Source organism: Cetorhinus maximus, chromosome 3, assembly GCF_964194155.1.
Source record: "Cetorhinus maximus chromosome 3, sCetMax3.hap1.1, whole genome shotgun sequence".
In the NCBI taxonomy this organism is placed as follows: Eukaryota; Metazoa; Chordata; class Chondrichthyes; order Lamniformes; family Cetorhinidae; genus Cetorhinus; species Cetorhinus maximus.
In genome coordinates, this window is record NC_135881.1 from 185439423 (window position 1) to 185583601 (window position 144179).

At 43.5% G+C, this 144179-nt stretch overlaps 1 protein-coding gene across 1 annotated transcript; it reads right to left on the minus strand.

Annotated features, from left to right (window-relative positions):
* Positions 1–329: 329 nt before the first annotated feature.
* On the minus strand, positions 330–113839 carry LOC144674395 (collagen alpha-6(VI) chain-like). The gene is made up of 34 exons (XM_078535792.1): positions 113754–113839; positions 109575–109675; positions 106440–107084; positions 102317–102904; positions 99248–99868; positions 91395–92015; positions 86715–87275; positions 83679–84239; positions 81667–82242; positions 79362–79931; positions 76554–76909; positions 73662–73744; positions 72429–72576; positions 69247–69344; positions 64990–65061; positions 64878–64904; positions 63428–63481; positions 60894–60956; positions 55057–55110; positions 52607–52669; positions 48719–48839; positions 47245–47307; positions 36162–36224; positions 34200–34262; positions 29121–29183; positions 24034–24096; positions 19890–19925; positions 19761–19797; positions 18048–18541; positions 11223–11322; positions 9763–10437; positions 6880–6982; positions 6628–6776; positions 330–502 (listed from the first exon to the last, which is right to left on the minus strand). Exons 1-34 carry the CDS (start codon positions 113837–113839, stop codon positions 330–332), a joined length of 8151 nt encoding a protein of 2716 aa, XP_078391918.1.
* Between the last annotated feature and the right edge of the window lie 30340 nt (positions 113840–144179).

The window sequence follows — 144179 nt, forward strand, 5'->3', positions numbered from 1 at the left end:
AGTTTTTCCAGGTAATTCTGTTTTTGTTTTGGATTTCCAGCATCCGCAGTTGTTTTTTGTTTTTATCTACACAAGTAGACATTCAGCAAAAGGCACACCGCTTGTGGTTGGTTTCCTGGATAACTTCTCTGTTCAAGGGGAGCCGAACCTCTATCAAAGTCCAAGTTATAAATGAGACGCTTGCAGAGTCCAGATTTGAGATCCTGCTGGCTCAGCTACACGCTGACCAGGTCCGCAGAGGCCTTGCGCTTATTCGTCCTGATACAGTCATCTCTCAAATGTCCATTTTAAAACCTAATACATGTTGTATGTTAGCACTGTGGCATTCTCTAGCGTGATTTGAGGCATGAGGCTTCACATTCGTCCTGGGTATCAAACCGATTCTTGTTTCCTCCGCATCCACTGTACCAGAACCGGGTGCAGCCCTGCTGAACTTGGTCAAAGTACCACTTCACAACATAATTCTGACAGGTCCCTCCATCCTGATTAAGCAAGCACACATCTGGAAGGGAACAAGGAAACAAATTAAAGGAGTTTGTTATGTCAGAGTGAGTTACCAAATTCATAATGGTTTGGATTTTGCGATCAACTTACACTAAACCACAGACTTTCTATGGGCATTTGCAATGGAACTTATAACTTGGACTTTGATAGAGGTTTGGATCCCCTTGGACAGAGAAGTTAGCCGGGAAACCAACCACAATTAGAAATCAAAAACTGATTTCTATAAGGGATCTGGGACCTATGTGAGCCTGACTGAAGAATTCTTAATGAGTCACTTACGACCTAAACTAGGAAGTGCGAGTTAGAATATTTAATTCAAGGTCAAATCATAAACAAAAAGTGAAATAGAGGGGGGATAAAAATGGGATTAAAAGAGATAAATGAAAATGAAAGATAAATAAAAACAAGAAGTTAAGAAGTATTTACAATTTTTTAACTGCTCCAGTAGTATTTGGAGAGATGGTGGCACAGTGCTAGCATCACTGTACTAGCAATCCAGAGGCCCAGGCTAATGTTCTGAGTACAAGGGTTCAAATCCCCCATGGCAGCTGATGGAATTTAAATTCAGTTAATAAATCTGGAATTGAAAAGCTAGTCTCAGTAATGCTAACCATGAAATCATCGTTGATTGTCATAAAAACCCAACTGGTTCACTAATACCCTTAAGGGAAGGAAATCTGCCTTCCTTACCTGGCCTGGCCTACATGTGACTCCAGAACCACAGCAATATGATTGATTATTAACTGCCCTGTGAAATGGTGTGGCAAACCACTCAGTTCAAGGGCAATTAGGGATGGGCAAAAAATACAGGTCCTGCCTACATCCCATGAAAGGATAAAGGAAAAAATAAATAAAATCTGAAGGAATGAGGCTTCACATTTGGAAAAGTTTGTTTTCAGTGCCTGAGAGGTTTATTTCGCAGCATTAAGATGTACCATGCTAGTAAAAATCTACTTACACTAGAATGGACAAGCTTTAACCTTTGCTAGTGAGTTTAGTGGCCATCTAGTGAGCTAGCCCACGCATTCTATGGGGAGGACTTACCCATGTTAGGCAGGCCGTGCGGGAGTGGGCCTGGGTGGGGACCCAATTGCTGCCCGCGATCGGGTGGGCGCTGCCATTTTACGTGGGTGGGCCAATTAAGGCCCGCTCAAAGTATTTCTCGGCTCCCGAGGATAGCGGGAGTGGGCGGGTGGCGGCGGGCATGCACAGACTGCTGAGTCCAATGGCAACCCAGCAGCCTGTTTAAATGAAGGCCTGGCAGCCTTTGCAAGGATACTCACAATGGCCAGGAGAAGAGCACAGCAGAGGACTACCGTGCATCACGCAAGTCCAGAGGGTAGGCCAGCGGGGCAGGCCAGGCCGGAGGGTAGGGCAGCAGGGCAGTGTGCCCCTCATTTCTCCGACGAGTGCCTAGCTGCCCTCCTGGAGGAGGTGGCAGTGCGGCGGGAGGTCCTGATTCCGAGTGATGGGAGGCAGAGGCCTCCCCACCTGACCAAACGTGCAAGGCAGGAGATGGCCGAGAGCATGAGCTCCCATGATGGGGTGCGGCGCATATGGGGCCAGTGCCGCAAAAGGTTCATTGACCTCCTCCACTTGGGAAGGGTGAGTACCATGTTGGCTCGGGTCACTTAATGCAGCCGTCATCTTTTCCCCCCAGCCGCACCCCCCAAACCCTCCACCCCGCAACTCTGAGTACAGTAACGTGGATCCCTCGCTGGATGTGCCAGCAGCTATTGCCCATGCCTAGTTCACCCTGAGAGGGTTGAGCTAGGATGGGTTCTGCACCCGCAGCATGTGTGACACTGACACCCAGAGTATAGAATAGGGGTGAAAGTCAAGGATCTGCACCTAGGAATAATGCGGTGAAGCTGGCGTGCCACGGGGAGGTATGTTTGGCCAGCATTCAGGTCACCATGTGTGTCCCAAAAGCCAAGGCACTGCTGAATGCTCAGTGATTGAAGTTAGCAACATGGGTTGACCATTGATTATGGAAGGATGGGTGCATAATGATCCAAGGGACCGGCGTGCAAATTGACATTGTCTGCACTGTAACTAATCAAATGTCCTTGTTCTTCCTTTCAGCATCACCGGAGCAGAGGAAATCCACTCACCAGCGTCACACCATCTCAGCCAGGCAGGCACCAGTGCAGATACTAGCACCTTGGTGGGAATTAGATCTTTGGCTAGTGTCCTGGGGCATGGCAGTGAGAGCACTTCACACTCGCTTGAGGTGCGGGCAGAGACAGAGAGTGCCCAGGGCGCCAGCAGTCAGAGGACTGCTGGGGCCAGGTACATGCTCGGTCGGTGGCCGATGATGTGCCTCTGGAGTCGCCTGTGAGGCAGAAAATGCTGGAAGTGCAACAGGGTCTGCGGGAGGATCTGGCGGAGATACATGGGACTATGTGTGGCATGGTGCCCATGCTTGAGGAGTCCACGTGGAGCATCACCGAGCGCCATGCTTCATCCATGGAGACAGTGGTGACTCTCGTAGAGAGGCTCCTCCAGGAGAACAATCAGGGCCTCCTGGGGTTGCACTAGGACCTGCAAGCCCTCACAGTGACATTGATCTCAGCTGGTCATTGCCCGTGTGGGAGATGGTTTGGGCACCAAGTATCCCAGCTCGGTGCCAATCCATCTGCGGTGAGCAGGGAGGTCCGAAGCAACCTCACGTCATCGAGCAGCTGCCTATCGTCCCCGCGGGCTCCTCTCAGGGCGCTCCAAATGAGGGCAGCAGCTCCTCCGCCCCTCTGCCAGTGACAATGGCATCCGATGAGGCTGCGACAACTGGGGAGATGCCAGCTGTGGAACTAGCCGCTCCCTCCCAAGTATAGCCATCAAAGGCTCCACAGGCCAGAGGACGGCCGCCAAGGGCATCAAAGCCAACAGGACAGCACAGTGAGCAGGCTGTCTCAGATGCCAGTGCCAACGAGGGGACAGCACCTAGACGTAGCAACCATAAGCGTGAATTTAAGGCACCTTAGGCACACCACGGATTTCTCACTGGTGCTTTTATATTGGCCCATAGCCCTTATTGAAGACTTGGTGTGGTGTCCAACATTTTTTTTTGGTTTATGAGGTTACATTTGTTCTCTCAATAAATTTTGACATGTTGCCATGCCTCAGGGTGATTCCTTACTTCTGCAAGTGGACGGGAAGTCATGATGTTATGAGTGAGTTGTTTGACATTGAGCTTTATTGACAAGGGCCTTAGTTAATGTTACTATCCAGGCAGATTTAGCACTTAGGTATCGAGTATGGAGCCCGCAGCCCTGGCATGTCCTGGAGGTCCATCTGTTTTGGGTTAGCTGAAGGTTCTTTGGATTAAAGCCTCCCGGGTGTCCCTGCCTCCCTGGAGAATGCCCGGGTCAATGTCTACCCCCTCAGCGCTCTCTTGTACGTACTCATCCTTGGACTCACTGCTGGACTCATCGTGTGCATCCAGAGCAACTGCGTCTACATCTTCCTCATCCACTGCCCCTTTCCAGCGCCAGATTGTGGAGAGCGCAGCATGCAACCACCATCAGTGATACATGATCTGGGTGGAATTGGAGCGCACCCCCTGAGTGGTCCAGGCATCGGAAGCGCATCTTGAGAAGACCAATGCTTCTCTCCACCACAGCCCTTGTGGAAGTGTGGCTCCTATTGTACCGCTCCTCAGCCTCTGTTCTTGGATGGTGGAGAGGGGTCATGAGCCACCTTTTGAGGCGATAGCCCTTGTCATCCAGCAGCCATCCATCCAGCCGGGCTGAAGCACTGAAGAGCCTCGGCACCTAGGAGTGTCTGAGGATGTAAACGTCATGGGAGCTGCCTGGGTACCTTGCACAGACTTGCACGTTCAAGGAGTGGAATCTCTTCCTGTTGACCGGGCTGACCTGCTGGCACTTTGATGGCCGCATGTGTGCAGTTGATTGCACCCTGGAAGCGGGGGGAACCCAGCAATCACTGCAAAGCCTTTGGCTCGCTCTGTCTGGCTGGCCTCATCCCAGTGGTAGTGAATGAAAGTCAATGCCCGCCTGAACAGAGTGTCTGTCACCTGCTTGACACAAGTGCAGACAGCTGATTGGGAGACACCGGAAAGATCACCCACTGACCCCTGGAAAGTGCCAGAGGCATAGAAGTTGAGGGTATCTGTGACCTTTAGAGCCACTGGCATGGGGTGCCCACCCACACAGTTAGCGGAGATCTCAGGCCCTATCATCTGACAGATATAGTTGACTGTCTCCCTTGAGAGATGGAGCCTCCTTCGGCACTGCACCTCAGACATATTGAGGTAGCTGCTTTGCCGCCTGTATACCCTGGCAGCAGGATAGTGGCATCTTCTGCGGACCCTTCTACCTTGGAATTCCTGTTGGCCCTGCGCCCCTTGTGCCTGCACCTGTCCTCCCAAAGGTGGCTCCCCTGGAGGCTGAATGTGGGCACCTGGCCTCCTCCCCCTTCTGGCCCTCCCTTCCTCCTCAGAGGAACTGCCTCCAGTGGAGAGCACAACTCCCATTCCCAGGCTAAGGGAAGGCTTCCTGAAAGCTGCAGGCCCCAAAAATGATCTTTATTGTAAAGTCCTGAGCTGAAGGCTGTTACTCCTGTCCAAGCAGCTGGTATGAGTTTTGTAGTATTCCTGCTCACACAGGCAAGTATCAGTAACTTTCACACTTACATACCTGAAAGATAACATTCACGACCCCACTCACCCCTCTTATCCCGCCCATGGATGAGGTTTATACAAATGTCTCCTACCCGCCTGCCCGTGCGACGTCCTGAAGATCGCACGGGCCCCGAAAAGTTGCAGTCAATTGTTGTCTTAAAGGGCTTTAACTGGGTGATTAATTAATGACGGGCGTGCATCGGAGAACATCGCGCCCCCGCCCACCTAAATATCGTGATGTCGTGCGGTGACGTTAGGACGCTTGCCCGACGTCACCGCGCATCATTTTATGTGTTGGGGTACAGGTGCCCACCCCCGCAAGCGAACGGGAAAATTCTGGCCTATGTGTTTTAATGCTGAATACCAGTGTGGTGAAACTTCTGGAAAAGCAAGACAAGTTGGACAGCAATTTCATGATTTTCACATTTAACTACATATGTGCGGTCACTATAAGTGACCCTTGTCACAAGGGTAATTTACCCTTTAATAACGATGAATGCCAATACCCTACACTGTTATTTTTACTGCCCATTAGTTTAACTGGCAATGAAGTCTAAGTCTTGGGAACAGTGGAAAACTACGTGAAATTAGACAAAATCTCTTTTTGGTTTGATTGAAGAAGGAAAGAACATGCATTTATAATGCACCTTTTAAGACCTCAGACTATCCCAAAGTTTTTTTCAGCTAACTTTTTAAAATGTAGTGACTATCATAATGTAGGAAACACAGTAGTCAAATTGTGCACAGTGAGCTCCCACAAGCAGCAGTGGGATAAATAAACAGATCACCTGTTTTAGATGTTGGTTAAAGGATAAATATTGGCCAGGACACTGGGGGAAAACGCCCCTGCTCCTCTTCAAAATGGCATTATGGGATCTTCTATTTCCACATGAAAGGGTAGAGAGAGCCTTAATTTAACATCTCATTCAAAAGACGACAGTGTAGCACTCCCTCAGCGCTGTAGTGCCTATCTATATTTTGTTTTCAAGTCTCTGGAGTAGATCTTGAATGCATGCCCCCCTGACTCAAAAGCTGAAGTAAACAATTGTTTACAAATCAAGTCTGATTTTAGTCAGAACATTCACAAGGCACACATTGGATGAAACCCTGAAAAATAAAATTAATGACAGTATGATGGGAGTCACTAAGACCCTCTTTGTGAGGGAAGCTCCCCAATGCCTTGGACAACAACTATGAACAGCTGTTCCTGATAACATGAAGTCCTGTTGACACACTTGGGTCTGGCCAGCTTATCTCACTCATATGTATGTGCAATGTGTTTTCACCATCGCTGACCAGGCAACACTGATGGTGATACATGTCTTAAGTGTTACTTTGCAGCAATTGGGACATTCATGTAAGTGAAGCTACACCAATATCATGTTTCTAATATCATAACTGTGCACACACAAATCATGCACAGCAAATGCATTTAAACTGTTATTAAAAAAAGCTGTACAGAAATGTCCCATTGAGGTTACCATCATTTGTATCTGTTGTTCTCTCGAGTTTTGTTTCCTCTGTAAATTCCACCTCTTCTTCGAATTCTTCCTCCTCCTCAAATTCTTCCTCCTCTTCAAATTCTTTCTCCTCTTCAGATTCTTTGGCTTCTCGTTCCTCTATAGCTGATCTGTGAAAAGCACATGTTAGAAACATCTGCATATAAGTCAATGAAATATATATTAAAAATATAATCAAGCATGTTCAAAAAGGTGTTGCCTTTGAAAACATACACTGTTTCTTGAGATTGAGATGATGTTTCTTGCCTAGAGACAGCTAATGCAGTTCTCCGACATTCCCTCTGTAAAACTGGATATGGATATCTGTTGATTCTAACTGTAAAAGTAAATTGTTATTAAAACACTGTGTAACACACTGCACACTTTAAAGGTGTCAATAATTATTTTGGCATGCATCAAAATAAGCAGTAATAATTTCATAAGCTCACTAAATTTCATACACTATTTTTTAATTTTCTAATGTCAGCGAGAGTAAAAAACGACTCCATGGAGTTTTGAAACATTCTTCCTGAGCATTTATATGTGATCTTTCAGGAAAATCTGCCTATACCTAAAAATAACAAGACTTTCAAAGTCACTCAAACCTGCAGTGCAGTAGCAGGAGGTGGATTTATTCCGCACGTTAGCCAACATGAGTGTAGTGTATTCTACATCATCAGAAACTTGGACTGAATGTGATCAGTTCAGTATTGAAGATTAAGGAGTGATCTAATTGAGATATTTAAGACAATTAGAGGATTTGATAGGTTAGATAGTGAAAGAATATATTCTCAGATGGGGGAATCCAGAACAAAGGGGCATAACCTTAAAATTAGAGCTAGACTATTTAGAGGTGATATCAGAAAACACTTCTTCACAAAAGGGAAGTGAAAATCTATAACTTTCCCACAAAAAGCTGCTAAGGCTAGAGGTCAATTGGGACGATTCCGCCCTATGGTGTGATTTGATTCAAACTTTTTAAAATATTCCGGGAACTAATAGGGTGGATAGAGAAAAACTATTTCTGAGGAGAAACTATGGCTGAGGAGTCTAAGACTAAGGGACACAGCCTAAAATTAAGAGCCAACCTTTCAGAATTGAAGCTAAGAAACACTTCTACACACGAAGAGTGGTAGAAGATTGAAACTTTCTTCTGCAAACAGCCATTTATGCTAGGCCAATTGTTAATAGTAAATTCGAGATTGACAGATTTTGTTAACTAAAGGCTAGTATGGGCCAAAGGCATTTCTTTCTATTTATTAATTCAAGACTAGCATTTATTGCCCATCCCTGACTGCCCTTGAGAAGACAGTGGTGAGCCACCTTCCCACGCTGCCTTCTTGACCCACTGTAGTCCATGTGCTCCTACTGTGCTGTTAGAGAGGATTTTGACCCAGTGACAATGAAGGATCAGCGATAAATTTCCAAGTCAGGATGGTGTGTGACTTGGAGGGGAACATAGAGGTGGAGATGTTCTCATGTGCCTGCTGTCCTTGTCCTTCCAGGTGGTAAAGTTGCAGGTTTGGAAGGTGCTTTCAAAGAAGCCTTGACAAATTGCTGCAGTGCATCTTGTAGACGGTACACACTGCAGCCACAGTGTGCAATGGTGTCAAGGGTGGATACTGAAGGTGGCGGATGGAATGCTGATCAAGCGGGTTGCTTTATCCTGGATGATGACAAGCTTCTTGGGTGTTTGGAGCTGCGCTCATCTAGGAGTTAGGTCACAGATAAGCATTCATCTTATTGAATGACAGAACAGGCTTGAGGAGCTATGTTTCTATACCATAGCAGTCAGTATTTTACTATTAAATGATACCGGTGATCCAGTGGGTCCAGCCAGGGAGATCAGTTTGCAGCAAAACAGTAATGCTCATGTGACAAATTAAATTAGATTCAGGCTACAATAAGGCCACTATTGATCATAACTTCCAAGAGTGCTAGGTAAATTATCTGCTGCTCATACTCTGAGTATTTTTTCTGCTTCTCTGCTACTAGATCAGGCTGGTCACTGAACATTTCCTTAACTTGACCAACTATTACTCTCCATAACTCCAATATATTTGGTTCTAATTGTCTTTTTAATGATGATCAGATTATCAAAAATTAAAATGATCATTTAGGGAAAGTAATGCTGCAGGTGAGCATTGAACTGAGTGAGGCACCTGATACCTCTTCAAAACGTAACAATATTCTTCAGAAGAGAATGAAGTCACTGTGTCATAAAAATGTCCCTTTGAAAGAAGCTTGTAGAACCTTGCTACCCTTTTCAAAGGTTGGGGTTGACACTGGAAGATAATTTTGCTCCACCCACAATATGTTCAGTGTGTAAGTGTCCACACTTGGGCCTTTAAAATATAATGAATATTTTTATTGCCTACAGCTGCTGCAAGGGAAAACGTAGAAAGACCACACAAAGCACAAAGAAATGGATCATTGTTGAAAGGAAGCAGTTGCACTTAGATGGCACCTTTCACAGCCTCTGGATGTCACAAAGCACATTACAAACAAGGCCTTTTAAGTGATCTACTGTTGTAATGCAGGAAACACCAATTTGCACACAGCAAGGTCCTACATATAGCAAAATTAAAGCAATCAGATATTCTGCTTTAGTAGTACTGGTTGAGTGATAAATAGCAGCAAGGACATCAGGGAAGAACTCTTTTACAAAAGAGTGCCATGGAATATTTTATGTCAACCTGTCAGTGCGGTTTAAAATCTTATCCAAAGAACAGCACCTCCGACTGCACAGCATTTCCTCTGCACTCCACTGGAGAGTCAGCCTAAGTTCTGCGCTCAAGTCTCTGGCGTGGGACTCAAACCTATTACTTTCTGACTCAGGACTGAGTGTACTACCAACTGAGCCAAGGTTGGCACAAGGAAGTCATTAGAATGTTGGGTCTCCTCAGCCATCTTAAAAGATGCTCTCTGCTATGGATTTAAAGGGAAGGGAAAGCTGAAACCTGCAATACCAGAAGGTTGAAACCTGAAAATGCTAATCTTTATTTTTTTATCTAGCTCATGACTGAAAACCAATATCTGGGGAATACTCTATATTAAGACCAAACATGCTGTAATCTTTTTCATATATCATTTCCTTTTGAATCAAGCATAACTTACGTGTGAGGCTTTTCAGAAAGGCTCGTGCAAACTTTTGGGCATATGTCATTTCATGATCCAGTAGACGGCCCAAGTAAATCAAGTGTTGTTCATAAGGAATGCTAACAAGCTCCTCCAGGTCAGTTCCGGCGGCATCCTTTCCGAGGAAGAGTGCAAAGATCGCAAAACCTTTACACTTAGCTTGTAATGACACAACCTTTAACTTCTCCATGTCATAGACACTTGTTTCTCCTGCAAGTATTAAAAAGATGACCTTATGGCGTCGTGGATTCGGAGCACTTAAGAAAACATTATTCAAGGTCCACTCGATAGCATGGCCAGCCCAAGAAGAACCTTCTAATTTCTTGAACGAGTTCTCGATGTATCTCTTCATCAGGCTTTTGCTGCCATAGCTCAAGAACCCAAACTCCAGGTTGACTGGCTTCTGGGCAGATCTGGGTAGGTAACCTGATGGTGAATGTTGCACCAGGGCTACCCTAGCACGATTGTCAAAGGTCCTTGGGCTTCTTGAGATTACAAACACGTCAAGCATTGAGCTGAGGAAGTCCTTTACTCTTTCAAAGTCTGCCATTCTCAGGTTGCGTGAGCCATCAACAACAAATGCAATGTCCATGTTAATTTGGATTGGAGGTGGGGAGATGGTTTGTCGACACTGGACGTTTGGTTCACACATATCTGTGAAGGAACATTAAAGCCTGAAGTTGAAATCCTGTGATTGTAAACTACTGTTTTCAAGAAATCTATTGTCCAACATGCATCTTTGATTTCATGTCTAATTATAACATTTTTGCCTTTGTTTCATTTTAACTATGCAGAACAACATTACATGTTGGGCCAGAACTTTTTGCTGAGCGAGCGCACGCACACCTGACCCACTCGAGCGTAAAATGATGCGCGATGATATCGGGCGCGCGTCCTGACGTCAATTGCACACTCGTGTAATATTTCAGTCGGCGGGCATGCGTGGGTGTTGGCAGCGTGCCTGCCGACAATTAAAAGGCCTATTAACGCCATTAACGATCCAATTGATTTAAATTTTTTGCTGCCCGTCCAACCTTATGGTTGGCGGGCAGGCGAAAAAGCCAGGTGGCTTTTGCATTTTTTGCAAAACCTCATCCATGGGCAGGAGAGGATTCGACCTGTCATTAAAATTTCTTTTTAAAAATTTCATCCGAATTTCTAACACCCGCGCACATGCGAGTAGCTCATGCTCGCCCTCCCCCTCCCCCCGCACACAGGCAGCACTGAGCGCTGCAGCACACGATTCAGGTTGGGCAGGCCTTAATTGGCCCGTCGGCATGAAATCGAGGTCCGGCCCCAATCACGGGCAGCAGTTGGCTTCCCAACCGCCCCTGACCGCCACCATTGAGCCTGCCCGACGAGGACAAAATTCTGCCCAACAAGTACATTTTGTTAAATTCTAATTTACAAAATTAAGTGAATACAATTAAAACTCATACCAAAACAGAAAGTACATAATCGGACTTTGCGTAACTGCTCCTGTGCTTCTTGCTGCTGTTTTGACAACACGACTACTTGAAACATTCTTGTATCATCAACCTTTTTCAGGGAAAAAGGAACAAAAGTTCAAATTTCAGGCACGAAGGTTTGTTAATAGGTTTTAAAATCCAGGGAACATTGGTAGAGAGATTATTTCCTCGTTGTCTAGGTCAGAGACTAGTGCTGACCATTCGATAGATCAAATAATCTAACGGACCAAGAAAGGAAAAAGGGAAACATGTGGGCACAAATATTCACCACAACAGAGAGCCTCACTGTCATGGCAAAAATAGTGGAACTGCCTGAAAATCTTAAATTGGAGAGGTAGGGTACCCCGGTGAAATTTGCCTTAAGATTTTAATCACAGCCCCAGAAATGTAACAAAACAAATTCCAACTGTCCACCCAAGGGAGTCTCACAAGGCAATTATTTTTGCCCCTACTGATATTGTAAACAAACATGGTAATAAATTATTCACAACTTAGCCCCTTCACATGAATGCCAATGACTGTAAATGAGGGGCCCATGCTGCCAATTTGTCCTTAATCAAACCACGTCCACAATGTTGAGAGTGACACGTCAGGATTCAAACCCTATACATGCTGATAAGGTTGAATATTGCAGCATATATGTAGATATGGCATCACACGCATGAGGAGCCCATAACTGTACATTAACAGTTCTTTGAAAGAACTTGCACACTATCCATTCCAGTCAATGGTCCAGTTTCTGACGTGGATGACGTGCAACATTCCTGGCTTCCATATACCTCTGCTTATGGTACCAAAGTGTGTTCCATGACACCTATTCAACCAAAGTAATGGACACAGCAGACAATGATACATGGCCTCTTGAGCTGTGATGCCTACGCCTAGGTCAATGTGTAACACTGCAGTGCAGATGAATGCCTTGCACCCAACACTCCTGTTGAGATGCACTTGATGCCCAGCATCTGTTTGTGGAGTCTGATCATTGAGTCTCCCTTAAAGTCAAGCTTGGATGGACAATGAAACATACAAGGAGCATCTCAGTGCTTGAGCTTTTGACCTCTGAAATCTTATGCGATACAGCAGAGAAGGAAGAAGCCCTCCAAAGCATCACATATCAGCCGACAATCTTGATCCTGTTGATGGCACGTCAAGATGGACCTCACCATGCCACACTCATTATTACTGATAAGAACTGTCTTCATAATGCTACCATTCTTTTTGAGCTCTCTACTGTAAAAACACACACTGAGTCATGTACCAGTGTAAATAAATATATTAAAGAAGTACGAGTGTAACCATTGGTGCTCTAGGTGAGATAGCGCCCTTCACTCTCACACTCATACAAAGTGCTGTATGTGTTGCCTCAGAGGTGGAGGCAGACTGCTCACTTCTATGTCTAAATGACAATGAGGGGCATGGTGACCTGCCTCATCATACAGACCCCCACTGGGGACCTCCCTCAGACTATAGCCTCTACATCTCTGCATGGACAGCCACAGTCACTGGCAGCTGTGGAGCAATTGAGGGCTCTGGTGGAGGGACTGGGGAGGTGGAGGAAGATAAAACTGCTGAGAAACTCTTGGTACCTTCACCCTCCTCAGTGACCTACACAGCCCTGGGTAGGCTGTTAGGTGGGGTTTAAGGGGCTAGCTAGTGGTGAGCAGCAGTTACCTATTCCAGAAACCCCAGTGTTGACAGTGTGACCGTCCTGTAAAGGGTACACAGCTCCTCATATATTCCATGGATATCAGCACTCATACTCTGAGCAGACTGATCCAGGCTACTGAGGGAGGCTTGCACCATTTCCTAGCCAAGACGGTGCTTTTGCATCCACTTCAAGTGTTGTTGCATGTATCTCTCCATGAGATTGGCCAATCTCTCACGGTCAGAGTTCATGTGGTTGAGAGTGCGGGACAATGTGGAGTTGATGATGGCGATGGACTCCTCCATTCACAGTCCAAAAGCTCCCACTGCCTCAGGGAACTCCACCAGATGTCCACACATCTACTGTTGATTCGCTAAATACTGCTCCCAAAAGCTGACTCCTGAGGCTTCATGTTCCTGCCCACTGGAGCACCATTGTGACTTCCTTCCCTCATCCAAGGGGGACTGTGCAGAGATGACTCTGACTCTGACACCTCCTCCTGCATTCTAGTGTGGTGACTTTCACCCTGTGCCGCTGACTCTACACACAAGCTATATCCCTTCATTGTATTTCAGTTGGCGGAGTGTGGGCTAGTATAATGCGACACTGCCTCCTTGGACATCTCTGCCTCCCCTTGATGCCCAAGAGATGATCTGGCCCAGGGTGGGGGAGGAGTGGGGGGTTGGGGATGAGGGAGCACAGCTGGGACCTCTGGGAGACACAAAAGGAGTTATTTAGGTATAGCTTTTCTCATTGTGAAAGCACGCTCAGATGCACTCCATTACCTTAACCATGCTTGTGCTGCCCTTATGATGCACTCGCTCTCATGCCAACATCCACTTGTGTTCAGCGAAGTGATAATATCACCTCCACCATGTGTCAAGGTGATTTCAACATCGCCTTTATCACCTGCTAACAGCTCACTATCATTATCAGGCAGCTGTTCAGGCACCCTGGCAATCCCCATGGCCATCTGCTCCATGGGGTAGATGTGTCTCAGCCAGGCTGACCCACCCCCATTACGGGCCATCTCCATGGCATTTATCGCCGTGTTCGACAACAATGTCAAAATGAGTTAATGTTAACCTGATATATAGTGCGTTAAGGGATATTGCTCTTCATTGCGTCTGTGCATCACAATGTTCATTCACATGTTCCGTGTGAACCTACATGAGCTGCATACACATATAAGCCATGTCTCGCACCTTAGCTGCAGCATGCAGATCTGACCCTTGGAGCTCTGTGTGGATGAGCCAAGCTGCTCACCTTGCCGGAATGCAGCAGATTGTTGAACCTTTTCCTGCATTGAATCCATGAGTGCTGATGGTCTCCTGCTTCGCTCATCACAGCTGCAATTTGAATCTAGGCCTTCTTGGTTGCTGCAGCTGGATTACGGAAGCCAGCTGGGTAGAGGACTGCTCTCCTCTTCTGGAATCTCCCACCAAAATGTGAAGGCTCTCATCAGAAAAGCATGGTGGCAGCTGGACCCTTCCCTTCCCCCATGTCTCCTCTGTGTGACACTCTATGAATAAGAATGTAAGGCGAAAAGGGTCCTAAGCATTCAGGTTACAATGCTCTCATTCCCTTTTGTGTGCTTACATGCACTAACTATTTTCACTATATCATCAATGATTACTGGTAAGGTGCGGTGGAGAAACTGGCTCTGCACAAATGCTTGGTGCTACATATGTTTCAGCTCCAAGGTAGCATGCTGTGCTCCGGAACCACTGACAGCCCTACTGGTTTCCTTCCTCTTAGTCACACTGTTATGCCGTGACAGTGTGCATCTGTGAGGGGCCTGGTCAAGGGTCAACAGTGTAGTCACATCTTGATAGATGGGTGGCAAGAAGGCAAGTGGATGGGATAATGAGCACAGCATTGTTCATCATTCATCCACCCACTGAGTCTTGGCAGCTAACTACATGACTGCATAATATCTGTACCAGGTGGTGGTGGCAACACGATGCCACCTCCATGACTGTGTCTTAAGAATCCACCTCACGCTTTCAGTGGCTCAGTTTGATTAAGCTGCAACAAGGAAACATAGGGAAAGCCCATGATGGGCCATCTATTCCAGGGTCAGCTAACAGTTGGACAACATTTACAGCTTGGACACTCACCTGACAAATTCTCCACGTACCTCTTCATCATTCTTTTACTGCCATAGTTCAAGAACCCAAACTCAGGTTGACTGGCTGCTAGCCAGATCTGGGTAGGTAATCTAGTGGGGAATGTTGCACCAGGACTGCCCTGGCATGATTATCAAAGGCCCTTGAGCTTCTTGAGGTCACAAACACATCAAGCATTGAGCTGAGGAAAAGTTTATTCTTTCAATCATCCTCAGATTGTGTAAATCATCAACAAACAACAAAAACAATATCCATGCTGATTAGAATTGGAGGTGGGGAGGTAGCTTGTTGACGCTGGACATTTGGTTCACACAAATCCCCTGATGCTGGAGCTAGATTCATGATTGTTCTTGGCCCTGCTCCCAAGGCTTGAACATATCCTTGCGTCCTGGCAAACAGAACTGGATCCAACACTTGGGGCAGGATTTTTGCTCGACGTGTGGGCACGCGCCCGACACACCCAAGCGTGAAATGGTGCGCGATGACATCGGGTGAGCATCCCTACGCCATCAAGAACTCAGACGATATTTTGGTCAGCAGGCTTGTGCGAGAGTCAGCAGCGTGCCAGCCGACACTTAAGGGGCCTATTAAGGCCATGAATGTCGCAATTAACTGTGATTTTTCACTGTCTGTCCAACGTTACAGTTGGCGGGCAGGCGATTTGGCCAGGCGGCCTTTGGACTTTTGGGGGAACCTCATCCAAGGGCGGGATGAGATTTCTGATATTAATTTAAAAAGGAATAAAAATGTTTGGGCAGAATTTTTATCATCTATATGTTTAGGTGAGTGATTCTTACGGGTGGAAATTATTTTTGAAATTTCATAAACTTTATTTTTGGATTTAAAATTCTTCAACTCCCTGAGGCAGCTGTCTGCCTTCAGGGAGCTTTCTTTGCGCACTCCCCTGCGCCTACATTAGCGCTCGCCCATTTCCGCCCCCATCCCGGCAGCGCTGAGCTCTTCAGCGTGCCTTTAACACAGCGGCCTTTTTCCCGGCCACTCCCGCAGCCCCCCCATCGCGCCCGCCTGACGACCCGAGAATCCTGCCCTTGAGGTAAAACCATGTTACGAGAGGGCTTTAGGATGACCTCCATTTAACCATACTCCACTGATCCAGCAAGGCAATTCTGTGCTTTTCTCAGGTGCCAGATTGACGATTGACTCAATAGGTGCACATTTATGTCAGAATAAGAATGGTGTGAATTCAAGACCCACTCCAAGAGTTCAGTGAATAGTTTAGGCTGATATTCTAAGGCAATATTAAGAAAATACTGAGCAACCAACACCGCCAAAAACTGGTTAAATAGTCATTCCTACATAACAATCGTCATTGCATTCAATAAATGATACATACCGTAACCTATTCATTCATCACCCATATGCTCGCTTACCTAGATTGGCTCCTGATCCAGCATTATCAAATCCATCCATGGCATTGTTCCTCCAGATCTCTGTAACTTCCTCCAGTCCTACAACTCGCCAAGAACTCTCCATTCCTCCAAACCTTCAAAATCTGGCCTCTTCACTCATCCTACCACTGGTGGCCATCCTTTTGGCTGTCTAGACCCTAAGCTCTATTCCTCTCCACCTTACACTCCTTAAAACTTACCTCTCTAACCAAAATTTCAGTCGCCTGTCCTGTTGTCTTCTCCTTTGGCTGGTGCAACATTTTCTCTGATAATGCACTTGTGAAGCGCTTTGGAACATTTTATGGTGTTAAGATGCCATAAGTCTGTTATTCTATGGATTGCTTTCGGACATGTCTGAGATGCAATAGGCAACATTTTTTATGTCACTCATATTTGTAGCTAACTCCTTCTGTAGATTGCTGCGTGTTTCCTCCGACTCTGTCCCTATCTCTTGTATAAAAGGGCTCTCAGCACCAATCTCTAAGGTATTCTAAAAGAAAATAGTTTGCATTGATATAGCCCCTTTCACATCTTCAGGATGCCCCCAAAGCACTTGGTAGCCAGTGAAGTCCACTCACGATTGTTCAGTAGACAAGCTGGCAGCTAGATTGTGTACAGGGATAAATGGTGACGAGGACACTCGGAGAAGATTTTGTTCCTCCTTGAATAGTGCCATAGGATCTTTCATATCCTTCTAAACAGACAGGGCCTCAGTTAACCTCCCATGCAAAATAGATACTTCTGACAATGCATCACTCCTCAGTTTTGCACTGAGCTACCAATACCTCCCATCAGTCTGATGACATTCCACAATAAGTACCTCCTGACTTTCTTTCTTTAAACCAGTTTCTCATTCACAAGTTACCAGAGGAAACACAAAGAGTCTCAGCAATGAATGTACTTTTGCCTGCATGAGGGCACCTCAAGACAGGATTCTCTGTGTTTGTCAGCAGCACTCTACAACCCAAGAACTATACGTGACACAGCTTTCGATGGGCTTTTCATTCCATTATTAACAATGGATCTGCTCCAGAATAAATTTGAGTTTGTTTCCTTCAATGACATCACAGAATGACCCAGCAGAGTGAGAGAATTACATAAGGAAATAGGCATCATTGAAAATGAAAATTGTCATTTCAAATATGTACATTTTTCAGTATGAAATGAACAAGTGCTATCGATGGATGGTCCTACCCATTTAGATGTACTTATTGTATTTTAACTGTCAAAAAATATTAAAATATTAGTCAATCTCGAGTGCACAGGGAGCTGAACAAGTGTAGTCTTCAGTTGTAGCTGGGGATAACTAAAAACTGAATTTTAACATAGTTTAGTCCCTATTTCGAAGTCATAGAATTTGTTGTTAGTTTTGTACCATTATAAATTGTTACATCCAAATTTATAATTGAAACTGCCTATGTCAATGTGTAATGCTGTAATTATACCCTCCGCCAGTCATGGTGCTCTAAAGTCTCCAATAGCAGGTGGACACAATTACAATATGAGAGGTTCATAGTACACACGTGGACATAAAAATTCAGAATTGAAAAGTTGACAGAAGTGCATATAGGTGTAATATTTTTAATATATTGTACATGGTTAGTTCTCTTACCTCAAAGGCGCGTTGAATTTCAGGGACATTATCAAAAGAAATAACAACCGGAGTGATGTCCAAGGCACTAAACTCCAGGGCGGCTGTCACAATCTCTGACGTTTCACGAGACGGGCCATTAGTAATAAATACCGCTACTTTCCTAACAAGAACGCCATTACGAACACGTTTGAAAGTATTTTTTGCAACAAACTTCATCGCTGCTCCAATATTCCGCCTGCTGGCTGACCTCTCATAAGCTACATTCTGCAGTCCTTCCAGAAGTTTTTGCTTCTTCCTGAAGTCTGAGAATTGGATGAATGTTTTTGCCGTGGAACTGTAGGTAAGAATGGCCACTCGAGCTCCCATTGGGCAGCTACTTTCAGTGAGTTTAAGATCCTGCACAAAATCAATGACTATTGTCTTCATTCTATTAAATATGGTTTGTGTGACATCTGCAGACATGTCCAAAGCGAACGCCAGCTCAGTGGGGTACACAGGACACATTTTTCCTCCTGAAACATCAGAAACATGAGGTCAAAATAGCAAATTGATGTAAAGATAGAAAAAGGAAAGATTTTGCATTTATATGACTCAAGGCTTCCCAAAAAGCTTTTCAGCCAATTAAGTATTTTTGAAGTATACTCACTATTGTAACATAGGAAGCTCAGCAGCCAATTTGCACACAGCAAGCTCCAACAAACAACAATGTGATAATGACCAAATATTCTGTTTTTGTGATACCTGTTGACACCTATTGGCCAGCACATCAGAGAAAACTCCCCTGCTCTTTGAAGTAGTATCATATGGGACATTTTGAATCCACCGTTGAGAGCACAGGGGTTCTGGGTTTAATGTCGCACCCAAATGATATCACCTATGGCAACGCAGCACTCCCTCAGCATTGCACTGAAGTGCCAGGCTGGACTTTGTGCTCTCAGCTCTAGAGTGGGATTTGAACCCACAACCATCTAGCTCCAAGTGAGAGTGTCACCACTAAAGGACAGCTGACACCTATGAAGTTATGCTAAATGAATTATAAAAGAAGATAGAACACTAACCTGATGGACAGCAGGCTAAAGGGAGAAAAGATGGGATTATCTATAATTATTTCCTTTGAATATAAGCACCACAGTTTAAAAATTATGCATCACTATACAGGTGAACTTCGGTAACATTAACAAATCTCATATTCTTTGTTTTTATCAAAAGGATTGCCTCACCTTATCCAGTACAGCACCAGGCGGTACAGCTTACAAAGCAAATGTTAGAGTAATATTTCTTCTGTAAGATATATGTAATGGAACGGTCCAAAGAATCTTTCCAAACCCTCAAACAAAATTAAACGTGGAGAATACTGGAGTTTGGTCTTTGAGAGAGTTTGGTTGTCTGTGGAATTTGATCATCTGGTAATTTGGCCATTTGTAACACTGCTCCCCTGGGGCATGGGTCATTTGGGAAATTAGCCAACTGGAAGATTTGTCATCTGGGAGTTTGGGCATTTGCCAACCTGCTCCTTGAAGAGATAGATCATTTGGGAAATTGATTACTTGGGAGATTGATCATCAGTCCAATTTAATGTTTTACAATCTCGCAAACTCGAATATGCTTGCTGTCTTGTAGTATTCCATGATATCAAGTCATGTCTTATCATAGTGTACAGCTTAGAGCTTATTAAAACTAACCATTCTGTCTGAAAAACGTTATGACTTAATAAAGAATTAAACTACTTACGACATTTATCTCGAACATATGACACAAGTTCACATGGCTGTGAAAGGAAAATGGAAAGTTCTGGATCTGGTAACTAAGTGTTAAATTCTGTTTTGATATGAAATTTCCATGTGCACAGAAATCACTTACTTTCATAGGTATATTCCCTGGTGGCCCTTTGAGGCCCTGAAATGAAAGAAAAATGGAAAGATCCATTAACAGTTTTACCAATTATGTTTATGCATGGGCAATTGGGATTGAGGTGTATTCTTGCGATCTGAGTGGGGAAGCCTTGTTCAAGGGAAGTACGATTGAGAGTTAGAGCTATCTATTATTGCAGTTGATGTTTCAGTCACAATTCATTCAACACAGAGCTGATCTCTATATATTGAATGAAGTGGCCTGGATATTCATGGATTCGGGCTGAGTCAGGAGGCCTTTAGAAATGGCAGGTTGGACGCAGATTCCGGCCCCAATTCCTGTTTCTGGCAATTTTTGCCAGCGTGGGATAAGGGTGTGGGTAGCAAATCCACACATAGCGCTCCCACCCTTGCTAGTTCCAATGCTGGGGTGGGCATTTCAACTCACCCCCCTCCCCCCGCCTCAATTTTGATGGAGCCAGGCTCACTCCATTAGTACGGTCCATGGTTCATGGCATCTCAGGAGATTGGTGAACCTGGGGGGGTGGTATCTCTACATTCAACATTCCCTCAACATTGCCCATTTTACCTTCTCTGTTAATCACAGCCATTCATAGTATCAATTACAAAAAGCTTTTTAACCAATCTTCAAAGAGATATCACGGTGTTACAAAGTAATAAAGATGCCAAATAAACAAAGCTATCACTCTCCCACAAGATGTGCCAACATTGCCCACAGGACTGAGTCCATTAGCCATTCTTGGAGCTCAGCCAAGCATTCATGATGATGCCATCTGTTCAGCCTGCTTTTGTTCATACAGTTGACAGATGGCCTCATTATTTTTGTCATTGATACTATGAATGGCTGTGATTGATTGACAGCTTTTAAAAGGTTGTAAGATGAGCAGTTTTTACAGAGAATTTTCAATGCCTCTTTGCTTATTATGTCAGTTTCAGGAGTATTTCAAAGACTTGCCAATGTTTCATTGGTACTGTATACAGTGGATACTGGAGGAGTATGTATGGGGGATGCACAGGAATCATTGAGAGAGCATGGGAGATAAGAGGGGGCATAGATGACATGGAGGGTCATGGAAGGGCCATGGGGAATGGATGGTGGATGTGGGGAAAGTGGGGAGGGCTTGAGGGTCTAACAGTCACAATTACAACTAGGCCGATGTCCCAGTAAATAGAGGAGGGCCTTCAAGCCTGCCAGCCTCACCTTGCTCCTCCATTCCCACCTCAGGCCTGCCTCTGGAGGTGGCAGGCCCAACTCCATCCTGCCCCCACTTCTCCAGAATGAAAATATGGCAATTGGGAACTTTCTTAGTGGAGACTGCTTCCTGTCTCCTACAGGAAAATCTGGCCCAATGTTTTATTTCTAATCACTTGAAGCATCGGTCTAAAAATGAAAGATTGTCAGATGGTAAAGAGAACTCTCTATACTCCCACCTGCCATTTTAGCTCATGCTAAAAGCTATTTCTCAGCTGAAATGGTAAGCAAGCAACTCACTCCTAGACCTCTGTTAATGTCACTCTGTGACTTTCTACTTGGAGGTTTTTGACAGAAGAGGTTTTTCCACTATCTAATGTTCGCAGCCCCCACCCCTTCAATTTCCAAACAGGACATCACATTGTGGGGTATGATAGGTTTAAGATCCTGGCTTCCTACCGCAAATCCCAGTGCAATGGAATATTGACAGTTACACTACTGGTCAATTGTGGAGTTCTTCTCACTTCACTTGTCCTAACTCTGCTTCACATCAGATGATAAAGTCCAATCACACCATTCTTCCACAATGCTCATCTAGATAAAGTTTATTTGTTTTGTATTATCCTATTTCTCATTGACATGCTGCCCCTCGGCAACATCATCTGAAGGCACAGCATCAGTTTAGACATAAACACTGATGACACTCAGCTCTACCCCATTCCCACCCATCTTGACTCTTCCACTGTTGCTAAATTATCAGACTGCTTATCCAACATCCAGTACTGCATGAGCAGAAATTTCCCTCCAATTAAATATTGGGAAGACTGAAGCTATTGTCTTCAGTCCCTGCTCCAAACACTGTTCCCTAGCTACTGACTCCATCTCTCTCCCTGGCGACTGCCCGAAACTAAACCTGACTGTTCACAACCTTGGTGTCATATTTGATCCCAAGGTGAGCTTCTGACCACATATTTCCACCTCCATAACATCACCCAACTTCACCCCTACCTCAGCTCATCCAGTGCTGAAACCCTCATTCAAGCCCCTCCAGACTTGGCCATTTCAACACACCTACCTGGTCTCCCACATTCTACCTCCATAAACTTGAGGTGATCCAAAATTCTGCTGCCCATGTCTCAACTCGCACCAAATCTCCTTTCCCTATTACCTCTCTGCTTGCTGACCTACACTGGCTCCCAGTCAAGCTTGATTTTAAAATTTTCAACCTTGTTTTCAGGCCTCTCCTTATCTCCTTAATCTGCTCCAGCTCTGAAACCCTCCAAGATATCTGCACTAATCTTAATTCTGGTCTCTTGAGCATACCCGATTTTAAACTTTCCAGCATTGGTGGCTCTGCCCTCAGCTGCCTAGGCCTCAAGTTCTGGATTTCTGTCTATTCATCTCTCCACCTGTCTTTTTTCCTTTAGATATTCAATAAAACCTGTCCCTTTAACCAAGCTTTTGATAATCTGATCTGAAATCTTATGTGGCTCAGTGTCATATTTTCGATAACGCTTCTGTAAAATGCCTTGGGATATATTGTTATATTTAAGGTGCAGAATGATAATAAGTTGTTGTTGATGTATTGGAATGAATATTTTCCTCTCACCAGAGGGTTTAAGCATTATTTCATACCTGCTTGGAATAAGATTTCAGATCATATCACTGCTCCTTAATTGTCAGATGGACCTCAGTAAAATAGGCCTTTCCTCAAGCAGTTTGCATCTTCGTCCCCATGGGCAGGATTCTCTGGCCCCACCAGTCAATTGACTTCTGGCCACTCTCCAAATTTTACCGACCCTTCTGCAACGATGCCTGCCACTGACGGGACCAGGAAGTCCCAGCCCAAGAAGAGCTGGTTCTGTTGGCATTATGTTAACTCTCTCACACTGAGATGGTATGAACGTTATTGGTGCCTGTTCAGTATGTGGAGATTGCTTAAACACTATTTTATCAGCACCATCCCAGAATAAAATGCTTATTGTTCAGAAAGCTCTCCCATGGTATTTCACATGATGAGTCAGATGTCACATGCTTTGGAACAGAGATTTTTGTTAGGTAAGGGTATTAAGAGATATGGAATCAAGGCAGGTAAATTGAATTGAGATACAGATCAGCCATGATCTAATGGAATGGCGGAACAGGCTCAAGGAACTAAATGTTCCAATGTTCCTACCTTGATACATTTGCTGTTCTAAAGTGTTGACTCTCCTTTCTGACTCTCCTGGTTGTAACATACAGAGACGTCACTAACACTACTGTTTTTTATATATAAATGGGCTTCAAATGCACCACATCCCTGGATACAGCTCATGTTGCTTAGGCTTGTGGGAATAGCAAAGATGTACAGTACTGAAAAAAGGGTCTACTGATCCTGGAGGATGGGGAAGTGGGTGCCCGAGGGCCTGATGTAGAGTGTGTAATAATCAGAAACCTTGTGGCGGAGGGGATCAGAGGCCTGGTGGTGGGGAGGGGTGGTGTTGAAGCCATGAGGGCTGGGGTGTGGGTGTTTGGTTGGGGGGGCGGAGGTGGGGGGTGCGGTGCTGGGGGATGGGGGGTGCGGTGCTGGGGAATGGTCAGTACGTGGGAGGTTGCCCAAATAGCTTCTCAGACGGACAGCTAGATCCAGAAGGTAGGTGTGAAGCACTTATCTTATGAGTCCACTAAATCCTCGCCTCTCAGGAGATTAGAGCAGTTAAAGTTGAAAACCTGCGTGACAATGACGCTCATAGCCTCATTATTGTATTTAAGTTTCCAACCTGTCTCCTTCCAGCCTCTGTTAAAGTCAGACATGGATGGGTTGGAAACGGGTTTGGTTCGGGAAAGAGATTTTTCAAACTTTAAGCCCCCACTGGACTTTTCAGACTTCAAGCAATCGCTGGAGATAATTCAGCAACAAGGTTTGCAATTTTCTACATTCCAAGTTAACTGGGCACCTTACCCTAGCTCCTGGATGTCCTGCTTCTCCTGGACTTCCCAGGTCACCAAGACGGCCAGAGTCCCCCTTAAACAGAAAAGTCAAATTATAGTCATTTAAACTGTTGTATAACTCTCACTTTCTTTAAAATATCCCTGTTCACATTGGCTTCCAAATCCAAATATTTAAATTCATTTATTAATGAGGCACTCTTAATAGCAGTTCAACTGATTATGCTCATCTTTCAGATCTCAAGTGGAGTTGTTTATAATCAGTGTGGGAACCATTATGTTGAGCTGTTTATTCCTTTAAAGCTTGTTTCTTTAAGGTCACAGCCTTTGCCATGAAAAATCCAAGTGATCATGTTTAGAGCCATTGCAAACATTGTTTTATTCATTCACAGGATGTGGGTGTCACTGGCAAGGCCAACATTTATTACCAATCCCTTTTTGCCCTTGAGGAGAAAGTTGTGATTGACCTTTTTGAACCGCTGCATTTGTGTTGTGCAGGTACACCCACATTATTGTTAAATAGGGAGTTCCAGGATTTTGATCCAGCGATGGTGAAGCAACAGTGATATATTTCTAAGTTAGTGTGAATTGTGATTTGGAGGGGACCTTCAGGTGGTGCTGCTCACATGTGTCTGGTGCCCTTGTTCTGCTAGGTGGTAGAGATCCTGGGTTTGGAATATGCTGTTGAAGGAGCCTTGGTGAGTTTTTGCAATGCATCTTGTAGATGGTGCACACTGCTGCTACTGTGTACCACTGGTTGAGGGACTGAATGTTTAAGATGTTAAATGGGGTGCCAAACAAGCAGGCTGCTTTGTCCTGAATGGTGTTGATTTTCTTGAGTGTTGTTGAAGCTGTACTCATTATCTCACAGGATGGTGTAAGTTCACAGTTTGATTGACAGTTCAAAGAGGTTATTAAAAGATTAGTTGTCTTTAATGTGGGATTATGAATACAATTGTTTTTGTAAGGGATTGGGTGCTTGATGGAATTTAAATATTTTGAATGGGCTTCCATGAATAGGGGTGCTTTTTTCACTATAATAGAAGCTGTAACAGATATTTAGAACTTTATTTTATTTCATCTCAACATGGCTCCTCAGGTCTGCCCATGGTAAATACTGGGTGAGTTGGCATGGAGGGTGCAAGAGCAAAGGGTGGTGGGAAGGGGGCATGAGTTGGCATTAAGTTGGCATAGAGAATATGAGCAGGCATTGGGGTGGGGGGGCCATGGGTTGACACAGATAGGGCATGGGGAATGGGTGGTGGTATGATAGACCTAATATTTAACAAAACAACTGGGATGACAGATCTGAGATGGGGCTTTTAAACACTTGGCAGCCCCTGTGGCTGCCTCTGATCTGCATACCGGGGTACCGGGCCCAACTCCATCTCACACCCACCCCACCCATCAGAATAAGATTCCATCATATAGGGTAGTTTTTCCCGAGGTGGGCGCAATTTTACAGGAGGCAGGCAAGGCTTAGGGTAGCCCATCCAACCTCACCCCAATTAAGGCCCTTTAGTGGACAATTTTTGGCCACTTAAGGGCCATTTCCCATCCAGCCACAATTGTGAGGCTGGTGGGAGGAATTCAGCGGTGGGGGAAGCCCACCAGGTTATGCTGCTTGGAATTAATTGAATGGCAGAGCAGACTTGATGGGCTGAATGACCTACTTCTGCTCCTACGTCTAATGGTCTTATGGTACAGAAAGTAAAGATGGGCACCACCCTCAAGGGCCCCCTTTCCACATTGAGCATCCCACAAGTTTTGCCTCCTGTTGGTGCTCCCTCCCCACAGCCCCTTCATCAAGACCCCCAATTCCCCCTTTCCCCAAACTTCTGGGCCTCATCTCCCCTCCACGCTGTGAGATCCCCTGCAATTATTTGGTCCTGGACTCTGGGGCTTAGAATCTGGGGACTGCTTGGAGCCCTAGTGCTGATCATTGCTACCACTGGCACTGCTAGTACTACAGAGCTGTTAAATGGCTGTGGGGCTGCTGTGTTTGGTGAGGATACATTCACCAACAACTCTTTGGCTGGTGGGGTGGGAAACCCCGCCATCTGAAAAATCCTGCCCAGAGGGAAGGGCTAGTAGGGTATGTAGTCAAATTGGCAGAATGTGACTAGTGGTATAGGAAACTATCTATACTGGGGCTACAATTTTTCAGTATATGTATAGATGAATTGGATGAAAGAATAGATAGCCTTTTCTCTAAGTTTGTTGATGAGGTGGCACTGTAAATCGTGTAAATGGGGTCAGAAAGTTGCAGAAGGACATTGATCAATTAATTGAGCGGCGAAAACTGTGGCAAATGGAATTCAACCTGGGACTATCCACTTTGGAAAAAGGAAGATAAGTTAGATTATTTTCCAAAAGGTGAGAATCTAGGAACCATTTAGGTGTCCAAATATAAAAATCATTAAGGGACTAGTATAAAAATTAATTTAAAATATTAATGGAATGTGGGCCTTTATGTCAAGAGGGCTGAAAAACAAAGAGGTGTAAGTTATATTACAACTGGACAGAGCTCTAGTCAGACCTCACCTACATTCATTCTGGGCACTGCACCTCAGGAAGGACCTACTTGCCATGGAGTGGGTGCAGCGCAGATTCACCAGTGTGATCCAGGGGTAAAAAGGTTAGATTATGAGGGATTGCATAGACTGGGTTTGTATTTCCTTGAGTGTAGAAGATTAAGGTGTGATCTGATTGAGGTGTTTAAAATGGTTAAAGGATTTGATATAAAAAAAACTACTGGATTGAAAAAAACTATTTCTTCTGATGAGAGAGTCCAGAGCAAAGGGGATAAAATTAGAGCGAGGCCATTCAGGGGTGATGTCAGGAAGCACTTCTTCACACAAAAGGTAGTGGAAATCTGGAATTCTCTTCCTGCAAAAAGCTGTTGAGGCTACGTCAATTGCTAATTGCAAAATTGAGGATAGATTTTTGTTAGACAAAGGTATTAAGTGTTACTGAGCCAAGCTGAGTAAAAATTACGAAACAGACCAGACATGATCTAGTTGAATGGCAGAACAGGCTTGAGGGGCTGATGGACCCACTCCTGTTCTTATGTTCCTAATTGTGCTGATTAGAAAATGCGGGTGCATTTAGTACTCCAAATCAAACACATCCAGCATTAACTGGCAGGCTTTCTTTCTTATTATAAATACAAATCACTCATTAAAATACTGTGATCTTTCATGCATATTATCAGAAGTGTAAGGGGCAAAAATATGTGTTAGATGAAATGTACTGGGGACTTCTTGCAGTGTTACTCACACTAAACTGGTTTGTACACAGTTTTAAAACAATAGCAGTGTATTTTATTGCATTTCTTGCCTATTACTAGGTAATTCAGTCTCCATTGTAATTGACAATGTACTAATCTGCTGAGGGAGAGTTGTATCACTGCAGTGGAACAGGCAGGGTTTACAATCAGCATGGACAGGCATGTTCCACCATCCACCTTCACACTCAGAACAGGAGGATCCTAAATTGCCTTTTGTTGCAATAATGAAAAAGAGAGAATCTGGCCATGATTAACATAGATAACACCTGGTTACAAGGAACGTTTACATTTCCAGGAAGTATGATCAACAAAGTTCAATTCAGCAACTCACATTTACAGCACATACTTAGGCTGATAACTATTTATAGAGTTTTATAGCATTTTACAGACACTTCGGTGAGTGAGAATACACATTTTAAGCAGAACTGGCTCATTATTATGGGCTTCTTGTGCTATGAATGTTACTTCTATATTTAAACTTGCAGCTAAGAGGGAAAACCAAATAATTTCACACAAATTAAATTTCATCGGTAGCTATTCCTTGTTTTTTGAACATCATAATTGATGACTCGTTCTTGCTTGCTGATAGACGATGATCTGTTACCTCAGCTACCAACACCATCACTTGGCACTGCAACTCAGTTCAACTCTTCTTATTAACCAATCAGGATGCCGCTGAGTTACCTCAAGTATTAGCAATTGAAAATCAAATTAATCCAGTAAAAGTGCACCTTTTTTAAAGGGACACAGGTAATAAACTACAAATTATAAATAAAAGCAAAGGAACATTTCGGTTTAAATCATAATGTCTCAGGATATGCTGTAATAACAGTGAGGCTAGCAGCACTCGCCGCTTTTACTGGATAAAACTGAAAGCAACTCCTGGCTTCCACATATGTGCAATTAAAATGGAAATCTGGAAGTTGCTCCTCTACAGGCTGCGCTGTTGCAGTCCTTGTCTGTGGAATCGGCTTAGAAATTGTTGCTAAAGCATAAACTTAAACTAACGACTGAATATTATCACACTAAAGACCAATGAAAAACTTAAACTTTGTTCAATGAGGAGTAACTGAAATGTTAACAATATAGTAAGTCATATTTACTAATAAACACCTCTGGCCCTGAAAAACGAATTATACAACTGTGGAGTTCTGTACCATCAGAGAAAAATTAATGTTGCAGATCTTTGAAAAATCAACAATTGCTTTTTTTCAAAAGTTGTGTTTTTCTATATAAGTATCTCCCTTAATCCCATGTGTATGTCCCAATCTTTATTTGACTTTCTGTACAATAATTTAAATGTAATTTATATTTCCTGCTTTTTACTTTCCTACTTTGTTAGCTGTGAGAATTCTTCAATCTGATTGGTTAATCTGCCTCCCTGCTGCTTTTCCTGTTCACAGACACAATAGACCCCCTGTAGAAGGCACTGAATTCAAACCAACATGGAAAAGAGGGAGTCTGTACTCTAGAGCCTGCTCAAACCTTGTGGGTTCACTCTGTTGTGAGTGGTGATTGCCAATCTTTCACTACTGACTGCAAAATCTGGACCATATTGTCACCAGTGTCAATACTGCACTGTAGTCCCTCATATGCTGACCTGCCATGGAATGCATCAAGCAACCTGGTGAAGGCAACTCCCTTTGAAGTTCCAGGCATGTTGTAACTGAGGATCACTATAGTAATGGTGCTTTCAAATGTTGTCAAAGAGAGAAGAATTTCAAAAATCTTTCTTTTGCCAGAAGGACCAGTTTACCTTTTGAATCTAGTTCGATGCAGGTGGTTACAAAGGAACACAATAAATATCATACCCTGCGTCCTCTTATTCCTTTAGGTCCTCTCCCACCAATAGTTCCGGGGATTCCATCCACTCCCTTAAAATTCAGAACACAAAATACAGAAATAACTGCTCACGTCTTTCAGCTCAGAATAATCATGAAAGTTTTGACATCCTTTTTACAAAAGTAACCAGTACCTGAAAACCAAGAAAACCAGGAGGCCCCTGTACTCCCTTGAATCATAGAAAGAGAGAATAGATTAGACATCATTGCTCAACTGTTGGCGCTGTCATCATCACAACATCACTGCTGCTTAAAGTGGAAGCGGATTATAAAGAAAGAAAACCATTTATACAGCAGCTTTTCACTTTTCTCTTTTCATACACAATCTCTTTGCAATGCAGTTGGATAGATGTTAAATTTATGCAGGAGTGTGAAGCAGGTGAAAGCATGGGGTGGGAGAGGGGACAAGATCATTGATGGAAATAAAAATCCAGAGAGATGGAAAATGGGCTGCCAACTTGCCATCACCCGTTTTACACTGTCACACAAAGTCAATGTTACTTCAGTGACAGTGTACGACAGTTTTGGGAATGAGCTGACAAGAAGGAATGTTGGTCAGGAAAATGGGAAAAATGTCTGCACTCCTTCAAATAGGGACAAAACATTTTTTTGCATTCACCCAAATTGCTGGAGTGGGCAGAGTGAGTGACATTCTGTATGTTAGCTGAAGGAAAGCATTTCCAATAATGTAGCACTGCCTCAATGCTGCCCTGGGAGTGCCAAGCTAGGTTATGTGGTCGCGCTCTGAAATGGAATTAAAACAAGGTTCCCAAAATCTTTTTGTGAAGTGCATGGGCAATTTGTTTAAGTGCATGGCCCTTTAATTTTTTTTTTTTTTGCGTTGTAAATGGCTGCTTTCTCAGTATTACATTACTTAAGGCCAGTGTTGAATAGAAGGTTGACCAGGGAAGGTCAGTGGCCACCTCATTTCTGGAGTGCTTCAGGGCTCCTCCAAGGTGCCCATTGAGGGCAGCATGGGGGAGATCTAAGGGTAAATTACCCATCAGCTACAGCTGGTGCACACTCCTATGGATACCAGAGGGACAAAAGAGATTTAAAACATGCCCTGGCCAGATGATGATTTCAGAGAAATTATCGATCTGACTCAAGACATCAGTTGAGGATGAGTCTGAGGTGACACTATTCCTTCCCTCAACCATTAAATAGCCCAGTTCCTTCCTCACTTTATGGGCAGAATTTTGCTGTCGGTGTGCGGGGGCGGGTTCGACACGCTGACACGTAAAATAATGCGCGATGACGTCATCGTGCGTCATTTTGAAATTTAGTTCGGCAGGCACCCGCTGAACTGTCAACAGCATATTGAGGCTATTAAAAAAGCAATTAAGCTTGTTAAGAATGTTGCCCGTCCAACCTTAAGGTTGGCAGGCAGGCGAAGAGCCCAAGCGACTTTCGCATTTTTCAGGAAACCTCATCCACGGGCGGGATGAGGTTTCCTGAAAGTTTTATAAAATAATTAAATAAATTTTGCAAACTTCACAAACATGTCCCAGCTCATGTGACACTGTCACATGAGGGGACATATTTAAATAATTTTTTACTTTATTTATTAAAAAGTTTTATTATCTACTTAATCTCCCTGAGGCAGTTCCATGCCTCAGGGAGATTTCTGCGCACTTTCACGTGCATGCACGAAAGAGCGCAGGCCCAAACTCTCCCTCCTCCCCCCTCCCGCACAGGTTACTTAATTGGCCTGCCCGTGTAAAATGGCGGTGCACAGCCAATTGCGGGCGGCAATCGGCTCCACGCCCGCCCCTGCCCGCTCCCACCCAGCCCGCCCACCATAGGAAAAATTCTCCCTCATGTTTTTCTGAAACTTAACATTTCAGAAATATTACTCACAATACTTTGCTGCAGCATTATGCAAGTTACATAAAAACACATTAAACGGCCAAACTGAAACGAGTTACTTTTTACACAGCGCACATACACTGCTGGATCAATAGAGCTGAGGTCTGTATTGTACTTGCACATAATCCAAAGCAACATCAGGCTAGTTCAGGGAAATTTTGTGTGAGGATGGTTCTCTTTGTGTCAAACCAGGGCATACAACCAATGAGCTTCCAGCTGTTAAATTAATTGGATAGAATGTTAACAACATGCATTTATATAGCACCCTTAACATTGTAAAATGCCACATAGGAGCAGAATTAGACAGAATTTGACACCAAGTCAATATGGAAATAAGAGAACAGGTGACCAAAAGTTTAGTCAAAGATACAGGTTTCAAGAACATACACAGGCATGTGGCTAAATTTCTGATTTTTGCTCCAATATCTGCATGGGGGAAACAAAAATAAACCTCACGGTTACTGTGAAAATAGTAGAAAAATGGAAACATGCTATTTATTAAATTTGTTTCATCACCTTTTGTCCTTTTGATCCTGGGATTCCAGGACTTTCATTTCCATCCAAACCCTGTGTAACGTTAAATAGAATATATCATCTTTAAACCCCTCAGTGCACCAGTTTGCAAGAGATTAACTAAACAATTTTTTGGTTATGCGCATTACAGAGAATCCACAATTTGTGAAGTTAGCACACCATGCAACAAAAAGAAGCAACAAAATGCCTCGATCTTTAGATTTCGAGTCAGGTTTAGAAGTCCTGGTCTTACAGGATGGAAAATCAGTACCACTGCGTTAAGCACTGTATCAGATTCCCCCTTCCAGGCTCAAGTCAAGTACGACTTAGCACTGGGAGTGCAGTCTTCAAGTCTTCAGTCTTCCTCAGCTGTACCACCTCTACTACACTAAGCACACAGACAGACACACATACACACTTGTAAATCACATACATTTACTCATACTCCCACTACTCTTATTCTCTCTCTTCCCTACATCTTACAGTGAGATTGCCAATTCAGTGAGACACTTGAAGAATTAAGTGAAGATGTGCAAACTCACTGGGAGTAATTTTGACTTTACAGTAATATAAGATGGAAGATAGTAATCCGCAACCCACTTTACATCACTCTGTTTTTTTTATTTCCATTGAGTTATATTAACATACAAATTTACCGCTAATATATTCATAATCCATAAAAGCCACTGGTAGAAACAAATGGCTGGAATCTTACAGAGCCTTTGGGGATGGACTGAGAGGTAGAAAGGCTGGCAAAACAGTGCTGGAAAGAGTCAGATGGCATGCTGAACGCCTTCCACCACCATGCTGTTATGCCCACAGTGGGAAAATTGACAGATGGCTGCCTGGTGGAGCCCAATTGAGCCATTTAAGAGGCCGATTAAAGGCCTCTACCCATTTCCGCTGGCATTTTACCAGCAACAGGGGTTGCCTCCGCCATGTGGCAAGACCACCATGTAAAACTGGCTGCTTTCCAGCAGGCTCCAAGGAAGGGGAGGCCTCCATTACAGCTCCTCTTTGGCCCTTGGAGGGAACCCCGGCAGCAATGGCCACTCCCGTGACATTGACGTCACCTGCAATCAGCGACCACCCCTCCCCGTCATTAGGGCGGGCCTGACTGAGCCCAGCACCACCCCAGACCTCACTTACTTTACTTTAAGGGCGCATGTACATTGATGCATCCTCTTCCTTCAGCTAGCACAGCCAGTCTGATCTGATCTGCCGGCCCTTTGATTGCACCGGCAGCTCTTGGGGGCAGGCTGCTGTTCGTGATTGACTGGCACTGGTAAAAAGTGGCCCCAGGTCCTGCTGCCTGCCAAAGAGGTGTCGCCCTCTACTTTCGGCCCCTAATTGGCTCTTAATTGACCTCTTCAAAAAATCATCTGAGTGGGATTCAGATCATTGAGATCCCTGAGTAATTGGATAATTTTGCAACTCAATAATACCATGTTCCAATCACAGTAGGTTCAGATATAAGCACCATCATAAGCTAATGTATAATATGACTGCTTGTACAGTACCCAGTGTAGTTATACACAAAATCTTCCAACCCTCACTTCTATATCAAGTATAGCTTGCCTCAGCTGTTCCACCCATTTACACTTAGCTGTTCCCTCCTGTATTCAATAACATTTTCTTTCATTTTATTCCTTTCCTGTTCTAGAATTAAAAGGGAGTTTTACAAAATTGTGCTTCTCGTGTTATTTGGGGTCTGAAATTTCACTTGGTAAACCCAACCCCAGGTTGCCCACCCAGTTTAATTTTTAACATCATCGCAGGTTAGTAGTAGGCCCCAATGAGTCTGATTGGCTATTGTGAAATAAATTGCTCAACCTGTGATGCCTACTGCTCACAAGCACTGAGTTTTCTGACTTCCTGACTCAGTTCACAACTATAATGTGAGCAGGGGGCTTAAACTAGTTCTGTGCATCTACAGAATGGCAGAAGCATGAAGCTGTACTGAATCAGCACAACACATTTCAAGGTGCTTGTGGGAGAAGCTGTCATTTTAATAGCAGACCACCAGATCCATGACAGAGTGGGTCTCCAATGCCTCTGATTGCATGGTTGGGAGGCTCAGGTTTAAGGTGATAGAAGAGCTAAGCATCTGCAGTCAATGGCATCCATCAAGGTAAAAGCTCCTTATTATTCACTGTCAATCCTTCATTTAAGGTTTCCTTCAACAATCAAATATTTTGTTAATCTCCATTCCCCAAAGGGCTGTTGATAATTTAAAATCTGTTGGAAAGCTCCTGAATATTCATCATTTTAAAGATGAGTCCATCTTCTAAAGGAACTTGAATGTTATTCTCATTAAAAAGACAACACTGCAATTAATCTTTTATCAACTTCATTCAGCACCTGCTCTCCTACAGAAAATCATACAGCAACATGCAGACCATCCAAAATCCACAGCTGACTTGCCAAGTGGCACAGACTCATACCATACACCTGGCTAACTCCACAATAGAAGTCGACAGTTGCTTTCCTTGGCACATTCCTAGAGGCTCAGAAATTGCAGAGCATCCCATCATCTCCATCTGCGCATGTCATTTTGTTGCTTTGTTCCATGTTCAGCCAGCTCTCTCTTTGCAGAGCACCATTTTATCAGCATTAAATCTCAATAAACACACAAATCTAACATTGCTGAGGAAAGCCCGGACTTACCTGTGGTCCACGAGGTCCAACTGTTCCAAATTCTCCATTCTCACCTGGGTCTCCAGCTTCACCCTTCAGATAATTTGAAGAGAGTTATAAATGGTAAACAATAAACTTTAACCAACATACCTTTTACTTGCTATTATCATTTATGCAACAAATAATTTATATCCACGAACACTGCCAGATTAATTAAAGTTCCAGTTACAGTTATAGGAAGACTAGCATTTATGTAGCATTTTTCATGACTTCAATATTTCCTAAAGCACTTCACAATTAATGAAGTACTTTCGAAGTGTAGGCACTATTATAATGTAAGAAGCACAACAGCCAATTTGTGTGCAGCAATAGCCCACAAATAGCAATGTGATAAATAACCACATAAACTCTTAGTGACGTTGGTTGAGGGATAATTATTGTTCAGAACACCCATGGCTTGTCAAATAATGCCATGGGGTCATTTACATCTGCTGAGCAGGTAGATGGGGCCCTTGATTTAATGTCTCATCCTGCAGATGGCAGCTCTGCCAGTGCAGCACTCCCTGAGCATTGCACTGAAATAGCAGCCTAGATTAGGTGCTCAAATCTCAACAATTAAATGGACAAAATGGAGTGAATTCCAGAAGAAAGAAAATAAGCGAGTTTAGTATAATTTGTGGAGATTACTTTTCTTTGTCTTGATGTGTAAACTAAAATTGAGGTTACTCACCAGCACTTCCGGCAACATTGCAAGTGTGTTTTGTTGAACAAGTTTCCAGTTTCATCAGAAACTAAACAAATCACTTGCTTTCACAAAGCATTTTATGTCTCTTAGAATCAAATCAAGGTGCTTCACAGCAATTCATCTGTGCAGCAATTTGTTGTTTTATATGTAATAATGGCAGCCAAAGTCACGCACAGCAAGATATCAGAAGTAGCAATGAGGTGATTGGTTAGTTTGTTGCTGATATCTCTGGTGAGAGGAATGATGGCAATCTCCCTGTTCCCTTTCATATAGTCCCATTAGCGTCTATTTGACCAGGCAGACAGAGCTCAGTTTCACTGCTGACTCTCCTCAGTACTGCATTAATTACATACTCAAGTTCCCGCAGTCCGGCCTGAACCACCAACTTCCTGACTTGGAGGAGAGCGTGATACTAACAGAGCCAAACTAACCAGAGAAAATCTCTCACTTGACTTTGATGTCATTACATCAGCAACAAGAGGAGCTCATCCTCACAGATTTCTAGAAGTAGACCGTAAAATAAAAGCAAACCAGCACAGCCACTGGAAATCTAAAATAAAAACAGAAACATCTGGAAAAACTAGGCAAGTCTGACAGCATCTGTGGAGAGAGAAACAGAGTTAACGTTTCAAGTCCAATATGACTCTTCTTCAGAACTCGAAAGTGGACCATTTGATTTGAGCTGCAAATGAAATATTAACATTATGAACATAAATTGTAGTTCATAAAGTGAGGTCAATGTGCCAATGAAATAAATAACATTTTTATGTATATCATGGATACATGTACTCAGGCTTTTCGCCAAAATGCTTTTCACTTCATTATATTAAAACATGAAAAATTGCAAATTTGATTTTGAACACGCTTCTGATATTAGAGGGGCTATCAAGGATAGAAACAACTGAATTACCATTACATTAAATCAAAGGTAAAGTGAATTAGGAATTGGAATGAATCCATTCGCAGTCCTCAGTTACCATGCTCTTGGCACCCCCTGTGACAGCCAGCAGTATTGCAGCTGTACCGGGTATTAGCTGTTGCAAATACCGAAAGCTATTCCATTAAAACTTTGAAAAGATTGTTACTGTAATTTTGGTCCCGTGATCTGCTTCAGACAGTGAAGGGTTTGTGTTCTGCTTCAGGGGTAATTGTCAGTCCTGAGTTTTTCATTTGACCTATTTGTAAATTCCTTTTTATGATGTAACTATTGACAGAAGGCAGATAAAATAAAATATTGTGTCACAAACCCTTTTTCCTCGGAGGCCTTGGCTGCCTTTGGACCCCTTGAAGCCATACAATCCTGTTGAACCCTGAAACACAAAGAAATAATATTAAAAATAAATCAACTGCTGGTCAACAATGCAACAACAACTTGTATTTATTCGATACCTTTAATGCAGTAAAGCATCCCAAAGTGCTTCACAGCAGCATTATCAAATGAAAATTTCAAACTGAGCCACTGAAAGAGATATTAGGGCAGATGACTAAAAGCTTGGTCAGAGAGGTAAGTTTTAAGAAGCACTTTAAAGGACAAGAAGAGAGGCAGAGAGGTTTAAGGAGAGAATTCCAGTCCTTAGAGCCTTGGCAGCTGAAAGTTACAGACACAAGCGGTGGAACGGTTAAACTCGGGGATGCACAAAGTCAGAATTGGAGGAGTGCAGCTATACTGGAGGGTTAAAGGAGATTACAGTGATAGGGAGGGACAAGACCATGGAGGGATTTGAAAGCAAGGATGAGATTTTAAAAATTGAGGCATTGCCAGACCGGAAACCAACGTACAAGTTAGGACACGGGTATTTGAATGACCACAAGTTTACAGAGGGTAGAACTCAGGAGGCCAGCCAGGAATGTGCTGGAATAGGCAAGTGTAGAGGTAACAAAGACATGGGTTTAGGTTTCGACAGCAGATAAACTGAGGCAGAGGCAGAGGTTGATTTGTAAGGAGGTGAAAATAGCCAGTCTTAATAATTGTGTGGCTCTGTCATCCAAAGGTCACCTTGAGGGCAAATATGACAACAAGCTTGTGAACAGTTTGCTTCAGCCTCAGACAGTTGCTAGGGAGAGGCATGGAGTCAGTGCCTAAGGAACTGAATTCATGGCAGACACTGAAGACAATGGCTTCAGTCCTCCCAATAGTTAGTTGGAGGAAATTTCTGCTCATCCAGTACTGGATGTCAGATTAGCAGCCTGATAATATAGCAACAGTGGGGGAGAGAGATGGTGATGAGATGGAGCTGCATAGATGTGAAAACCGACGCTATGTTTTCAGAGGTGCAACATGTAGGTAAGAAAGAGGAGGGGACCAAGGATAAATTCTTGGGGCACTCCACAGGTAATGGTGCAAGAGTAGGAAGAGAAACCATTGCAGGTGATTCTCTAGTAAATGATTCTCTAAGAATGCAAAGAAGTAAGGGAAGTTCCAACTAGCTGGATGATGGAGGAGAGGCATTCGAAGAGCATGGTGTGGTCAATTGTGTCAAAGGTAGGTACAGATAGATGGAGAGGGATAGTTTAGCACAATCAGTCACAAAAAGTTTCATTTGTGCTTTTGATAATGGCCATTTTAAACTGTGGCAAGACTGGAATCCTGATTTGAGTGATTCAAACATGGAATTGCAGGAAAAAGAATCTAGGGAGCAGGTCATGGGTCCCCTGGGCAAAATAAACTCAAAGAGAGCAAGACAGGAGATAGTATAGAGTCCCAAAAAAGATGCTAGTGTATGAGCAGTTTGACCCGGTGGGCTAGAGGAAGGGCATGAAGCATCAAAGCAAGTTACAAATCACCTATATCTGAAGTGATCCAAGAATCTCAGGACTCTTACATATTGTTATACAGAAATCTTTTCCCTAAGTTACCTCCTCTAATCTTCAAGTTTTCTCCCTTCCCAACTAATAGGCGTCAATTATCAATGGACAGTTGAGATTCAATTACATCTCCTCTCACAGGTTCAGGTCTGATATGTTTACAGCAGCCATACTTCTCAACCTCCTGACACCAGATCTCCTAAGAAATTCTAAATTTTCACAATAAAGACATGTCCTTTAATTCTCACTTTCATTTTTCCAACAGTGGGTAGTGTTTTGTCCACATTTTGATCTGTGGAGCCTATTTCTTCTGTAAGCTGTGAGTAGGTTAGTTTCTTGAATGTAAAGATGCTGTGATACCCAATACAGAGATGTCATATTATGACCTTCCAGTCAATACTTTCAAAAACTAGACACAAACAAGCTATTAAAATGGCTGCTGCAGAGCATGTATTATAACCACAGCCATGTTAATTGCTGTGCAAACCAAATCCCAGAGGGAAACTTGGCTTAAGGGCCACAACCATTTTTTGTATTCTGATAATGAGAGGACAACCTACCGATGTCAGCGGTAAGGAATCCTGTGACACTTTTGGGTTTTAAAAATTAAAAGTACAAGTTCTATTAACAAGAAAAGAAAACTTAAGCACACGAGAATACAGTTAAGCAATTACAGTTAGTCTTACAAAATGTTCCCCCAAAACTGTCTACTTGGTCAGACCCACAAGTAAATACCTTCCAGGCAACACTCCCTTATAGATGTTTAAATATAAAAAAAACAGTAATATTATACGAGGTGAGCTGCTGTAGCTTCAATAAAGGTGTACCACATGACCTGTACCCTCTTCCCCTCTGCTATGGAATCCACTTCAGAGGAAACTGTTTGCTGCAGCCCAAGATTCCTCAACAGCTCCAGCCTTCTCCAGCTTACCAGCTATCCAGCTCAACAGCTATCCAGCCATCTCTACTCAACAGCTATCCACAGTAACTCTAATATATCTTTTTTCCCTTTTATTTCAGTTCCATTGTTCTCAAACCCCTTTGAAACTCAGGACCTTCTAAATATAAGATATTTCATGTTTCCATCTTGTCTTTACTTTTGGCTGAATAAAATATCATATCTCCACTATTTGTTTACCTATGAACTCCTGCAAGATGCAAACATTGTTCTTGCCACCTCTGGCTCCCCTCTGATATTCAAACAACCTCTCAACTTATCTAAAAGTGCAAATGTTAGCTCTAAACTCATCTTAACACCTCTTCTCCTTTTTATGTTTCCAAACCCCCAAACAACCTGACTCCTATCAAACTCTTTCCCAGCTTAATTAACTCACACACACACACACACACACACACACACCCTTCTTTACAGAATAACACAATATTCCCCCAAAATATTTTTTTTAAAATCCATTCTCGCACGTGACCTTTGACTTTTGAGCTATAGATGGTGCTATGTCTCAAGTGAATACCTAATTAAATATGGGCATTCACAGTCATCTGGGGAATTCATGCATCTCTTTGTTTAAGAATAGACCAACACAAAAGGGTGGAAGCATCTCCAATTTGCCTGTCTCAAGGCTTCATCCTGAGCAAAAGGGTATATCAAAACTCAATTGGTTTAGATGGGAATGAATGGACCCTCTCAATCTTCCTTTGTATTATGATGGTTTTCCCCATCCAAACTAGACTAGGGGCAACATTTTCCCCCCGTTGGGGGGGGATGTACGGTAGCGGGCACGGGCGGGTGGGTTCCTGATGGCCGACCCCAGTCAGGGGCATGCCGCCATTTTATGTGGGCGGGCCAATTAAGGCCCGCCCAGTGTGACGTCCACTCGGAAGTGCTGTGCGCGCCCTGTGTGGGCAGGGGGGGGAGATTCCCTGAGCCGGGAGTGTGCTCTTTCACGAAGGAGCGCACAGGTCTCCCTGATGCAAACTGCCGCCTCAGGGAGATCGCTGGAAGTTCTAAAAATTTGTGGAATTGTGGAAAAAAAATTCCTGACATGTCACCTCATGTAGATGAGGTTTCATGTTTTTTCTAAAGGCCGCCTGGCCTCCTTGCCTGCCCGCCAACCTTAAGGTTGGACGGGCAGGTCCTTTAATTAGCTTAATTACTTTTTTAAAGGCCTTAACTGGCCATTGACAGTTCAGCGGGTGCGCAGCCTAATCAGCTGCACGCCTGCCGAACTGAAAATCTAAATGACGCGGGGCGACGTCGGGACATACGCCCGACATCGCTCCGCGTTATTTTACCCATCGGCGAGTGGGTCCCGCCCCCCACTCACCGACCAGAAGGTACAGCCCTAGGTGAATCTTGAAGGCGCTGAACCACAACACAGGATGTTGGAATCAATATAAACACCACCCCTTATTTGGAAAGGACTTTGAACTTGTGAAGATCATAGGGCGACACAGCCATGTTTTCTGTCTGCTTGTTAAAAATCAGCACAAGCTGTCAGCAGGCAGTGCCACCTGAAAGCCATAGAACCAACAGCTCAATGCTCAGAAGGCCAGACCACAAATTAGCTGCAAGTCACCAAGCAGGCAAGATAATTAACAGCAATACCCTGAAAGCAGGAGATCCCGACAGGCAGAACGACACCATCAACCTGTTTCAACTTCAAGTTTGACTGAGAACCAACCTCCTAGAAATTTGTATGCAAGAAACCTCATAGCCTGCTGAGAAACCTTCACTTTAAAAGGTCCATGCTTCAACATCAAAGCATCAAGACCATCCAAGAAAAAAACAGTCCTGCCTCTTGGGAGACCAGAGGCCGTGGATCATTGACTGAGATAATTATAAGCTGTAGAGGTACATTACCTTCACCTGTATCTAATCTTTGTGGGCTGAATTTTTCGCTGAGCAGGTGTAAAATGAAGCACGATGACGTTGGGCGAGCATCTCGACATCATTGTGCACTCGCGTGATATTTTGGTCAGCAGGCACGCGCAGGAGTTAGCAGCACGCCTGCTAACAATTAACAGGCCTATTAAGGCCATTAAAGTATTAATTGAATTCAATTTTGCACTGTCCATCCAACCTTACAGTTGGCGGGCACGTGAATCGGCCAGGCGACCTTTGCATTTTTTATGAAACCTCATCCACATGCGGGATGAGGTTTCCAACAAGAATTTAAAAATTTTTTAAATGTTGAAATGTCATTTATAACATGTCCCTGCTCATGTGACGGAGTCACATGTATACAAAGCCTCATGAGGGGACATGTTTTTAACATTTGTAAGATCTTTATTTTTGGATTTTACAAATCTTCAGCTCCGAGGCAGTTCCGTGCCTCAGGGAGCTTTCATTGCGCACACCCACACGCATGCACAAACTTCCGTGCTCACCCTCCTCCCAATTAACGGCCAGCCAGCGTGAAATATATGTCAGGGCCTGATCGCAGGCAGCAGTCAGCTTCGCGACCGCTCCTGGGCCCGCCTGTTGTGCCCGCCTGACAAAGCAAAAATCCTGTCCTCTTGTGTGTATGTGTGTTTGTGCGCATCAGTGTGTGTGTGTCTGTGTGTGAGATGAGTATGTGAAACATCACGTTTAAATTTGGGGTAAGTGTGTGAGAATAAATAACCTTCTTTAGTTCTCACAAAAGCTTGCTGCTGAAGTCAGTTACTTGACATACATGCTCCAAAGGGTAAGAACACACACACCACCTTCATACAAATCATATTGATCATTGACAATAATAGAACACATACATTCTGCCTGTGACAATGTCCTTCGACCATCTGTAGCTGATTATTAATGTCTTTTGTCCTAAAGACTTCTAAAGCTTTGTTCCCCCTCCCACCACCACCCAGCCCCATCACTTTGTTTATGAGATCTAATCATTTGTTGATTTCGAGCCACTCCACCTCACAAATTCAATTCCTCTGAAGTGGGACCCTTCCTGCCTTTGCCTATATCCAAAGGTCTACTTAGCTTTTGTTTTCAACATATTGTGGATTGTTCCTTGGAGTTAATATACGTGGTCAAGGCTTTTCTTCCTCTGTGATCGGTGGCTCAACTGTTGACTCTCACTTCTGAGTTACCAGATTTTGGGTTCAAATTACACACCAGAGACTTGAGCACAAAATCTAGGCTGACAGCCCAATGGAGTATACAAGGAGTACTGCACTGCTGCAAGTGATGTCTTCCAGCTGAAACATTAAACTTTCTAATCGAGATGTAAACGAGACCATGCCACTATTCCCAAGAACAGCAGGGGAGTTCCAGCTTAGTGTCCTGGCCAATATTTATCCTTCAATCAGCATCACAAAAACAGATTATCTGTTCCTTACTACATTTCTGTTTGAAATGTGGGCAAATTAGCTGCTACATTTTGTAAGAAAAGGGTCACCGGACTGGCTACAAGTTCAGAGCAATGTTTGTTATGTAGAAACTGGATGGGTGCCATACTTGCTAATTACATTAATATTTGGTCATTGTTGACACTGCTGAACTGAATAGAACAATTTGAATTGAATAGAACTGTTAATCGCAGCAATCTGGTTGAAATCAACGGAGGCTGATTGAAAGGTAATCATAGCGGAGCCAATGGAAGGCAACTTGGAACTATGCTAACCTACCAACAGCCAATCATGCTTGCAACTAACCAATCCGCCTCCAGAAGAGGATTGTGCATGAGCTCTTTCACAAACTGTGTTCTGTATGTGAGCCCCTGAAAAGTCCCATACAAGAGCACTCAAAGAAAGAAGACAGAAAATATGTATCAGCTCCTAGGAAGAGTGCCGTTGAGTCAAGCAGGAAAATACACTCCTAAGCGACCCAAAGTCAACTCAGATTGACAACGTGAGGGGGTAACTGAATGATTTAATTGGAACTGTTATGTTTAAAATTCTCAACAAAGTGGTTGGATTTAGTGTCAGATTGTATCAATTGTAATTTTCGATCTCCGAATTTAAGAAAAAGGTAAAATCACCTACAATTTCCAACATCACAACAGTGAATACATTTCAAAAAGAACTTCATTTGCTGTAAAACATTTTGGGATGTCCTGCGGTGAAAGGTGCTATATAAATGCAAGCTTTTATTTTTCCTATAATGGCAAGCAGGCTCAGAATTGTCTGGATCCCCCAAGAAAGATCCTTGTAATGGCTGGAAGAAGATGCTTTACTAATGATGTGCTTGAAAATATCATATGCAAAGGAGTTTTGATGTTCATGACCTTCGAATAGATACCAGTGTCAGGGTGGACCTGCTTCATCACTTTGCAGATGTAGATGTAGATTGAGTACCTCTCCTTCCTTGAAGCTATTCCCTTTTTGTCACAAAGTTTTGCTAGACAGAGTTTTACAGCCAGATGCATTCATTTCCTGGTGCAAAATCTAATTTTTCAGCTAAGCTTTATGTTGCTTGAATAGGGTAGAAAATCTAATCTTGGTAACAATTAGATATATCGCTCAAATTGTTTTGTACTCCCAGCATAAGTACTTTCATATCCTCTGTTTGAATATCTGCCTGGCTGCTCTTCTGGTTTGAATAGTTGGGTGGGCCAGCCTCAGGAAATCTAACCTCTGCGGATGAAGTGTTAGCCAAGAATTGGAATAAAGCATTCAAAACTTCATCTGTTTAACCATTACAATTATTATTAAGATTGAAATGGACTCGAAACGTTAACTCTGTTTTTCTCTCCACAGATGCTGTTAGACCTGCTGAGTTTTTCCAACATTTTCTGTTTCTGTTTGTATTATTGAGATTGCTTCACCAAGAGTTTATGAATAAAAAACACAACTTCATTTTGGGATATGGGCATTGCTGTTAAAATGAGCACTTATTGTCCATCCCAAGCTGGCCTTCAGAATATGGTGGCGGACCTACTTTTTGAACTGCTCCATCCTGCGATTTCTGTTGAGTAGGCAGTCCCAGGATGATAAAGTGCATTGTATCAAGTGTAACGGTCAACTACTCATCCCCGTTCTTCATCTCAAGCATACATTGGTCTCTGAAATCTAGTCCTTTTGTTCTAACGCGGCATCAGTTAAAGCAAGACTCAGGCCTGAGTTACCCTGTCCCCGCCACCTCCTGGACAGATAAAAGTAGAACTTGTTCTGGAGCTTTTCTTTTGGCCTTTTACTCACTTTTGCCATTTCCAGAATTTTCCAGCAGCAATGAAAGGACATTCTACTGTCATGCAAATGACAGAAATGCTGCCCATATCGGAACTTGCACCAAGTTCCATTCACCCACCAACTCTGCTCACTGACCCACATTGGCTCTCATCCTTGTGTTCAAATCACTCCAGGGCTTAAAACCTCCCTATCTCTGCAAATTCCTCCAGCCTTAAAACTCTTTGAGATCCTTGTGTTCCTCCAATTCTGGTCACTTATGCATCCCAGATTTCTCCCCACAACCCCTGCCTCCCCCCTCTCCACCATTACGGCTGTCCCTTTGGCAGTGTCGGCCCTAAGACCTGGAGTTCGGTCCCTAAACCTCTCCTCCTTTAAGATGTTCCTTAAAAATTGACATCTCTCGCCAAGTTTTTGCCTACCAGTCCAGTTATCCCATGTGACTCTGTGTCAAGTTTTGTCTCATTACCCACCTATGAAGCACCTCAAGAAGTTTTACTATGACAAAGGTGCTATATAAATGCAATTATTGTTGGTATTCCATTTATTTTCCATCTTTTGCACTATTGCGACATCGGCTTAAGCTGTAGTTACGTTTTTGATCACAGGCCTGTTGGTTTCATAATATGGCTTGTCTCATATGGCTGATGCATTAATAGTATCAAAGGAAGCAATGAGAAGAGCTGGTGTCATTTTTCTCACTACTGGCTGTACAGCAGGAATTTAGAAGTTACAGAATGAGACTGTAAATCTCTGCAAACTTTCACATTACAGAATCTATCTGTTAACAACCAATGTCTTCTGGCAGAGACTTTCAGAGAGGGACTGCCAACTGCTACTATATCAAAAATTACTTGTCTAAGAGGAATAAATCCCTGCCATTAGTGCTTCAGAGGTTAACCTGGAGTGAACCAGGAATTTTCACTGAAAAAATATGAATGACATCTGTTTGTTTTTCCTTTTTCCTTCCGCCAACACCCCCAACCCCCAAAATAAACTACTGACACTTAGGTATTTTTGACAGCCAGCTACACCAATGATCTCTAAAAGAAAATAAATGCTCCGAGCGAGTTACCAATAAATTTCATGCAATGATTTACTGCTGATGAAAACAAAGTTGTTATTCCAACATAAAAGCAAAATACTGCAGATGCTGGAAATCTGAAACAAAAACAGAAAATGCTGGAAAAACTCAGCAGGTCTGACAGCATCTGTGGAGAGAGAAACAGAGTAAATGTTTCGAACCCGGAGTTGCTCTGAAGGGCCATACGGACTCGAAACATTAACTCTGTTTCTCTCTCCACAGATGCTGCTGCTGTTGTTATTCCAATATTTGGGAATCTCAGCTTCGGCAGGTATGGGTCAGACAACCATTTCACACCCTGCCCCATTTCATCCTCCAATGAAGTCAATAGAAACTGAGGGCTGGATTTTATGGCCACCCCCAATCCCCCCCATCAGGCGTGTTTTTGGCAGTGGAGGGGGCACACACAAAAAATGATACGTCTTAGTCCTTAGTCTTCTTAATAAGGGCGGGGGAGTGGATAAGACGCGTATTAGCCAGCCCACCCTTAGGCCTATTGAGACCTTTAAGTGGCCAATCAATGCCCACTTAAGGACCTCAATCCGACTCCACTGCCACAATACACTGGGCATTGGTAGGCGGGCGAATGAGAAGGCCGTTTTTTACACCAAAGTTGTTGAAAGGACGGAAAGGGGCGGGGATGTCTGTGCGCATCACAGGCATCCCCTCCCTCAACCCGCCACTCCCCATCCGCCACGGTCATTCCCCACCTTGTGTCTCCCTGCCTGGTCTCCAAAACCCACGCCCCCGCCGCACCTTCTAGCCTCTAAGGTGTCCGATCCCGCCCCGTCCAAAAAGGCCCGACTTAACTGTCTCCAGGGGCAGAATTTTGCCCTTGGCAGGTGGGCGGAGACGGTTGGGAAGCCGACCACTGCCCATGATCGGCACCGCACTGCGATTCACGCTGGCGAGCCAATTAACGCCCACCCAGCGTGAAACGCGAGCGGTAACGCTGAGCACTGCCTGTGCGGGGGAGGGGGGGAGGGGGAGTGCGAGTGGAGCAAGCGCAAACTTCCTGAGGGAGATGAAGAGTTATATAAAAAAATAAAGAAAATAAAACCATTAGGTTGGACGGGCAGAGAAAAATTTACCTTAATTGATTACTTCATGGCCTTAACAGGCCTTTTAATTGTCGGCGGGCGCGCGCCCACCGACCAAACTATCGCGCAACTGCGCATTGACATTAGCATGCTCGGCCGCCCTCAACGGGCGTCATTTCATGCTTGAGCGGGTCAGGCGCGCGCGCGCCCACCGAGCGAAAATTTCTGCCCCAGGATCCATCTTCCCGGAGACTGCAGTACCAGCAGCGCCCACTACTCTTTTCTGGCACGGCCTAGACGGCAAGAGCTGCCAGCCAATCAGGTTGACCAGCAGCTCTCGAGGGCGGGACTTCCTTCCACTGAAGGCTGCTTGTTAAGGCTGCTCACAGGGTAATATCGCCGCAGGGCAGCCTTTTTTTTAAATTAGTTCATTTGTGACCGACTGTTCTAACAGGGGTAAACTTCAGACCTGAGATCAGGTTAGGCATAAAAAGGCTGTTTCAATCAAAGTCGCCAGGCAGGTGAGGTCACAATCACACCTTCCCCCCACCCCCGTCCCAATACCCACCCACCCCCAAGATATGCAAGCCTGTCCCTTTTGTTGCCTCAAACTATATTAGTCAACTGTGGTTTGTTGGGTAGTACACTCTTGCCTCTGAAGGTTGTGGGTTCAAGCCCCACTCCAGAGACTTGAGCACAAAATCTAGGCTGACAATCCAAGCAGTACTGAGGGATGGCGGCTCCTGTTGAAGGTGCCCCATCTGCCCTCTCAGGTGAATGTAATAGATCTCACACACTAGTCAAAGAAGAACGGGGTTGGCGTCTTGGCCATTATCCCTCGACCAACGTGACTGAAGCAAGTTATCTAACCATTTATCTCAGTGTCATTTCTGGGAGCTTGCTGTGTGCAAATTGGCTGCTGCACCTGTACTTCCTTGATTGCAAAGTGCTTTGTGATGTCCTAATGTGGTGAAAGATGCAATACAAATGCAAGTCCCTTCCTTCTTTCCTTTCTAGAGGTGCCCATGTCGCCTATCATCAACACAATGCAACTTTGTACTCACAGTCCCAGTCATGCAATCTCAGAGAGGGAAACGTGCTGGAACTAATCCAGGAAAAGCTGAAGGAAATTCCTGCCAGCTCTTGCTGGCAGCAAAGGCTCAATAACTCATTAATCCTGTAATCCTCAACTAGCTCTCTTTAACTTTAACTCTCTTGAATTATCTCAGGAACTGGCCCTGAACCTTTGTGAAGTGCTACTGGGAGTTTAGGGCTATTAGATGACTTAGTAATATGTTGACACATTAAACTCTTACTAACCGGAATCCCTGGTAATCCTTGCTCTCCTGTTGCTCCTTTCAATCCAACAGTCCCTGTAGATCCCTGAAAAATGTGGGGAAAAAAGTTACTTCATATTAGAAATGCAGTCAAAATACAAATTTCAAGCTATGGCTCAAGTGGAACAACTTAAACTTTTGGCGATATTGGAAAACAGACAATATCAAATCAGACACCACTTTTTCACTCTCCCAATTTTTCCTGAATCCAATATTGTCCATTATCGTAAAAAGTTAAAATTACCTCCCACCTACCTAAAAAGGAAAATCACTGACTGAAATTCATTAACATCATGATCAGAATTAACAAATAAGCTGATTAACGGAAGCTGCATTTTAAATTTTCACTACCAACTTGGGTACTTTAGTCTTATATTTATGGGCGTTGCCAAGATTTTGATCCGGAACAACTTGCCTTAATTGAAGCATTATAAACTAAATGGTACAATTCTAAGCAGGATGCAGGAACAGAGAAAAGTCTTTGAAGGTGGCAGGACAAGTTCATAAAGCTATTAAAAACAGCATACGGAAATGTCAACGTTATAAACAGAAGCATAGAGCAGGGTTTCTGAGCCCCCTGAGGTCGACACTTGGACGGGATCCAAAAATATTTGCACGGACCAGTGATCTCTCTTGCCAGAGAGCAGCAAACAGAGTAAGTGTGCGGCATGGCAAGGATTAGAGGCATTCCCTTGGTGAAGGGTGCCTTTGACTGCATACAGGTCACTTTGTGGGCATTGCATCACAGGGCCTGCTTGGCCACAATGCAAAAACAAAGGCAACATTAAAAAAGCATTCAAAGCCAAATGTATAAATCAAAGCATGCCACTTTGCAAAATTATTCTTGTGTATTCCCTTAGTGCCTGCCTTCCATGTGCTTTCATCTGTCCTCATGCTCCTACACAGTGCACCCCAATGGCTGGTGGAAGGCTGCTAACTGCAGATGGCCTTGGAGGATGGCCTAGTTCTGGTTTCGGGCTGTAACCCTCTCGACATGAGGGCAGCAGCGTGGGCTGGCTGGCTGACAGGCAGCAGTAAAGATGCCGGCAGAGTGACAGGGGTAGGGAGATGAATACTGTCATCCTTGAGGACTCATTTGAAGAGCCAGTGCAGACACAATCGACTAAATGGCCTCCTCCTGTGCTGTTAAAATTCAGTGGTTCTGTGATCCTGAGACAGGCCAGTATGTTTGTACGTCAGGGAGTCACTGCCACTCCTCTGGGACAACGCCTTGGAAAACTCAGTAAACTGCTGGAAGACAGATTGCTGGACTGCTATGACATTCCGTAAGGCCCTTTGAACATTGGTACCCACAGCTATGAGGGCAGCAGTCTGATCTTGCATGGCAGAAGGCTGAGCTGTCACTACAGCACCCAGAAGTTTGCTTGGGCTGCAATGAAAGCTGAGACATCGACCATCAAGAGCTACATCATAGTTTGGTCCACAAGTGTGCTAACGGAGTTGGCCACCACTTTTATGTCGGAAAGGATGGACTCCAAGCTCTCCGCAACCTCCTGTGTAGAGTTGGCCCCGGACTCCTCCATGCTCCTTGCCATTTCGCACAGGCTTTCTAACAGGCTTCCCAATGCACCAAACATTCATAGTGCTCGTCAGCGTTCTTCTGTAGATGGCAACTTCAAAGTGCTCACCTGAGTCCCCCGAAGCTGAAACTGTGTGCAACTTTATCCTCTGGCAAGTTGGCAACCAGACAACCCTTGCCACAAGGCCTGGTTGCAGGCCACTTGTGCCCAGTGTCACACCATGTGGAAATTCCACCTCTATGCTATCCTCCAAATTACATGCAGTGTCTATATCTGATCTGAGGGCTGCAAGTGTGAGCATGAGTCAGGGTGTTTCTTCATCATCACTGTCTTCCTGTCCTTCCACCTGTTGCCTCTCCACCACTGACCGGTCAGGTGGCAGCTCTTGGATATCTGAAAGGAGAAAGGCACAAAGGTAAGGTTGTTGTGAGGGGAGCAAGGAAAGCAAGGGGTGAATGCTTACAGCATCTGCAACTTGTAAATCAGAAAAGATTGTGGATTGTGGGGCAAAGAGGAGTAGCTATCACTGTCATTGTCAATCATTTCAACTGCACCACTGGCCACAGCCTCAACATGGCCGGTCTAATGATTGCACCTAAGAAGGAGTAAGGACATGCAGCCATGCCTGTCTGCCACTGGTTCTGGTTGTGCACCACCTTCTCCCGCAGAAGAGAGGAAAGCGTGTCAGTGAGTATCATGCAATCTTTTTGGGTGAAGTGGCTGTCATGGTTGAATAGCTGGGAGTGTGTGCAAGCTGTGAAATGCTGGTGCGCAGCTTGCAGTATTGCTAAATGTGTGGGCGAGGTGCAGCTATGAATGCTAGGAAAGAATCCTGATTGTAAGGGTTTCTTAGTAGATAACTGATGAGTGTGTGACGCATTGAACAGTGTCTGAGGTTAGTGGCACTGGAAGATGAATTCACTGACCATGACCATTTGTGTGAGATCTTTGTGGCACTGCATCCACATCCTCTGGGCTTGATGACTGGCATTGATTGCTCTGGGTATCCGCTCCCAGTGCCTTCCACGCATTTGTCTGCGGGGCCTCCTAGCACTCTGTGGATGCAACACTTCTTTCCTCCTTTCCACCCACTCTGCCAAGGCCTCCAATGCAACACCTGAGAACCTTGGAGCATGCTGTCTTCCATGTTGTGCCATTATTCAATCTTTTTCCACTTTAGAGTGACTCGTACATCGACATCCGCCACCTGCTCCAACCGCAAGGCACCACATGCGAGCTAGCTTGAACTTGTGCTAGACCCGCGGCAGGACTCCTGCTGAAGCAGGTAGCCACTCAACAGCACAGTGAGTGCTGGCTACATGCTGCAATCATGGTAAAGAGCAAGCAGCACAAAGTTATTATACTGCCTGCATCACAATGAACGGTTTGAGGGAATCACGCATTGTGAGCCCTGTGTTCGTTTTCGCGCACCGCCCAATTTAGCCCCCTAGTTATGTGGACAGACTACAGGAGCTGGGTTTGGTCTCCTTGCAGCAGAGAGGGTTAAGGGAAGAGTTAACAGGGGTGTTAAAAATTATGAGGCATTTTGATAGTCAAGGTTGGGAGAAGCTGCTTCCCTTTGCAGAAGAACTGGCAACCAGAAGACGCAGATTTGAGGTAATCGGGAAAAGAATTGGGGGAAGATGAGGAGAACTTTTGACACTGCAAATTATAATAATCTGGAATACCCTGCCTAAAAGGACGGTGGGAGCAGATTTGATAGTAACTTTCAAACAGGAACTAAATAAATATTAAATAGGAAAAACGCAGGCCTGTGGGGAAAGAGCAGGGGCGTAAGACCAATTTGAGAGCTGTTTCAAAGGGCTGACGTAAGTACGGTGAGCTGAATAACTCTTGTATGATTTTGCGATTCCATATGGAATTTAAAGAACTTTTGTCTGTTATGCAGATTTTTTTTACAAAACTTACTCTGGACCTTAGCTTTTGAGCGGCATTTTTAAATTAACGGCTGGAGGTGCTGCAATTATTTTTTGAAAATTTGCTGATTATCCTTTTGCTGAAACCTCTCGGAAAGAATAGGGGGAAATCACATTGAAGGAAAAGGAATGTACCTAATCTCACCCCAAAGAACCTGGCTATAAATCAAAGTCAATGGGTGGAATTGTCCCAGGTTTGCACTAATTGCGGTAGCAGGCGGGTAAAACGACACATTCATTCGCCCGCCCGCCATCACCTCGTCGTTTCATCACGGCGAGCGCCACATTTAAAGTCCAGCCACGCGCACACATCTCAGTGCCTCCAGGCCACAACTACTGCAGGGAAGATGTCCGTGAAAGGCAAAAAGACTGCAGCCCCCAGGTTTAGTAACATGTCACTAGAATGCCTTTTGGATGCCATGGAGGCCCTCTGCAATTTCCTCTACCCCTGCTCTGGCTGCAGGATGGGCAGCAGCGTTACCAACCAGGCTTGGGAGGTAGGGGTGGTCAGTGCCAATGCCTTGCAAAAGAGGACAGCCACCCAGTGCCACTACAGGATGAATGGTCTCATCCGTTCTGCCACGGTAACTCACTCTTCTCATCCCTCTCAACTCACACACTCACAAACCCATCACACATCCACAGGGATCTCACACCTCAAGGGACAACACCACTAACTCTCACACACACCCTCACATCTCCATCAGGCTCATATCCTCTGGAGCTCGCGTCCTCATTCCTGTCCATGGCGCCGCTCACCACACAAGCATTCCATGCAGTGCCATGTGTCCCGCTCACGCTCTCTCCATCTGTTTTCACATCAGCAGGGAGAGGTCCCAGACAAGGGGGGGGTAGAGTGGCCCACGTTAGGCCCCTCACTCACTTTGAGGAGCGTGCCATCGTGCTGACTGGTGAGGGTGTGGTCCCTGCCTGCGGCAACGTTGAGGTAAGCAGTGAACACCCACGTGAGGATCCTGCACCACACCATTCCTCCCTTAACACAACTGTGACTGATCTCTCCCCTGCTTTTGACTATTCAACTTCCGTGAGCTGCTTTGCAGCAGAGCCATGTCCATGGGAATCCACCCAGCATGCAATGGACATTCCCCCAGTGTGCCATTGCTGTCGGGCTCCAGCATCGTCTGCTCCTCGGATGTCCACGATGTGAGCAAAGCCCTGGATGGTAAGTCCCCACTTCTGCATGTCACAGTTGCCAAGACGTGTTCTACACTGGCGTGCTTTCCCGTCGACGTGGGCGGACGATCCAGCAGGGGGCAGACAATTCCGGCAGGCAGGCCTAATAATGATATGCTGATGTATTACAATGAGGTTCCTGACGTCTGATGGCAGAGAAGGCGGCCCACTATCGGCAGGCTGAGCGGATGATCGCAAACGTTTCATGGCGTCGTCGCGCCATATTGTCCACTCATGCCTCCGAACACACCCAACGCTGACAGGCACGGAAAATCCCAGTTAACAACCCTACTTCATTGGTGTTCTGTTTCAGTGTACTCTTTTATTAAGTTTACTCATTTTATTGGGGGCCAGAATGGATTTATGGTTCCTTAAATTTGATAGATGAACTAATAAAATTCTTTAAACATCATAAATTGAAATTTTTGTAGCCATGCCACTTCTAGACTGTATCCCATACTTAAGCAAGGACCATGCCAACAAACAAAATAAAGTGGGACTTAACTGTAGAAGAACTGGTTCATGACTGACTCTTACTAATCTTCATTAGCTAAAAGAACTCCTTGCACAGATTTATAATTGTAAATGATTTGCTCAGTTCAAATTAAATCAAACCAAACACAGAGTTACCAGAAGATATATTAGCACCCCAATCAAGAATATTGGAGTTCACCTCTTGGCCATGGAGTCCAGAAGGCCCAATAGATCCTGGGTAGCCAGCCGGTCCTCTGACACCCTGTAGGGGGGAGATTTGAATATTAATGAGGGAATAAAATACTGTTTCGAATGCGATCAAACACCTTCCTTACATAGTAGCACAAATATGCTTTTTATCAACCGTACTGATTGATTTAGAGTGAATTTTGAGTTGAAATTGTACTAGCGACAGTCACTGGAGGGTAGATCCTATGGCCTTCATCACCTGGAAGTTAAGCCACACTCTACAGGGGGAAAATTGTCAAGGCAACTTATACAGCGTTATCTCACTGCTATGTTAGGAATTGAAGTTAAGAGCAATTATTGCACCAACCTACTTGTAACAAGTCGATTCTGCCATATTATCCTTAACTAATCAATACCAGCTTTGCATGAGAAATTAATAAAGTTCCCAATATATAGCAGCACTGTTAAAATATCATTCACAGAATCACAGAATCACAATGCAGAAGAGGCCCTTTGGCCCATCGAATCTGCACCGACATGTGAGAAACACCTGACCTACCTACCTAATCCCATTTACCAGCACTTGGCCCATAGCCTTGAATGTTATGACGTGCCAAGTGCTCATCCAGGTACTTTTTAAAGGATGTGAGGCAACCAACCTCCACCACCCTCCCAGATAGTGCATTCCAGACCGTCACCACCCTCTGGGTAAAAAAGTTTTTCCTTACATCCCCCTAAACCTCCTGCCCCTCACCTTGAACTTATGTCCCCTTGTGACTGACCCTTCAACTAAGGAGAACAGCTGCTCCCTATCCATCCTGTCCATGCCCCTCATAATCTTGTACACCCTGGCATGGAGCGTGAGAGGGGTTTTTGGGGGGTGGGCGGGGTACATGAGGTAGCACAGGGAGTATGTGCAAGGGGATAAGTGGGTGAGGGATGAGGGCTGGAGAGATGTTTCATTTTTTAATATTTATTTTTAAACTTTGGACACAGTGCCGGTGCCCCGTGACAGGCCAATCCCCCTACAACCCCCCTCCCCGACTCCCTCTCACCCCACCCCCGAGCTCCCAGCCCACCTCTACACTCAGCATGCTCCTCAGTCCTTCCTGGGTCGCCTGCCCAACTTCTAATCCAAAAATCCAACTTCTAGGCAGCTATTTTTAAAGGTTAGGTTCGCGGAGTCGTGGGTTCTTCTCTGTGCACCTTACCCAAGAGCGAAGGTCGACTACCATCTTGGATCTAGACCAACCTTCAGACAACAAATCTTTTCCTTCATGTTATTAAAAAGTCTTAAGCTAAAATAAGCAATCGGCTCACCGTTTTACCAACAAGTCCTCTCCGGCTAGCTCGCCCCTTGAAGAAAGTAAAAGCAGATTTGTTTTTAGCTCGTGCTCAATTTCTAATGGTTAGGCTAATCACACATTGGAAATGGCTGAAGAATAAAAATGCTCCAATACAACAGTTTATCTAAAATCAGAGACATAACCTATCCTCACAACCCATCCAATTTGAAGCCAACCTTATCTTTTCTCCTCATTTTCCATCACTATTAGTCAACCCTCATTAGATCCAATTTTTTTTTAAAAAGCCATTTAGGACCATCTTGCAATTATAAGGAACATTATGTAGGTGTAAGTCTGTTGCGTAATGTAACACCACTAAGGATCTTTTCATCACATTTTAACTAAAAGCATTTGCAGTGTTTATGTTGTCACCAAAGCTGAGAAGGCATCATTCCAGCCTCCATGAAAGGCGTTCATGGGTTTGAATGGAGGCTAACTAATCACCAGTGGCATGGTTCATCAGTAGCCTGAGGATTGGTGTATGCTGATAGTATTTTACCGCCAGCTCTGCACTGGCCAATGAAGATCATTATTCAAGCAGTCCCTGTGAGAAAATGGGCCAAAATATATGCACATCAATTTGAGACCCAATTCAAGCTGTTTTTATTTTCGGAAGTTTTCCAGGTTGACTGCAGCTTTGGTTCTCATTAACTCAACAATATTTCGGGGTTATCTCAAATAACATTTCAAATTAAATAAAGCCATTATCAGGACTTGACATAAATAAATAAAAACAAGGAAATGTCTGGGTTTCTTACTTTTGTTGCAGAGTTCCTGGAGAGAAGTTTGTTATACTCTTATTGTATTCTACAGTAATGAATAGTCCATCTCCAGCTATCCAAGCTCACAAACACTCCAATGAGTCATAATCATTGAATCTATTTATGAATCTCTTATAGAGGTTAAGAACCGGCAATTGAAACTGGTACTGAACTCAACACAGAGAAACTCATCAGAGAAGCAAGAAGAAAAATGATTCCAGTGTTTAACTCAAACCAAAAGCAGCATTTGAAAGAACATGCAGGCGCAAATATAAATATGGATTCATGAGGGAGAAAATAAGGGGGTTGGTGTGCAGTCAGTGCAGCTGGTTGAATACAGGAGTTACTCTCACAATTTTTCCAACATTGCCACGCAAGCCTGATGTACCACCACTTCCATGTTCACCCTGCAGATGAAAAAGAACAAAAAGGTTACAATGTTATTCCAGTTCTTTTGCTTTTGCAGACCCTGCAGTTCCGATATGTGGAATGGAACGACAAAGAGAAAGCTCGCAATAATTGCAGCCTATTTCAAAAAGGGCCAAAACTTTATGCGAAGGCATTTACTCTGTTGATGCAGTACATGACTTTATTTGCCTTATTTTAGGAAGCTTTTTGTTATTTTCTCCTCCTGGTATCGCAGCTCTTTATCACAGTGCACCCTTCCTCCAGCTAGAAAAGCCTAACAAACAAATCAGTTTTGTCCATGATAAGTGCTTGGAACTGAATGTCAACCTATAGATAAGGCTGGGGGGGGTTAGGGATGGATTGCTGCAGTTAGCTCAGTTGGCTGGAAGGCTAGCATGTGAATCAGGTTAACGCCAAGAGCACAGGGTATGAACCCCATTCTGGCTGGGGTACACTCGGAGCCTGCCTCCTCGCCCTACACGTAGTAAAAGAAAAATCACGGCACTTTGCCGTGCAGCAAATAATCACCTAGGGCGTGCCTTTGGACAGAGAATAAAGACAACAAGGCTTGTATTCCCTTTATCGTACAAGATTATGGAATTATCTAATTAAGATGTTTAAGACAATTAAAGGGTTTGATAGGATAGATAAGGAGAAATCTATTCCACTGGTGGGACAGTCCACAGCATGAAGGCAAAACCTTAAAATCAGAGCCCAGTCCTTCAGGGATGGTGTAGGAAGCACTTCTTCACACAAAGGGTAGCGGAAATCTGCAACTCTAGCCCACAAGAAACTTTTTAGTCTAGGTCAATTGAAAATTTCAAAGCTGAAATTGATTTTTTTTGTTGGGTACACATATTAAAGAGTATAATGCAAAGGTGTGCAAATGGAGCTCACACAAATCTGCCATGATCTATTCTAATTGAATGACAGAACAAGCTTACATGGCTGAATGGCCTACTCCTTTTCCTATCTTCCCAAAAGGATCTGAGACAACATGAAGGGATAGAAGGCGGTCCAGATTTCTACCAAACATATAATCTTCTGCATTTCCCACAGGAAAGGTTCAAACGATACAGAATTCTGTGAGGATTTCACTAGACACAGGTGCTGCTCAGAGACAGACCTAAAACACCAAAGCCCCAATTCTCCAACACACAGCCTCAATAACGATGACTGTGTACTGGCAACAGGACTTGGCAAGATTACCACCACAACAAGAAAAGAAAGAACTTGCTAGTATATAGTATCTTTCACGATATCAGAGTGTCCCAAAAGTACTTAACAGCTATTGAATACTTTTTCTTTAAGTACAGTCACTGTCATAATGTAGGAAATGCATCAGTCAATTTTGCACACAAAAAGCTCCCACAAACAGCAATGAGATAGTGACTGGATCATCTGTTTTAGTGATGTTGATTGAGTGTTAAGTATGAGCCAGGCCACCGGGGAAATCTCCCATGCTATTCTTCAAAATATCACCAGAGTATCTTCAAGCCACCTGAGAGGGTAGACAGCTTTGGTTTAGCATCAACCCTGAAAGATAACATATGACTAAAAGAAACTGTAAGGAGTGAAGAGACTGGAAATATCAAAAGCACAGACAACATATTTTACACATCAGGGTGTAGTTTGTAAGGAGTTTACCTGTGCACCTGGGTATCCTTTTTCACCTTGATATCCTCTAACATAATTATCTATACCAGGGGCACCCTGAAATAAAAAGCAGGTAAAATTAATGCAAAATCTACTAAAGATATTTCCAAGTTTGTTTCACAAAATCTTTAGCGGAATTTGGTGGCCAATTTTTCAGATATCCGAAGAAGACAGCTTTTGTCACCACCCATTTACATCTTTAAAGAAAACATCAACCCAACACTGATAATTATCAATCAGGGCAAGAACAAAACACACAAGAGCCAATTTTAACTCCCTCTGTCTGATGTAAATGGGGCAATAGCAGCCAAATTAGCTACTCTCTGCCCTGTTTATTTGCCACGTCTTCCATCTTGAGTTGACTCCTGAAATGGGTGACTGGATTACCTGCCCATTTTTAGGAGGCTAATTGCAAATTGCAAATTGGATCCCTGAAACATGCACAGGATCCTGATTGCAGGCTCCGTCCATTTGTACTATAGGTAGTGAACGAACTGATCAGCAGTGCTTACTGGAACTGTCCGAGGCCTTTCAGAAAACAGCCTCTTCATACTCCAACAAAAAAAGCTCGGGGCTGCTATCAACCTCTCTATTCACCCCTACCCCACTGCCCACACCACGCTTACCTGCCACATCACCCTTGAGATTGCCTTGCGCACTCCCCCACCCTACACACCCGCCCCGAGCTCCCCCCAGGTTCTGACTGTAAACTACTTCAGCAGAGGAGCCAACTGATTTCCCGCCCTCCTGCAACTACTGCAGCAGGGCTCTTGCATTGTGCCAGTGAATGTAAGCATCTCATATTGGTGAGAAGCGGCAGGCAGCAGGCACTCTCTGCCAACCACTCCTCGTCTGTTGTTACCACGGGGCTCCTCCGCATGTTATTAGGCACTAAATGGCTCCTGTTCAGCAGAATAACAGGGTAGTGTCTTCATCTTACTGTGTGAGACAAGTAGATTTGCCATGGCACGTGCTCGTTACATGATGCTTCCCTCTTTGTTGTGTCATTTGATTGGTTTATTAAGAATGTGTTTGCGACTGGGACCTCTCTGGGAATGGTCAGCAGGTCAGGCAGTATCTCTGGAAAGGTACAAGTCAAGGTTTTGTCTACGGAGCCCTTGCTTGGAAGGGGAGACATTAGAGAGGAACCGAACAAAGGAATGAGGAAGTAGGAGGAGAGAATTTTACTTCTGTCAATAATCCATCTCCAGTTCTCTATCTAAACATTAGTCATTCTATTTCTTTGTGATCATCATTTGTATTCTCCATTTCACCCTCTTCCTGTTATTTTATAAATGCTGCTTTTCTGTAACATCTTCCAGTTTGGAGGAAAGGCTCCATATCCAAAACTTTGATTTGTGTTCTCTCGTCAGTTGCTCTCTGACTTGCCCTCCCCGGTTGGCCAGACATTCAAGTCGTACTCATGTAGCCATGGCAACACTACAGGTAATGGTTTTCCTGATGGTCCATTGGTTGTGGTTATCACCCACTTTGACCCGTATCTGGAATTTTTCTACAATTGCGTATCTAAGATCTCTTCTATTTGAGGGAGATTGTTAGGTGTTCCTTCCTGTGCTTGTGAGACACAGTTAATGTCCTGTCAGAACACAGCAGTTGGCATTACTTGTCACACAGCATTTTGTAAACGTGACCCCTTTTCTCATGCCTCAAATGCTGTAAAAACAGGTCCTGAAAATCTTGTGATCAATTGCTTTGTTTGTTTGAAAGCTTCATCAAGTTGGTGTTTCATTTGAGGTGTGTGTCCTTTTCTCATAGATTTCAGAGGTTCTGAAATAACACTGCAGAAAATTCCAGAAGACAGTCCAACAGACACACTATTGTCAGAAGTTCGTAAGTACTTCCAATTTTGGATCATTTTAACATTTTTAGGACTTGATTCAAGAGGACAGAAGATCGAGATATGATCTGCTCAAGGTGTGTAAAACAAGAAAAAGCTTTGTTAGGGTAGATGCAGAGGAACTACTTCCTCTGGTGAGGGAATGAAGAATGAGGGGACATAATCCTCTGGTGAGGGAATGAAGAATGAGGGGACATAATCTTAAAATTGGAGCTAGGCCATTCAGAAGGGAAATCAGGAAATACTTTTACAACATGAAGGGTAGCGCAAGTCTGGAATTCTCTCCCACAAAAGGCTGTGGATGTTGGGATAATGGCACTTTCAAGACTGAGATCAATAAATTCTTTTGGATAAGGGTACCAAAGGTTATAAAGATAATGCAGTTGATAATACAAATTAGTCATGATCTAAGTGAGTAGCGAGACAGGTTTAAGGGGCTGAATGACCTGCTTCCATTCCTTGGACAACAATCTGTAATTGTATGTCTCAAATACACAACCTTTGAACTGCACCTTGCATTTTATCCTTTTTGACCATGGGTTTTTCTTCCAGTATCTTTTCTTTTGTTTTCAGGCCTGGCTCCACAGAATATATTTTACCAAGAATTGCTACTCCACGGCCTGAATGCTTCCCGCTTCAGACGAGCTCGGCGTGGAGCTGACCACTGCCCATGATCGGCTCAGCACCACAATTTCACGTGGGTAGGCCAATTAAGGCCCGCCCAGCGTGGATTGCGAGCAGTGGCACTGAGCGCTACCTTTGCGGGCATGCGGGCGAAAGAGCACTTCAATTTCCCAGAGGCAGTTCTGTGCCTCAGGGAGATTGAAGCGCTTTTTAAAGAAATGATTTAAAACATTAAAAATATAATGAAACATGTCCCCTCATGTGACTGTGTCACATGAGATGGGACATGTTTTTATTTTTCAAAGAAAGTTTTTATTTAATTTGTAATAGCTGTCCTTAGGTTGGACGGGCAGCGTAAATTTGGAGTTAATTAGTATGTTAATGGACTTTCAATTATCAGTGGACGTGCAGCCGACTCCAGCACACGCCCGCCGAACGAAATATCGCGAGACAGCGCGATGACGTTGGGACGCACACCCGACATCATCATGTGTCATTTTATGTTTCAGCATGTTGGGTCTGCCCCCGCACGCCGAATGTAAATTCCTGGCTTATGTCACAGTTCACTATATTTAAAACAGAAGAGTATATTTTCCAGTTCCTGCACCTCCAGTAGGAAAAACAGTTTGGACCAGTACTCTTATTTCCCAGTTTTTACTGCTGTTCCATTTTAAGGTATATAAGACCAGTTTGGACCAATATTCTTATTTCCCAGTTTTACTGCTTTTTTCGCCTTGGGCCTGGGACTATTAGATTACATCAGTAGAGTGAATGCATGAGAATCAAACAAAGAGAAAGATACAATGGCAAGGGAGCTTGATTTTAAATGATGGACAGAAAATTGGTTGGGGTCTGTTAGGTGCTTGCACTCCCACCACCCATCACCCAAGATATTATGCCCAGAAAATCCAACAGCCCCAGGTGCAGGAACAGGAATATCTGCCTTGTACCTTTCCCCCAGAGTGCGTTGCTTTAGGTATTTTTAAGTATCATTAAGTAGATGCTGCCTCCAGTGTTTTGTCCTTGAGCTGAATTTTGCTCTACAGCTCCCATGTTGTCTCATTGGCTTGGGTACTGGTGTCAAACTCAAATGAATCAAATTAAGCTGACCCAGCACTGACATTCCTGTTCATTACTGGCACTGGCCCTTCTTCCCCCCCAACTTTAATTGACTCATTATACAGCTGCCTTCTGCTTTCAGCACATAAGGATGAATAGCTGACCCTGTGGGCTTCAGGCAACAGTGAGGCACTGATGGAATGTGACATTACAGTAGAAAATGCCCAACATTGTTTACAAAGAAAACTTACCAGTCAAAAGAAAGATCAAACTAATGGATCATGGCAACACAGTTAGATTCATTTGAAACAGGAAGTGGCTCCTAAATGTGACTGATAGGTTTGAGCTCACTAACTGAACAGGAGCAGAAGTCAATTGTACATCAAAATGTTAATGCACAGGTCAAACTGAGCATTAAATAGACATTTCAATTAAAAATTCATCATGCATGTAAATATTGAGTGCTGAGCACGGTAAGGATTTAAAATGCTACCTTGCCATGATCGTGCAGATAAAACTAGCATGCTGTCAGTTTGAAATTATTTTGAAAACCTATGTAAAGTAAAATGATGCTTTTCTACTTACAGGGTCACCTGGTATACCGGAATCTCCACTTCCACCTCGGTATCCAGGTGGGCCTTTACTTCCCTGAGGAGTTAATGTGACAAGTTAAAGTGAGATGATTCATTAAAAGCTGTGATGCTACTAGTCACAACCAACAGTTCAGGGCTATCAAATGAGGGAGATTTGAAAATTACTGGAAACAGGTAACTAAATGGGTCTTTCAGTAAAAGCAAAATACTGCGGATGCTGGAAATCTGAAATAAAACCAGAAAATGCTGGGGAAACTCAGTAGGTCTGGCAGCATCTGCAGAGAGAGAAACAGAGTTAACATTTCGAGTTGTTACGGGCTCGAAACGTTAACTCTGTTTCTCTCTCCGCAAATGCTGCCAGGCTTGTTGAGTTTTTCCAGCATCTCCTGTTTTTATCTGGGCCTTAAAGTATGTTGGTTGTGTTCTCATTATTATTAGAAAATGAAAATATATATCTATGACTGGTCAGCACTCATAGAAATTTGAGTACTAGTTCCAACATATACAGAACGTTGAAGCAGCAATAAAGTTGATAAAGCTGTTAAATAGGCATCTGGGATCAATGGCTTTACAAAGGGAGGCATAAAAGCACAAATGCAAACAATTTACGGTAATTTTTTATAAATAACTGCTCTGTCACCACTCATGCATTATGTTGTCACAAAGCTATAATATTTTTAATAACATTAGTGTGGTTTATTCTAAAGTAAGTGATTATGAGTGTGTGTAGTTCTGTCTGTGTGATTTGATTGAATTGGAGTCAGACAGTCTGCAAGTTTGCAATTATCAAAGGAAGTTAGGGGTAAAAGGTATTTGAAAGGCTAATGAGTAAACACGGATGAGGTCTTAGCATGTAGCAAGAAAAGTTGCATTTTTAGATAAGGGAAGGGGTTGTTTAGGCTGCAAAGGGATGATAGGATGTTTACAACTAACAAGATAAGCAAGACCAAGCGCTGTGTTTATTTTTCCCAAAGGTACTAACCTTACTGGCAACATGAAAGATTTCTCTATTATGGGAAAAGTAAATTTCCAAAGACATATAGAACAATGGAATTTACAGATTAGAGAGAGAGAAACATATATAAAGAACGAAGGAAGATGATGTTGGCGGGGGAGGTGGGGGGGGTGCATGTAAGATCTAAGAGGACCATGTAAAACCACTTTGGAGGAGCCAACAACCACTTTTGAAGAAGTCTGCTGTGTCCAGTAACCAAAGGTGGAGGAAAGCTTTTGGAATTCCACTGTTGAGTGGGTGCTGTAGTAAACCTGCTGGCTTGCTATTTAAATTTAAAATCTATTTTGGAGTGCCCCCTTAAAGCGGGTGTGTAGTTGGGCGTCAGGTTAATTAGGGATTTTGGGACTTGTTATAATATTAAGTAACTGTAATCTTATGTATGTGCTTGAAATATTTTCTTTTGTTAATAAACGTTTCAATTTTGTTTTAAAAATCTTTAAAGGTGTTAGTGAACTCATTACTTCTGAATTCAGTACACAAATCTTCTCGTAATAAATACAAATTGCAAAACCGTTGTGATAGTGTGGCCAAGTTCCCCTTGTGATTTTGGTCCACCTAGCACAGATCACCTGCTATATCATAACAATGTCCAATTCTAGACACTACACTCGGAGGGCTTAGAGAGGGTACAGAGGAGATTTACCAGAATGGTGCCAGGAATGAGGGATTTCAGTTATGTGGACAGACTAGAGATGGGCTTATCCTCCTTAAAGCAGAGAAGGTTAAGGAGAGATTTAATAGAGGTGTTCAAAATAAAGAGGTTTGATAGAGTAGGTAAGGGGAAACTGTTTCCACTGGCAAGAGGGTCGGTAACCAGAGTCCAAAGAATTAAGATAATTGACAAAAGGACAAAAAAGGAGAGGAGGAGAATTTTATTTTACGCAAGTAGTTATGATGATCTGGAATGCGCTGCCTGAAAAGGTGGAAGCAGATTCAATAGCAATTTTCAAAGGGGAACAGGATATATACTTGAAAAGGAAAAAAAATGCAGTGCTATGGGGAAAGAATGAAGGCTAGGACTAACTAAAGAATTCTTTCAAAGAGCTGGCACAAGCATGATGGAATGAATGGCCTCCTTGTGTGATATATGATTCTGTGCTTCTGGTGGGAACTATTCAGCCCATCATTCCTGTGCTCGGACAGTTACACATCAGGACTATTTGCTTTAATTTGGTTTTGCGGCTCTTTCCTTCTACTTTTTATCCTTGAGTGGTTATCAACTTGCATCTGAAATGTTGTGGTCATCCCAGCTTCAACAGGCGCTCAGGGTAATACTGTCGGTATTCTAAATGCAAACTAATTTTATATCAGGAATGGGAGAATAGAGAGCTAGGAAGTCAGAAGGGTTTTGAATAGGTTGTACATTAGCTGTTTGTTTTTAATGTTAGGAGATGAATTCATACTTAAATTCTATGTCTGACGTTTAATTATGGGCTGCATGATTTTTATTATGTTCAGTGCATATACTTGAAAATCAACAAGCGTTTAACTCAAAAGAAATTTTTTTTTACAGTATTTCCATAATCTCCTTTTTCTCCAGCGACTCCAGGAATTCCACGCTTTCCCTGTAAGAAGACAATATTTAGGATTAATTTGTCAAATGCTACTTAATATCTAAGCAAAAGAAAGAAAAATCAAAGTGAAAAAAAGAAAAAAATGACTTGCATTTATATAGCACAATTTTTGAACCTCTAAAGCTCTTTACAGTCAATAAATTACTTTTGAAGTCAAGTCACTGTTGTAAGACATTTGGCAGCCAATTTGCACACAGCAAGTTCCCACAAAAAATAATGCCTTCATAACCAGATAATTTATTTTTTTGTGCTGTTCTTTGAGGGATAACTATTCACTAGGGAGCATTTCCTTGCTCTTCAAATATTACCACATGATCTTTTACATCCACCTATTTCTACTGTTCTTGTCTGTACAGTGTGCATTTACTAACATTAGGGTTAGGGCAATATTGTGCTTCTTTTGTGGGAGCGTAACCTTTCAACACTTACTGCATAGACTTATACTTGGAACAGTCACTTGAGTGAGGAGCGAGTTGGGTGACGATGTCTGTGGAACTGTACCTTGACACATTCAACAAAGGAGGGGGGCAGAGCACTGACAAAGATAAAACTCAAATGCAAGACTTTCACTTTCCAGTGAGCCAGGTGAAAATAGTAACATGTGGGAAAGCTTCAAATGTGTCCAATTGCAAAAGGTACCTTTTCACATCCTCATATCAATCTTTCTGGCTTCTAAGAAAAATTTATAAATATACAAACAGGATAGATGGTCTCCTCACATCTCAGTTTTGGTCTTGTGGTTACGCACTATTGATAAAGACTCACTGTCCAAACACACACAATCCATCTAACCCAGCAATGATGAATTGTCAGGAGCAGCCTCCCTACATTGACCTTAAGATACCTGCTCTCCATTTGCCCCAGGAGCACCATCCTCAGCTGTTCCACCCTGCCAAGGAAATATTAATCCATTAGCGAACCAGTTTCAGAACAATTAACAGCTACAATACAATTTTCAACATACCGTAAAATCTTTATTATCCGGCATGCATGGAGAAAGGTGGGTGCCGGTTGATCAAAAATGCTGGTCAACGGAGAGTTCTGTTTACCAATGGAATACAGCATAATACTTGTAGCATGAACTAATATGCAATTACTCAGGAAGTTAAGGATAGTATTCTTACTTCTAAATCTTCAATAGTACATTAAAACATTAATTAAAGTGTAAAATAACACAGTATACATGCATGGGTTCCAGATAACTTTTTAATTGGTTCCAGCTGGTAAAGTGGCGATTCTTATTGGGGTAACATCAGAAATTCCGATGAATAGAGAATTCCGATTGGTGGAGTGTCGCATAACACAAAGTTTACCGTTTAACAACAAAATCAATACATGTTTCAGAACGAAATATTAATATTTTAGTCAAGCTTGAAAATATATTTACCTTATCTCCTCGATATCCTCTTTCTCCCTGAATGACAAAAATTGTTCAGTTAAAAATAGAATTGTAAATTGTTAAATGATCTGCTGTTAAAGTTTACTCAATAAATACAAACCATGAGGCCCCTCGTGCCCTGGCATCCATCAGATCCTCGAGCTCCAGTAACGCCTGTAGGTCCCCTGTCACCCTAAGAAAGGCAAGGTATAATTTATTTGGTGATAAGTTAAAAGGGCCTCCTAGGGTGATATGAACATCAAATTTCTTCCAGACACTTCCAGGGTTTAACAGTATACCATGAATTTTCCTTCGTACTTCTCCTCAACCATTTTCTTTTGTCCCTTTCTGTAAGGGAAAACTCAAAGAAAAATCTGAACGCAACAAAATTATAAAAATAATTATCATTTTCTTGAACTGATCTGTTTATATATGCCAGTCACCTCACCAAGCTTACCATCTGGCTGATAAGTGAAGTGTGACGAACATGCTAAAATAACATCTCTTGTATATGGTCAATTCTACCTCATTAATGTTGAGTATAAGCTGCATCAATGTACAACCAAGGTTGTTATGTGCTACCCCAATGGTGAGGATAACTCTAAAAGGTATACTTCCAGGAGTTGGCAAAATTGTTGTTTTTGTTGGATGTTTTATTTTGCTGATTCCATCTACTTTTCCCTAATGATATCAAAGTTTCAGTTAGGTGGAGAGGCTAGAGAAGCTGCGATTGTCCTCCTTTGATCAGAGGAGGTCAAGGAAAAGTTTAATAGAGGGGCTCAATTTATGTGGACTCAGTTCAGTTTGCATGTATTGTGAGTATCATTGCTCATTGCAATATTCCCTTTTGTGTGTCATGATCGAGAACCTCAGACAGGTCTCATGGACAGTGAGGTCTGGCATACTCTACTGTAACTGGGCAGGCCATTTGCAACGTCACTGCCTGGGCAATAATTAGGCTGGTCCCTTGTGCAACACCCCAAAAGATGAAGATAAAAATTGCCCCAAAAGCAAGTGTCAGAACCTCGGGAACACGGCAACAGTGTCGGCCATTCAGCCCCTTGGGCGGAATTTTCTGGCCCCTCCTGTTGGCAGGATTTCCCGGTCCTGCCAAAGTCGTTGGGCTTTTGAACGGCTCACCCGCATTTCAGGGCCCCGCCCCCGCTGCGACGGGGCTGTAAAATTCCGTCCCTGGAGTCTGTTCCGCCATCCCAATTAAATCATGGCTGATCTGCATCTTAACCCCATCTGCCTCCCTTGATTCCATGACCCTTAATATTCTTACCTAACAAAAATCTACCATTTTAAATTTTGAAAATTTCGATTTCAATTTTAACAGCTTTTGTAGGATTCGAGATTGCCACCATCCTTTTTGGGAAGAAGTGCTTGCTAACGTAGCCCCGAAAGGCCTGGCTCCAATTTTAAGGTTATACCTCCTTTTTCTGGATTTGCCCCCACCAGAGGAAATGCCCGTTTGAATCCTTAAATCATGTTAAACATCTCTATCAGTCCACCCCTTAATCTTTTATACTTAAGAATCTGAAAAACATCCTTTATTGCTCCAGTAGTGTCAGATTCTCTTCCCCCCAATTCTCCCCACACCCACACAGAGCTGCCTCAGGGAGCTGAAGCTTTTTGAACATAAAAAATAAAGATTGAAAAATGTTAATAACATGTCTCCTCATGGGACTCTGTCACACGAGCAGGGACATGTTACTGATTAGCTTGAAATTTTTTTTTAAATCACTGATCGAAACCTAATCCCACCCGTGGATGAGGTTTCGCAAAATATCCAAAGGCCGTTTGGCCTTTTCACCTGCCCACCATCGTAAGGGTGGACGGGCAGCGAAAAATTTCATTTAATTAGAACTTTAATGGCCTTAACAGGCCTGTTAATTGTCGACTGGTGCGCTACCAACTCCCGCACGCGCGCGCTGACCGAAATATCGCGCAAGTGCACAATGACGTCAGGACACTCGCCCGATGTCATCGCACGTCATTTTACATTCATTCGGGTCAGGCGTGCGCAATAGTGGTGGCACAGGCATTAACAGGAATTGGATAGGTCTCCCATGGCTCCTGAAAGCCACCCAGCAAACCCTGTTGGGTTTGCCTAGAGACTCATGGGATGGGTCCCTTGTTGACAGGCACCCAGTGCCCAATTCAGGACCATGGCATCAGGAAGGTGGATGGGCCGCTGAAAGCCATGGTCTTGTCCTTGCATCTGACACCCCCTCCCCAGTGACCCCTCCCTGCGAACCCATCCCACCCCACTGCCCCATCTCCAGAGATCCAGCATCAATCCTTGGGCAGGCCTCAGAGCATTACTGGCACCAGCCACTGCTCCTTGATTGGCCTTAGGTTTTGGCGTTGGGATTTCCACCCTCTAGGGGTCTTAATGGAGTGGGAGGCCAACACTGGCCAGTTAAATGCCTGAGTGCACTTAAATTGTATCAGGCCTCTTGCACTGAAGCAATGTGGGACTCCCACAGGTTCTACAACCGATAGGGGGGCCCACGTCGCTGGAACTAAAATTCCACCCAATGTGTCTCTTGCCTGCATGGGACTTGCCGGCTTGTACCAAATTGTAGGCAACCTCAGGTCTTTGAGGGATGGGATTGTTTGATGTAATTTCTAAGCCTGTACACTCATTTTGTCCAGATTCCAATATTTTGTTTATTCAATCAACAATGCTCCCATTTTTGCTCAAACAAGTCTTAAGTTCTTGAGCATTGCTGAGAAAAGAGACATACTATCAAAGCTTAAGTTCTTGCAAGTTTCCGTACAAGACATTACTCTTTTTCAGCAAACATTTTCAGCTAGTCAACTTACCAAACTTCCATCTTCTCCTGCATAGCCTAATGTTCCCCGTGGTCCTAGGATCCCCTTAAATAATATCAATAGTATAAATAGTTAGTAAACAAGCACAGATCAGGTGAGGAAGGCTTCACTATTAGTTGCATTAATTTTTCAACTGGTATGTGAACTCATTGGCATGATCAAAATCCCAAGGGGCCAGGAAGGACCCAGACTCAATGGTCTGAATAGTGTTAGCTGAGTTCCTGCCAAGCTGACAGAAGGGGCCCTGCAATTGACCCCAGGTTAACAAAGTAAAGAAAAATATCTAGGGTATCTGTTCCACCTCTCTATCGAACAAAATCTTCCATTGTCAAATTGCCTTGGACGCTCTGGAGCCATATTTCTGCTGCCTTAGTGGCACACCCAATGCAATTCCACCAGGAGTGTGATGGACAGGCCGGAAAGTCGGCAAGGACCCAGAGTCAGTGGATCCTGGTCTCCGCAGATTGTTTCCATGACAACCTTCTTGAGATGAACACAGCCAATGACTTCAGAGGGGTCAGGGCCAGTGGGAAGCAATTTATTCATCCGTAGCCGCGATTACAACAGGGGGGCCTGCCCACAAGACACAATGAAGTGTATTAGCCCCCTCAGTGGAGCCCCACGCGGGTGTTCTGGCCTGGAATCAACCCCCCAATCCCCATAACTTCCAGAAGCTGAGCACTCATCTCCGGCTCCCTCCCATGCCAATGATCCTTGGTTGGAATGAATCGAGGTTGCAGCCATTACAAGACCATCAGGTTACCCTGATAGTAGGCTGAAAGCTGGAATATCCAGGTACTGGCTAATTGTGCACCCCCTCACCCCCCCCCCCACTCCCCTCCCCCCACACACCCCCACGTCCCCACCCTGCCCACTCCCACTATATTTCCATTAGAATTATGACAAGATTTTGTTAGAACATTCTCCCCACCGTCACAGAGGGAGGCCTTTAGATTCCCAACAGAGTTACAACAGGAGGCCATTACAACATTCCCACTGATAGTACAGCTCAATTTGTTTAGATTTTTTTAACAAAAACGATGAACATAAATTATTAAAAATTGTAATTGTCGAGGATCACTGCAGGCTTTTATTTCCTCATCAATGCTCAAAGTGTTAAAATAATATAAAAATGTATGCTGATTTTTTTTTTTACTGAAAGCTTTTTTAAAAATTTGTTCTTGGGATGTGACCAGTATTTTTGTCCATCTCTTGTTGCCCTTGCACAACTGAATGGCTTGCAAGGCCATTTCATAGGGCATCTACCAATCAACCATACAGGACTAGAGTCACCTATAGGCCAGGCTTCCTCTAAGGCAGGTTTCCTTCCCAAAAGGATATTAGTGAATGAGCTGGGTTTTTGCAATAATCTGACAGTTTCATGGTCACTTTCACTGATATATATTTCTTTTAAACTGAATTCATTTAGTGGGGTTTGAAATGCTATTTTCTGAATTACTAGTCCAGTAACATAACCACTTCTCTACATGAGTCATTTCAATGAACCCTATTCATACCAGTTATATCCATGTTTTGCCTTACTTTAGCTCCTTGTTTTCCTTGAGGTCCATGTTTACCCGGAAGTCCTTGACACTTGCAAATTAAATCGCAGCATTCCCTTTCTGCAACTGTGTCCTGCAACAAGATACAATTTTAAGAATGTTGAGCCATGCAGCATCTTTAATGATTAACATCTTACTCTGTCTTATTTTTGTGTCTGTACTGGGTGAGGAACAATTAACCTCATACAGCAGTGCAATGAGGGAGTCTTTGATCATACTGCTGTGTGCTCTCTTCAAAATGGACCTCGAATATTGTGTCCAGCTCTGGTCCCCAGGAGCGAAGGGAAGGTGCTGTTGCAAAAATGTCTAATTTCACGACTCGTGTGCTTTAGGAGTATAACTTGTTTGGGAATCGAGGTTTTAAATATAAAATATTGGAAGCACCCGGTTTGGGAGATGGGTAGACAGACCTAACATAATTACAATCCAAAGGATGGCCTGTGTTTATTTAATAAGATCAGAGTTGTAAGTAGGAAAACATTAAACAATGGGTAGCCCCTTTCTAAGTTTCTTGGTGGAGACGAGATGTCTACAGTTCTCTTCATAAGGGGTTTAAATTTTTCATACGATTTCCCAAAACGAAGGGATGATTTAGGAATGGGAAATAATAAGTGAATCTCTATCTGGGACATCCCATGTGTGCCACGTTGCTGTGGGAATAGATTGCAGGGAGATTTTTTTTTCTAGTTGGGTTTTATCTGTGTGACTTCTCATAGGAGCAGTCAGTTGGAGCCTTGGAGTAGTTTTGAGACAAGCAGAGAGAGGTATCTGCCAGGAGTTGCAGACCAGTAGCAGAAGGCCATCAGAAACAGAGGGTGTTTTCTGATTTTGGAGTCACTGAGTAAGAAAGCAGTGAGGCCCATGCTTGAGTTAGAGTGTCCAATTGTGAGATACATAAGGAGAGTTGGAGGGTTGCCTAGCCAGGTGTTAGAGGAAGAACCCCTAGAAGTCTCATACATCGGAGAATAGCAGAAACACTGAGGAGGATCAAAGTGAATTGCTTAAAGCTGTGGCACGCCTTGGTTTGGTCCCAGGGGAAGTTAAGAAACCCTCAAGATTCTGTAAAGTATAAGAGAACTCATGGTGTAAATAAAAGTAGAACGGGGAATGTGCTGTTGAGATTTTCAGGCTTAAAGAATTAGTGTATCTGAAATATAATGTTAAGTTAGTAATACTTGGCTTTGTTTAATTCATGTACAGTAAAAGTTGTTGTTAAAATGTGAAATCTTGTGGCAATTCTTTCAGTTAATAACTGGGAGTTGGATTTTCTTTTTAAAAGTTATTGGTCTCCACTGAGATGATAACAATGTTCAAGCAATGGAGGCGGTGCAGAGAAGAGCCTTGATACTCATTCCCAGTATCAGGAGTCTGAATAATGAGGGAAGACTAAAGAGACATGAGCTGGTCAGCCTTGAGAGGAGTGGAGTTTGGTTGCAGGGGTTGGGGGTGGGGGGCAGTGGGGAGGTGAATTTTGACTTGTGGAGGGTAATAAGAAGTGTTTTTGTATCTTCTGCTATTACACATGCCATCCAACCTTTAGTTTCCCAGACTTCAATAGAATCAAATATCAGGGGCGGCATATAACTAGCATCCCAGATCAGGTTGAATTTCTGCCCCGAGTCCTCTGTAAGGAAATTTGATAAGAGTATAAGAAAGCTAAATTCAAAATGAGATTTGAAACAGTCTGAATAGAACAGAGATATCAGCTCATATACTGGTAAGAGGTAACTTTCCAATTTATATAGCGCCCTTAACACCTTAAAGTGCTCCAAGGCGCTTCACCTGAGCCTCACCAGGTAAAAAAGTGACACTGAATCAAAGGAAGAGACACTAGCACAGGTAGCCATGTGTTTGGTTGCAAGATAGTTTTTAAGAAAGGCCTTGAAGGAGAAGAGAGAATGGAGAGATGCAAAGGTTTAGATCAAGGATTCCAGAGCTTAGGGCCTGGACAGCTGAAGGCATAGCCGCCAATGGCAGGGTGAAGGGAGTGGGGGAATGGACCAGCATTCAGAATTGGAGGAACACAAGTGTTCTTAGAGTGTTGGAGGAATGGAAATTAATGCTAGGAGGTTTCTTCATGGGGAGAGAGATCAACACATGACATGGACTTCCCAGTAAAGTGAAGAAAGTACATTAATTTCAGGGTAGATAAGATTGTTCAGGGTTAAGAAGTAAAATGGGCCGAATAACCAACCTCATCCATAATTATCTTGTGATTTTGTGCAATCATACAGGAACTCAATATGCAGACTAACTAGATGAACAGCAATGGGGTAAAGAGAATAGGAAGAAATATAATCTCAAACAATCCAGAACACATCATTAAAACAATTCAACAAATGAAACATTTTTGCAATAATTTTTTGAAAGCACATGGGGCAGGATTTTTCGGATGGCGGGGTTTCCCACCCCATCACCAAAGGATTCAGCAGGGAACACGTCCTTGTCAATTTCAGCAGCCCCGCAGCCATTTAACGCTCCAAGGGGCATTATTTGTCTGGAGAGGGGGGCGGGGTGGGGGGGATGGGGGGGGGTGGAGTTTCAATATTGAATGGAACCCTTGTAGGAGGTGCCCAGCCCTTCCAGTCTGAGACCAGAGCAGGGTAACATTCTGGGCTTACACCCTGCCCCTGAACCCATCCTGCCAGCCTCAAAATTGAGGCTTGGCATAGCGTAGCCCTTAAGTGGTCAATAATTGGCCACTTAAGGGTGTCAAGTGGAGCTAAGGGCAGGGCTCGCCCGCCCCAAGTAAAATTGTGGAGAGGTCGAGGGTGGGTGGCAAGGTGGCAGGAGGCCACCTGGGGAATTTTATTGGCCCACCCACCTGCAAACCCGCCAGCTGAGAACCGTAAAGTTTTGCCCATGGTGTCTTAAAAGATATAAATAATAATAATATATTAACTTTGGCATTTTTGAAGAGGAAGCCAGAACTCCAGGGTACAAGCACTTGTGAACGGACCATGATCAACCAGACATTGAATTAGTTGTACATTTAGCTGTGCAGTTAATTAGTTATACTTTTAGGTAACCAATACTTTCAGTTCAGCTAATTCCCTAATTATCTTTCAAAAGTCCAAAAAGAGGTCAATTTACAACAAAAAATTACTAAATCAATGGATTGTTCTTTGAAGATAACATTTTCCTAAGAGTCACTTACAATCTCTGTGAGTAATGCACCTCCAATATCCTGCATTCCGATGGCCAATCGCTGTCTGTAGCCAAATCCTCTGCCGAACTCCAGTTCATGAAGCTTGTCAACATTTGCAGTGTTTTCCAGAGCAACCATGATTAGTGCATTGATACCTGTTTGGAAAATTAAACATTGATTTCTCACTGTGAAAAATCTTGCAGCTGGTCTAAGTCACGTCATTAATCAGTGTGCTCCTGGTCAGCAGTTCACCAGTTGACTCATTGCGTGATCACAACTATGATATTGCCCATGATTCATTCATTTTCATATGGGGTTCCAGCAGTTGATGGCCGTGTGATATGAACCATTTGGCCTGCCATTCATAATTTTTATGGAGCAAAAATGAATTTGCTCTCAATTGCAGAACTCACATTACAATCTACTATTTGCATGCATTGTCTACAAAAGCAGTGAAAGACTGATTGGCTAAGCTTTGCCTATCCCTCAGCCTACATAATCTCTTGGCAAAGGTTTCCTTTGTTCACAAGTTCCTAGTTATGATTTGGGCAACAGCATTTTAGACGAGTTCTGCCTCTTTTGGTCATTCTCCTTCCCTCTCTCTACATGCTTCTTCCCAATAACCGACACCGTTTCTGTATCATAAGATTTTTTTTTCTCACCCAGTTTAAATATCATACAGTCACAGGATTCTATTTGGGTTTAGAGAAGAAAGCAACATGAATTAGTTCTCTCCAACTTAATAACTTATTTTAAAAAAAACTTTTCTCCACATCCTGTGGAACGTGGACTAAACTAAAAGAACCATAAGCACAAATATTCCAGAAGGTAGACTCCTTCAAGAAACTCATCATTAAAACCTCAAGCTTTTCACTGTCACGGAAAGGTTGGCATAGCATAAGACGGATATGAAAGAGATAAAATCTGAATGTCCAACAAACTGTTCTGTTAAAGTCTTGTCGTGATGCCGGAAATGGACACAAATGTTTCTCATAACTTTGTTTCTATTATTGCAGTGGAATCTTGTTATTCTAAATGTCCTAAAGTTTTCTGTAAAACTGAGGAAGAATGTTTGATATCATGCCTAAACCAAAATTTAACATCTGTTGCAGATGTTAAAACACAAAAGAAAAATTAGTCCCTGAATGTTTCTCCTTAAATGCTTCCATTCACTGCCAACATTCAGTGCAATTAGTATTCCACAGTGTCTTCAAAACAGGATTACAGATAAGCCCCAGTTAGTCACCATTAAGCCGAAGTCTTTTTGATGCTTCCTTGAGTCTATCCATGCTGTCCTCTGCTCCATTCGTAAACATCACTATCACCTGGAAAGAGAGTGTTAAGAGAACCATTAGAAGGGACAGATTGGAAAGTTCCATTGCTTTCAATGGAGGCAGTTCTGTAATAGCAGAGTGCTATGGAATTCATTCCTTTTAGGTGCATTTACATTGTGGTAGGACTTCTTACAGCGCTAGCAATAGGAAACTGAGAAAAGCTTATCTGCAGCCTCATGGAATGAATGAGACCTTTTGCAGTGACACAAAGAATAGAAAACACAACGATTGCCAGATTTTCAAATAGTCCTGATACTGGGCATAGGTGTCCATATGCAGGAAGGATTAAAAACAGGCAGAAGGAGGGTGAAAGCACCTTTAGCAGATCTGGCTATGACAGCAGAAGACAAGATCAGAACAAAAATAATGGACAAATGAATACCAGGAATGCCCAAGGAACAGTTAATAAGTGCTTCAAATGTGATTTGAAGTATCATTATGCGGTAAACTACCTGAATCAAAAAGGCAGGGTCCTCCAAATAATGAAGAGAATGAGGAAGTGGATGAAGATAATGATGAACCCAAACAAATTATACTGGTCACAGAGTTTTAGTCCTGCGATGCATATGTTAGTCGCGGACTCTTTTAACTGTGCAGTACTAGATAGTACTTGGACTTCAAAAACATTCCAAACAGATTGTTCAAAATGTTATCTTGATTCATTAAATTGTAAGGATTAGCACGATGTTAAGGAATATAGAACTACTACTTGCTTGAAGTTTAGTGATAACAACAAATTGAGGTCACTATGGAGAGTTGGAATTCCATGTAAAATGGCTGGAATAAGCCACTTTATAAGTACTCATGTGGTCTCTAGTGAGATAGCTTTGCTGTTCAGTGAACTTTCTATGAAAAAGGCACAAATATAACTTGACATGGAGCATATTAAGGCAATTATTTTTGGAAAGTCATTTGATCTGCAGTTTACCTAGACAGGATATTATTGTACCCCCATAACAAACCCTGATATTTCTCAGAGTGTTCGACAAGTACTAATTGTATCAGGTAATAAGAATCAGAAAGATAATAAAACAAACTATCTACAAGTTGGATGGACAATTTGCTCACTCTCCTTGCTCATGATTAAAGTCCCTACTAAAAGATGCAGTGGAGTTGACAAAGAGTATATGAGGTTAATAGGAGGGATTAGTAAGAATTGTGACAGCTATAAGAAGTAAAAAAGGATAACGCCATGTCCTATTGTAAGCTTTCCATTGTCATATGACTTTCATGAGTTGCCATTGATCTAAAGATATGGGACAAAGATAGAAATATGTAGAAGATAGAAATCCTACATTTTATAAACTTGACAACCAGATTTAGTCTTTCTACAATAATGCATTGTAAAAGCAAAGGGATTACTATGGATCAGCACTTGCCAAACTGTGGATGGCAGTCATCATTGGGGTTGCAGAAACAGCGGATGGAGTCGCAAGCTCCCTCTCTTCCAAGACTGCGCCCCTCACCGTCACCAAGGCCCAGGCGATGTCCAATCCTGTCCTTGCCCTACTTGTCTCTCGGTCTCTCTCCGTCATGAATACTACAGCTGAAAGTCTTTTCAGCAATGGACTTTGTTAAAGGAATCGGGCAGTGATTGTTACTTAGAATTTTTAGCTGATAAACCAGACTGCAAGTTGATAACTTGCTCTGGCATGGCCAGTTCATGCAAAGGATTCACTCCGGATGGTTGGAGGGTATAGCCTATAGCGTCTATTGATGAGTCAATAGGCAAAATCCCAAACTGCCATCTGTAATGTGCAATAGTCCTCCTACTCTAAAAGACACAACAATTAGTTCCATTTTTTATGCAGTTTTAAGTGTTTTACATGTAGGGAGACAGGTGTTCATCAAGGCTGAGGTCTCAAACAAAATTCAGAGAACACTAAGGCATTGTATAAGACCATCGAGTCAGAATTCAATTCAGGAAACTTGGTATACTATAAAAGAGAGGAGTCAATGAGAATGGAAAGACCCTGTTAAGGTAATAAATCTTAATGGTAGGGCAGTAGCATGGTAATCGAACTGTTAAGATTCATTCCTCATGATTACTCAGAATTAATTACAAAATTATGGACTCTGAGCAACTGATAGAAGTAAACAAGGTACCCTGTACTGCAAATGCTCATGTGTATAATGATGAAGGTCCTGAGGGGCAGAATACAACAGATCAAGGGTGGACAGTGGTAATGTGGGTGATCATGACATGACAGAGCTATCCCATCTACAGGCCAATTGCCCAGTGTGCGTGCTTACAGTGACATATACTCCAGGGGCATCCAGTGAATGGAAGGAATGTAACAACTGTGGGGTGTGCAGGAAAAGCTACTAGCATGTCTCATGTTGAATGTCCAAGAGGTCACAGGGACATGAGATATACAGGTTGAGGAGATCACAGCGACAAACAGGAAGAGGAGACTGCAGGGACACACAGGTGGAGAATATTCCAGTAATATACAGCCAAAGGAGATTGCAGAATTTGGGAGCTGAGCTGTGGAACCATGGATTTTGTGAGGACAAGGATCTCATGTTATATGTCTGGTGCTATGCAGGGCAGGGCAGTGGAATTAACTCTGGGTTGCTCTAGCAAAGAGCAAGCAGAGACACCATGGGCTGAATAGGCTCCTATGTTGTAAACTTCAACGTTGTTCTGAGAGGATATCACCCAACACCAATCGCTGTAGATTATTCGCCATACCAAAGCCATAGAAAGTAAATTAATGTCAGTTACTGACAACTTTCTCAAAAAAAAAGATAATGTCATATAGATGTTCATCCTTTCTCCTGGCTTATCAGGTATTACCTTCACATTTCTGCCAGACTCCCGCTCAAATTTGCTTGAAAACGACAACAGGTAATCAGCAGTCAAACTAATTTGGTCCACCGCCGGCAACAGGAATGATTTCAAATTCCTCACAACATCTGGGTTGTAGTTTTCAAAATTTGATTCAAAGCGCGTTGCTCCAGCTCTATTGGTGATGTGAAATCCCACCCTGACGTTGAGACTGCTGCCTTCCATGCAGCTGATGTTGTGTAAGGCCATCATTCTCTGGATTATGTCATCCAGGTGCGACTGCAGTTTCAGCTGACCGCCAAGTGCATTCGGGAAGCGTATCTGACTGGGGAGATCCACTCCTATAGCAACATCAACCGTACATCCTGGAAGAAAGAAGGAGCTTGTCTAATTATTTTCACTACCATCAGCGGCTCTCCAACCACCATTGTTCCCACTTCGAGAATAATCCCAGATAGGTATTACATTACAAGAATACTGTATTACCAACTGCTGCACAATGTTCTTTTGTATCACTACCATAGGAAAGCAGTAGAATTATCCTCTCCAGGTCCAACATCTGTAATTTGGTGGGATACAGAGCTGAGCTATCACAACTTTTTCCCCATTTCTAACCTGTCAATTACTCCCCATGTCAAAATACATTTCTATTCATCAAAAGTGATTTCTAGAAAGCGATGGGTTATGAAGGAGAAAATATGATTTTCTTTTAATTCCTCCCCAGGCTGTGGCATTATTGGCAAAACCAGTATTTTATTTTATTGGCCTGAATCTTGTGATATAGGAGTGGTGAATCACTCACCTTAATCATTCTGATTCTGTGGTTCTAAGCCGCTGATGCCCCTTGGGATCCTGAAGCCTGGGATCCTAGAACTCCTGATGTGCGTATACGCACAGTACTTATGTGGGAAGTTTAAATTTATGATTGCTGATTTTACTGTGCCTGGACTGTTGCACAATCGACTATGACAGTGGGATGAGATGGCCATTTCCACGCAGACTTGGGCTGTTTGCCATGCACTCCACACACTTACCCTGTCTTTTTTTGACTGTCCAGCTAAAATATGTTTATTCCAATTTAATTTACAATGAAGTGGTCTCTCCAAGTATCAGTTGAACTTCCCCAGAAATGCCCACAAAGGAAACACATTTCAGGAAAGCAAGTTCAAATTATTCTTCATCAATCGGAGGGATACCCAGCGCCTTATCAGTCCACTTGGAGGGATCAGGATATGGAAAATGACCAAAGACTGTGTCAGGATCATGCCTTGGGTGCCAGAAAATCCAGAACCACATGAAACCACTGAGAAACTTGGCCTGCAGTGCTTGACTCTTGGTCAGTTGTGCATACTGTCGATATTGGGGTTCAATATGGGCCCCACCACCAGCTCTCCTGACCGGAGGTTTCCCTGAGCAGAGGCTGGGACCCACTCCGCAACACTGCCCACAACGCCCTCACCGAGGACATGGCGTCCGCTGTCTCCAGACAAACCTCCTCCACACTCACTGGAAGCAGCTGTAAAGCCTGTTTAGTAGTGCAGCACAAAGTAAATCAGCTGGAGTCTCAAAGCATTGCAGCACCCCCAGCAACACCAACACTGCTCAGCACACCCATGATACAGCTCAGCACCCCCCAAGAATGTTTACTCCCATCACCCTCAACAATGATTACCCACCATCCAACAATGCTCATCTTCCCCTCACCCCGAAAATGCTCACTCTCCCCCACCCCACCCCAAACAATGCTCATTCTCCCCTCCGCCCCACATCCCCGACAATGTTAAATCTTCTGACATCAGCCGGACGGGAGCCAGGGATTGTTCCCGACAATGTTCACCCCCACGCCCCCAAGACAATGTACTCCTCCCCCTCCCAACAATGCTCCACCCCAACCCTTCCCTCATCGCCTCTTCCGACTCACCTTCTGGAATCCCGGAGTGGGATTGCCCATCGCTGACCAGAAGATCTGGGCCACTGAGACCACAGTGACATGCAACGGCACCAACAATTTGTATTTATTTGCACTTTAATGTAATTAAATGTCCCAAGGTGCTTCATACACAGGGACATTATATAACAAAATAGGACACCAAGCCACATAGGGAGATATTAGGAAAGATAACCAAAAGCTTGGTCAAAGAGGTAGATTTTAAGGCATGTCTTAAAAGAAGGAAAGCAAAGTAGAGAGGAGGAGAAGTTTAGGGAGGTAAATCCAAAGCTTCAGGTCCAGGCAGCTGAAGGCACGGGCACCAATGGTGAAATGATTAAAATCACGGATGCTCAAGAGACCAGAATTAGAAAAAGTACAGATATCTGGAGAATTATGGAAGAGATTCCAGACATAGGGAGGGGGCAAGGCCATGGAGGGATTTGAAAAGAAGGATGAGAATACACATAATGTTCCAGAAATATACTTCCAGAGGAGGTTCCAGTCTAGGCCATTGTATATGGCATCTAAGAATCAACCACGTTGATATGGGGGACTAAAGTCAAATGTAGGCCAACCTGGGTAAGGATGGCAAGTTTCCTTCCCTAAACGACATTAATAACCATTTGGGTGCTTACAACAGTCCGACAGCTTCAAGGTCATTTTGACTAAGGCCATCTTTACATTTTTGGAATTCAACGAATACTGCCACGGTACTGCTGAAACTTAGGTTCCCTGCATTAATAGCATAACCACGACACTATCATACCCCGCTGAGATTACACTTGTCATTTCTAAATTAGCAAATCTGAAATCTGCATGAGATATATTTCTGTAATTCTGAAGGCCATTATAGAGTCCAGTAATAAACACTGGCCAACTGAACTCACCTGCTCCTGGCTGATCCTGACAGATGCTGCGGATGACCCTTTGTTTAAGCTTGACCAAGTCTCGAAAACTTTCAACAAAATAGATTCTGTCTTGTGAGCCTGAGATTTGCAGAAGTTGGTTCAGATCTGCCTTCCCTACTCCTACAGCCATAACATGAATGTCCTTGTCTCGCAGGTTATCAGCTGGGCCAACCACACTCTCCATCGACCTCCCATCTGTGACCACCAGCAGGAACTGGGGCACGCCAGAGGCTTTCCGACTACCTGCCTCTCTTGTGAACAGGCTGGCCACATTAGTCAGCGCTGGTGCAATACGGGTTCCTTGATTCAGTTGGACCATATCGTCAATTTTGGCCATCAATACTTTTTTTGCTGAGAAATCCTTCAGGTCAAATTCTTTTTGAAACGATGTACTGAACTGGGCCAGACCAAACTGGAACCTACTCGGGGCAACGGTGAAAAAGTCAATCATATTTCGCATGAAAGACTTTGTGTAGCTAAAGTCTTCGACCACTATGCTCTCAGATCCGTCTACTAGGAAAACAACATCTGCTTGTTGAAGTTCACATTCTAACAAAAGAAAAAAAAAATCAATTAAAGCTTTGAACAAGCTAGCACACTTATTTCTTCTCCCAACTTTCTCTCCTGTGTAGGTGCCCAACTCTCATTTGGAGCAAGGTTTCATGGTTACTGCCATCTTTTAGAATACAGTTTCTACCACTTACAGTGGGCATGTTGGTGACAGCACAATTTGCCCATGATATACGATGCATGGTGTAACCAAGGCATGTATTTAAATGCTTAGAGGGAATATTCATCCTCCGTCTCTCCACTTTCTGCTCTGTCTAAATGCTCCAGTGCCATTACTCACACAGAAAATGACCAACACCTGCCTGATGGTGAGATAGAAAAAAAACTAAGACACAAAGGCAAACAATCTTCAGCTTTGGCAAGCTGAACAGCCCTAATGTAGGCAACGATCCAGTCCGACTCATTTTGGTCAATTTTACCACCACAGCAGTAAGTGCTTGCGGTCAGTAAGCCATCATTTGTGAACGAAGGTGGCAAGGCTGTCTGAAAGGACTTAATAACAAATAATCGCACTTTCCAGAAATGTGAACAGCAGCTTGAACTGCCCAAAAGTGTCAGCCTTCTTACTACTATTTAGCGGCATTTGGCTGCTATAGGCGACTGCCTGAGATAGGCGTGGACAGTCCGAGAAGCGGTGCCTGTGTCACTCGATCAACCATTCTCCATTCAAACAAAATAACAAGCCATGACAGATATTAATTGTGCCCGGTGCTGTCCTGACTGAACACCAATATACCCAGCAGCACATTTCAGGGCACAGCAATCAGCATTTGTGGCTTTGAGCAATGTTTTCCCACTGTGGATGTATTGTAACAGTCCAAGTGACCTAAGCCAGGGCTCAGGATTAAAATAAAATCAGAAAGTGCTGGAAAAACCCAGCAGGTCTGGCAGCCTCTGTGGAGAGAGAGAGAATCAGAGTTAACGTTTTGAGTCCAATAAGACTCTTCTTCAGAATTGAAAAGGTAGAAATGTGATGGGTTTTATTGAAACAGTATTGAACCTGGCACTTTCCTGGCTATGTCAGGCAGTATACTCACTAGTCATTAAGGGAGCTTTAATTCAGTTTGGAATAATATCCTAAATACATATTTTTTATGCTAGAATTTGCCTCCTAGCTCAGTTCTATTCTGAAGCAGAGAAAGTTTACTGTTTTGCATTGAGGTCAGTGGTACCTGAAGTGGTCAACCACATTTGGCTCATTCCCTATAATACTGGACACAGACACCTGAGGCCTACGTTGTGCCTGTGTTCCCTGCATACCCCAATGTGGAATATAAGTGCCAAGGGTACAAACGGAGCCCAGGTACAATTATATAGCTCATCAGATCCCACACCCACCCCCATCAACTGTCTCCTAAATGAGATGGCCACCCTAATATATCATGCCTGTTTGAAATGGATGATGGCTGGGAGGCTGATTAGTAAAGTATCTTATGCTCTGCTGACAACCCCAATTCCCCATACCAAGTGATGCCTCTGCTCTGCGTTCCTCCCCTTGACTGTAGAAGGTGATCTATCCTTTCTTAATCTTCATTTCTGACTGGATGATAGTCATACCACAACCTGTCAGGAACCAAAATGGAGTGAGGCCACGCCACCCATCCCCACCCCAATCAATATAAACTGCAAAGCACTATCAGCCCTTTAACTTCATTATACTACAGTCTCACGTTTTTGATTTTGCCTCTTCGCAAGATCACGAATATCCCTTTACCTGGATTTGTGTTCGTACAAACCAGCTGTGAGATATCCTTAGTTATGTTTTTCAAGGCATCAAAGCCTTGAACATAAAAGTAGTTTTCTCTTGTGCCTCCGATTGCCTCGAGCTCATTTTCATTTGCTCCTGCTATTCCCACAGCAAAGACGGTCACTCCATCCTTTCTGATGTTGTCCGCTGCCCTTGGTACTTGTGACGCATCTGTGGCTTCCCCATCAGTAATCACGATGACAAACTGCGAAACCCCTGCTGTCCGCCGACCCCCTTTCCCCGGGGCTAAAAGGTCTTTGGCCTGCTCAAGAGCACGTGCAGTGTAGGTGGCTCCTCCCCTCATCCGTATTCGAGCAATAGCTTCACGGACCTCATTTATACTCCCAAATTGATTCAGCTGGAATTGAACGTCAGGTACGCTATCGTACAGTATGGCCCCAAACCGAACCCTGCTGGGGGACACAGCTGAACTGTTCACCAGCGTCAACATGAACTTTTTCATAGTCTCGAAATCATATGGCAGTATGCTGCCTGATCCATCGATTACAAAAACAATATCTGCTACTTCTGTTCTCAAGCAGACTAGAGGGGAGAAAGAACAGCAGTAGAATTATTGCTCGATCTTTACATTATGTGAAATACCCACATCTTACAGCTGAAACAAATCACTTCCCCCAGCAGTGAAAGCTTAGCATCAGATTGCCTGAGAAAGGAGTCAAATGCAAAAAAAACTGATTGCTTATCACTGTGGTCATTGGCCTGAATGCCCTACACCCAACCCCCACCCCTCATGGTGGACCCTATGGAAAAGGATAATGTGTCTTTTCCTTTTTTGTCTACACGTATCCATCGATAAAGGTGGCAAGGCTGTCTAAAAGGACTTAATAACAAATAATCATGCTTTCTGGAAATGTGAACAGCTGCTCTGACAGGTCAAAAATGCAGAAACCCCCAGTATAAGAGGTTTTGAACCCATTCCTGGCCCCACTCCCTCCATAGATCTGTTAGCAACAGACAGAAGCTCTGCTCCAAACAAAGTGTACACGAATCTAAAGGTCCTGGCCTGTTTTCTGGCCCTTTCCATCCAAGTAGGAATGAGAGTGCATTGGCAGGCCTGAAGAATTTTAACCTCATGGTGTCCATTGTCATGAAGAGGTATTAATGTCTATAATGTTACTGAAAATTAGAGTTCTGGTGGGGTCTGTGTGTGTGTCTTAATTGGATTAAAGTCAGTTAGTCTGGGTACTTTGATGTACAGTACTTTGAAATGTTAATTAGATAAACGTAAGGAAGTTAAAAGGCAAAGTGTAAATTTGCATTTGTTGAATAAAGCATTCAAGAGTGGGAGTAAAATCTTGCACCTATCTGGGAGATGCCAAGCAATGTGTTTATATTACTAATAAAATTAGTGGGATGAAAATGTTATTGTTAGAAAATGTGACATTAAAAGCCTAGGATACAATGGAAAATTTACATTCAAAGGAAAGGCTAGGTATAAACAAAAAGGAATTTGCATGTACAAGTCAGACGCATTTAAGATCTAACCAGCCTGCACACCTGCAATTGTGTCTGCAAAGAACATCATTTTGAATTCATAAGGTCAAATGTGCTTTGCCTTGGTTCTTAATGAGTTTTACTGTTGCCTTAATGGGTGTGTAACTGAGAGATTAATTAGGGGATTTTTGTAGTTGTTATAGTAATAATTTTGTAAACATATGTATGGGCCTGCAATTTTTCTTGTATTAATAAATGTTTAATTTAGTTTCACAAAAAACCTCTTGAGACTCTGTGGTCTTATTATTCCTGAATTCAAAGTTTGCATCTCAAAACATACAAATTGCAAAAAATGCATTAAACAGTTGTCTCCTTCTGGGATTTGAATAATTCAGCCCTTACCATCAGCTGTGTCATAATACCATTAATGAGCTTGTTGAGCATTAGTTGCCAAGTAAAGGGTTGTATCTTAAAGTTAACCTTTTTTGTTTACTAGTTTACTGTAATTATCCCACTATTCTTACCTTCAGGCTGGCTGCAGATCTCCCAGGAAATTTGTTTTTCTGGATCTGCGAGCAGATCGAAGTTTTCGACATAGTGAACTTTATCCCAAGCTCCTCCAATTTCCAGAAGCTGAGTAATGTTAGCATTGAAAACTCCCACGGAGAACACGGTGACTCCTTTGTCCCTTATGACTTTGGCTGGTTGAAGGACCGCATCCTGTGCCTCTCCATCAGTTATCACTATGAGGTACTGCGGGATACCAGGCCGACCTCCTCTAGCCTCGTTAAAGTAGTCCACTGTAAAGCTCAGCGCACGACCTGTGAGAGTATTCCCACCTAGCTGCTGCATGTTACCAATCGCTCTGCGTAGATCAGCTTTCGTTGAATGTACACCAAGTTGGAACTCTAGCTTGGGGTTCGAGCCAAATTGTATCAGACCTACATGCACACTCTTTGCTTCAGTAGTGGTCTTGTTCACAATGACATCCATAAAAGTCTTCATTTTCCTGAAATCTTCAGTCTTTATGCTTCCTGATCCATCAATTAGGAAGATGATATCGGCCATGTCCAATTTCCTGCAGGCTGAGAGAAAGAAATTGCATGGAATTTTGCTACTCCTACTTTTGAACAGGGAAATTCAAATTAGGTTAGGAAAAAGCCCTTTATCCCCTGCATCCTGGTTAAGGCTCCACATTTTAAGTAACAAAGGAATTGCTAGACCAAAAAACACCAAGTTCATGTAGTTCACTTTCTACTATCCTGGTAGGTGCTTGATAAAATGATAATGGAGTTGTTGACTAATCATCAATAAATCTATAACAAACCTTGACATGAGCTGAGGAAACGGCAGTGGTGGAAAGCTTTGGAAGTCAAAGTCACCTTTTCCTCCCAAGCACTTACCACACATGTTAGGGAATAGAGACAGTTTAAGTAAGTTATATTTGTATTTGTAGGTGTTAGGAATGATTTTTAGCTTTAATGTTTAAGTTTGGTTTGTATTTCTTTATCTGTGTTAAGAAAGGTCAAATTGAGCTTTAGTTTCACTTTAAAAGTCAAGCAAACAAAAGTAGAAAAAAACAGTGCTGTTGCCTGGCAACAGGGGTCTAGAAAGGCAGGTCCCTCCCACAGACACACACAGAAAGAACAAGAAAAGCAGTTTTGAGTTCAGTTTTGAAGACAGCTGCCAAGCAGAAGCAACTTAGAAGGGACAGATAGCCAGTCCCAAGATAAAATTGGTTGAAAGTAGCTGCCAGAGAGACACTGGAGCAAAAAGGACAGATAGAAGTCCCAAGCCAAAGAAAAGACCCCAAAATCCAGGGGAGTTGAACAGGAGAAAGTCCCAAGCAGACCTTCTAGTCAAAGCAAGAAGAGGAACCTGGGAAAGGTCCTGTTAGTGAAGTTAAGAGTGACGGGCAGAGAGAAAGGCTCCAAGCTTCAGATTTAAAGAGACAAAAGATGCAAAAAGCAGATTTAAAGCGAGAACAGCTTGCAAGAGGCAAGAAGGTCCAAAGAGACCGCTGAAGGTCTGTAACTCTTTGCTATGGGCATGTGAAACAGTGGTACTGTTAATGGCTGAGTTGGTGAGAGACAGTGCGTGGAAGACAACTTGAATGCATGTGGTGACCCAGGGAAGAGGAACATCAGAAGGAGAGTTCAAAACCCTGGAGGTGAACCCTTGTGGAAGGCTTCTGAAAGAAAGAGTCAGTTTGGGAGAAGATTCCAAAGTGTGTTCTTGGAGAATGGAGATTGGAAACGCTTGTGTTAAAGACGGAGTTCAGTGAGACCGGTTAGCTCACGCTGTGACAAGCATCTGGGGGGAGTTGAGGAGAGACCCATAGCATCTGGTTGAGGTGGCATCTGTCACTTGTTTTCAGAGTGTGGTGTGTCTGACCACAAGTTGTCATAGGTTTACATAGGCTGTGTACTTACTGTGAACATTAAAGTATAAAAGATAGCTTTTATAACTTATGTTATCCTTATAAATCTGTATATATCTGTAAAGGTATGGTTGTGGGTGAAGAAGTATTGTCATATAGTTCATCTTTTCTTGTTTAATAAATGTTTTATACTTTTGTTAAAAGTTCATTAGCTGACTCCAGTGACTCTGTTCAGTAGCCACTCTCCACATATCTAAACAAACAAATTAAAAGTTAGGATCTATCAAGCTGGGTTCCACTCTGGGATCAGACTTGTATAGGGGTAACCTCAGCTGGGATCATAACACACATCATGTCTCAAATTATCTATATGCTGTAACCCTAAAATCATTCTCAGAAATCCTTCCAACCTAAACACACATTTGATTAAGAATTACTCTGCAACACTATGGGGAAGTCACAATGCAGCAAAGTCATAGCCCTTGATTTTTCATCTACTAACGTTTGCAGACAGGAAGTCCTGAGCATGAAGTGTGCAATTTTGCAGTGTGAACTCTCACATGTATCAGCAGCCCCTCCTGGGGGAATTTCTATCTCTCGGTTGGCAACAGTTCTTCAACTATGTCCAATTAATTACCCTATGCCACCATCCTCCCAGCAAGATAAACCCATTCCCTGCAAGTCGTTAACATAAAATAAATTATTAACATGTTCAGCCTCTCCTTCCATTCAGCTCAGTGGAAATAAGAGTCAGGAGAAATGCAAAACAAGCAGCCAATTTACTAACACCCATTTTTGATAATCGCATAAAGTCAAAATCTTCTCTAGTATTCCCAGCATTTTTATTTTTAACATTTTTTTTTTCCTTTTATTAAAACATAACTGAGAGAATGTAACACAAAAATCAGCCAATTAATGACAGCATCGATCAAACTGTATACAGGATGAGGTGTTTTGTTTACTATTCTGTTTTGCCACATGACAAGATCTATTTTAAAATCTTCAGTACACAAATAGCCAGCTTTTCATTGCTGCCAATTTCTACACTTTAACAGCTAAAAATTGCACCATTTATTACACTTAGCTCATAGGGGACATACCAGAGACACAAGGGGAAAAATGTAGCCCATGGAGGGATTCTTAGTCATTAGTTAAGAGAGTTCCAAAATCCGAAGCTTACCTCGTTCTGAACAGAGTTCCCGCACAATGTTATTCTTCATGTCTTTCAAAGCATCAAAGTTCGCGACATGAAAAACTCTTTCTTTGACTCCTCCAATCTGTAGAAGTTCAGATTCATCTATGTTTCCCACTCCTATTGCATAAGTGTTGACTCCCTGTTGCCTCAGCTCTGCAGCAGGGCTTGTCACAACATCATTCGATTGTCCGTCTGTGATGGTGATCAGGATATGCTGCACTCTCTTTCCACGGCTTCTCTCTGCATCGCTGAAGAGATTCCTCATGTAGGCTAATGAACGGCCTGTTGCGGTGCCTCCTCCAATTTGAGTGATTTGCTTAATCGCTGCCTCCAATCCTGTTTTACGGGTATACTGAGTGATTCCAAATTCAATTTGTGGATTATCTGCGTACTGGACAACCCCAACACGAACCTGGTCTGCACCGATACTGAATACTTTCACCACCTCTACCAGGAATCTTTTCATGTCTCTGAAGTTCTCAGGGAATATACTGCCTGACCCATCAACTAGGAAAAAGATATCAGCTTCTTCAGTTTCAACACAACCTAAAAAGAGAAGGGGACATTGCTTCAGTTCCTGGACAACAAAGAGAATACACACACAAGGGGAGTCTGATGCTAATCTGAGTTACCAGGGATGAAATTGGTCCATGCCAGCAGCACAAAATGGGCTCAAAGCAGATCAGGACAACCAATTTTTCACCATACCGATTTTTATTTTCCATATTGACCTGGAAAATATTGCCAAGGCGACAGTGAGACGAGGAAATGAGTCTTCAAAAAAAGTTTTATTATTGTTCTGTGAACCTCAGTAGAAAAAAGATCAAGGCGCAATGAAAAACCTACTTCCAATTCACTATAAGATCACTTCACACTGCTGGATTTAACAATTTCACCTCCACCATGTTTCAATTGCTCCTCCTTTCACTTTATGTAGACCTACTAAAGAGTTTAAATAAAGACGTGCTCTTCCACTGTCTGCCAGAGGACACATTTTAACCTGGCCTGCCCATGAGAGAGCTAATGGGATCAGGTGCAATGTTGGCTTTAAACCTTGCCCAATTGTACTCTCCATTCAAAGCTGTTGCTTGACTAGTTTGTGGGACAGTTCTCAATTTTTACATAAGTATCCAGGTAAGTAGTGAGGAGGACTTTGCAGGGTTTACTGGGCTCAATGTGCCTTTGTTGCATTCAATGCCTAGGTTGATGTCAGTTGGTCCTTTTAGCCTTATTCTTATTAAACCTTTTTATAGTAGTTTGATACAACTGAGTGGTTTGCTAGGCCATTTAGAAGGGCATTTAAGATTCAATCACATTACTGTGGGTCTGAAGATACATATAGGCCAGACTGGCAGATTTCCTTCCTTAAAGGACATTTTTTACAACAATCTGATAGTTTCCATAAGACCATAAGACATAGGAGCAGAAATTAGGCCAATCGGCCCATCGAGTCTTCTCTGCCATTCAATCATGGCTGATAAGTTTCTCAACCCCTTCTCCCCATAACCTTTGATCCCCTTACCAATCAAGAACCTATCTATCTCGGTCTTAAATACACTCAATGACCTGGCCTCCACAGCCTTCTGTGGCAATGAATTCCATAGATTCACCACTCTCTGGCTAAAGAAGTTTATCCTCATCTCTGTTCTAAAAGGTCTTCCCTTTACTCTGAGGCTGTGCCCTCGGGTCCTAGTCTCCCCTACTAATGGAAACATCTTCCCCACATCCACTCTATCCAGGCCTTTCAGTATTCTGTAAGTTTCAATCAGATCCCCCTTCATCCTTCTAAACTCCATCGAGTATAGACCCAGAGCTTTCAAACGTTCCTCATATGTTAAGCCTTTCATTCCTGGGATCATTCTCGTGAACCTCCTCTGGACCCTCTCCAGGGCCAGCACATCCTTCCTGAGATACGGGGCCCAAAATTGCTCACAATATTCTAAATGTGGTCTGACCAGAGCCTTATAAAGCCTCAGCAGCACATCCCTGCTTTTATATTCTAGTCCTCTCGAAATAAATGCCAGCATTGCATTTGCCTTCCTAACTACCGACTCAACCTGCAAGTTAACCTTAAGAGAATCCTGGACTAGGACTCCCAAGTCCCTTTACACTCCAGATTTCTGAATTCTCTCCCCATTTAGAAAATAGTCAATGCCTCTATTCTTCCTACCAAAGTGCATGACCTCACACTTCCCCACGTTGTATTCCATCTGCCACTTCTTTGCCCATTCTCCTAACCTGTCCATATCCTTCTGCAGCCTCCCCGCCTCCTCAATACTACCTGTCCCTCCACCTATCTTTGTACCATCTGCAAACTTAGCCAGGATGCCCTCGGTTCCTTCATCTAGATCATTAATGTATAAAGTGAAAAGTTGTGGTCCCAACACTGACCCCTGCGGAACTCCACTAGTCACCAACCGCCATCCTGAGAAGGACCCCCTTATCCCCACTCTCTGCCTCCTGCCGACAGCCAATCTTCTATCCATGCTAATACCTTGCCTCTAACACCATGGGCTCTTTTCTTACTGAGTAGCCTCCTGTGCGGCACCTTGTCAAAGGCCTTCTGGAAGTCCAAGTAGATAACATCCATTGGCTCTCCTTTGTCTAACCTACTCGTTACCTCCTCAAAGAATTCTAACAGATTTGTCAGGCAGGACCTCCCCTTGATGAAACCATGCTGACTTTGCCCGATTTTACCGTGCACTTGCAAGTATTCTGAAATCTCATCCTGAATAATGGACTCTAAAATCTTACCAACGACCGAGGTCAGGCTAATCGGCCTGTAATTTCCTGTCTTTTGCCTCACCCCCTTCTTAAACAGGGGGGTTACATTAGCGATTTTCCAGACCTCTGGGACCCTCCCTGACTCCAGTGATTCCTGAAAGATCACCACTAGCACCTCCACTATCTCTTCAGCTATCTCCTTCAGAACTCTGGGGTGTAATCCATCTGGTCCAGGTGATTTATCCACCTTCAGACCTTTCAGTTTTCCTAGCACCTTCTCCTTGGTAATGGCCACCATACTCACCCCTGCCCCCCAAATCTCTTGAACTCATGATCATCCTTTCTGTTACTACTAGTTCAGTAACATAATCATTATGCTATTATACACACGAACTATACTATCGTACCCAAATCCTGTGACCTCCCTCCTACATACCTCCCTCCTTTGCATGTACTGATCCCACTGCCGCTTATCATCCCAGTTATTGTTGATGATGTGCTATCAAACACGTCCACTGTGCTTCCATCCTGAGTTTGTCAGTTTGAAAGCTTTCAAGGTTGAAGAAAGCTGTGTCTACTCAAAAACTCTCAGCCAAACATTTGCACGGGGGAACTGCAATAAGTGAGCTTTTATTCAGACAGGACATTAACAAATTTAAACACTCGATCTGCCTTCCATATCACTGATCAGTTTCCCAAACCCTGGGAAACCCATGCTGCACTCGCTAAATTTAGAGCAAAGTTAAAATCAATTTACAAAGATCTCATTAATATCTCCTGAGCAGATTAATTGCAGCCGTAACTTCACACCTACCCACAAAGATGAAATTTCCAAAATCAGCACAGGATTCTCATTGGCATTTAAACACACCTCCATTAAATTCAGGACTGAACATACTGAAGCAGGGTCATAGTCCAAATCAAGAACTCATTAAATTTAATTTAAATTTAACTCTCGCTCACACCCCACCCTTCCCCACCCTCACCCCAGTTCACCTGCTCTTGAAGACTAAAATTCCCCCTACATGTCCCTGGATTTATGTACATTAATAAGCCTTATTTAAATATAGCAGCAGTGTCATTATATCATACTGGTGAATTCTACACACAATCCCCAGGATTGCTGCCAATCTTTGATCTTTATGTCCAAATTCTAGCTGTCAGTTAGTTAGAAAAGGACATGGGACTCAGAATTAGAAATAACATCATTTTTTTTAAACATATAGAAAAATGAAATTCCAAAAGAGAAACATTTTTAATATGATGTGATGGCATATGATGGCATGAATTAATGTGTCTGGAGGAGAACAATTAATTGGAAAGATGTCCTGTACATCTGCACCCATCAATAATTATTGTCACGTTACATGGTAGAGGGGCTTTATAGATTCCATATCTCAGGGAGTTGTAGATCTTTATAGCTGATATTTTATTGGATCTCTTGGAGGGACTTAATGGATGCCCCATATGAAAGATTTATGTGTTGTATACCTAAGGCTTCATAATTTCTATATGTAAGACTTGAGTAGTAGTAAAAGGAGCTATGTACAATCGCTATAAAGGGGTTTTATGTGAAAGGCCTGTTGCAATATTTATAAGGTTTGTATGAGATATGGACTATTTTAACTGAGGTATAAGGGTTAAGGTCAAAGTCCAATAATTAGGAGCACTGCAAATTGGAGGATCTGAAGCATTATCGACACATTTTGTTGAAAACTGACACAAAAACAGGACAAAAAGGATAAAAGAGATATATTGAACAATTAAAGAGCTCAACACTATCATTGAGTATTAATATCTAATAAAGAGAGTAACCATCATGCAGATATCAACAAACTCTTTTCTGAAAAGCCAATTACTGCTGAATGAACTGAAATAAAAACAAAGGATGAGAAATTACACTCAAAATTCATTCAAGATATATAACTGGATTCTCCCAACCTTGTTTGAGGGTTTCTGTTTGGGCCGATTGTACTAAGGTTTGTTTAATGAGCTCATTGCAGATCTTCTTCTGAAGAGCCCTTTCAATGGTCGACAGTTGTGTGAAATCCTGCACCCTGGAAATGTAACTCATTGAAGGATGTGATGCAATTTTCCTCAGCTCACTCTCAGTGGCATTTTGGATTCCTAAGGCGTACACAGTAACACCCAAACGACGCAGAGAGGCTGCACTGTCCTCCACTGCATCCTGGGATTCACCACTGGTGATCACAATCAAAATCTGAGGGATCCCTTTCCTTGCGCGACTGCCTGCTCGTTCCGTGAAGTAATTCCTTCGTACGAAATCGATAGCAGTGCCTGTGTTTCTGCCCCCTCTCCTGTATGGTGTCAATTTGACATGGTCCAGAATGTCAGACTTTTGATGATACATTTTGAGATTGAAATCTTCTGACGCAATGGTGTTGTACTGAGCTAAACCAATGCGGACATTTTCAGTCTCCACTTCTAGAGCATAGATCATATTGTAGAGGAAAACGCGGAGTAATTGGAAGTTTACTGCCCCGATGCTGTCCGATTCATCGACCAAGAAAACAATATCAGCGACTGAAGCAGACTGACACACTGGAAAAAAAAACAAAAACACTGACAACAATATTCAGCTCAAAATTGTACAGACACAGTTTGAAACAAATTATAGCCCGACATTTAGAGTAAATCTGCTGATAGTGGAGCTTTTAGCTGTGGCGCAGTGGTAGCGCTCTCATCTCCGAGTCAGTAGTCATGGGGTTCATCCCCAACTCCAGAAATTTAAGCACATATTCTAGGCTGGCATTCCCAATGCAGTACTGAGGGAATGCTGCACTGTTAGAGCTGCTGTCATTCAGATGAGATATTAAACTACATCTGCCCTCTGAAATTGTTAGAAAAGGTTCCAATGCACCATTCAAAAAAGACCAGGAGAGTCCTCTGTGGTGTCTTGGTTAATAATTACCCTTCAAACAACATCACTAAAACAGATTATCTAATCATTACCTCATTGATATTTGCTAGATCCTTGCTGTGTGAAAATTGGCTGCTCTGATTCCTACTTTACAACAGAGATTACACTTCAAAAAGTGTCTCATTGGCTGTACCGCGCTTAGGGACATCCTGAGGTTGCAAATGATGTTATATAAACCCAAGTTCTTTCTTTCTTTTGAACAAGATTGGACTGGGGAATGAAAAAAATCAGAAGATGGTGGGGGAATAAAATGCTCCTTCTCCAAACACTGGTGTCCCAGAGTGTCCAGAATGTACTCAGTGACTTACCAATAACTATATCATTCTCTTTACAAGAAATGGCTGGATTTACCTTTCCTTCTCTTTGAAGGATTACTATGTTTGCAATGAAACTTGAGTATTAAAGGATGAAACATGGAAATTTGTGAATATCAGGATCAACTCAAGTGTCTAAGTACCCTGATTTGGGCAGTTGTTAAGCAAATCATTGAAGCAATGGAGTTTAAACGGCACAAGCTGCCATTGGGCCCATCCTGTCTGTGTTGGGTCTTTGCTAGAGCAATCCAAAACTATCTCCGCTGCCCTGTTTGCTCCCTGTATCATCCCCTCCTTCAAATATCTATCCTATTTTCCCTAAACCGCTTCATATGTCTGTGCACCAACAACTTTCTGCATTAAAAAAATCACTTAATCTTTCTCCCACTCACTTCCTGAAATTTTTAATAATTAATAAACCTTCATCACTGACTCAGCAACCAGAGCCAAAGTTTCTTCCCTATTCACTCTATCCAAATCCTTCATCTCCTCTTCGCCTTTTGATCTTTTCCTTACAATCTCTTCTCTTCCGCTATTTAAGTTCTCCTGGTTCTAACAGTGGGCGTATTTTAACCCTAATTACAAGTTAATTGCTTGTTTAAACCATCACTGCTCATCTCCTGACCATGTCTCCTCTCTGCTTTTCTCAGTGAGCTCTGGATCTTTTCTCAAATTTGGCTTCCAGATTCCTGGGCTTCTCTGGAGATCAAGACTTCTGTATTGGATTACACTGTAAAACTCAGCTTCCGTATCTGATCGGCCATTCTGTTGCTTAATATTTTAAAGTAACTTCGATCAGTTTACCATCCTTCCCCCACCTCTGCTGTTCCCTGCTGAACCTATGATTGGCTTTAGTCTTTTTTCAGCTACAGCCTTGTTCCTGGCCTGAGTTTCACTCTCCTAGGCCAAACTAGATTTCTCCATAACATCTGGATCTTATGCTGACCTCCAACATCTCCATCATCTTTCAGCTCCACAACCAACATCCCCTGGATCTTCATTTACATGGAAAGGCCTCCATCAGTGCATCATCCAAAACTCTACTCTTCAATTAGCTTTTGGATTTCAGTCACCCACCACACCTGTCTCCAAACTTGGACAAAAGCTCGTCTATGGCCCTTTCCAACTCCACCCCAACTACATCAACATTATCTCACTATGGTACCTCTGACTTTAATGGTAGACTTCCTTCTTTAGTCTTCCATCTATTCCTACCTGATTTTCTACCTGGATATGTGTAGCCTAATAATTGAAATAACCTTGTCTATGTAATTTGATTTTTCCTGTGCCTATTTACATGTACATTTTGGTTGTCGCTCCAGACCTAAGCACATCACTTCTACTTTCACTTCTTTCTCCCTTTTTTACTTCTTTCCTTTACCCCCCTCCTGTCAGTCATGCCTCTTTTCTGAGTACCCTTCAGGTACTCACCTCACCCAGATTCCTGCCCCAACACATCAGTAATCCTTGACATTCCTACTCTCCTGCAACCATCCCATGCTTAAATAAACCTACAGCTTCCCTCTGTGGCCTCATGGTATCCTCTGAAAGACTCATCAAGGTACTTGTCACTGTTCCTTAGGACAGCAGCCCCGACCTCCCCATGCTACTTTCTCACCAAACTTCCTGCCCAGTGCACCCGCTAGGGTCTAATCTTGCCAATCTCCTCCCTATCCAACTCAGTCCTCTCAGTACTGTGAACTCTGCCAGTGGATCACTGCCTCACTCCACATCTCCCTCCAGAATATCTACCCACTTGTGAACAAGGTCTTTGCTATTAATGGGCAAATTTGGGACACTGCATTGACATCATGGCCTTGATGGAAACTTGGTTGTGGAGTGATGATATCTTTCCCTAAACAAAGTGACCCAGCCTGGCTATACCTTCCACCACTCGCCTGTCTAGACTGTTGCAGTGGCTGTTTGACTCTTATCACCAAATAAGACCTTGGTCTGTCCCCTTACTCCTCTGGCATCTTCTCCTCCTTTAAGCATCTCACTTTGTTCCAACCCCTCACCTCTCATTTAAAATCTTCGATCTTTCCTGTCCATCCAAGGTATCTTCATTGCTTTCTTCTCTCAGCCTCTGCATTGAGCAACTTCTCATCCTCAGTGACTTCATCTCATTTCATCATGCTCTTTCTCCACTTCACTGTACCCCTAGCCACTCTTAATCCCCCCCCACGATGTAAACTCCCCAACTCATTTTCATCGTCTCACTATTTCCATGGTGTTATTACAGCTAAGGCCACCTCAAATCACTTCCTAGTGCAACTCTCCATTCATAGCTTCTTTCCCCTCTACTTCCTTCTCTATCACCCCTCCCAATTCAGCTACAACTGCACTTTCACAGTTCCAACTATCTAGACTTTGCCGTTCCATTTATCACAACATTTCTGCAGCTGCTGATCTGCTCAACCACTCCCTCACCTCTACCTTTGATGCCCTAGTAAACCATTTCTCTCCCTCACCCTGGCTGTTGCCCCCCTGGTGTGGCCCTCATCTCTGCTCCCTTAACTCCAAGGGACACAGACTTGAACAGATATGGGGGACAACTGCTTTAGCCATTTACAGCCAGATTTGGCTGGATCACATAAAACACTATCATGATTTGCTCTTATTTTCCAAAATGTTCAATATTCCAGGCTCATCCTGGAATGCAAAGATAACCCCTGGTTTCTTTTCTATACCACAAACTATCTTCCTAAACACCTGTCCCCTGTCTCCTCCACTGTCACTCCAACAACAAGTGAGAGGAGATTATGGGCTTCTTTGTCAATATAAATTAAACCATCTGATAAGCTGTTTTTACCACTTCCCTTCCTTCCCCTAGTTCACTGTGTCAAACTTTCCCTAATTCTCCCCACCCTAGCCCTTACCTCCCATTGTTCGTTAGTTTCTCTCCTATTTCGTCGCATGTTGTATCCAAGCTCATCTTGTCCATGAGACCCACATGCTGCTTTCTCGATCCTATTCTCACTAATCTGTTGACCACCAAATTCCCCTTTCTAGCTTCCATGTTAGCTGATATTTTGAATGGTTCTCTCTCCCCAGGTACTGCCCCCTCTCCTACAACTCTGCCGTCATCACCCTTCTCCTCAAAAAAACAAATCTTGCCCCGCCCCATCCTTGCAAACTGCCATCCCATCTCCAAACATCCTTTTCTCTCCAAAATCCTTAAATATGATATCACCTCCCAAATCTGTGCCCATCTTTCCTGGAACTGAAACTTGTATCCCTCCACTCAGGTTTCCACCCTGCTACAGTACTGAAATGGCTCTTGTCAAAGTCACAAATGGCACCCTATGTGATTGTGACCAGATAAACTATTCCTCCTTATCCTTCTCAGCCTTTGACACTTTTGGCAATACTATCCTCCAACCATCATCCAGCTGGGTGGGACTACACTCACCTAGCTCCATTCTTAATGAGAGAATCACCTATAATGGCTTCTCTTCCTGTTCTTGCACTGTTACCTCTGGTATCCCCCAAGGATCTATCCATGGCCATCTTCTACTTCTCATTTACATGCTGCCCCTCAGCAACATCATCTGAAAATACAGCATCAGTTTCCACATATATGTTTTGAAAATATAATAATTTTCATAATATTATTGTGGTTTGTTGTAAAAGTGGGCTAATAGTGAGGTTTGGATGAGTTTCTCTGTGCGTATGTGCGTGTGTGGAGGATTTACCTGAATTGGAGACAGCTGGTCTGGAGGCTTTGAGTTATCAAAAAGAAGCTAGGTTTGAAATGCTATGTAAACATGGCTGAAGTTTTAGAATGTGAGGTGTGAGGAAAATTTGTAGTTATAGATAAATTAGGGTAGTTTGAGTTTCAAAGAGGTGGTAAGATGTTACACCTAGCCAGAAGAAGCCAAGCCAAACAGTGTGTTTATTTTTCTCAAAGGTTACTGATAATATTAATACTATAAAACATTTATATTATGAGAAAAGTAAAGTTGCAAAGACATATTAGAACAATGGAATTTGCATTAAAAAGGGAGAAACGTGTATAAAGGAGATGAGGCTATGTGTAAGGGAGAAGGCATTCTAAGATCAAACACAAGTGTAAAAAGCCTCCAGCCTCTGTGTATCAAGTTGCTGTCTATAGGAAATGAAGCTGATGAAACTAATTTTGAATGTGACCATCCAGGGTATTGTGTTGCCTTTCCTGGGTCTGTTTAAATCTATTTATTTTTACTGTTGCTTTAACAGAGGTGTAACTGGGAGCCAGATTAATTAGGGGTTTTAGGAGTTATTATAGAAGTAATTTATAGACCTATGTAACTCTTTTCAAGTACATTCACAGTTCTTGGTTTCCGGGAGTGGGACATGAACCCACAACCTTCTGATTCAAAGGCAAGGGTGCTATGAACTGAGCCACAGCTGACACCTCAAAATGAACGTGTAACTCTTTTCGAGTACATTCACAGTTCTTGGTTTCCGGGAGTGGGACACGAACCCACAACCTTCTGATTCAAAGGCGAGGGTGCTATGAACTGAGCCACAGCTGACACCTATGTATGTGCTTGATATCTTTTCTTTTGTTAATAAATGTTTTAATTTCATTTTCTGAAACCTCTGAAGTTGTGGTAGTCTTATTACTTCTGAATTCAGGGCACGCACATCGAAATAAAATACAAATTGCAAAACAGTTGTGACCATGTGATTAAATTTCCCTCATCTAATTGATCCTCCTTGCACATGTCATCTGCCACATAATAACAAATATAATGATGACACTCAGCCCTACCCTGACCCCTCCACTATCTTTACATTATCAGGTTGTTTTTCCAACATACAGTACTGGATAAGCAGGAATCTCTTCCAATTATTTATAAGATTCAGTCTCCACTAAAAACGCAATTCCCTCACCACCAACTCCCTTCCTTCCCCTGGCCACCTACTGGGGCTGAATTAGAGTGATGGTAACTTTGGTGTCATATCTGACCCCAACATATGCTTTCGACTTCTTACCATGCTATCACTAAGATCAGCTGATTCCAACTCCATAACATCACCCGGCTCTGTCTCTGTCCCTTCCTCAGCTCATCTTCTGCTAAAATTCTCACCCATGCCTGTGTTACTTCTAGACTTGACAATTTCAATGCAGCCTGACCGGCCTCCCACATTCTACCCAACATTCTACCCTCTGTATATATGAGGTCACCTAAAACTGCAACCCATGTCCTAACTCACAACTAGTCCTGTTCTCCCATTACCCCTGTGCTCACTGACCTACACTGGCTCCCAATTAAGTCATTCCTAATTTTAAAATTCTCACCCTTGTTTTCAAATCGCCGCTGGCCCCCCATCCAGCCCCATAACTCTCTAAGATATCTGCACTTCTCTAATTCTAGCCTCTTGAGCATCCTCAATTTTAATCACTTAGCCATTGGTGACATTGCCTTCAGTTGCTAAGATCCTAAACTCTGAAATTCCCTCAAATCTCTCTTTCCTTCTTTAAGATACTCCTCAAAACTTACCTCTTTTACCAAAGTTTTGGAGTTCTTATGTGGCTTGGTGTCAAATTTTGTTAGATAACGCTCCTATTAAGTGCCATGAGACGTTTTATTATGCTAAAAGCGATATATAAACCCAAGTCGTTATTGTTGTTGCTATAAATATTCCAACCTCTGAACTCTTCCTCCTACCTCAATTCACTGTGTTGCAATGAGAGGCAGCAGAAAGTGGTCAGCAGCATGTCATCTGCCCCATGGATAGAGAGACCAGACATGCTGAATAACATATGGCCGACCTCATGTCGCCCATTCTCCTTAAAGTCGACTTCAACTTGTTGTCCCTTGCTGACATCCATTCTTTCTCAATGTTTGATTTTTTTGCCTCTCTCCTTTATGTTTTCATCTTGCAACCTCAGATTAGCAGATGAGAAGAACTGCTTTTAGAACCCTATCCGCTACTTTATCTTTCTGCTGCCCTAAAGGCTTTGGAGGTTGACCCCAAATTAAAAATGCACAAGTTGGGCTCCTGATAGGTTGACCAAGGAGCACTGGCACTGCATTGTAAACTGTCTCATTCCACCAATACAACATAGATGAATCCTGATCTCAAGGACAGGACAGAAGAGGAGAAGATACTGAAACAACAATCATCAACGTATCATCATTTTTTCCTTTCTCTGCAAATAATAGCTGGAATTAAATAATTACACAAGGAGCTTAGGCACAGCGAGGTAAATTTTTACTTCAGGTGCACAAGAGACAATCGCTTGCATGTCATAGGATCCCATTTTGCATATCTCATCCTAAACAGGCAGGCGCTCTGGCCACCGAAGTCAGGACCCTACCCAAATGGTAGTGGTTATGTCATGAGTAAACAGGGTGGCAAGTGACCCAGATCCATTTACAGGCTGCTGCCTTCCTGCTTACGGCAGGCAGAGCTGGGGTGAGCACTCAAAATCGGCTCCTATAAGTCTGACTCATCTAGAAAAATCTTTATTTGGGGAATGACTAAAAATACAGCACAAAGCCGGAATAAAGTGGAAATAGACGAAAGACAAGGGAATCAAACTTTACCTGCTGGTCTTGTGAGCTCTCTGTAAAGAAATTCTCTTCGTACTATCAGTTTGATTGCACTGACTATTTGTTCAGATGTCTGAATAAGGGCATCAAAAGTGTCAACCTGAAAAACAAATGGGAAATTAGGCAGAAAGGCCACATTCTGCAGCTCGGTCAAGGCAGAACGCTTGACACCGATGCAGATAACTTTCACTCCTTCCGTCTTTAAGGCACTGGCAGGTAGAGTGACTTCATCCAGTGAAGGTGCTGAGGTAATTATTATTGCTATCTGAGGAACGCCTTCATCTTTCCGACTCCCAGCAGACTTTCTGAAAAAGGTCCTGCGCAGGTATTCGATGGCGCGGCCCATCCCTAAAGCTGGTCCTCCCCGAAATGCAAAACTGCGCTCACTCCTTATGTAATTTGCCACTTGAATCTTTGTTATGTAGGTATTCAGTAAAAATTCAGTCCGTGTATCAGTGCTATACTGGGCAAGGCCAACACGGAACTTATCTGCCCCAATGTCAAGCTGAGAAACGATTCTGAAGATAAAGCTTCTGATTTGCTGGAATCCTGCAGCCCCCATGTTCTGAGAGCCATCGACTAGAAAAACGACATCAGCATAACGCACCGCAAAAGCTGTAAAGCAGGAGATAAAATGGCGGATTAGTACAGAAAACAAATATCAAATGTTCCCCACCCTTCCCAATGCTTCCCTTAATAAAGGGAGTGACTAGATACTTTGGGACAGATAGGAGTTGAATGAAGACAAAGGGATCCATGGACCTAGACCACAAATGGTAATGGAAATTGAATGTCAGTGTGAATGGATGGTAGAAATAAATGGATGGTGGAGGTGAGTGGATGGTGGGATGATGGAGGTGAATGGCTACAAGGAGGGATAGCGTGCTGCAATCACAGGTAATGTATTGGGAATTTTGATCAAGGCAGGATCAGTGTTGTAGGTTAAGTCTGAAGGTATTCATCCAGAGTGATGCATTAGTTAGCAGAGAGCTGTGGGGATAAAGCTGAATGAGATTAGAGAGAAAAGAGATTGTTAGAAATGGGGCAGGAAGTGGAAAGGATGGAAGGGTTGAGGATGGTCTTTTTGAGCAGGCGTTAGTAGCCTTGAGGGGGAGGGGAACCTGACTTTAGGAGAGAAGCCATGGGTGAGCACTGGGCTAACGAAAGGTAATTCTATAGTTAGAAATTGGGTTGAGGTGGAGTCAAGGGTGCAAGGGGTGGGTGCCATCGAGGGGGTGAGCTTAATGAAGACTGAGAAAAAGGGAGGTATTCACCGATGGGGTATGAGGAAAGCTGGAAAAGGGTGGAGACAAGAAAGGAGGCTGAGCCAATCAAGCAGCTAGTCTTTGACATGAAAAGGTCTGTGATCTCTTCACATTTTCAGTCGGAGGGGAGGATGAATGGTTGGGGAGGGATGGATCAGCGGAGGCAGGATATATCAAGATAAGGTGTTTGGAATTATCTTCACCCTCCAAGACTGCTTGGCCTTTGAAAAGGACATACAGAAATATTTAAAATGGTCCATTTGGGTGTAGCAGTGGTCAATCAGGTCAGTCAAACAGTGGCCATTCTCAAGTTTGTGACCATGAAATTTTAATGATGTGAAGGTGCAATATCAGCTAAGGGGGTGGGAACAATGGGGGGGTGGGAGGTGGTCAAGCAGCGTGTGGTCAGGATGAGAAACCATGGCAATTACCATGCATGAGGGTGTTGAAGGGGAAAGAAAAGCTAATGAGGAGTTAAACAACAGCAGTGGTGTTATAGAGGCTGGAGGGCTAAAAGAAGAGTAGTAGTAATAGCATGGAGTGTTAAAGCATGGGAGTTTCACACTGTTTTTCTAGTAGATGTTGTTGCTTACTGAGGAAGAATTAGCATATGATTTGATGTGGCCTCCTTAACTGTAATGAAATTTGTTCCCATATTGAGATCTTAAGGCCAATTGTCCAAGCAAATGCTACTGGCTGGGAGTATTGCACTCTTGCCCCTTGGATGAGCATTGAAGGCTGGAACTACTGTTAAGGAAGATTTATTTATTGTTATATCAATCTATGTATTGTATCTGTGTGCATTTCCTATCAGCTTTTTCCATTATAAATTCCCACATTCATATTTATAATGGCCTCCAATGGAAATGTTACTGTGTCACTAGTATTGGGAGGGTGTAATGTGACCAGTATCTATGGGCAGTTTCCATTATAAATGTTGACCTAGGAAATCATAATAGAAATGTACCAATAAGGCCAAAAGGTGTGACTTTAAAATGGGAACTGAATTACATGCATGTGCCCTGTTATAACTTTCCCTACTTCTCCCTCTAACGCCGGTGGGCTGTGAAATTCCTTGGAGCTGCTCCCACTCCACTGCCATTATTTTGCCTGATTAAATCCACAACAAAGTCATGGCAAAAGAGCAGGAGTTGTGGCGAGGAGTTTCCCAGCAATGATCTTTACTTTCCATGTGCAATGGCACAGGAGGCATGTTTGCTTTCAAAATGCTCAAAGATGGTCATTGCTGATTTTGTGCAGCATGTTGTGAAGATTTCTTTCCATATCAATGTTCTACATGTGTACAGGGACATTGAATGATTGTAACCTCTGCAAATTTATCTTAACAAATAGAAAGAAAGAACTCGGGTTTATATAGCACCTTTCATGACTTCAGGATGTCCCAAAGCGCTTTACAGCCAATTAAGTATTTTTGAATTAATTATTGCTACGATGTAGGAAAAGCAGGAGCCAATTTGTGCGCGGCAAGATACCACAAACAGCAACAAGGTAATCTGCTTTAATTATCTTTTCTACATACTGCCATGGAATGTTTTGTGCCCACCTGCTAAAGCAGACAGGACCTCAATTTAATGTTTCATCCAAAAGTCAGCACCTCCGGCTGTGCAGCACTCCTTCAGTACTGTACTGGTGTCAGCCGAAATTATGTGCTCAAGTCTCTAGAGTGGGACTTGGACCCATAACCTCCTGACTGAGAGGTGAGAGTGCTACTGAGCCAAGGTTGATAATTGTCATAAAAATTAAAATTTGGAACAAAGACTTTGCTAATTGCACCAACCTTGGATGTGGGCTTCAACAGTCCTGCACACCGACTCCAAGAGTTTATTTGTATTTTCTTTCAGTTCATTAAAATTTGGAACATTGTAAGCAAATCTTCGGACTGGTCTGCTGGAAATATCTTGAAGTTCCTTCTTTCCTTGGATATTAACTCCAATGACGTAAATTGTGACTCCGCTGTTTTTCAGTTGGTTGGCTACATCATCTACCTCAGTAGTGGTCTCACCATCGGTGACCAGAATGACAATCTGTTGCACATTTTCTGCTGCTCTGCTCCCTGCTGACGGAACAAAGTGTTTGCTCTTCAGGAACTCCAGGGCCCTTCTGGTATCGGTCCCACCTCCCTTCTGTTGCAAGTTCTGCAGGTAGTTCAAAATGTCACTCTTGGACGAATATTGATTGAGCAGGAACTCTGTCTTTGGGTCGTTGCTGTACTGAACCAAGCCAATCCTTACTTTGTTATCTGCAATATCCAGACCGCTAACGAAGGTGTGCAGAAACTCCTTTACTTCTTCAAAGTTCTCATCACTCACACTGGTTGAACCGTCCACCACAAGGACAATATCAGCAACTGTGGTTTCCCTGCAAGCTGAAACACACAAAAAGTAACACTTTCTCTTAAAACATTTTTAGGTAGCTACAAGTGGACAGCAGAGCTGACAATGTACCTTTGTGCCGCCACTACCACTCCTAATCCCATAGCAGTTTTGAAGGCTTAGAATTTTAAAAAGTCACACTTTGTGAACATTTGTTTCTTTTAAGGAGAGTTCCGATCATTTATGCCATCCCTCTGTATCTCAGACAATCCCCTGTATCAGGCAAAAGGAAACACCACAGAAGTCAAATACAAGGGCAATAACATAATAACTAAAACAAAAACAGAATTACCTGGAAAAACTCAGCAGGTCTGGCAGCATCGGTCGAGAAGAAAAGAGTCGACGGTTCGAGTCCACATGACCCTTCAACAGAACAACAGTTCACTTCAACAGTTCTGTTGAAGGGTCATGTGGACTCGAAACGTCGACTCTTTTCTTCTCCACCGATGCTGCCAGACCTGCTGAGTTTTTCCAGGTAATCTGTTTTTGTTTTGGATTTCCAGCATCCGCAGTAGTTTTTTGTTTTTAACATAATAACTATGCTGACTATTAAGTCCTCACCCTGTACTTAACTGTTTTAACTTTAACTGCAGATCTCAGGCAAAACTGGCCCTTCGAGCAGCTTTTACTGTTGTCTGAAGCTGGAGACAGTGTTGCCTTCATGCTGTGCCTGGGTCTAAATGCTAAGGAAGAAATTGTTTCACGTGCGCTAAACAGTCTTATGTCGAATCCCCGAGGGTTGAGGGGGTGGCGGGATGTGGTGCAGGCAGCACCGCGGGCCCTTAGGATGTCAATGCCTGACCAACTATTCAACTGGATGGTCCTTTATAACCATCCAAAACACTCCTTCTCATTCTTTTCATGGCACTGTATGAGAGGAGGTGTGATAGGCCCATAAGAAGCCACTAACCATCACTGCAGGGCCTGCTCCACTTACTTGGGAATGACCATGATGAACTCCTGAGAGTCTGGTCAGTAAAGGAGCAGCTGCAGAGCTGTGCCATCTACAGCAAGGACAGCTGCAGCCACCACGAAGCACAAAGCTTGCACATGAGGGTGACTAGCACTCAGCTGTGGCCTATACATTCCTCGGAGGCGTGTTTCAGAGCTGGGCCATGTGGTGTTATGTGATCAATCGGCTTAGAGCAAAAACCCCTTTGCAAGCATCTTATGCCTTGACTTCAACAGCCATCGAAGAGAAAGCCAATCGCTGAGCTGCACCTTCCTTGTTCCACAGACTCATTCTTTCATGTAGAAGCCCTTCTCCCCTCACCTTGGCCATTCTTAATCTCTGATCCTACAGTCTTGATGATTCTCAGCCTTTTAAAGTTCACCAGAAGTCCTTCTCCTTTCAAACTCCTTCTTCAATTGTCCCCATCCCGTTAAGTTACATGTGTGCAATTTTCTTCTCTACCTGTCTTGCCTTCCCTAGACCCCATTCTCCACCACCCCACCCCTGAGTTTGCACCTAGAAATTGTGAATAAACTTAAACTCGAGAATTCATTGTTTTAAACGCTTGAGATTCGGGTGAGTGTTAAAGCAGAACTGGCCAAATTAAAAACTGATTAGGTTCAAAGGTGAAAATTGGCCCCTAATTGACTGTATGATAACACTATAAGAGTTCCAGACAAAGAATCAATATAAGTTCCAACTCCTACTCCGCTCAGATTCCAATCGGAGTCACATCCAAGGGGTTGTGCCGAGTGGATGCTGTGCTACCTCTGCTTTTGCCAACTAAACTCTGAATGGTGAAAAGCTGGGAACTGTGGCGGATCAGAAACATTTAGAGACCCATATACAGCAATCTCTAAAACCTAGTTGGCAGCAATGAAAATAATTTTAAATGGCTATTGGAATGCTAGCCCTTATGTCAAAGGGGTTGGAATACAAAAGAGAGAGAGTTATCCTCCAGTTGTGCATAGCTCTGTTTAGACCGCATCTGGGGTACTGCAGTCAGTTTTAGGCACGATTCAAGAGGAAGGATATATTCCTTGGAGTGGGTGCAACGTAGATTCAACCAGAATGATAACAACGCTAATTTGTTAAATTATGAGGACAGATTGTATAAACTTGGCTTGTATTCCCTTGGGTAGAGAAGATTAAGGGATGATTGCAATGTTTAAGATGATTTAAGGATTTAATAAGGTAGATGGAGAGAAACCATTTCCTCTGCTGGAAGAGTCCAAAGCAACAACATTAATATTAAAGTAAGGCCATTCAGGGGTGGTGTCAGGACAAACTTCTTCATGCAAAATGTGGTGGAAATTGGGAACTCTCTCACACAAAACACTGTTGTGCCTCGGAGTCAATTGAACATTTCAAAACTGCAATCTGTAGATTTTTGTTTGCTAAGAGTATGAAGGGAGGTATGTAGTGGATAAATGGAGTTAGGATACAGATCAGCCATGATCTAACTGAATGGTGGAACAGGCTTGTGGAGCTCAGTGGTCTTCTCCTGTTCCTGAGTTCCTCCCACCAGACTGGAAGACAGGCAAGTCAGAGGGAACTCTTTTGGCATCTCCTACAATTCAACTACTTTCAAGAGATTTCAGGGATAGGTCATGTGTTTTGTTTTTAATCGTTCATGCACAGGATGTGGGAGTCACTGGCTAGGCCAGTATTTATTGCACATCCCTAATTGCCCTCGAGAAGGTGGTGGTGAGCTGCCTTCTTGAACTGCTGCAGTCCATGTGCTGTAGGCACACCCACAGTGCTGTTAGGGAGGAGTCCCAGGATTTTGATCTAGAGACAGTGAAGGAACAGCAAGTGAGTGGCTTGGAGGGGAACTTGTAGGTGGTGGTGTACCCATGCATCTGCTGCCCTTGTCCTTCTAAGTGGCAAAGGTCGCGGGTTTGGAAGATGCTGTCAAAGGAGCCTTGGTGAGCTGCTGCAGTGCAGCTAGTAGATGGTCAATACTGCTGGCACTGTGCATCGGTGGTGGAGGGAATGAATGTGAAGGTGGTAGATGGGATACAAGTCAAGTGGACTACTTTGTTCTGGTTGGTATTGAGCTTCTTGAGTGTTGTTGGAGCTGCACTCATCCAGGCAAGTGGACAATTTTCCATCACACTCCTGACTTGTGCCTTGTAGATGGTGAACAGGCTTTGGGGAGTCAGGAGGTGAGTTACCCGCCACAGAATTCCCAGCCTCTGACCTGCTCTTGCGGCCACAGTATTTATATGGCTGGTCCACTTCAGTTTCTGATAGTGGGGGATTCAGCGATAGTAATGACATTGAATGTCGTGGGGAAATGGTTGAATTCTCTTTTGTTGGAGATGGTCATTGCATTGCCACTTGTGTGGCACGAATGTAACGCACGAATGTGACGGTTAGAGGGGTCCAACTGGGAAAGGAGATTAGGTTGAGGAGCAAAGAGAGGAGCTGGAAATACATCTAGAAAAGGGGCTGAACATGCCCAGATACTGATGGAAATCAAATTTAAAGAACAGTAAAAGGAAAAGAGCCCAAACGACGCAACATTTATAATCAACAAGATCCCAACCTCGATGGCTTCTGAGGCAAAATACCTGCTGAGACTTGCGAGTCCTGAGATACTTGGCGAGCCACTTCTTCCACCCTGGTACAAACAAGTTGGATGACAGTCTGTGAAATCCCCCTCAGAGCGGCAAAGTCCGCCACATTGTATACATACTTCTCAACTGGCTTACTGGCAATTTCCTCCAACTCTTTCTCCACAGCGTCTCTGATGCCGATGGCGTATATGATGACACCTCGGTCCTGCAGCGCTTTTGCTGGCGGGCCAACACTATCCTGAGATTGTCCGTCGGTGATGACAATGGCCACCTGCGGCACTCCCATTGATGCCCTGCTTCCCGCCGACTCCACAAAGTGCTTGTTCAGCATGAACTTTAGGCCCATCCCGGTTCTTGTCCCCCCTCCTTTGTACGGCAGTTGCTGTAGGTACTGCAGGATCTCATTCTTATCGCTATAGGTATTCAAGGAAAACTCTGTGCGAGGAGTTCCACTGTACTGGATGAGGCCTATTCGGACTTTGTCCTGTCCAACATCAAATCCATTCACCAGGGTGTAGAGAAACTCTTGAACCTTCTTAAAGTTTTGGATCCCAATACTCCAGGATCCATCAACCAGGAATACAATGTCCGCAATAGATGACTCCCTGCAGGCTTCAAAAGCAGAAGGAGCTACAATTACTGTGACAATCAGTACAGGTTAATATTCATTAAGCTTATTATCATTCATGCTTCCCTGTTACAAACTGTAAAACTGAGACCCATGTAAATCATCCATTTAATTGCTACAGAGAGTCTGCAAAATGTAGATTGGAAATGTCCTTGCTTGTGCACCTAATCTGCTCTTGTAACTTTGCTGGTGTTGCAGTGAAAACCTGACAAAGTTACACCAGAGGTAGTGAGAGTAGCTGCGAGAAATTCCGAGTGAAGTTTAGCTCCAGTATGGGAATACTGGGAATGAGGAGTGTTCCTCAATAACCCGGCATGCTTACGTTCAACCAATGACTGGCGTGCTTCGTTCTGAACGTTGAAAGGTGTTTTCAATACGGAAGGCATAGCTATATGATATGGATGAGAGCCAAAGCAAAGTTTCGAATTTGAATTACACTTGATTGAATTGCTAGTTGACAGGGAATTGAGATTTGTCCCATAGCCCAAATCCTCTTGTCCCTCACAATTGCATAAAATGATAACATTTATGTATGTGTGGGGTATGCGGGGTTGGAAGGGATGGGGATAAAATATCCCTGCTGATAGCCACACTGCTGTTTTATCCATCTCCCACTGACATTCCATCCAAATTCCTGGCATTCGTCTGGTTGTTCTACTGTGCATCCTTCCCAATGTTGTTTTGAAAGGTAAACTTCAATAAACCACTTCTATCTAAATGTGGCCACACAAGTGATCTATACGGGATTAAAATAACCCTTTTCAGTTTATAATATCCTCGAAGTGCATCCCAGTTATTATCAATTCATGGCCACTTAGGGGCCACTTCCCACCTCTGCAATTATTTCATGGGCAGTGGGTTAAGGCCAGTGACAGGTCAGAAACCTGACAGGTAATGCTACTTGAACTTCAGGGGTACCTCCGATTGGCAACAGCTCTTGGGGCAGAATTTTACGAATCGGCAAGTGGGGGCGGGGCCTGCTCACCAACACGTAAAATGATGCTCGGTGACGTCGGGGGGAACTCCTGACATCACCGCGCCCCATTTAAATTTTCAGGAAGGCGGGAGCACAGCAAAATCATCTGCGCGCCAGCCGACCTGTCATTGGTCAATTGAGGCCATTGACAAGGTCAATTAAGTAATTAAAGGACCTGCCCATCCAACCTTAAGTTTGGCGGGCAGACCAGGAGCCCCAGTGGAAACTAGAAAAAACACGAAACCTCATCCACGGGCGGGATAAGGTTTCATGTAGGCTTAAAAAAATTTAAATAAAGGTTTTGTAAAAATTATGGGCATGCCCCAACTCATATGACAGTGTCACATGAGGGGACACATTAGGGAAATTTTATTTTTCTATTTTTATCTTTTTTACATTTACAGCCAATCTCCCTGAGGCTGCACTTAGCCTCAGGAAGATGAGTGCGCTCTTTTGTGCGCATGCGCAAAAGAGTGCCCTCTCGATTTTGGGATTCCCCCCCATCCTTCACCGCCCCCCACCCCCCCACCTCCACCAGTCCACGCAGGGAGCACACAGTGCTTCTGTGCGGATGTCACGCTGGGCGGGCCTTAATTAGCCCGCTCATGTAAAATGGCGGCGCACCTCCGATTGGGGGCGCCAATTGGAAGCGCGCCCGTACACACCCGCCCATCAACCTCCCCCCACCGACAGGGGAGGGGGGGGGCAGGTGGGGGGGGGTGGAAATTCAGCCCTTGGAGTATGGACATCCTCTCCAGATGGGGGCAAAAGTCTTGCTTCAAGATAATTAATGTCCCAACGGACATTAAAATCACTAAGGGGCCAGGGAAATAAGCAGCAGCGGAAGATACATCTGCTGCAGCATCTGCCCACAACACCCACTTATTGGACATAAAGTCCGGTCCCGGGCTACTTACAGATGTTGGATGACACTGTGATTTAAGATGCTTATTTTTTGTGCTAAACCCATTTTTCAGTTATATTAGTCAAACTTCACCAAGTTACCACTCTTAAATACATCGAGGAACATCTTTAAAGCAATTTTTTCATGCATTACATTTTTAAATGCTGGTTCATGGCAGATTTTGTGTTTGGCAACTTGCAATTGATTTTCAATAAATATTAATAGAAAACTTTTCAAAACTCCTATAAAAGCAATAACGATGATATAAAGTGGACGAGTTACAAGGAAAGAGTTCTGCACCATTTTGGGTGCAATTTGTGCCAGAATCGCTGATTGCCCAAAAGTGGGAGTACCCCATTGCCTTACTGAAGCCTTAACCGCACAAGAGTCAGTTTTGTAGAAAGTTATGTGTAACATTTTTCATTTGTCATATCATGAGAATATACTGTGAAGTATTTTAACTAAGTTGTCTTAGTAAAGAAATATTTTGGCGTGCTGGGTTTTAATGGGGGGAGAGCAGGAGATTTTCCTGGGTTTGCAGCTGGTTACAGACTGAGGAGATTCTCCCCTTATATTCCATATGGTAAACAGAGTCAATATTGCAATTGAAGAGCATGGTACCAGTATTCTGAGCGTCAGTAGAGGGCAAACTTGTTGTGAAAAGGAGGCCGATCAGTATAGCTTCAAACTGAGCCATGTTCACAGAAATTCTGATGATCTCCCTGCAGAAGCAAAAAAACAGAAAACACACAGCGGTTACATGCATTTGTCCAATGTTGGCACTGCTGCCTACTTTAAAACCAGATCGCTGGCTCTCTATTGCAACTGGGCCTGTTGATCATTTGGCATTAATTCCATGCAACAGTCAAAACCTCAGCTCTCCACAACCCTATGGTGAAGTACATAGTAAATGCACCTTTCCTGGAATCCATCAATTTCTTCAATAGCACACAGTTTTGTCTGTTTGATCCTCTAAAGAAGATACTTTCATTATACACATAATGAGTGTTTCATTAAGTTAAGTTTTCATTCTATAGCTCTATTCACACAATTGGATGAGGCAACCTAGTCATTTACTAGGCTATTGTGGCATGGCAATGCCACAGCAAATAACATGTTCACACACCCTTCCAGTTGTTCGGTATTACCCTAACAATATAAATATGTAGCGCCATAACCTACCCTTCAACATAACTTCTGTCACATATGCAATGACTGTGTAAAATCTATAGGGAAAAACTTTCCCCCCTTCAGGGGGGAAGTGCAGGAGCGGGCACGGGTAGGTACACCTCCGATCGGTGCCCCTGATCGGGGGCACGCCGCCATTTTAAGTGGGCGGGCCAATTTAAGGCGTGACATCCGCCAGGAAGTGCTATGTGCTCCCTGTGCAGGTGGGGGAGGGGGGGGGGGGGCTGCAGGGATTCCCTCAGCCGGGAGTGCTCAGAATTAAAACTTTTAAGGTAAATATTTAAAGAAGTTCCCTGGCATGTCCCTTCATGTGACACTGACACATGAGTTGGGACATGTCCATCACTTTAACTCAAACCTGTATTAAATATTTAAAAACCCTCATGAAACCTCCATCCCGCCCGTGGATGAGATTTCATGCTTTTTCTTAAGCCCGCCAGGGCTCCCGGCCTGCCCGCCAACCTTAAGCTTGGACGGGCAGCCCTGTCAATAACCTGAATTGGTTTATTAATGGCCTCAATAGGCCGTTGACAGGTCGGCGGGCGCACAGTTGACTCGGATGCGCCCCACCGACCTGAAAATGGAAATGACGCAGGGTGACGTCGGGAGTTCCGCCTGACATCATCCCGCGTCATTTTATGCGTCAGTGAGCAGGCTCCGCCCCCAGCTCGCCGACCTAAAGATCCTGCCCATGAAGTACTTCTGAAGTGTAGCTACTTTTATAATGTAGGAAACAGAACAGCTAATCTGTGCACATTGAAGTCCCACAAAAAGTGATAAGATAAATTATCAAATAATCTGTTTTAGTAATGCCATTGAGGATTAAAATGGTTGCTAAAATAGAGGAAGATTGGGAGAACTCCCCTGCTCTTTCTTGAAGAGTGCCATGAGATCTTTTACGTCCACCTGAGAAGGTGGGTGTAATGGTTTAATGGCTCATCTGAAAGACCCCAACTCTGACTGTGCAAATCTCCCTCAGTACTGAAATAGAGTGGCAGCCTAAATTTTTTTGCTCAGAAAAAGGAATTTGACTACAACTGAACTATTTCCAAGACTTCAGTCAAACAGAAAATACAAACATATGAATTAAGAGCAGGAGTAGGCCACACAGCCCCTCCAGCCTGCTCCGCAAATCAATAAGATCATGGCTGATCTGATTGTAACCTCAACCCCACATTCCTGCCTACCCCCGATAACCTTTCACCCCCTTGTTAATCAAGAATCTATCTAGCTCTGTCTTGAAAATATTCAAAGGCTCTGCTTCCACCACCTTTTGAGGAAGAGTTCCAAAGACTCATAACCCTCTGAGAGAAAACATTTCTCCTCATCTCTGTCTTAAATGAATGACCCCTTCTTTTTGAACAATGACCCCTAGGGCAGTATTTAGCCTTCGTCGGGTGGGATCAGTGGGGGCGAGCGGAAGCGGTCAGGAAGCTGACCACTGCCTGTGATTGGGCCGCGACCTCGATATCACGCCAATCAAGTCCAGCCCAGCGTGATACGCGTGTTGCAGTGCTCAGCACTGCCTTTGGGGAGGGGTGGGGTTGGCAGTGGGGGAGGAGGTCGAGTGAGGAGTTACGCACATGCTCACAAGTACACACAGGAAAAGCTCCCTGAGTCACAGAGCTGCCTCAGGAAGATGAAGATTTTAAAAATTAAAAATAAAGCCTTCATGCCACTCTGTCACAAGAGAAGAGACATGTTATTAATGAAAAGTTAAAATTTTTATTTTATTTTTCTTTGCTGTTGGAAACCTCATCCCAGCCACGGATGAGGTTTCCTAAAAATTGCAAAGGTCGCTTGGCCTTTTCGCCTGCCCACCAACCGTAAGGTTGGACAGGGAGCAAAAATTACATTTAATTAATGACTTTAATGACCTTACTAGGCCTTCTAATTGTCAGCGGGTGTGCCAAATATCTGATTGAACCAAAATATCGTGCGAGTGCGTGATACTCGCCTGACGTCATCACACATCATTTTACATTTGTTCGGGCCGGGCGCGCACCCACCCAATGAAGTAAAAATTCTGGCCTTAGTTCTAGATTGTCCCACAAGAGGAAATGTCCTCTCCACATCAACCCTGTCAAGACCCCTCAGGACCTTAAAGGTTTCAATCAAATAAACTACATGGAAAAAGCTAACAAATGCTAGTAAATGTGAAACCAGTAGTCTTACCAGGCAATTTTTTGAAAATAACAACAATTTGTATTATATTAATGCAATAAGATGTCCCAAGGCACCTTGTAGGGGCATTATAAAGCAAAATTTTACACCAAGCCGCATAAGGAGATATTAGGACAGATACTGAGGTGAGAGGGACTGCCGTTGATACCAAGGCAGCATTTGACCCAGTGTGGCATCAAGGAACCCTAGCAAAGTTGGAGTCAATGGGAATCATGGGAAAAGCTCTCCGCTGGTTGGAGTCATACCTTGCACAAAGGAAGATGGTTGTGGTTGTTGGAGGTCAATCATTTCAGTTCCAGGACATCACTGCAGGAGTTGCTCAGGGTAGTGCCCTCGACCCAACCATCTTCAGCTGCTTCATCAATGACCTTCCTTCCTTCATAAGGTCAGAAGTGGGGATGTTCACTAATGATTGCACAATGTTCAGCACCATTCACGACTCCTCAGATACTGAAGCAGTCCATGCCCAAATGCAGCAACACCTGGACAATATCCAGGCATGAGCTGACATGCGACAAGTAACATTCACGCCACACAAGTGTCAGGCTATGACCATTTCAAAGAAGAGAGAATCTAACCACCGCCCATCGACATTCAATGGCATTACTATCACTGAATCCCCCACTATGAACATCCCGGGGGTTACTATTGACCAGAAGCTGAACTGGAGTAGCCATATAAATACTGTGGCTACAAGAGCAGGTCAGAGGCTAGGAATCCTGCAGCGAGTAATTCACTCCTGACTCCCCAAAGCTTGTCCACCATCTACAAGACACAAGTCAGGAGTGTGATGGAATACTCTCCACTTGCCTGGATGAGTGCAGCTCCAATAACACTCACGAACTCAACACCATTCAGGACAAAGCAGTCCACTTTAGTGGTTCCCCATCCACAAACATTCACTCCCTCCACCACTGACACACAGTGGCAGCAGTGTGTACCATCTACTAGATGCACTGCACAAGCTCACCAAGGCTCCTTAGACAGCACTTTCCAAACCCCGACCTCTACCATCTAGAAGGACAAGTGTGGTAGACAAGTGGGAATGCCACCATCTGCAAGTTTCTCTCCAAGCCACTCACCATCCTGACTTGGAAATATATCACCATTCCTTCACAGTCGCTGGGTCAAAATCCTGGAACTCTCTCCCTAACAGCACTGTGGGTGTACCTGCACCACATGGACTGCAGCGGTTCAAGAAGGCAGCTCACCACCACCTTCTCAAGGCTAATTAGGGATGGGCAATAAGTGCTGGTCTAGCCAGCGAAGCCCACATCCTATGAACGAATAAAAAAAATTTATAGGATGCAAAAAGCTTATAATGCGATGTCTTGTTTGGATATCAATTCGATGGCTTCCTGAGAAGCCAAGTGGTGAAATGAGGTACCTCCAGCAACAGATCTCGGTAGGCAAATTGCCATGATGTACTTCATGGATCCAGAATTCACAGCCACAATTGCACATCGGGTCATCCCTGATCTTACACTTATGGAGCAGATGGCCGCATCGTCCATGCCCTGTGCTGCTTTGGTTGAGCGCTGTCCACTGTCTTCAAAGGAAGTTGAAGCCAGGAATCTCTACTGTTGTGCCATTGGTTCGTGACGTTGCATGAGTCCCACAATTGCGTCTATCTGGATAATGAGTTGATAGCAGCTGCATGAGTATTATCTGCTGTTTCCCAGAATGGTCAATGCAATTTTAAACGCTTTCTTAGTGTTTTAGGTGGGATGAGCAAAAGTTTAGTCAAAGCGGTAAGTTTTAATGGGCATCTTAAAGGAGGAAAGTGAGATAGAGAGAAACTCCCTCATAATTTTGAAGACCTCTATTCGGTCACCCCTCAGCCTTTTCTTTTCTAGGAAAAAAGACCCCAGTCTGCTCAGTATTTCCTGATAATTTAAACCTCTCGTTTTTATTATCATCCTTGTAAGAGTTTCCTTCTGTCCAATGTAGCCAGGTTGTATATGACGTTGATCACATCATATTGTAATTTATATGGCATTGGATATCCACATCCATGTTTGAGCAAACATCATTGACATTTCCATCATTTACGGCAAAAAAGACCCAGACATGATAGGTGTACCTATCACTTCACCTATCACCCGGCACTTCAGTTCCAAAGGAATTTCCGGGACATTCTCCGGCATCATTTTAATGGAAAATCTAAGCTCTCCATTTTTCCAACAGGAGATTTTAGCACCACACGGATGAGAAACAGTGAAAGTATGGTTTGTGTTAAGCCCAGATATGAAGCTGTTGCATCATCGATATGAACGCCATTCTGTCCTCTGAACCACATCAAGTTCATGACAATTGGAATATTCTAATTCTTGGAAATTTAGAGAAGCAGGAAATTAATTTCTGCTGACCCCCAGGTTACAGAATATCTTGAAAGAGCTCTCGGCAGTACTGAACACTGGAATACTCCAAGAATGCTTCCAAATGACCACATTAAATTTAACCAAACATCCAAAGTACAAGTTATTATTGTAGGGGGAACGTGTTTGACATTTTGATGGCTGTATCACCCAAAGTCCTTTCAGAGCCACGCAACTCATCAACTTCCTCCCCTGCTGTACTCAAAGGTTTTTTTTGGCGCCTTCCCAAAGGTTTAAAACTATTTCATCCCCATAAATAACGGCAAAAGCATTTCCTATCCCCCAACTAACAACTATTCCCAAAGATAAGCGTCTCTATACCTGTTGCAGTGATTTGCTTGCAACTGTTACATTTGGCACGTTCTCCCAACAATTTTTTTAGGCAGACAGATCTGCTCCTCCAACGAATTGAACTCTTGTTCAAGATGGAGCAAGCAGATTAGTGCCCTGCGATTACCCTTTCAGAAAATATGCTGCACTGACATATTAGAATAGATCTTCCCCTTGGGGGCACATTAAATAATTGCCTGGGCTGAGCACACCAGAACAATCAGTGAGAGATAATTAGGAACATTACCATGCTTTTGTCCATCCATCTGATCTTCCTTCATTCACTTATTCAGGTGGTTATCTTACTGCTCAAGGGCAAAGGTGGGGGGTGCTCTCCGACCCTTTGAATGTCTACTGCACATGTCAGCCAGCTAAGTTGATAGCACTCTTGCCTCTGAGTCAGAAGGTTCTGGGTTTAAATCCTACTCCCAGATTTGAGCACAATATATAGCCCAACACATCAGTGCAATACAGAGGGAGTACTACACTGTCCGAGGTGCCATATATTGGATGAAGCGTTAAACCAAGGTCCTGTCTGCCCCCTCAGGTGGCTGTAAAAGATCTTGTGGCACCATTTCAAAGCAGAGCAAGGCAGTTATCTATGTTGCCTTGGCCAATATTCATCCTTCAATCAACATCACAAAGACAGACTATCTGGTCACTATCACATTGCTGTTTGGGGAGACTGCTGTGTGCAAATTGACTGCTATATTATTGGCTGTCACATTACGGAAGTGAATACACTTCAGAAATACTTCATGGGTTGTAAAGCACTTTGACACATCTGGTGGTCATGAAAGGTGCTATATAAATGCAAGTTCTTTCTTTGTAAGGCCCTGATTGCTTTGAAAGGCATAAAATTATTATGTTCAAGTCAAAATAATAAAATGAAATTAATTGCAAGTCAAATATTTATACAAAAGCAAAAGATCATCTGAAGGTACCCATCAATATGATCACAGATGCATTTCCTGAAACCAAAACAACACCAACTTGCATTTATATAGCACCTTTAACATGGTAAAATGTCCCAAGGTACTTCATAGGATTATTATCAGACACTGAGCCACATAAAGAGATTTCAGGACAGGTAATCAAAAGCTTGGTCAAAGAGCTAGCTCTGAGGAGTGGCTTAAAGGAGGAGAGAGGTAGAGAAGTTTAGGGAGGGAATTCCAGAGTTAGGGCCTAGGCAGCTCAAGACACAGCAACCACTGGCAGAGTGCTAGACATTGGGGATGTGCAAGACGCAAGAATTGGAAGAGCATAGGATACTTGTAGGGATGAAGGAGGTCATAGTGATGGGGGGAGGGTGTGAGGGAAAGGCCATGTCGAGATTTGAACACCAGGATGATAATTTCCAAAGCGCTTCAAAATTTTCATGTCCTATCCTAGAATTCTTTAACTGGACCTTAGATGTAGCATAGGTACAATAATTCTACAATGTTCTGCTTCAGTTTCATGACATGGAAACATGATCCAGTTAAGTATATATAAAATGCTAACGATGCCACCCATTGGCCCTGCAAAACCAAGGCATCATTGGAATATAATTCCCCCGCCTGATCGCCAGGGCCTGCCTGCTGGCCCCAGCTTGCTGAAATATGCCTACCTGGTCTTTGAGGGCACCTTGCAACAGAGATGCCCTCTCCTTCATCTTGCAGCCTCAGCAGTGGCCACCACGGATTGGGCCGGGAGTTCTGGCAGGCAGGCGTCCCTTGGCCACTACCAGCAAAATGTCACCTGATGTTCCCTAGGCCAACCAGCACAAGATCTGCTCCCACTTTTGGTCCTGGCAGTGGGACTTAGAAACATAGAAACATAGAAACTAGGAGCAGGAGTAGGCCATTTGGCCCTTCGAGCCTGCTCCTCCATTCATTACGATCATGGTTGATCACACAACTCAATAGCCTGCTCCTGCTTTCTCCCCATACCCTTTGATCCCTTTCGCCCCAAGAGCTATATCTAACTCCTTCTTGAAAACATACAATGTTTTGGTCTCAACTACTTTCTGTGGTAACGTATTCCACAGGCTCACCACTCTCTGGGTGAAGAAATTTCTCCTCACCTCAGCCCTAAATGGTCTACCCCATATCCTCAGACTGTGACCCCTGGTTCTGGACTCCCCCACCATTGGGAACATCCTTCCTGCATCTTCAATAGTTTGAAAATCCAGACCTATGTAAATGCAAGCTCTTTCTTAGATCATGCAGCCTAGTGGCTATGGTAATGACTCACAATTCTCAGTCATGAATTCAAATCCTACCATAGCAAGTGGAATTTAACAAATCTGGAAATTTGTGGATTAGTCAAAGGCCATGAGACTACCAGATTCTCATAAAAACCCATCTGGGTCATTAATATCCTTCAGGAAATGGACTGTTCCTTCACTGTCGCTGGGTCAAAATCCTAGAACTCCCTCCCTAACAGCACTGTGGGTGTACCTACACCACATGGAGTACAGCAGTTCAAGAAGGCAGCTCACCACCACTTTCTTAAGGGCAACTAAGGATGGGCAATAAATGCTGGCCCAGCCACATCCACATGAATAAAAAAGAAATCTACCACCTGCAACTGGTCTAACCTGTGTGTGACTCCATCCCAGATTGCATAGTTGACCTTTAATGCCTCAGGCAAATTAGGATGGGCAATTAATACCGCTGTGCCAATCTGGCTAAATTTCAAGAAAAAGAAAGAAAACAATTCAGATGCCCCATTCTAAAATGAATTCTTTTGTGTGGTATCAGCAACTGAGAATGTTGAAGGAAAGAACTGATGGGAAACCAAACGAAAATACATGTGGCAAATTGTCATTAAAAACACTACTTTTTCCAGGAAATCAAGCTATGACCTCTCTTTGATGCTCCCAGGCCATTCCTAGGGACATTTTTTCAAGTTGAACTCCCTGAGGAAGACCCTGAGATGAGATCACAAGGGTCACACATGTCAGTAGCACAATTTCCTTTACTGTTCCAACAAATTGGCCACTACAAAGTTCAGTGTAAGGTGACTCTTTGTGAAGGGATGCAGCAATAAGTACAAAGTTATAGGAGAATCCTGCTTTCAATAAGCAGTTATAAGATTAAAAGAGCGATTCTCCTATGAAGTATGGATTAAAAATTAAGAGTTTATCTCCTGGACAAAGGAACAAGAGTTAAAATGTTTGTAAATATGCTTGGGTATAAATTTACAAGAATATCCTGTGGCACATCCTCTAACACAAAAAAAAAGGAACTGGCCTTTACATCACCTCAGCAAGGCATTAATAAATTGTAAAATACTACAATCCAACAATGGATAACCTTAAGGATGACCTAAATAACTTGTTAACTGAATTCTGGAAACTGGGTGTTATAAGGTAATGACCACTATCTGCACCTCTCGGTATCCTAAACAAAAATAAAAATACCTGGAAAAACTCAGCAGGTCTGACAGCATCTGCGGAGAGGAACACAGTTAACGTTTCGAGTCTGTATGACTCTTCAACAGAACTAAGGAAAAATAGAAAAGAGGTGAAATATAAGCTGGTTTAAGGGGGGGGGGTGGGACAATTAGAGCTGGATAGAGGGCCAGTGATAGGTGGAGATAGCCAAAAGATGTCATAGACAAAAGGACAAAGAGGTGTTGAAGGTGGTGATATTATCTAAGGAATGTGCTGATAGGTGACATTAAGGGTAGAAAGCAGGACGAGCAAGTTACAGATAGCCCTAGTCGGGGTGGGGTGGGGGGAAGGGATCAAAATAGGCTAAAAGGTAGAGATAAAACAATGGATGGAAATACATTTAAAAATAATGGAAATAGGTGGGAAAATAAAAATCTTTATAAAGTGTCCTGTTGGCTTGAAGAATGTTGACTGAAATTAAAGGATGGTGGTGAAAAGCAAAGGATGTTGTCCCACATGAGTGTTCAACATGCTTCCTGCTGGTTTTGTTCTTTTATGGTATAAATATTGGAACTATACAGTAGGATTTTTAGACTTGTTAGATTCACTCCAGCACCTCCCAGGTAAAGGTAGTTGCCGTGGTGTACTGATGATAGTTCACTTCTTAATTGAGGTGGAGGCATCTTGCTAGGCTCAGTAGCTTGTAGCTCTCTACTCATGGAATTAAGGTAAATAATACTTTAAATATTGATGAATATCTTAAATATTTTGCTGTAACGTTAATAAGACATGGATTCTCTACTAGAAACAAAATTATATCTTATTTTCCTAGAATTGTCAATGTTGCAATTGAATTACCATCAAAAGTGAGTTGCATGTTCAGTTCTTTTAGTAAACCTTTATATAATTTAGAAAATATATTGTCCTATATAGTCTTCTGTATTCAAACTCAAAAAATCCATATCTGTACACTCTTCAGTGGAGAGGTACATTGTTGAGGAGAGATGCCCAGATCCATATAATATTGTTATAATCTAGCTAAAGCTATCTCGAGGACGTTTATATTCTCTGGTGTATCTTTTCCTTCAGGAAGAGTGAGCTCAGTTCTTTAGATCCATTTAAGAGTCTGTGAGATCTATCTTTCTCAACCTTGAGTGAGATTGATCATCTGAGGAGTACACCTGATTCAGAATAGTCCCAAAAAGGGGTTAGGATTATAATCCACATCATCCGCTCCTACAGGCCGTGTCGACAAAGGTTTGGAATCCAGACACTTCCAGTGAATCTTTCTGATGGAATATCAAAACCAGCCCTGCTAACATAAACCGTTTGGAAACATTATAATCACTAAGCTCCATGTTTTCACCGGGAGGAGGTTCGGTAACCAGAGGACAGAAATGTAAGATAAAATTGGCAACATATTTGTTCGGGGGGATGAGAATTTTATTTACACTGTGAGTTGTTAAAATCTAGGATGTACTGTTTGAGATGGTGGTGGAAGCTTATCCAAAAGCAACTTTCAAAAGGGAATTGGACAAATGCTTAAAAAGGAAATATTTGCAGAGCTATGGGAAAAGAACAGGGGAATGAGCATCACTAGATATTTCTTCCATAGGCATGGTGGCCAAAATAACTTCCTTTTATGACATATGAATCTATGAATGTCCTATTACTACAGGACATGAATCTATGGTTTGAATTTAATGGCAGTGCTGGCCTCGACATCAGCCCTGGAAGCTGGGGGCAACACTACTGAAGCCATTTTTGGGAGTCCAGATGCGACTCTATGGCCATGAGGCAATTAATTGCCTGGAGTTGAGGCTCTTGTCCCTTTAAGGCAGAGATCCTGACTAGAAGAGCTGCTAGCCAGTGGGAGAGCCAGTAGCTCTTCAGTACCTGGGGTGCCAACAGGAGAGGTGGCCACTGCTGGTATTTCAGTGGGCCAGGGCCAACCACAATGGAGGATGTTCCCGTACCCAGATAAGTGAGTACCCAGTCAGGCAGACCCCAGCAGGGAGTTGGGGCGGGGGTGTGAAGGTCCCCCTGATGACAGGGGGAATGCGCCAGCGAAGAAAGCCCACGGTGTGCCACAGGGACCCCGATTAGGAGGGCATCCTCCCCCCGAGTTTACTGGGCAATCTCCCCATGTGGCAGACGGCTCCACACAGCCACTCTGCACTTCTTAAAGCAAAGGTGGATTATGGCTAGAGTAGGAGCTAAGTGTTGTGCAGGAAGTGAAACTGTCCTGGAAAACAGTGAGGAATACAGATGCCAGCTCACCAGAAGGCAAGTTTGCATATGGATTCCAGTGCAGGAAACTCAGAAGAAGAGTTTAATGGGCAACCTACAAAATAACACTAATGTGCTTGGCGAATTAGGAATTCTGCCAGAAATCCTGCATTCAATGTCTATGCGCAACGATGAGTCCAACACTAAGTTGGCACAGGACTTTGCGCAAGGCTTGAATCATAGAAGCAGTGGTCAACTCCACTCGCACACTCAGACCCAACCAAAGCGGCAGCCATTCACCAGCTTGACTGCTGCCATCATGGCTGTCGATATCAGCATTCAAAGTGGCTTGCAGGGCATCATAGCAGTCCAGAAACCTCCCAACAGATTAGTAGGATTCCTGAGGCCTGCCTTGGGAGGGTAATACCATGGTGCATGAACTTGCTGTCCTCTCTTCAAGATAGCAGCATTTATCCTTCTAACATGGCCACTTGATCAGTGCCTTTGCTGCTGCTGGTCAACCAGCCAACCCAGACTGCTGCCACTTATGCTGAGACATTGCAGTCCTCAGCATGGACCTTCTAGACTCAGAGTTGTTCGAGGTCATCCTCAAGGTCACATGCAAACTCTTCCACTGAAAACCACCAGCTTTCCACCTTCCATCAGCCATGCAGTGGCCACTGGGGTTGTGCTGCATAGAAGCACTAGGCCAGGCATTAAAGGAATGCAGAACTGTGATTTGTTTTTCTTGTATGCAAAATGGCATGATTTCATTCATAAATTTGGCTTGAAATGTTTGTTTTGTGCTCACATTTATATTTGCATTTAGCAACGTGAATGTTGTCATGGACAGTGTCAAAGGACAAAAAAAGACGTGGGGTTGTTGGTGAATGGAGAATTGGGGATGTGTTTACTCGTATCACACTCAAATTAGTCCTTGATCAACAGCAGGGCAGAAAATCTAGGTTGCCTCCTCTTCCTCTTATTCCCTTTCCTCCCCTCCTCATCTTCAGGTTTCTCAGTTACTCACCCTATAGCTGGCAGCAAGGCCTTCCCTCGGCTCAGCGAGGTTGTAACAGATCACCACAACTGTTAACACTCGCTCTGCCGAGTCCTGAAAAGCTCCTCCAGTGTGGTCCCCCAGGCAGAGCAAACCTTATTTCTGCATGTCAGTGGTCTGCTGTATCTCATTTCATTCGGCAGCACGTCTTTCACTGTATGCATTCTGTGCATGTGTGCGTGGGTTGCATATCAGTCGTGTGGTCAGCTGATAGCCCTTGTTGCCCAGTAGCCATGCCTTAGTTTGCCACTGTGGCTCAAAAGCAGCTGGTATAACAGATCGCTGCAGAAGGCTTCATGACTGTTGCTGGGATACTGGACATTGACCTGCAGGATGCACTGCCTATGGCCACACACCAATTGGGTGCCGAGGGAGCGGAATCCCTCTTGGTTTTGGTAGATGGCAGAGTTGACATGTGGCAAAAGCAATGTGAGTGCAGTCATTGACACTCTGCACCTTGGGAAGACTGTAATCCTATTGAAGGTGCAATACTTGCTCTGCCTGCTGGTGTCTGACAAGAGAGAATGAAATGGGGTTAGGTCTCTTTGAATAGCGAACCTCAGTGACCTCCCTTACGCTACAGCAATAAATGGAGTGGGAGGAGAATTACGTGAAGCATTAACAACAGTATACACCTGTTGGGCCAAATAGCCCATTTCTGTGCAGCAGGAACTGTTGATTTGCTGATGGGATTGTGGGCATTTATTTTGCTAATCAGGTAGGCAGGAGATACTCAGTAGGAGAGCTACTGTGCCTTCCTGTTAGGTAGCCTGCTTCGGGATTCCACAGTACTGAAGATGTGTGTGTGTGTGTCGAGTGCATATGTCAGAGGCAGAAAGAGTACAAATGGGATAGCGAGAGATACTGTGAGCAAGAGAGAAAAAGACAACACTCCAGTAAACAAGTACAATAAATAGACATTGAGGATGAAAATTGGTGAGACTTTAGAAAACAGTGGCAGTGAAACATAACAATAAAAAAGTCAATAATGCATAAAATCAAGTGTGTTTTAAAGCTGTTACTTCACCTATTGGGTGAAAGCTTCAATGTTGGTGAGGGTGTAAAACAGGCATTATTGGATCAGTCACCTTACCCACTTGCCAACCTGCCCACCTGCCAACCTCCCCATCTGCCATGCTGCCCACCTTCCACCCTACCCACCAGCCACCAAACACACCTGCTACTCTGCTGCCCTATCCACCTGCCACCCTATCTACCTGTCACTCTGCCACCTTACCCACATGCCACCATACCCACTCCCACCCTGCCACCCTACCCACCTACCACCCTATCCATCAGCCACCCTACCCATCTGCCACTCTACGAATCTGCCACTCTCCCTACCTACCACTCACCCACCTGACACCCTGCCAACCTACCCACTAAAAACCCTACCTAGCTGCTACCTTGCCATCCTACCCACCTGCCACCCTACTCACCTTCCACCCAACCCAGTTGCCACCCTGCCACCCTACCCTCTTATTCATTTACCTCAATACCCTACCCCCTCACCCATCCTACCTGCCACCTTACATGCTTACCTTCTTGCCATAGATTTTCAAAGGTGCTTTGGACATTTAAACTCTTTACTTACCAGAAAACAGCAGCTAGTGCCAAAAAACAGATGCGGCATGTCTTCCATGATACTCCAGCACTACGATGAAGCTCTTCGAAGGTCGTACACTCAGCATTTCTGGAGAAACCGAGATTGGAAGTCCCGGTAGGAAATGCAGAGCTCTGGCATGGCGGAGAAAAGTAGGAGTGAGGTGGCAATCCGACAGTGATTGCCACACCTCAGAAGATTCAGACCATTGACTTCAATCAGGTGGGTCTACAATGGGTACGCAATCCAGTAAAGTCCGTTTTACATCATTACTAAAAGTTAAAATTCCCCCATTTATTTCCTGTCACCAGATTTCTTGTGCTGTCACACCAGGAAACCAATGTAAGCCAAATGGATCCAGTTGAAAAATGGGATGAGAGCCCATTATACTGGGTCCCTGCTCCCTGTTTGTTCAAAGTTGGCACAAGTGCTTAATATGAACAAATATGTTACGACCGCAAGCAAATGAAGGAATTACATCAAATTACACATTTCATGCCATTTTTGCATTAGCAATAATGGATGCAATAAATTTTTGTGCACCCAGTGCTGCTAAGGGTGAGGGTCAAATTTTACATCGCCAATTTTCCTACTACAATTGATCACAGAGAAAGCAATTGCATTAAGAAAACCGATGAAGGTCAGGGCACTTTTAAATTTTCTTTCAAGTGATTCTTGGAACTGCAGCAAATAACACCATTCCCCACCCATCAACTGAGCCACGAATTCCAATCCCACAAATAGTCCCAACGTTCACCCAAAGGATTTAAATGTCCCTGACACAGGGCAATGGGCCAGTGTTAGGGGCACAACTAAGGGGCAGGTAGAAATTTCAACCTACCGAAGGTCAGGAACGTTTGGACCTCCATGTTTACATTAGTGAGACTAAAAATATCAGTCATGCCTTTAAGATGTTACCTTCCATGTTCAGGTATTGCACAACACATCACCAATAATACAATTTTAAGACAGTCAACCTTTTATTCACAATTATGATTTAAATCTCTGTGTTTACTAATTATACTCATTAATAAATGTCAAATTCATTTTTAATCTTTGGAAGTATTTCACGTACAATTCATATTCTCACTGATGCTTTTCAGTTAATATTGATTGCATGAGCTACTTCAGGAAGTCCAGCAAGAAAGTTTTTTTAGAACATAATTTATAAACAATGGAAGCAATTCTTCATTACTGTCTACAAATGAGATTATGAAGTCAATCTGTCAATCTGGGATTTGCATTGTGCTTGTTTGCTAATAATGCGTCACACATTGGCTAATTTTCAATTGCCTTTTTAACTTGCTTTTTTTAAAAGATTTTTTACTCAATAATTTCAGGGTTATGAGACTTTATCCCTAACTCTCTTCATCAACACCTCATCATATCATTTTCCTTGTTGGAAATCTGTTGAAAATTGCATTCACGCTGGATTAGGAGAGCTACTGTAAATCTCTACTTGAAATTAGCAACCACCCAATTTAGCAATCCTCAGTCAGCCAACCAAATTCTAAACACAAATGTTAAAACAAGTCATTGTTTTTTATTAATAGAATTAAAGTTTCCAAACACACCCGCCGGCAGTGAATACATCACATGCAATTGCATGCAAGCCTCCTTTTTCAAGCTGTTAGATCCCTGCATACTGGATTTCTGAGGCGGACAAAAAAAAAGTAAAATCCTGAGAATACATTGTGCAGTAGCCTGACAGCTTCTTGAAGAATTAACTATCTGCACAACACTGGTGGGGCAGCTAAATACCAGGAACGACAACGTTGGTACAGAATTTGTTGAAGCTATGATTAGACAGGTCAAGGAAATTTTGTTTTTAATTGTAGCACCTGAATACTCGGAAGCTAATTCAGAGGTTACAACAGTCAGACAATCCCTGTCACCTTCCAGCAACCTCTATTATTATCGTACTCCTATGTAAACACGCATCCAAGTTATTGAGCGGCTCTCTTTATCAGTAAATCAAACAACATGCATGTTTATTACTTGGGAATCACAAAAAAGAGTTCTAAAAGTTCTCCGACAACTTTTTAAAAATCAGTTTCACAGTGTAATCCGCACAACCAGAAGGTGCGTGCACATCCTAGAATATTTTACAGCCAGAAAAGAACCTATTCTCACTGACAGGATACAAAGCTGAGAGAAGTTTCTCCAGATACGCATCCAGGGAGAAGTGTCAGTTTTTCTTACCTGTCTGACTCTACTTGGAGGCTACACTGTCATCATGACTTCCGCCAGTCACACCTGCAAAAGAAAACACCTTAAGTTCCGTTTACAATCCCAGCTCCCCTCCATGCAAATATGTGTTTTTAGGTCTTCAGTTGAATCCCTGCACTATAAAGGAAGTAAAAGATGTAGATAAACATCTCACTTAGAAGTTTTAATCAAATGTAACACTATCACTGCATCTGCAAATTTCTAAACAAACTCATTAGTTTTAACCAAACGTAATGCTGTCACTGCATCTGGAAGCTTGTAAGCAAACTCATTCTCAAACCCTTCAGATTGCATAAACAATGTGCAAATGGTCCACATATAATATAGTTAATGTAGCTAATTATGTTCCAGGAAGGAAGTTCTCTGTAGTGCCATACCCTTTATCTATGATATTAAATTAAACATCAAATTCCAAAGCTCTCCCCATTACATTCCTTCATGTTAACTGCAGGTACTAGACTATATTTCATAAAGGTGTGAAACCTACATTAAAAAAACCCACCTCCTTCACCCTCGCAATGGATTTGCCAGCACAAGTCTGTGAGATGAAAGGGTTTACTTACTGCACGGTCCCTCACCGGTGTCTGAGCTGAGGCACCGAGCTCTGAAATTCATTTTAAAACAGGAACAGCTGACTCCAAACCACACCTCCTCAGCAGATCTTAGCAAAGACCTTGGCAATTTATCAGGTATACATGAACAAATGGTCAGTATCCCTAAACTTAAGCTCTCTTCAGATTCTCAGGGACCACCCGCCAAGTTCTTAATTTGACTTTCAGAGTTCTCTTTTTGCCATTTCACCTCATTCACACTCCTCAACCCACTGTGTTGAAGGTAGACGTCACTTGTATTGGAAGCATTCTCCAGATTTCATTGGAATCCTGCATTTAAAAATAATCACAAAGACATATTTTCATCTTCGAGGCAGGTAGTGGGGGTTGGGAAATTTCCAGGCTCAGTGCATTCGCCTTGGGAGAAAGTGCCAGCAAAGACGAGATTTTCTTTCTGGGGGCGGCGCATGGGTACATGCTGGAGTCAGGTCCACCACCTCCAGAAGCAGTGTGGAGGTGGTCCCAGGGCTGTCGAGTACCAAAGCATGTTGGTGCTCTGGGTCCCAGTTATAATAAAAACAATAAGGCCCTCATCCATCACACCACCTCAACCCCCACACTCCCCATGTCCCATCCATGCCAACTCATGCCACCGCACACCCACCACCTACCTCCCTCCCCATGAGCCCTCACACCTTCCATACCAAGATATGCCCCTCGACCCACTTGCCATGGCCCCTCAGACCCGCCATACCAAGCTATGGCACTTCCATTTCCATTCACCCACTATGAACTCTGTATAGAACCAATTAACCCCACAGTGTTTAAAAAGCTTTTTTAAAAAGTCATTCATTCATAACTTTCCACTTTCTTAAAAAAAACTCCTTTCACTGCAGCCCCATAAAAGTATAAATTATCTGGACCCTTTAAAATATTGATAGCAGAAACTGCAAGCACTTGAAATATCTTTATCTTGCATAAATAAACATTGTGCAATTGACAAAATAGATCAGACAGCCAAAGCTGTCAATCAAGCAATGTTTTCCCTGGGGTGCAGCTGTTTCAATACTCTAATGGATGATTAGGGTCACAGCCAAGAATGCATAATGAGCACCTTTAAAACAGCCCACCTCAGCACCCAGCATCCCCTGTGGCTGCCTCTGAACTCTTTCTAGGAGCGGCTGGCTCAACTCCATGAAAATTGTGGGCTCAAGACCTGAAACAGCCCACATGCTTAACATACATTGGTGAAAATTGGGTGCACCAGAAATAGGGTCCTGGAATTGGGTCCTGGCTGCCATTTTTACATCTCCACAGAGTCACCCTGACTCCATGAAGATCCAGCGCATAATGACTAAATACAGACGGCAATAAACAGAACAAATTTCTTCACTTCCTCCCTCCTCTCTCTCCACTTCCCAATACAAATGCCGTTCACACTGGCATTAAGTAAGGTCATGCAGGAACAAAGAACAAATAAAAGTACAGCACAGGAACAGGCCCTTCGGCCCTCCAAGCCTGTGCCAATCATATTGCCTGTCAAACTAAAACATTTTGCACTTCCGGGGTCCGTATCCCTTTATTCCCATCCTATTCATGTATTTGTCAAGCTGCCTCTTAAACACCACTATCGTACCTGCTTCCACCACCTCCTCTGGCAGCAAATTCCAGACACTCACTACCCTCTGTGTAAAAAACTTGCCCCGCACATCTCCTCTAAGGTTTTCTCCCCTCACCTTAAATCTATGTCCCCTAGTAATTGACTCTTCCACCCTGGGAAAAAGCTTCTGACTATCTACTCTGTCCATGCCACTCATAATTTTGTAAACTTCTATCAAGTCGCCCCTCAATCTCCGTCACTCTAGTGAGAACAATTCAAGTTTCTCCAACCTCTCCTCATAGCTAATAACCTCCAGACCAGGCAGCATCCTGGTAAACCTCCTCTGCATCCTCTCCAACGCCTCCATATCCTTCTGGTAATGTGGTGATCAGAATTGCACGCAATATTCCAAGTGTGGCCTAACCAAGGTTCTATACAGCTGCAGCATGACTTCCCAGCTTTTATACTCAATACCCCTGCCGCTGAAGGCAAGCATGCCATATGCCTTCCTGACTACCTTATCCACCTGCGTTGCCACTTTCAGTGACCTGTGGAACTGTACACCCAGATCCCTCTGCCCGTCGATGCACTTAAGGGTTCTGCCATTTACTGTATAATTCCTACCTGTATTAGACCTTCCAAAATGCATTACCTCGCATTTGTCCGTATTAAACTTCATCTGCCACTTCTCCGCCCAAGTCTCCAACCGATCCATATCCCGTGGTATCCTTTGACAATCCTCTTCACTATCTGCAACTCCTCCAACCTTAGTGTCGTCTGCAAACTTACTAATCAGCCCAGTTACATTTTCCTCCAAATCATTTACGTATAGTTTGGGGTAAGACAGCAGTTACAAAGGCTTGGGTCCTACTCCAGAGACTTAAACAGATAACCTTGGCTGACACTCCAGTGCACGACTCAAAGAGTACTGCACTGTGAGAGGTGTCTTCATTCAGATGAGACTTTCAAACCAAAGCCTCTCAGCTCTCTCAGGTAGATGTAAAAGATCCCATGGTATTATTTTGAAGAAGAGGAGAATTTTCTCCCATATTTGTCCCTCAAATATGAACCAACATCACTAAAACACATATGGTCATTTATTATTATTTTGGGGCCTTGTTGTGCACACATCTTTTGCCATGTTTCCTATATTACAACAACTTTACACTTCAGAGGTAATTCATTGGCTAGAAAGTGCATTGGGACGCCCTAGGGTCATGAAAAGAGCTGCATGAATGCAAGTTCTTTCTTTCTTAGAAAGCTTATGATTAGCAGCTGTCCAATTAGCACATGAGGATATGGTGAACGTGGATGTACCAGAGTAATGGTTAGGGCACTATTGTCAGATATTTTAGACTTGGAGGCGGTGCAACCCAGATTCACCAGAATGATACCAGGGCTTAAAGAATTAAGTGATGAGGACACTTGCCTATGGTCAGTTGAGTTTAGAGGGTTAAGGGGTGATCTAATCAAGGTGAGTTTAAAAAGACAAATAAATTCTAGAGATATCCTCTATTTCCTACCTGTTCTGGTGAAGGAATCTAAAACAGAGAGTGTAATTTGAACATTTGAGCTAAGCTATCTTTGGAAATATGCAAAGTCTTTAGCAGGATCTGCCATTGTGCGTTTCTAAGTAAGTCCCATAATATGGTTCCCACTAAAGCCATATTATTACTATCTAGCTTCCTTTCAAATCACTCTATTTATGTTTTACATGGCTCTTTTTTCATCAGCTCAGGGGCTCCCTAGGGCTCCGTCCTATCTCTTGATTAGTTCAAATTATCAATGATCTTCTCCACTCATCAACCAACTGTATGTGCTCTTTTACTGATGGTCCATTCTACATTCTTCAGATTGTGCACTCAGCCTTCTTCAACTTAATTACAACTACGGTGCTTCCATTTGTCCATCATAGCTGACCTAATAAGTGTAAATATTGACCATCAATTCCGCAACACAGCTACTACGCACTGAACCAATAAAATACACTGGGTCACCCTCCACATTGCCATGTTACTTCTCCCAATGAAGAGGCACAAAATGCACACCATTCATTCAACACAGACAGGGCAACATTAGAGGAAGGATCATAACTTGCCTGTTCTTAAAATCCTCCTAATAGCCAGCTTCAGGGAGGCATTCGTGAAGGACTAGAAACAGGGCTATCATCAATTGATATGGTGTGCAATATGGAAAGACCAAAAAAGGAGATGAAAAGATGTATTTTATAAAGAGAGAGTCTCATCTCTAACAAAAATAAATGTATTTATAACAATGTCCAATGTAAAAAAACAACATAAACAGGGATAGGCCTTTCAGCCCCTTAAGCCATTCCTTCATTTAATTAGATCATGGCTGACCTGCAACTTCAATCTATGTACCCATTTTAGCTGCATGTCCTTGATAACCTTATCCAAAAAAAAGCCATCACTTTCGATCTTGAAAATTTCAATTGGCCCAGCTTCCACAGGCTTTTGGGGGTGAGAGTTCCGAAAGGAAAGACTGAATCAGTTAATAAGACTATGATCAACTCCATTAAAAATATGAAGATTATAAGTTGTTGTAATATGCCTTTAAGGGATTGTAGCATGAAAACACTTGAAAGTACATGTGTCATGCCGTCCAGGTTTAGTTTCACTTTTGCTTTTCAGCAGAGTAGACACAAACAGCTCTGCAGCTCTGATGTCTTAAAGATTTATGCATCTGTATAAATGTTCCATTATGCCTAGTCTCAATAAATGAACCCACAACGTGTTTGCATAATCCCTTAAGAGCAATTGGTGCCTTTATGTCATTATAATACTCATGACATGGGCCAGAATTTTACATTGATTGGCAAGCACGTCCTGAACACGTGAAAGTGCGCGAAATGACGTCGGCGTGCATCCCGATGTCATAGCACACGCGAGCAATATCAAAGTCGGCGGGCGTGCGCGGGAGCCGGAGTTGCGCCCGCTGACAATTAAAAGCCAATTAAGGCCATTAATAAGCCTATTGTCCATGATTTTACATTGCCCCTTTTGATGTTGTGTTCATCACATGAGCAAAATGGGCATGTGGGCAGCCCACTTTTAATGAAACCTCATCCAAGGGAAAGATAAAAAGGGTCTGGAGCATTACCATTGTGAGTAGTGAGGAGTTTGGGAGATAGTTTGCTGCTCGTTGCTTTTTGAAACTTGACAGCTCTACCTCTGTTTTGAGCTTCAGTTTTTGCATTGCTAGCCTTCATTTCAGGACTCATTGGTGTCTCCAAGGCCCCTGGAGGATATATACCATATTGACCCTTTCTGTAACCAGGCAGCCTTCTGTCTCCCTGGTAATGGGGATTGTCTACTCCACTGGTGGTACCTCCTCTGAGGTGGAACAGAGGGACCGAAGGGAGAGGAGGCCAAGTATCCGCAGGCAGCGTCCAAGGGAGGGACCTGCAGAGGAGAGGCGCAGACACAGGGGACGCAGGGCCAGCAGGGAATCCAAGGTGGGAGAGGCCACAGAAGACGCCACTACCCATTTGCCAGAGTGTACAGGCAGCGATGCACCTACCTCAACTTGTCAGAGATGTAGTGCTGAAGGAGGCTCTGCCTCTCCAGGGAGACTGTGACCTCCATATGTCAGATGGTTGAGCCTGAGATCCAACTGTGTGGATGGCCACCCCATGCCAATGGCTCTGATTGTCACAGTGGCCTTCAATTTCTATGCCTCCGGCTCTTTCTAGCGATCAGTGGGGAATCTGTGTGGAGTGTCCCAATCAGCTGTCCACAGTTGTGTGAAGCTGACTGATACCCTGTTCAGGCAGATCATGACACTTATTCATTTCTGGACAGATGAGGCCAGCCAAGCTGAGCAAGCCAAAGGCTTTGTTGCGATTGCTGTGTTCCCCTGCATCCAGGGTGCCATCAACTACACACACGTGGCCATCAAGGTGCCAAGCGGGTGAGCCGAGTGCCTTTGCCAACAGGAAGGGCGTTCACTCCATGAATGTCCAGATAGTTTGTGACCACAAGACACAGATTCTGAAAGCCTATGGAAGGGACCCTGGCAGCTCCCATGACGCATGCATTCTCTGACACTCACAGGTGCCAAGGCTGTTCATGGCTCCAGCTTGACTGGATGGATAGCAGCTGGGTGGTAGATGCAGGAAGGATGTTCCCGATTGTGGGGGGGTCCAGAACCAGGGGTCACAGTCTGAGGATACGGGGTAGACCATTTAGGACTGAGATGAGGAGAAATTTCTTCACCTAGAGAGTGGTGAGCCTGTGGAATTCGCTACCACAGAAAGTAGTTGAGGCCAAAACATTGTATGCTTTCAAGAAGGAGTTAGATATAGCTCTTAGGGCTAAAGGGATCAAAGGATATGGGGAGAAAGCAGGAGCAGGCTATTGGGTTGGATGATCAGCCGTGATCATAATGAATAGCGGAGCAGTCGCGAAAGGCCGAATGGCCTATTCCTGCTCCTATTTTCTATGTTTCTATGACAAGGGCTCTCATTGAAAAGGTGGCTTATGATGCCTCTCTGGCACCCAAGTGCAGAAGTAGAGCAGAGCCATCATAGCCATGCCTCCACAAGCCTGTGATAGAGAGGGCCATAGGTCTGCTGATGGTGATATTCAGATGCCTGGACCATTCAGGAGGGCACTTCAATACCCTTCAGAGCATATGTCTCTGATAGTTATTGCATGCTGCAGTCTCCATAATCTGGCTCTGGCAAGGGGGGACCCACTGGAGGAAGAGGATCTTGAGGTAGCTGCACAGGCCACAGATGATGACTCTAATGGTGGAGCAGAAGAGGAGCCCCGGGAAGAACACGGTAAGGACCTGGAGGTAGACCTCTGGAACCTTCAGGGAGACAGGGACACCAGGGAGGCCTCGATTCAATGCACCTTAGCTAGTCGGCCAAGGCACTGCTTGCACCTCATGCCAGGGTGCCACCTGCTTACTGAATGTTTGAAATGACCCATTCCAAAATCCATTCAATGCCTGTGCATTGAATGTTTGGACCCACTCATGTCCAGCATGAGATACTGGTGTGCCCTGCATCTACAAAATAATGAAAGCATACTCAGGCCATTAACACAAAAGCAAAATTTATAATGTTGGCACTGACAGAAAATGAACATCGCAATACAAAGTGTTAATGGTCACAGCAGTAAACAAAATAACAGAACATGGCAGAATAGAAGGTCACCCATGAAAAGTCCCTCTTGTGCTCACGGTGCCTTAAACTTACATTTGTGAGTGACCCCCTCGCCCCCCACCTCTCTGGCGGTAGCATTGGAGGCAGCCTGCTGACTGTGCTGTTCTGTTAGCCTTGATAACCTCAGCAGTCATCCTCTGGCCAATGAAGCCTGTGCAGGCCCCGCCTGGGAGGGAGCGTCCAGCGCCATAGCTGGGCAGTCCTTAGCCATCGCAGCCTCATCAGATGACACGGCCACTGGCACAGGGGCAGAGGAGCTGCTGCCATCACCCAGATGAGCTCGCAAAGACAACAAGAAGCTCATGCGCCAATGTGAGGTCGCTCTGGACTTCCTTGCTTGCCATTGATGGACGGGCACCTAGCAGAGATGCTAGGTGCCTCATCCATCTCTCACAATGGCAGTGACCTCCTGAGGTCATTGCCTGTGTGAGGGCTTGCAGGTCCAAGCTGAACCCAAGAACCCTGATTCTGTTCCTGGATCTGCCTCTCCATAAGAGTCGCCACTCTCTCAATGGAGGAAGCAGTGTGCTCGTTGCTGAGGGTCAACTCAGTATTCATGCTCCGCATGGACTCCTCCATGACAGAGACCATGGCACACAAACCCTCAGGAATCTCCGCCAGATCCTCCGCCATGGCTGATTATCCAGCCTTTGCCACCTACTGAACAACTCCAGAAGCTCGTCATCTGCCTCAGACTCAGCATGGTCCTGGTCTCCAGCAATCCTCCAATTGCTGGCACCCTGGACACTCTCTGCCTCCACCTGCTCCTCATGCGAGTGTGCCCTGCCCTCACCGCTGTGTACAAACATTGTAGCTGACAATCTAATGCCCACTGAGGTGCTGGTACCTGTGCTGGGGTCTGCTTCAGAAAGTGGATGTGACACAAGTACATCTGACAGGCACTGGTCCTCCGGCATCAAGGGTGGCTATCGGGGTCCTGCAATCGTTTGCTGGATGGTGATTCTAGGGAAGGAGAACGACATGTCATTAGCATTAGCCATCACACTGTCACTGTGCATGCCAGGTAGGCTGGTGAAGCAATGGAGATCTGCATCATGATGCTATCATCTTTCAATGAACAAAGGGACTGCAGTTTTGAGCTTTCCATTATGGATGAGACAACACTCTGACACTCTCCCATCTGTGTACTGTACTCTTATCTTCGTCAGAGACCCCTGCCTCTCCATGACCACTGGAATGAGCTGGGCGCAGGCACTCCATCTCTAAGGCATCCACCTCGTTACTCAGGAATATGAGCAGGTGTGGGGGCCTCCGCCTGTCCTTGATCTCTCGATGTTGTTAAGGCTTCTCTTCTCCTGAAAGGACAGAGGTGCATTGATTAATCCACTCTCTACCTGCCGCACCATTGCAGCCTGGCCAACCCCACCTGAGGAACACCTTGCAGGGCACATCCGAGTCGTGGCCCTCAACCCCCAAAGCAATCAGGCCAAGCAGCCTGAGCTCACCGTCTTGGCCAGGGCCGATGTCATTGACAGTTGGCACTCAGACTCTTACACCCCTGAGCACCATGGGAGGACGGCCAGCCATTAACACATCTCCACACTGATCCATGCCAACTCAGTACTCACCCTTGCCGAGCGCAACAGATTGTTGAACCTTTTGTGGCGCTGCACCCAAGTGTGCTACACAACACCATAGCTGCTGACCTGGGCTGCCACCTCTGCCCATGCTTTCTTGGTCAGGTGCGGTGGCCTTCTCTTGCCATTCCTGGGGATAAGGATGTCCTCCCTGGCATTGAACTCCTCCACAAAGATTCCCAGACACTCATCCAAGAACCAGGGGCCCTGTGCCCACAGGAATTGCCCTCCTGCCTGGCATGCCCAGCAGGTGCCATTGCAGCTGAAAAAAAATGTTTCGCCAAAAAACTCCAAAGCTGCAAAGTGTCCCCTGGCAACCTTCAGGGAGCTGCCTCTGCTGCTTTTAAATTCCCCACCCGGTCACCATTGGACCCGGCGCCTGGCAGGCACCCGCCCCCGCCCGGCACTTCTGACCATCGAGCAGACGCGTTTCATGCTGGATGGCCCTTAGTTGGCCACCCAGCATGAAATTGCATTGGAAACGTGTTCTCACCCAGGAGCGGATCATACATCCATTTCTGGGCCCACCAACTTGGCACACATGCCAAGTTGAAATTCAGGCCATGTCGTGCAGCAGCGGTTCCTTCTAAACAAAGTCATGCTCACCCTGGCAGCACGATTCAGTACAGGTACAGCATGGTGAATAGTGTTAGATCGTGCAACATGGCATGAGATGATCCTAGACTTTCTGGTCAGACTGCAACGAAGACGCAGGATCAGACTGTGTTGAAACCGCAGCATGCTGAACGCACAGAAAAGCACGGTGCAGAGATAAGAGCTCAAATAAAGAGCTGGTGAGCAGATAGATCCCACGTGGTGCATAAGCCTGTCAGTTCAGTGAGTGGGAGAGTGTGTCGAGAGGACCAGCACCCGGTTAGCTCAGTCAGGAAAGGCGAGTGGCCAAGACGTGGACCAGGTCGATAACGAGCGAGCGAGAGTCAAACAAAAAAAGCAAACAAAACTGTCATAATAATCAGGCCAGAGAAGGTTGCGAATATAACAGGCGGAGCTTTGGAAAAGCGTGCAAAAGCAGTTACAGCAACACTCATCCCAGGTGGTATAGGAGAAGGAAAGGACTATAGTCAGAACTTGCACGAAATTCCCCAGTTTAAATTGGGATGCAGCTGACCTCCTATCTGAATTCAAAATATTTAAACAGCATACAGAGCTATGATTTCTTGATTCAGATGTATCTGAACCAGAAAAACAAGCCATAAAAATTCACCTAGCAATTGGGAATGAAGGTCTACGCAGGCTGAATACATCAGGATTAACAGCAGAAGAGCTGAAGGATCCCCGAAAGATATGGACTATATTGGAGGGCCTGTTCAGATCAGAGTAAACTTCTATATCCATTTTTAGTTTTTTATTTAGCGAATGCAAATTCCCAGAGCCAAGCGATCGCCTCTTCATTAGTTGGATTTAAGGTGATTAGTCCGGCATTTAGTCTGTAGAGGGGACACTCCTCGGTAATGTGCAGCATTGTTAGTGTCTCTCCACAAGAGCATAAGGGGTTTGTACTGAGACCCCAGCAGTGGAGGTTGGCTGTACAGGGAACCTGACTTGTCCTGAATCTGTTCAGCAAGGCCCACTGACTTCACTGTCATCATTGGCTACTTTACCAAGTACCCCACTGTTCGACAATTGCACAATACGTCAAGCACAACTGTCGCACACACTCTATGAGCTATTTTCAGTTTATTTGATGTGCCTAGAGAGATTATTACAGATAATGCTCTGCAATTTATTGGTAAGCCATTTCAGGCTATGTGAGAATGGAATATTGATTACACTACTTCTTCTCCTCGTTACCCTAGATCTAATACCCTAGATGAATGAGCGATATGTGTGGGGAAATCTCTAATTTTCAAATGTAGACTGACCAAATAAGATCTACACATTCCAATGTTGCATTTGAGAGCAACACCTTTAAGTGCAACTATTCCATCATTGGCAGAGCTCATGTTTGACAGGCCAGTGTGTACCAATTTACCTAGGCTTACCCATTCTACTCTCTCAGAAACTTTTAAAACTGAAAGAGAAGATGACCAAAGTGCATGATAAAAATGTGGGCACAGAATTGCCAAGTTTATATTTGGGACAAGGCTACATCCTATATTCCACAGAAGGTACGTGGCACCCAGCCTAGTTGACAAGGATTTGTTCAGAATCAAAGTACTATGAAGCCATACACAAACACGCAATAGTGAGGTATAACTGAGGACAAATCAGATCTATTCCAGCTCCTCAGCCACCATACATCCTATTGCATCTGGGATAAGATCCCAAATGCAGCCAGGAGCAACATTCAAGAATGACAATTCCACAGATCACTGTGAGTGATTAAAGAACCTCCAGACAAGGTTATCATTTCAAGACCAGCAGATTATCTTTATGCTTTAGAGACTCATAGATTCATCAGTTCTATTCACTTATGTAATGGTAACTAAACATGAACATGTATTGTAAATAGTTATACTTCTTTGGAAGGGGGTAAAGTATCTTTAAAAAGAAAGAGGGATGTTGTAAAATGCCTTTAAGGGATTGCAGCATGACATCACATGAAGGGATGTGTGTCATGTGATCCAGTTTTAGTTTCATTTTTTTCTTTTCAACTAAGTACACACACACAGCTCAGAAGTATTCAAGCTTTAAGCATCTGTATAAATGTTCCAATATGCCTAGTCTTAATAAATAAACCCACGTGTTTGCACAATCCCTTCTGAGCGATTGGTGCATTTATATCATTATAAAAACACAACATAAATTATCAAATATCTTTCTGTACATACCTACTTATTAGAATTATTGATTAAAGACCATATTTACTCGGTATACATAGTGAAGGTTTGGCATATTCATTATTGTAAATATAGATAGTAAGAACTGTCACTGTTGAGAATTATATATAATTCACTAATCATATTTACAGACAGTTGATTTGTAGGTACAAGTATAGAGATATGCCTATAGGGTAGTACAGTATCAAAGAGCACAGATAATGGGATAGACAAAGCAACTATGACAAAGCTTGAGTAATTTATGAATAGGCCAGGATAAAATGATTGCTACATATTGATAGTTACCCATTGCAAAGCCATTCATTCTATGTGAAATACCTTGAGATATTTCTGCGAGATGTGATAATGAGCGATTTGAATAAGTTCAATTTGATTGCCTTTAATTCATGCTATCATACGTTTTATTTTGTTTCAAACCGGTAAGTCTTATTCAGTTCTCTTTGTGTTTTGATGGGGTAACACAATATGAAAAATACGCAACAGTGGTTCATAATATTTGACATATGAACATACTAACATACGAATTAGGAGCAGGAGTAGGCTACTCGGTCTCTCAAGCCTGCTCCACCATTCAATAAGATCATGGCAGATTTGATTGTAGCCTCAACCGCACATTCCTGCCTACCCCTGATAACCTTTCATGCCCCCTTGTTAATCAAGAATCTATCTAGCTCTGTGTTAAAAATATTCAAAGATTCTGCTTCCACCACCTTTTGAGGAAGAGAGTTCCATAGACTCACTACCCTCTGAGGGAAAACATTTCTCCTCATCTCTGTCTTAAATGAGCAACCCCTTGTATTTAAACAGTGACCCCTAGTTCTAGATTTTTCCACAAGAGGAAACATCATCTTCACATCCACCCTGTCAAGAGCCCTCAGGATCTTAAAGGTATCAATCAAGTTGCCTCTTACTCTTCTAAATTCCAGTGGATACTAACCTGTCCAACCTTTCCTCATAAGACAAACTGCCCACTCCTGGCATTAGTGTAGTAAATCCTCTTTGAACTGCTTCTAACGCATTTACATCTTTCCTTAAATAAGGAGATCAGTACTGTACACAATATTCCAGATGTGGTCTCACCAGTACCCTGTAAAACTGAAGCATAACCTCCCTACTTTTGTAATCAATTCCACTCACAATAAATGATAACATTCTATTAGTTTTCCTAATTTCTTGCTGTACTTGCATACTAGCCTTTTGTTATTCGTGCACTAGGAAACCCAGATCTCTCTGCACCTCAGAGCTCTGCAATCTCTCACCATTTAGCTAATATGCTTCTCTTTTATTCTTCCTGCCAAAATATACAATTTCACATTTTCCCACTTTATACTCCATTTGCCAGATCTTTGCCCACTCACTCAACCTATCTATGTCAATTTGTAGCCTCCTTATGTCCTCTTCACAATTTACTTTCCTAACTATCTTTGTGCCATCAGCAAATTTAGCAGCCATTCCTTTCGTCCCTTCATCCAAGTCATTTATATAAATTATAAGAAGTTGAGGCCCCAGCACTGATCCCTGTGGCATGCCACTCATTACATCCTGCCGACCAGAAAAAGACACATTTATGCCTACCCTCTGCTTCCTGTTAGCCAGCCAATCTTCTATCCATGCCAGTATGTTACCATTTACACCAAGAGCTTTTATTTCCCACAATAACCTTTGATGTGGCACTTTATCAAATGCCTTCTGGAAATCTAAGTACAGTACATCCATCAGTTCCCCTTTGTCCACAGCACATGTGACTCCTTCAAAGAACTCCAATAAATTGGTTAAATATGATTTCCCGCTTCACAAAACCATGTTGACCCTGCCTGATTGCCTTGATTTTTTTCTCAGTGCCCTGCTATAACACCTTTAACAATAGCTTCTAACATTTTCCCTATGACAGATGTTAGGCTAACTAGCCTGTAGTTCCCTGCTTTCTGTCTCCCTCCCATTTTGAATAAAGGAGTTACGTTAGCTATTTCCCAATTTAATGAACCCTTCCCCGACTCCAGGGAATTTTGAAAGATTAAAACCAATGCATCAACTATCTCACTAGTCATTTCTTCAAGGTGAAGTCCATCCGGACCAAGGATTTCTCAGCCCGCAGCCCCAACAATTTGCTCAATACCACTTCCCTGGTGATTGTAATTTTCCTGAGCACGTCATTCCCTTCCATTTCCTGATTTGCAACTATTTACGAGATGATACTCATGTCCTCTATAGTGAAGACCAAAGCAAAATACCTGTTTAATTCATCTGCCAACTCTCTACTTTCCATTATCAATTCCCCAGATGCACTTTCTATAGGACCAATGCTCACTTTATTAACTCTCTTCTTATTTAAATATATATAGAAACTCTTACTATCCATCTTTATATTACAGGCTAGCTTTCTCTTGCACTCTAAATTTTCCCTTCTTACTGATATTTTTGTCATTCTTAGCTGTTCTTTATGTTCTTTCCAATCTTCTGTCCAGCCACTTGTCTTTGCGTAATTATATGCTTTTTCTTTAAATTTGATACTGTCTTTAACTTTTTTAGTTAACCTCAGATGGTGGGCCTTCCCCTTGGAATTTTGCTTTCTCATTGGAATATATATTCTGTGTATTCTGAAATATCTCTTCAAATGTCTGTCACTGAACCTCTATTGATGTATCCCTTAACCTCATTGGCTCTGCTTTCATGTCCTCATAAATGCCCTTATTTAAGTTTAAAATACTAGCCTTGGACGGACTCATTTCTCCCTCAATGTAAAATTCAATCATATTATGATCGCTGCTACCTAGGGGTGCCTTCACTATGAGGTTATCAATTAATCCTATCTCGTTGCATTGGATACTGCAAAGGCTATGGTCCCTGACAATATTCTGGCAATAGTACTGAAGACCTGTGCCCCAGAACTTGCCGCACCCCTAGCCAAGCCATTCCAGTACAACTACAACACTGACATCTACCCCGCTATGTGGAAAATTACACAGGTATGTCCTGACACAAAAAGCAGGAAAAATCCAACCCTGCCAATTACCGCCCCATCAGTCTACTCTCGATCATCAGTAAAGTAATGGAAGGGGTCATCAACAGTGCTATCAAGTGCTTAGCAATAACCTGCTCACTTACACCCAGTTTGGGTTCCGCCAGGGCCACTCAGCTCCTGACCCCTTTACAGCCTTGGTTGAAAAAGAGCTGAACTAACGAGGTGAGGTGAGAGTGACTGCCCTTGACATCAAGGCTGCATTTGACTGAGTGTGGCATCAAGGAGCCCTAGCAAAACTGGAGTTGATGGGAATCAGGGAGAAAACTCTCTACTGGTTACAGTCATACCGAGCACAAAGGAAGATGGTTGCGGTTGTTGGAGGTCAGTTATCTCAGCTCCAGGACATCACTGCAGGAGTTCCTCAGAGTAGTGCCCTTGGCCCAACGATCTTCAGCTGCTTCATCAATGATCTTCCTTCCACCATAAGGTCAGAAATGGGGATGTTCGCTGATGATTGCACAATGCTCAGCACCATTTGCAACTCCTCAGATACTGAAGCAGTCCATGACCAAATGCAGCAAGACCTGGACAATATCCAGGCCTGGGCTGTCAAGTGACAAGCAACATTCGTGAGTCAGGCAATGACCATCTCCAACAAGAGAGAAGCCAACCATCGTCCCTTGATGTTCAGTGGCATTACCATCACTGAATCCCCTACTATCAACATCCTGGGGGTTACCATTGACCAGAAACTGAACTGGACTAGCCATATAAATACTGTGGCTACAAGAGCAGGTCAGAGGTTAGGAATTGTGCGATGAATAACCCACCTTCTGACTCCCCAAAGCCTGTCCGCCAACTACAAGGCACAAGTCAGGAGTGTGATGGAATACTCCTCACTTGCCTGGTTGGGTGCAGCTCCCAAAACACTCAAGAAGCTTGACACTGTCCAGCAAAAAGCAGCTTGCTTGATTGGCACCACATCCACAAACACTCACTCCCTCCACCACCGATACACAGTAGCAGGAGTGTGTACCATCTACAAGATGCACTGTAGGAATTCACCAAGACTCCTTAGACATCACTTTCCAAACCCACGACTGCTATGGACTCCCTTCCTAACAGCACTGTGGGTGTACCTACACCACATGGACTGCAGCGGTTCAAGAAAGCAGCTCACCACCACCTTCTCCAGGGAAACTAGGCATGGGCAAGAAATGCAGGCTCAGCCAGTGAAGCTCACATCCCGTGAATGAATAAACAAAAAATACCAGGTCTAGTATAGCCTGCTCTTTGGTTGGCTCCAGAATGTGCTGTTCTAAAAAACTATTCCAAAACCATTCTATGAACTCCTCATCTACGCAACCTTTGCCCATCTCATTTTTCCAATCCATATGTAGATTAAAATGCCCCATGATTATTGCTGTATCTTACTGACAAGTTCCCATTATCTCTTCTTTTATACTCTGTCCTACCATCTAGTTACAATTAGAGAGCCTGTACACCACTCCCACAAGTGACTTCATGCCTTTATCATTTCTTACCTCACGTCAAACTGCTTATACATCCTGCTTTCCTGAATTTAGGTCATCCCTCACTAATGTGCCAATACCATCATTAATTAACAGAGCCACCCCACCACCTTTTCCTAACTTCCTGTTCTTCCTAAAAGTCACATACTCTTCAATATTCAGGTCCCAATCTATGTCATCCTGTAGCCATGTCTCCGTAATGGCTATTAGATTGTACTTATTTATTTTTATTTGCACCATCAGTTCATCTGTTTTGTTTTGAATGCAATGTGCATTTAGGTATAGAGCCTTTAGTTTTGTCCTTTTATTATTTTTGTAATGTCTAGCTTTATCTGCTGATTTACTCGTGGATTTGTACTCTTTGTTCCTTCCTGTCACTGTCTGTTCATCATTTCCCATATTAATACCTTTCTCTTTTGCCTTGTCTCTACTCTTTGGTTTACCAAATCTTCCCAAATTTGATGCCTTGTTTCCACTATTCAGCTTGAAATTCTCTCTACTTAAGAGGCTTCAAGGCAATTTAGACAAATTGAGTGAGTGCGTAAATACATGGCAGATGCAGTATAACGTGGGTAAGTATGAAGTTATCCACATTGGTAGGAAAAACAGAATGGCAGAGCATTTTTTAAATGGGAAACGTTGATGTACAAAGTGACCTGGGTATCCTTGTATACTAATCCCTGGAAGCTAGCATGTAAGGTGCAGCAAGCAGTTAAGAAGGCAAATGATATGTTGGCCTTCATTGCGAGAGGACTTGAGTACAGGAGCAAGGATGTCTTACTGCAGCTATACAGGGTCTTGGTGAGACCACACATGGAGTATTGTGTGCAGTTTTGGTCTCCTTGCCTAAGAAAGGATATACTTGCTATAGAGGGATGCAGCAAAGGTTCACTAGACTGATTCCTGGGATAGTAGGGTCGTCATATGAGGAGATATTGGCCGACTAGGACTGTATTCACTGGAGTTTAGAAGAATGAGAGGAGATCTCATTGAAACTTATAAAATTCGGACAGGGCTCGACAGGCTGGATGCAGGGATGAAGTTTCCTCTGGTTGGGGGCTCTGGAACAAGGGGTCACACTCTCAAGATAAGGGATAGGCCATTTAGGATTGAGATGAGACGAAACTTCTTCACTCAGAGGTGGCAAACCTGTGGAATTCTCTACCACAAAGGGCTGTGGCAGCCAAGTCACTGAATATATTTAAGAAGGAAATAGATAGATTTCTAGACTCTAAAGGCATCAAAGGGTCTGGGGAGAGAGCATGAGTATGGAGTTGAGATAGAGGATCAGCCATGATCATATTGAATGGCAAAGCAGGCCAGAAGGACCGAATGACCTACTCCTGCTCCTATTTTGCTATGTTTCTAAACAACAAAAAATAAATTTTGCAAAGTTAATGAGCAGCATTCGAGTCATTGGAATCATGTCCTTTGTTATTAATAAATCACTCTTAAGCGTCTCAAAACTCCACCACTCTAATCAAATTCAGTATATTGTAGCGTAACTCCCTTTTATTAAGAGGGGAGTTAATGGTATTTCCCAAGGGAATCAACTTCTGAGATGAATCAAGCTGATGAGAATAGAGAGGAATCTTGGAACATGAAGAAAAGGGAATAAAAATAGCCACACGCCTATAAAAATCTTTCCATGGTATCTAATTGTATTTTTTTACTTGGACTAATCCCAATGTTATTTTATTACTTGGTTTGTTATAAATGCATAAATTTTTTCCTCACTTTCTGTTCTGAATTTACTTTTCATTACTTTATAGTTATGTCCTCTGGCCCTTTTGTGGTTTACTTTGTAGTTATAATCTGAGATTTCCTTACCTTCCTTTCATTATTCCTTGCACATGCTATTCCTCACACACATATCCCAGAATCTCCTTCGAGCAAGTGGTTTTCATTGTCTGCTAAAATATTTCCAACCACAACAATGGGTCGATTTGTATCTTACTCACATCCTCCTTTTGAATGTCATGCAACATATAACATTATTCACCAGTTGGACATCTTGACTATAAATGTCCACTTTCCTCATTATCTTTCTATCTTCATCTTCCACACAAAGAATTTTGGCCTTTGGAAGACCTAAGGAGAGAGTCTCTGCTTTAGGCCCAGATTTTCGCTCTGGTGCCAGATGCACAGAGACAGGAGAATTCCCGGCTCTGCGAACCTGACCTTTAAAAAGGGCCACCTGTAGGTCAGGTTTTTATGCCCCCGGAATGAGTGCAGAGGCTGCCAGCTGCAGAGGCAGGCTGGGCAGAAGGCCTGCCTCTGTGCTCCGGCACTGTGTTGAATTAAATTTTAAAAAAGAATAAAGCAAAAAACAGCCCTCCAGCCCTCACCCCTCAACCACCCCCATATACTCCCCATTCATCATCCATACCAACCTATGCCAACTCATGCCA

Coding starts and splice junctions, on each gene's coding strand:
- LOC144674395 (XM_078535792.1), bottom strand. CDS start 113,839: ATGGACGATGCGGCCATCTGCTCCATAAGTGTAAGATCAGGGATGACC. Junction 65,062..69,246: donor AAACAAGGAGCTAAAGTAAG/GCAAAACATGGA, acceptor TGCCTTTCTTAG/GGTGACAGGGGACCTACAGG. Junction 63,482..64,877: donor GAGGATATCGAGGAGATAAG/GTAAATATATTT, acceptor GTCTTCTTACAG/GGAAAGCGTGGAATTCCTGG.